At 44.1% G+C, this 126,712-nt stretch overlaps 4 protein-coding genes and 1 long non-coding RNA gene across 5 annotated transcripts; 3 read left to right on the plus strand and 2 right to left on the minus strand.

Moving 5' to 3' along the window:
* Nucleotides 1-8,168: 8,168 nt before the first annotated feature.
* On the plus strand, nucleotides 8,169-46,219 carry CARHSP1 (calcium regulated heat stable protein 1). The gene is made up of 6 exons (XM_061473980.1): nucleotides 8,169-8,208; nucleotides 9,238-9,491; nucleotides 10,937-11,015; nucleotides 29,619-29,811; nucleotides 32,612-32,734; nucleotides 44,818-46,219. The coding sequence occupies exons 1-6, from the start codon at nucleotides 8,169-8,171 to the stop codon at nucleotides 44,978-44,980; spliced, it is 852 nt and encodes a 283-aa protein (XP_061329964.1). The 3' UTR covers nucleotides 44,981-46,219.
* Nucleotides 46,220-48,987: 2,768 nt separating this feature from the next.
* On the minus strand, nucleotides 48,988-56,215 carry PMM2 (phosphomannomutase 2). Its single transcript, XM_061474123.1, has 8 exons — nucleotides 56,077-56,215; nucleotides 55,671-55,782; nucleotides 54,543-54,619; nucleotides 53,611-53,702; nucleotides 53,320-53,419; nucleotides 52,254-52,329; nucleotides 50,975-51,090; nucleotides 48,988-49,193 (listed from the first exon to the last, which is right to left on the minus strand). Exons 1-8 carry the CDS (start codon nucleotides 56,143-56,145, stop codon nucleotides 49,089-49,091), a joined length of 747 nt encoding a protein of 248 aa, XP_061330107.1. The 5' UTR covers nucleotides 56,146-56,215; the 3' UTR covers nucleotides 48,988-49,088.
* Nucleotides 56,135-58,099, plus strand: TMEM186 (transmembrane protein 186). Its single transcript, XM_061474122.1, has 2 exons — nucleotides 56,135-56,253; nucleotides 57,048-58,099. The coding sequence occupies exons 1-2, from the start codon at nucleotides 56,194-56,196 to the stop codon at nucleotides 57,783-57,785; spliced, it is 798 nt and encodes a 265-aa protein (XP_061330106.1). The 5' UTR covers nucleotides 56,135-56,193; the 3' UTR covers nucleotides 57,786-58,099.
* A 10-nt stretch (nucleotides 58,100-58,109) lies between these two features.
* LOC133279906 (uncharacterized) lies at nucleotides 58,110-70,752 on the plus strand. Its single transcript, XR_009747008.1, has 2 exons — nucleotides 58,110-59,171; nucleotides 70,193-70,752. It is a non-coding gene; the product is annotated as an uncharacterized LOC133279906 (long non-coding RNA).
* On the minus strand, nucleotides 59,462-120,803 carry ABAT (4-aminobutyrate aminotransferase). Its single transcript, XM_061474121.1, has 16 exons — nucleotides 120,734-120,803; nucleotides 92,286-92,408; nucleotides 82,658-82,755; nucleotides 81,913-81,942; nucleotides 81,226-81,343; nucleotides 73,489-73,538; nucleotides 69,506-69,586; nucleotides 69,183-69,275; nucleotides 68,744-68,806; nucleotides 67,568-67,631; nucleotides 66,750-66,898; nucleotides 65,765-65,902; nucleotides 64,313-64,480; nucleotides 63,438-63,584; nucleotides 62,815-62,926; nucleotides 59,462-61,627 (listed from the first exon to the last, which is right to left on the minus strand). Exons 2-16 carry the CDS (start codon nucleotides 92,353-92,355, stop codon nucleotides 61,506-61,508), a joined length of 1,503 nt encoding a protein of 500 aa, XP_061330105.1. The 5' UTR covers nucleotides 92,356-92,408; nucleotides 120,734-120,803; the 3' UTR covers nucleotides 59,462-61,505.
* Nucleotides 120,804-126,712: the final 5,909 nt, after the last annotated feature.

Consider the following 126,712-nt stretch of genomic DNA (forward strand, 5'->3'; position numbering starts at 1 on the left):
TGATTAATAAAAGCATCCTTCAAACATCAAATTCTAGTCTGTCAGTCTGGAATTTGAGGCTGCAGGTGGAGGATTAATGGAAAAGCACAAGGCTACTATCCTTAGCAGGAGAAAATTTTAAAAAGAGACAAAGAAGAGTGCTGCATTATTGATGTCACCTCTGGTACATAGAGAAACCCTAGAGATGAACAGGAGCCCTCTTCTTTCTTTGGTGCTTGTTACATGCGATGCTGATTCTCCTGGTGAGAACACTGCTATTTAGTTCAGCTGAAACTGGAGTAAGTTTGGGATCACTTTAATCTGTAACTGAACTGAATACAGTGTCATTCTGAAAAAAAAATCCGAGCTGGTGTTTCTGCTTCATAGGTATTTTCTGTTTTCCACAGGCTTAAGGATGTAAAACACCTCTCAGAGCTGTCTTCATCATTAATACATCTAAAGCTGAGTATGTATGGCTGTGGGATTACTGTTCTTCAGTGTTATCATGCAGGAGTGGCTATCTATAGACTTACTGTGAAATCTTTTCCAGAGTCAAAGCTATTTAGAGATTAATGGAAAGGAATTAAACACCTGAAGGCAGCTATGGGGCTGTAAAATGAGAGACACGGATGAGGTGGAAACTGACCTGATGAACTAGTAGGAATTGTTTAATTGATTTCCTTTTAAAAATATAATTCAATTTAAGCAATGTATCTGGGAATTTCTTATACTTTCCCACTGATTCTTTTTTCCCCTGAGGAAATATGACTGGTGGAAGGACAGAATAGTGTAGCAAATTCCCTGATCAGAGCACCCTTATCTTGGCCTTTTCCTTGTCAGCTGCCCTGATGCTGGCATTTAAAAAAAAAATGCAATATTCTCTAAGAAAACAGCAAAGATGTGACACTTCTGCACCACACTTTCCAGCTCCCTGAAGCCCTTTATAAGCACAACCATTTTTAGGCTACCATCTCTGTGCAAGGATCTTATGTTCCCATTGTTTTATTTTCCCGTTTCATACACTAGTGTGATACAAACCCAAAATCCTTCTATCCTTATATTTGACATGCAAACAAAAATTCATATATTTTTTTAATGTTGTATTAATGCCTCCAAATTTTCTGAAAGCAGCAGGAAATTGTTGGACTGCATGAAATTCTTTGGGTTTTTTTCAAACATACAGAGCCAGGGGTTAACTTTCCTCAAATAGCTGATGGAATCTGACACCTGGAATTGTTAGTATAAAGAGTACAAAAAAATGCCTGCTCCTGCATGCCCAGCTCCTACTGTCAAAGAATCCCAGACTGTCACTACAGAGGGAATATTCATGAACCATTTCTCTGGGCTATGAAAAGTAGCCCTTAGTTGAAAGAAGGGCAGTAGCTGAAAGAAACTGATGTTGTGAACACACTCCTGTTTTAATCCTCCTTTTGCTCGTGCTCTTTTCCCCACCATGAAGGTAGAAGGAGGCAGTGAGATACTGAGGGCTCAAGCTGCCTGCATAAGTGAAACCTGAACTTTTGAAGACGCAGTCTTCTTAAACAGTTCTGTCCCAAAATAGACATAGGAAGTAGTAACATGGATGGCAAAAGACTGGGAGCAAGGTAGATGAGTATTTCCTGTTTGCTTTCTCTGTTTGAAACAAAAGGGTTGGAAGATATTTCCTCTTGATGATAAGAACATGCTCATTGCTGGGAAATGGGTATGTTTAACATCATCACAAAGGGCCTTTGTGGCTAATCAGAGCGACAAATAACTGTAACCAGCCCACCCTGCTGCAGTGTTCTGGTAGCTCATTGGTGTTGTAAAGGCTTCTGCAGAAGCAAGGTCAGGCTAAAACAGTGAAACTTTGTGAGTGCTGACCTTAGCAGGCACCAATTCAAGTAACTGATTAGTTTCCTGGAGGAGCTGAAGCATCCTCAGAGTTGTTCTAGATCCCTCCCCCAGTAATGGCTGTGGGGCAGTCTCAATGCATTCATCCAAGGGAGATGGTGCTGCCTGAAAATTTTACATCTTATTTGCTTGTTTACTTAATGAAACATTGTTGTGGTTTAAAACCAGTCCTTGCTCTGCCCCTACTCCCGAAGGGACAGAGAGGAGAATTGAAAAGAATGCAACTCCCACGGGGGTTGAGATAAGAACAGTTTAGTAACTAAGGTATAACACAAATCACTGCTGCCAACACCAGTAATAATAATTATAAGGGAAATAACAAGGGAAGAGAACACAGCACCTCAGAACCAGCCGACTGATAATTCACCCCCCAGCCTGACCAAGCACGGACCGATACCTCCTCCAACCCTGCAGTCCCTAGCCCTTCCGGGTAACTCCCAGTTTATATACTGGGCATGACGTGCTGTGGTATGGAATACCTCTTTGGTCAGTTTGGTTCAGGTGTCCTGTCTCTGCTTCCTCCCGGCTTCCCTTCTTCCCTGGCAGAGCATGAGGCTCACAAAGTCCTTGGCCAAACCAAAACATCAGTGTTATCAGCTTTGTTCCCAGGCTGAAAGTCAAAACACAGCACTACACCAGCTACCAAGAAGGAGAAAAATGGACTGCTACTGCTAAACCAAGGACAAACACTTGCTTCCTTTCTCCTTCAAATTTGTACAGGAGATTTTGACTTGTCCTTGACTCCCCCACCCCCATTTTAGAGCAGATTTTCCAATATTTGACCTGCAGATGAAGATTCAAAATTTGATGAATGCTTTTTGTTCTGTTTTCTAATTGCCAAGTTCTTTGCCAGCACTTGGTCTTGTCTCGTACATAGACTTGCAGAAAGTACATTGGATTCTTTGCATTAAGGATTGTTTACATTTTCCTGTACCTTAAGTGAATGTTTCTGCTGACGCAAACCCCAGAACGTGAGCACATCTGTACCCATTTAGTGCAGTACTCCCACACATTCAACTAAATATTGACTTTCAAGCTTAAATTGTTTGTTGTATTGGGACTCTATACAGTGATTAGAAGGATTTCCTCTGGGGTAGATGCAGCAGCAGTTTAAATGGAGAAGTATGCAGTTATGCAAGAACATAACTGCTAATGTCCTCATGGATTTTCCATCCCAATAAGCTCCTATCTGCTTTCTTATCAGGCATCTGATCTATAAAAGTACTCTCTGAGAACAGTACAATCATATTTAAGTATGTTCACCTTTATCAGGGGATGACATCAGTTGTCACTATCCTGGACTTAACCCAAAGGACTGTACCATAGTCTGTACTGTGTGGCACTTTGAAATAAAGCCCAGCTATGGTTTTTTCCTAGCCTCTATTCTGTTGTGCAGTAGAGAAATATGAAGTGCCATGAGAGGGACCTGTGAACATTGTAGAAAGCATAAACTTCTTTCATAAGGACATGCTGCTGTTCACTGGGTGGGTTTAATAAGCCAGACCAATTCTGTTGCTCTGTAAGGAGACTTTTTTTAAAATTATCCTTATAGACATCATTTTCCTTTTTATGCAAACCAGACTTCATGCTGAATCTCTTTAAAATGACTTTTGATGCCCTTTGCATCATCACAGAATAAATCCCTTCTATTGCTTAGACATGGGTATTTGCATCATGATCTAAGTGTCAAATGCAGAGTGTAAAACTCTGGGCCCAAAGGAAAGCTATGCTAGTGAATGATTACAGTTAAACTTAGATCCATGGCCCCATAAGAGAAATGCAAGGGTAGAGAGAGCACTATTATCTGTTAACATTGCCACCCTCACAATTTTTTTTCTCTACCTGCTAAATGGTTTATGAGCCTTGCTTGGATCTCATTGTTCTCACTGGGAGACAACAGACTTTTTAGTATTAGCTTCAGTTAGAGCAAAATAATTTCCTAGGAGCTACTCTCTACAATAAAAGATGTCATAAAACTCAACACTTCACCAAAGATGTAGGAAGTGGGGTTTAGTCTATTTTTTTGTCTGAGTTGCTTTGAGCCTACATCTGGCATGTGGATCTCCTGTGGATCTATGTGGTCTTCAGTCTTGGAGCTCTTTGTTGATGCAATTCCTTTTGCTAAGAATTATCCAATATATATTAATCCAGTTGTGAAGGAACTATAGTATCATCTATTGATGATGGGAATCTTCTGGCTGAGGAGAGTCCAGTACTGAAGGCTCAATTCAGATGACTTATACAGTCTATCTGAGCCAACAATCAGTTGAGAGACACTGAAGAACAGTCTTACAGTCTTGCCTTCTCTGGGAATTGCCTTAGTTGGAGCTTCACATGTTCAGCTTGAGTGTCCTGTCCCTTCAGCTACTAAATAAGCTAAAAAGCACCAACCCTTCTCTGGCTACTGTTTTGCAGAAAGGAACGGGATAAATACTTGGCTCCTGAAGGGAGAGAGAGTTAGGAGCCCCAGTCAGAGATGGAGGAGCATTTAGCCAAAGGAGCCAAAGTTCTTTTCAGAAGGTGACTTGAGACACACATTCCTGACTTTGTTGCTTACATTTCTTATATTACATCAGCTCCCAAAGCCTCCCTGTGGTTCTAAAGCAAATGGCATAACCTGCTGCTTTGCCAGACCCAAACCCCATGCCTGCTTTTACGTGCTCCCACTGCACGGTTCGTATGTGCTACATCTGTAAGCAGACATCTCTTAGACGTTCTGCATGTGTGGAACTTGCCCCTGTCCACTGCCTTCCAAGGAAGAATTTTGCCTATTTCAACTTTGTGAGAGCTTCCATTTCATTTAATTTTAAGTAAAAAAAAAAAAAAAAAAAAAAAAACGCTACCAACATGAAGGATATAAAGAAAGGCTTTATAAAAGCCACTTGATTTCAAGGCAGTCTCGCCCTTGTATGGCTTCAATGTGCCTCTAATGGAACAGGGCAGAGAATTTTGCCTCCCTTACTCATTTCCTAGCAAGTGTAGCTATTGACTGTTTGGTGTGAGAAGCCTCTGCAGGTCTCCAGCACTGCCTGATTGCACTTTCTGAGACTCTTCAGACTGGTACCTAAAAAAAGAATTGATTAGGAGGATGGATAGATATCATGTCTGATCATTAAATATTTAAACCTGGCAGGCTTTCAAAAGTGGCAGGCTTGCTAGCCTGTGATCACACCGTTGCTTCACCAGATCTAACTTGCCATTGTAGGTTTTCAGAAGACTTGAGACAATGTGTACTTGAGAGGCTACATCCAGTGGCTTTTAAGAGAAAATGAGGACAGAGATGCAGACAAGGAGTTTGCCTTTAATCCTGTCTTGTAGATTGGAACAAGTAATCAGAATTAACAAATGTAGCTGTGAGAATGCTTTTTTCTCTCCCTGGTGAGGAAGTGAAAATACTGATGAGATTAATGCCCAAAATGAAATAAACACAAATATTGTAGCCCATATATCACATTGATTACAAACACAGGAATTAGTATCTTGTTCCATGGACTGTGAATGCAGTTCCTGTTACAAAACTTCCAGATACAGAAGTACAGAGAATCTTCTAGATGCTTGGACATTGCAGCCTCGTGCTCATCATATTCTTTTTCATCTCTGTGTTCTTTCACTTAATAGTTCTAGCACCATGGGGATTTTTATCTAGTCCTTAAAAATCCAGTTGTTGACAGTTTTTTCTTGCTGAGCAGGATGTGCATTCACAAGCACTTGGAAGAATCTGTCTGTTCAGTCAATTCATACTGCTAGTAAGAGCCAGTCTTTTTCCAAAAGAGGTAGTAATCTCACTATTAGGGATGTAACTATATTTGTACCAGTTTAATCACAGCTATCACAAACAATCAACCGATAATAAACAGAGAACTTTGCAGGATGTCAGTTTTAAGCACTAACATGAGCTCTGTGTGCCACTGGGGATTTAAACAGAATAGACAAAGTGGGAAGAGAATGATGCATATTCTGAAGATGGCCAGATCATGAGGGAATAAGAAACATCTTACCATAAGCTGTCTATAAAAATCACCAGCCTTTGTGTTTCACCTTCTACCAGCTGCAGCTGCCACGTTCAAGTGATGCTGCTGTCTACACACTTTGCCATTGTGGTTTTGCTCTGGGCAGTTGCCATCTATCAAGGCAAGTCATAAAACAACCCAACCCGCTTGTGTGATAGGATGGTTTCATAGGTTCTTTTTCACGATGAAGCTTTTGCTGTGTGTTCATTTGGATAGAACATAGCTTCCATTTTGTCTGGGTTGGTTTTTTTTTTGCTATAATTATCTATCAGCATGTCATCATTATGAATCATGCTCGCAGCCCAGAAAGCCAACCATATCCTGGGCTGCATCAAAAGGAGCATGACCAGCAGGTCGAAGGAGGTGATCCTGCCCATCTACTCTGCTCTTGTGAGACCTCACTTGGAGTATTGTGTGCAGTTCTGGTGTCCTCAACATAAAAAGGACATGGAACTGTTGGAACAGGTCCAGAGGAGGGCCACAAGGATGATCAGGGAACTGGAGCACCTCCCGTATGAAGATAGGCTGAGAAAGTTGGGGCTGTTCAGCCTGGAGAAGAGAAGGCTGCGTGGAGACCTCATAGCAGCCTTCCAGTATCTGAAGGGGGGCTATAGGGATGCTGGGGATGGACTCTTCTTTCAGGACTGTAGTGACAGGAAAGGGGTAAGGGGTTCAAACTTAAACAGGGGAAGTTTAGATTGGATATAAGGAAGAAATTCTTTATTGTAAGGGTGGTGAGGCACTGGAATGGGTTGCCCAGGGAATGCTCCATCCCTGGCAGTGTTCAAGACCAGGCTGGATGAAGCCTTGGGTGGCATGGTATAAGGTGAGGTTTCCCTGCCCATGGCAGGGGGGTTGGAACTGGATGATCTTAAGGTCCTTTCCAACACTAACGCTTCTATGATTCTATGATTATTCATCATAGTGAATTATGAATATTATCCAGTGTGTGGTAAAAAAAATGTGTTTAAATAAATGCAGATAATACAACATGATATTTTGTCAAAGACTGAGATGTTTGTCAAAGACCTGACTGGTTAACTAGCAGCTATCTTTTGATCATGACATCTGTCAGAACTAGTAAAATGTGAGTCAGTTTGATCTCTGTACCAGTTTAAAACTGGAAATCTGTATCAAGACCACAGTGATATGTTTGTTGAGCAGCTACTTTTATATTTTGTGTTTCAAAAAATAGTTTCCTAACACAATGGTATATACTAGTGATGCACAGTGTGGTAGTGTCTCTAGTGACATGCTGTCATATGTATACTCAGAGGATAACCACTATTAAGTGTTTAGTGACTGATTTGTGCCCTGCGTTGCTTTTGTAGATTAAGTTCACCTTAACACACTGTACCTCAGAAAGAAAACTTCAGCTTAGATGCTGAATCATGTCTTCAGGTTTTAATGCCTTTGCCCATCGGTCCCTGGCCTGACCCTCCAGCATGTATGAAGTACAACCTGGCATAAGCTCATGTGTGGATCCCTGTAAAGAACAGAGATCAAGCTGTCTTCTTGACTTCTTATTGCAAGTTCATAGCAAACAGGCCTGATTATGAATGCAGGGCTGAGGCTGCCAGGGCATCAACTGAAAGTATAAGGGGAAGCTTTCAGGGAGGGCAGAGGCTTAGGCAGCTTGAGGATGTGAGCCTCCACAGAGCAGCTGGCAAGCAGAGTGGCCAGTGAGACAACTTGTGTTAGTGATTGAGAGTAAATATAAACAACAGGAGTAAGGGATAGAAGGTGTTAACTGAAGAGAGAGCAGAGGAGAATATTTTATTTCTGACAGCTAGTCAGTATTTACAAAATAAAAAGCAAATGGCAGAGTGAACAGTTCTTCTGTAAGGCCTTATTTCCTACTAGAATAGGGTTTGGGTTACTTTAAAGGCACCTGTTGCATGTGAAGTAAAAACACAGAGAAGACAAGACATATTGGTCTTAAGCCACCACAATTTCCCTGGAGCTTACCTTGCTGAAAAGCTCACCTTTTCTGTGTTTGTACTTCAGCACAATCCATACACATTATTTTTCCTCAAGTAAAAAATTGCATCCTTTTGACTGTGAAGACAAGAAATCTGAAAGAACAGGTTTGAGAGCTATTAGGTGACTGCCTCAGGAGTAACGGACAGACAACCTGACTGACCATCAAATATTTGGTAGCTGTGTAGCTTCTGCCTGATTTTATGCATAAAAAGACTCCTCTGCTCCTTATCTTTCTTTAGAAAAAGTGGAACCTGAAGACATGCTAGCCAAGAGAAAAAATTATCTGCAATGACTAGGTGGATGATGCCTCCTGTCAAGCTGTTCACTGATGACTCCTGCACTGGTATGAAGTCCCTTGCTTCCTAATAAAGACAACTAAATTTCACGTGCATGCAAGTAATGGGAGGAAGAACCTGGACCTGTTTTAGTATAAGAAAAGGAAGCATTAATTAGCATTAACTGAAGTCTAACCCTTAACCACAGAGAGAGATTTGTTTCTTTATGACGATTTCCAACCCCGGTTTTGCTGCAATGATTTATCTGAGAAGAGCAAAGTTGTCCTCAATTCCTACGCTTTGCAAACTGAATAGAACTCATCTGAAGCATGATTCAAAGTTACAGATGATTAAGATAGTGAGAGCACACAATAACTTGACAGATACCTGGTATAAAGAAAAATAATTATAAATCAGAATGACTGTATCCTGTTGTAAACAGCTTACATGAAAAGCAGATCACAGGCTTTCGGTTTAGCACACTGGTGTGGCATTGCTCAGTTTCCAGTCTGCATTGCAACTGGACTATGAGAACATAAATGTCAATGGAGCACTCTGGACTGAAGCATATTTAATATGCCACATATTCAAGGAGTTAAGGGTATTTTTCCTCCCATTATTCTCTGCTACAATCTGATTGTTCCAATCATTAAAATCCTGTTTTTAATTTCCAGGCACAGTTCATTCATACCCAGCCTACACTCTTTGTGCTTGTGCCAACCACATCTTTCAGGCTAAATAGTTAAAAAAAAAACCCAAAACAGTGCAGAAGCCAGAATTGGAAATCGGGGTTATCTCTGTGCTGTGTGGAGCTGTCCTAGACTAGTTCGTGCCTTTCTAATAGAGCTGGACAGAGTTCACCCTATTCCAGCACCTAATTATTTAACAGCTGTTGAAGACATCTCATCCTTGCTGCTGTGCAGGGATGTATATTACCCACCATTACTAATGAATCACGTTAGCTGATACATTTTCCCCCCTACACACTCATTTTCTTGACTCAAATTGTGTAAGTAATTGCACTTTGAATACATTAAATGAATGGAAAGTGGTATAATTATGCTATGCTATCAAGAAACCTGCTTTTTCCCTGTCAGGACTGCTGGGGGCAGAGCACAGCCCCTGTCACAGTCCAGAGCTGTGTCTGAAGAAGCAGAGGACCAGACGGCAGAAAACAGACAGGCAGGAGAGCTTGGAAGCTCTGGACCACCTCCTGCCCATGAGGTGCCCCTTGCTGGCCCAACCCAGCAGCAGTGGCCTTGCAGAGATTTCTCAGCCCTGCCTGCATCCCAGGAAGGAGCCAATGCTGCCCTGCTGCTGGCCACCCCACACCAGCGACGGAGAGAACGAGGTAGGCACATCTGCTGAAGATGGTTAACCTGGCATTAGTAATTGTACTAAGGAGGAAAAGGAGAAGGGAAGGGAGACAGCTTGGAGTTTAGTGGGAAGCTGGAGTCTCATCTCCTGCAGCTGGTGAAAAAAGCAGCAGGCAAAATCACATTTCCTAACTGTGCTAGCTGGACACAAGCACATTTACATGGAGGGACCCCGAAGCCCACAGTCTGGTATTGAAAATCAACCCCATGAACATGAACATACATGTTGTCAAGTATCTACTGTGCACTTCTGTTTGGGTAGAGGAGGGAGAGAGGGGTGACTCACAAGTGCTGAACTTCTGAGGAAAGCACAGCTGTAATCCCAGACCCTGAGAGGGGGGAGATGGCTCAGGACAGTGCTTGCTTAAGTAGTGCTTACCCTTCATCCTCCACCTTTTGTATTGCCATACAAAGCAGAAGAGAAAAGATTTCCAGGAATAAAATTAGTGTTTCAAGCAAGAGCACTCATCAGTCCCATTACTAATTATTCTACAAAGGGGTGAGATCTTGTGCAGAACAGAAGCGGGAAGGTAAGATACTTTGGAAGACAATGGATGACACTGTGGTTGACACAGGAAGCTGGTTACTTTGTATGGTGCCATCTTTCCTAGCTCCCCTGCTTCAGGTCAACCACTGTACGTTATAGGACTCCACTTTTCCTTGTGGAAAAAAGCCTGCAAAAATCTGTGTGTGGTGGTTCGGCTACAACAGTGTATACTATATCTTATGTTTGTAATGACATAAGGATGTACTTTGCCTGGTACCTAAAAGTAGAAAAGAATCAGAAAGAATCAGTGCTGAAGCTATCTTAAAAAAAAAAAAGACACCACACACACACAAAAAGAAAAAGAAAACACTAAAAACCTGTGGTTTATTATCAGCTGAGACAGTTGTGCACAGATGAAAGCATTGCTTTCCAGTGACTGGGTGCTGGGTGAAAACAGCTCTCTTGGTCATAACATCTTCCAGTGATTCTTGTGTTCCTATTAAAGTCCGTGCAACTACCTGAGAGGTTGTCCCGGTCCCTGTCCTGTCCTGCCTCCCGTTGTCTTGCTGCAGCTTCCACTTCAGGCTCTCCTGTGGCAGCTCTGGTTCCTGCAGCCGATGGCAAGCACATGCGAGTAACGCTGCTACTACGGAGCGCACGGGTGTGCTTCCCCATCAGTGTGCACCACAGCTCAGCTCCTCAGCCTTCCTCACTGCAAAACTCGAGAAAACACACCAGGACTATCCCTTGAACTTCACCTGGTTTTACTGAGCTCTCTGGCTGCATCACCCCGCTCCCACGCCGTTGTCACCTCGCCATTGTGACAGACGGGCTCGGGCCGAGCACGGGGCTCTTCTACGGCTCCCCTCCCCGAGCCGGGGCTGTGCTGGCCTCGGGGCGGAGCGGAGCGGGCCCGGCCCACCCGCTTTATAGCGCGGGGCGCTCCACGACAGCACTAGCGCCGTCCGTCAGCCCGGCCCGCCGTGGGGCCGCCACAGCCCGCGCGGACCAGGTGAGCGGCTCAGGCCTGTCCGGGGGAGCGGGAGCGGGAGGGGACGTTCGGCAGCAGCAGCAGCGGCGGGGCCGGCGCAGCGCGGACAGCTCCTCTCACGCTGAACGCGTCGCCGCGGAGGCATCCGGGGGGGGTGCGGCTGCCCGAGGTGCGGAGGGCTCTGTCCTCCGGCTCCCTGTGCCTGGACTGCTGTCAGGTAGTCGGGCTGGTCTGCCTGCTTCCTTTCTGTTCTTCCTCTTACCGTCTTTTTTATCTTTTATTTATTTATTTCTTTTTTAACCAGTTATTTGTGCCTTGTGCAGTCGGGACCGGGGATGTGTCCTTGTGACGCTCAGAATTGCTGATTTTATAGATCACGAGAAAGACAAAGCGTGCCGAGTTGTCTCCCACTAAGAATCGAAAGGTCTAACAGCACTGGTTGCTTACAGAGATACTTCAGAACTCACAAAGTCTGTTCCTGTGGCGTGAACGGTTTGCACCTGTATTTATTAGAAGTGGGGAAAATAGCCTTTATTTCATGTTCTCCTTGCAAGCTGATGTCTACGCGTGTCACTCGTCTTCGTAGAGAAGCCTCTCAGCTTGACTTTTGGATCTGTGCCTCTGAAATTCAGGTTTTAGAGAGAGGATCTGAAGTTCTCTTCTGACACTGTTATTGCTGGAACTGCAGGGCTACTTCTGAGAAGTGTTTGCCAACCCTTCTGTGGTGCTAGATTTGGTTTCTCGGAGAGTCTGAGAAAATTGTAAGGCAGCTTTGACGTGAGCCTCCTGATCATTATGTTTTGTGAGGTGGAGAAGGGTTTTTTTTGACTGCTGTTCTTAACCTTGTGACGTTTGGCAACGATATTTGTTTCCTTCCCTTGATTATCAATGGAAGATAGCAAGTCCCATGAATGCAGCTGCAGAGGGCTTGTGCTTTCACAAATGCAGCTTAGTAGCTTGTTAAATCTAGAGAGACTTAACTAACATGTAGTAAGGATATTTCTATTTTTTTCAAAGTATGCATATATGAATCCTTTGTATTTTTACAGAAAAAAAAGTGGTGTGTGCCAAAGAAAATGTAAAAAGATGTGACTGTTGTCTGGCAATGGGTTTATTTTCACAAGCTGTGTGAGGGTCTAAAAGGAGAGAAAGCATGTTGCTTGTGAGTGGCTCTTTGCAGGAGCAGAGCTGAGGCTGAAGCTCATCCCACAGCTCTGTGTGCATCGTGACGTGCCTGTTTGTACTGCCTCTGTGTCCTGTGTACCTGCTGCTGGTTACAGCTACTCTCTCTGCTGCTCTGAGCTTGCACTGAGGTTTGCCCATGATGTAAATACTTTCACCAGTAGCATTCACTCCTTCATTTGCATTCTTGTAAGCACAGAAATATTTGCATACAAGTAATCTGAAAGTAGCCACGTAACACTGATATGTCATCTCTTAAGACTATTGCTTTTTGGGTAGTGGTATACTTCTGGTGAATCCAGTCTTTATGTATACTTGAAGAATTAACCACACCATGACTGTAAATGTATCTACTGCTGGTAAAGTCCCTTACAGCAAACTGTTAGACTGTGTTGGTATTACACTACATGAAATGTGGTTCTTTGGATGCAGTGCAATGTGGGAGGTTATTTCCAGCCAATATGACCAGCAAGCAGTGGACAAGGTTGTACTTGATGCTGAGCCTGGCAGTGGCAGATGTGAAGAAATCCTCCTCTGCTTCCATTTCACCCTGAGTGGACCATGGCACAGCAGCAGAGTCCTGGTGTTTGTGGCTAGGGTGCCTTCAGGGTGAAAGCGTTACTGATTTCATCTGTCTCAAGTTCCTATCGGGCCATTTTTGGATCACTGCCCATGGGGTTGACTTGGCAGGGTTTTATTGTAACTGCTTGAAACTTTGAAGAAGACTGCTGAGGATCATCATTAGCAAAATGTAACAAGACTGTAGATGCGCAAGTCTGTGTTCATTAATATTCTGGGTGTTGGTAGTGAGAGTTGATGGTTAATTTGCGTCTCATCTGGAAGGTTTGTGATGAAGGCTAAGGAGAGGAATTGAATTTGAAAAGTGAGAAGCACATCAACTTCCACCTTGGAGCAGGGAGGGGAGCGAGTCAGTGTGAGTGGAGATCACATCCCTTTGCAGGCATCAGGGCTAGGAAAAGCACTCTGCACAGCATAGGGTGGCAACCTTTAAGGAGGTTCATTCCCTTTTGGGGAATGAAATGACATGTTTGTTTTTTTTTCCCCGCACAACAGGGTTTTTTGTGTTTGTTTTGTTGTTGTTGTTTTTTAAAAAACAAAGCTCAAATCCTGCATTTTGCAACAGTTGATGTGGGGAAGCAAAAAAGACCACTATAGAGGAGTGAGCCATGAGAGTGTTGGTTTGGGTTTGCATAATGTGTCACTCCTGGCATAGTTTAGGTAAAATAACAGGTAGAAGCATTCATCTCACTAACTGCTTTCTCTTTTCTCTTGGGGGAAGGTAGAGGCAGTTGTTCTGCTTTCTTCTATCTCAGTCTAATACTGCCTTTTCCTCACGTCGGAGGCAGCCCCCGGCCAGCTGTGATCTTCATTTCCTCTGCCTCCCGCCCTGATCTCTGCTCGCTTCCGCTCCCAGCTGCCTGTCTGGGTGGTCTCTGGGGGCTGCAGGGGGTAACTCCGAGCCTCCGGAAGCGGATGAACCTTCCTGCGCTCTGCTCTCTGCTCTCTGCTCTTTCAGTTCTGCGGTGTTGTTCCCCGAGCTGAACTCTGCTAGCGAGGTAGTGCTTTCAGGATTTTTCTTTGTGCCTGTTCTCCTTTTTCCTGACGTGTCTGTGGATGTAGCTTGTATGATACAATCCCCGTTATCAGGAAGAGCCCTGAACGAGGCAATGAGTGGTGTCTGTGCTGCTAACAAAACAGTGCTGCCTACATGGCATTGAACTCTCCCTGTTACAGCATTGCCTCCTGCACAGGCTCCCCTTTCTGAGAATAAACAGCTGCTTCTTGGGTTTTGTAAACAGGCACGAGTGAGATCACTTTGGAGGAAGACTTTGGTTTTTTTACCCTTCAGCTGGTTACCAAGAACAAAAGACATTAAGGAACAGAAGACGCAGAGACAAGGACTACACTGTCATGAGGCTGCACCTCAAGCACCATCCGCACCTTAGTGGCAGTTGTGGAGTGCATCTGGGAGAGGAACCGAACTGACATTTTCTTTATCTCTGTGTGGTGCAGAAACACACTTGGCATTCATTTCTGTCACATTTGGGGCACTTGGAGTACATTAAGGTGGTGCTTCTGTTGCTTGCTCTCCCCCAGGGAATCTGTGAAATACCATGCGAGTCAAATCACATCTTCTCAGGCTTGGCTGTAGGGCTTAGAGGTAAATGGGGCGTGGGTTCAGCCCTGGGAGCTTGACCTTGTGCTAATGACAGGGCTTCAACAGCCTGGAAACCTCCCTTCCACTTCAGTTAAATCAGGTTTCATTTGTGTGAATGTGATGCTACAACCTCACTGACTCATCACAGAGGCTTGCTGGTGCTTTATCTGCTGTTGGTTTGAGGCTGTTGCACAGATGCTTTTTTTTTTTCATTGGGTCAGTTTTAAATATAGATAAATAATCAAGTAAACCAAGAAATCCTTTTTAAATAATGATTGAGTGTCTTGGGGGTAATGACACTTGGATCAGGAGGTTGTTGCTTTATTAGTGCAATTTGGAAAGTGAATAGTAGTCTAAAGGAAACGAACACAAAAATGACCATGGTGTGAGTGTTGGGCTCCTTGAGCTAATCTAGCACTTGCCTTGAATTATGCATTTCTTCAGGGAGGAGGTGGAGATAAGGTGAAGGTCTGGACAGATGGTTAAACACTAGTGTTTTAAGCAGATGTGAATTTGGTCTTTGGGTCCTTGTTGTTTGTGCAAGGATTGTGTGCAGCAGGGCCTGGGAGGGGAACTGGGGGTTGCACTGCAGCCTCCTCTGGAGAGGTGATCAGATAGGAGGGATACAGGCACACAGGAAACAAAATAACCTACAGTTTAATTCCTGGGTGGTTTTCCACTTCCAGCAGCACTGCAGGGAAGGGCTCTGTTACAGGTTTCTGGAAAAAGCAAGTGAGCTGTGTGTGCCAGTGTTGCTCCTTGTGCCCATGGCTCTGTGCCTGATCTGATCACAGACTGCTTTGTGTGGGACAAAGGAAACGGAGAACCTTGACCTGGTAATTTCTCTTGAATATTAAACCACACTGGTCCTTTGCCATGCCTCGTGAGCAGTGTATGACTTTGGCAGTTGTGGAGTGCTACGAGCTAAGGCTGATCCTGAGAAGGAAAGCGAAGTACGCATTGGTGCTACCCTGAGTGGGAGCTTGTGAGCTAACACTGTGGGGACTGCTGCAAAGCTGTCGTGAGAAGCCAGGCTGGATGGAGCTGCAGCTGTGAAACTGTGCTGTAGGAGGCTGGAGCAGTGGGTCTCTGTCGTGCTCAGCCATGTGTGGTGTGTTCCGTGTCCCATGGAGGGGATAAGGTGCCTGCTGCAACTGCAGCTTTTGGATGGCCAACAGTAACAAAATGCTAATGTTCCTGAGAATTGAGGTGTGAACCTCTGCTCCTAAAGGGGAATTTATGTTGTTGATTGTTGGGGTGAGGAGTAAGGAGGTTTTGTAGCCAGCTCAACATCTGATGCTGAATGAATGTTTCATCTTGCTTGGCGAGTTGGGGAGGAATTTTCTTTCTGTGTTAGAACTCGTTTAGTGTTTTGCTTGTTTACATTGCACAGCCAGACAGGTTGACCAAGGCACTCTAGAGATATGGACTGTGTTGTTTTATGAGCTCCTCCTTCTCAGTGTCTGTCATTTGGTGGCTTTGTCTTCATATGATTTCAGAAGGCTGGCCAAAGGCATTTACTTGTTTTCAGTTACTTGATTAAAGTAAACCACAGTCATGACTGCAACTTATTGACAGTTACCTAAGAGGGTAAATGAAGCTGCCAGAAAGCAAAGGGAAATAATTTCCTGTTTACAAAATTTACACCTGTTACTGAGGTGTAAATAAATGTGGATTTTTCACCCAGCTCAGCAAGGCAGTGCCTGTCTATGCAGTGGCATGTCCAGACCAAGAGCTCTGGTGGCAGCAGCCAGGAAAGGCAGGATTTTCTTAGCTATGTAGGTTGTGGCTTACTTCCTGCAGTATTTGGAGAAAATCTAGCAATGGGGATTATGAAATGTGGCAATAGCCTTTTCATAGAGCCTCTTTATGATGGAGACTAGCAGGAGGAGTTCTTAAAGTGTTTCACATGGTAGGTTTTTCGTTTTAGTGGTAGGGGAGAGGGTAAATAGAGTGAATATTTGTATTCAGTTTCTGCTTTGTGGTGTTACAGTATGAATGTCTGAAAAGTGATCTTGCATGAGTCTCAGTTTCTGAATAAACATGAGGTTTGTTTCCATGTAGAAAGGCTGCTGTTTCCTATCCCAGGAACTCTGGCAGTGTCCTAAAAATTCTCACCGATGTTTAGAACACAGGTTTCTAGAGGAAAAAATGTGCCTGTACCTGTGCGGCTCCACTGTCGTTTAATGCACTATCTTTTATTTTTCATTTTTTTCTTTTCCCCAGTGCTAGCTTTAGGCAGGAAAGGTCTCCCTCCCAGGGATGTGAGGTGGTGCACTGCAGTGTCTTTTACCCACAGCAGGGACTTCAGGAAAACACGTCCCTGCTGGAGTCAGGCCAGGCTGAATCTGGCCAAGCTGCTGCACAGGCAGTGCTGGCATGGTGGTCACGGTGTCACCACGCTGCTGCCTGCACTTTCAAGTGCTGACCTTTCCCACCCTTCCATCGCTCAGGCTCTTCATGTAGACAAATGTCTAGTGAAAACCCGCCCAGAGCAATAAAACAAGAAACAAAACTAGTGCAGAGCTGACTTGGCATTTATCACAATCTGGTTTTAAATATTTTAGTGAGGCTGGGCTGCAGTGCCACCCCTTCCCTGGCACAGATCCTGAGGACGCGCTCTGTCTATGCTACCCCACCGATGTGGAGCCATGCAGCCTGGGATCTCCTGGCCACCAAGACCGGGGTGACCCCACCAGACATGCATGCACCTGGTTTCCCAGTGCTGTGACAAGACTTGTTCTGGAATTACTGCTTGCTCCAAGGCAGGCAGACGTGCAAGCTTACCTGAAGTTTATCTTAGATACATGTAGTACCAGGTTTCATGCAAAATGTCAGTCTAGGTAAAAAAGCATTTCCCTGCCTTCATTTTCTCGCTGCTCTTGAATCTCTCTTGGTTGTGGGTCTGTTCCTGCTTCATGTCACTCCTGTGCAGGCCCTTTGTGCGTTGCATCAAACCCCTGTGGGAAGGACTGCTCCCAGTGCTCTGTGCACGGGGCTGCTATAGGATGGAGTATCCAGCAGCCCTTTCCTCCTGGCTGCAAGTGTGACTCCTGCCTGATTATGGCAGGAGAGCCTGTGCATCCCAGGTTGGAAGCTAGGGTGTTGTGCTGCCCATCATGGAGATCACCATCATTACCAGAGAGCCCTGTATGAGAAGGTGCCTCGAAGATGCATCTCCATCCTTGGCATTTCCTGTGGTGTGTGTGCAGGGCTTGTTCCCCGCCCAGCAGCTTGCCCCATGCCCTGTGTGTGTGTGCCAGGCAGAAGCCCAGTTTGTTCTTGGGTTTCACCCATGGCTGTCAAGACTGCCTGCTGGCTGTCAGTGCCCCCTGATTGCCTGCACCGTGCCCTCAGTACGTATGGCTTTCTAGGTTTGGCTGGTTTTTTGTCTCCTTCCACCAAGCTTGGTACAGGATCCCTGGCACTAGCTGGCAGGTCTGGTTACCCTGCTGTGCTGCTGGTGTGTGGCTGCATGTACACGGGAGGCTGCTGTCAGCTCCCAGTGAGCAAGTCTGGAAAATGGTCACTTCTTAAGGTCATGTAACTGTTAGCATGTGACCAACCTGGTAAATTGAATCAAAATACTCTTTCATAACAGCAATCACTGCCTTTGCTGTGTGCAGTGTTTGCTCTGCTACTGTGTCCTGTTCCTTCTGTTTGCAGAGCATGGTACTATGTAACCTGTGGATTTGCGTGAGCAGGGTAAGCATGAAGCTGAATGCAAAACCTTTGCAAAAACTTATGATAGTATCACAGACTGGTTTGGGTTAGAAGGGACCTTAAAGCTCATCCAGTTCCAACCCCCTGCCATGGGCAGGGACACCTTCCACTAGACCAGGTTGCTCCAAGCCCCATCCAACCTGGCCTTGAACACTGCCAGGGATGGGGCAGCCACAGCTTCTCTGGGCACCCTGTGCCAGAGCCTCAGCACCCTCACAGGGAAGAACTTCTGCCTAAGAGCTCATCTCAGTCTCTGTCAGTTTAAAACTGTTCCCCCTTGTCTTATCACTACATGCCCTGAAGTAGGTACAGGTGCTTAAGGTAGTGACTGTTGTAATATGATGCAATAGTTCTATTCAACATGTGCTTCTATATCAAGTTTTAGTTTTATACCTGAAGAACGTGCATGCTTCAAGATTCATCTGCCTTTTTTCAACTGCAACAGTTGATTTTTGCCTTTCCTGAAAAGCTGTGTTGCCTGTTCCCTCACTTTGGTTTGTGTTGGCTTTTGAGCATTATCACAGTAGACATAAACAACAGCAACAGATCTGTGATTCTGGACAGCTCTACCCTATTCAGTACACTTCCAGCACGTCATTGGAGCTATGGCTCTTGCAATCACAGCATGTTAAATAGTTTTGTTGACGTGTAAGGCGGCACGAAATCCAGCCTCACACACGTGCCTGTGCTGGCGCTGTGGTTTTGCAAGCAGTAAAACACAATATGACTCCTTTTGCCATTTAACTGGCTCTCAATGCAGAGAGTGCGTGTGCTGAGCAAGACAGACTGGTTTGTGCACACATGATAATTGGGGAAAGCAGTCAAACTCTCTGTGGGTCAGTTTTCTCATTAGCTGGTTGACAATGCATTGCCTACAGTAGACATGCTGGACTGTTGGTATTGTAAGGCTTTTTGAGACTCTTTTTCCTTGAAGTCTAAAGTGTGTTATCAGTGATGTTTTCCAAACTGCCATCCAAGAGGATCTGATGGAGGATTTGTATGGTGTGTGGTTTCCAAAGAGTTCAGGGTGTTTACTGAGGTGGCTGCTGTCCCTGAAGCAGCTGTGGAGGCAGTGAGCTGTGGGTGTGAGCTCTGGCTGCATTACTGTTCATGCAGTCACAGATTTGATTACACCGTATGGGGACTACCTGTTTGTCGGTGCAGTAGGTCACACAGTTCTAGCGAAAGCAGTGGGGATAGTTGTGCTGCCAAAACTGAGCTGAGGAGACGTAAGGTAACAAGGCAAAGCTCTCTGGTTTGCTGGTAGTTTGGTTGTGTGTGTTGGCTTCTGTGTTCTGTTTGGCAAATAAGTTATGTAAGAAAAACACACACACTGCACGGATCTGTTCTGTATAGTGCTTGTCCTATAGACTTTAGCCAAACAAATTCAGACAATTACAGCTTGAGAGTCGGGAACTAACCATGCGTTTTTATAATGTTATGAAGCACTTGTCTCCCAATGGATCACAAGTATGACTTCCGCTTCTGAGCGGTGTTCATGACTGCAGAGCATGAAGATCCTTTGCTTTGGTCTCCTCTTCACCCTAAGCAGAATGGAGTTGATTGCAGGGAGGATTTTTCTGGTCACAAGCAGGCACCTTGGCAGTGTGTCTGCTGTGTCCCGCTTGCTGATGCAGGACATGGACATTGGCCTCAGGATGGGCAGGTGCCGTGATGGGCTTAGCAGGAATGAAGCTTTGCTGCCATTGGGATGTGGAGGCACAGTCGCTCACTGGCAGGGAAAGCAAGGGAGCATTACCTCCCTCTATTAAGCTGCTTTGCAAAAAGTCTGTTCCTCTCCAGCAGTATGATCCAGATGGGAGTGAGACAGACTCTGGATTGAAGCAGAGAACCAGGGCTGGCTATTGGCAGCCTGATGAACCTCTGTGGCTCAGTCAGGGCTTTGTATGCAGAGGTATGGACACAGCTGGTCCTCACCATGCTACTGCAAACTGGGTTGTTATCTTCACGTCACAGCCAAGAGAAGGAGGATGCTGAGGGGAGTCTCAGGGTCACAAGCGCAAGGTTGATTCCAGCATGGTGAAATAAACTGTAAATTGAGTTCAGAAATACGGTGGAGAGATGCAGCAAGACAGAAATGCAGGTGCTAAATGGGCCAGTGTTTCTATAAACATGTATTTATGAACTTTCTCCATTAAAATTTAGGGGTCATCCCATCTCCTGTCTTTAAGTGTGTGTGTGTGTGTGTGTAAAAATATTCCCTTTTGTTTTATTTTAATGGAATGTGTATTTCTGTACCTCTGAGTGCTCTGTCAATTAGCACAAGCTGAATGTGTTTCATCAAGCTGTCTTTGTTGGAGTGATGAAGGCAGTCACTAACTGTTCATTCGGGTGCAATATAGTGTTTCAGTAAATTGTATATCTGTCGGACATTAATTGATATTGATGCAGCTTCCTAATGATATCTCAATCGCAAACCTTTTGTTTAATTGATTTCTGAAAGATCTAATTGGAATATATTCAGTTTATTAGACTAGGATGCTTAAAAATAAAAATATGCATAGCAGGTGTCAGGTGGTGAGACTGGGAGATGGCCAGTGCATTGGGACAACCACAAAATAGAGTCAGGCCTGGTAAAAAGGAAGCGGTTCAGTGGGTGCCGTGTAGTACTGGTCTGAGGATTGAGTTATTTGTGAGGGGCTTCTGATGCTGTACCTTGACATCTGCATCTTGCTGTAATGCTGGCAAATGAAAAGTCCTCAGAGGGTTATTTTTTCCTTTGTCAATACTCATACGCCTCAAATTTCCATGTTTACAGATATCAGTAATATGAACTGTTTTCCCCTATTCAAAATGTTGATTAGGGAGGAAACACAGTGAACTAATTGTTCTGAATAACGCTTGAGCCACATAAATATTTTAGGGCATTTCAGTGTTCTTAAAAGGCTCAAAGTTGCACGTGAACAAACGTCTCCATAATCCTGGCTGAAGTTTTGAGATGTGGGAGAAGGCTGAGAAAGGAACTCCTCAGAAGTGCCTAGGGATTTACATATGTAGAGCTATTCTTCATAATAGTGTCACACTATGTAAGCCCATTTGCCTTGTAGATGAGCCCTAAGATGCTTACACACAAGACACATGAGCTATTTCTCATGTTTTGATATAAATATTTCCTGCCAAAATGCAATAAATCCTGGAATAAGTACACATGGAATGTGCCAGCATGGAAGTAATGGCAGGGGGAGAGCTTCAGACCTGCAAAAGCACTGAAGGAAGACTTGAGTTGCAGAGCTCAAGAGCAGCCACTGGAAGAGACAGCTTGGTCTCTGCCCAGTCGTACAAATGTACTTCATCTGGGAAATACGTAAGCTTGCTGTGACTGGGCCTGTGTAGCAAGAATAGGATGAGATGTATTAAATGTTGCCTCTGCTATCAAAGAACAGAGTTCCCAGCCTTGGCTAATGGAGGTGTGATGAAGGCAGCAGGAGTCTGGAGTAGTATAAGGTGTTACTGTTGTACTTAGAAACTTAAAAAGGGGGTGGTGGCGTGTTGAACACCAGGAAGATGCTTGTAGCTCCTCTTGCTCTCTATCCCATTTATGTGTCTTCTGGTGGAAAATATAAGGTTTGATTTATGAATAAAGTCTGCACTGTTCCCTATGCGCTCCTCTGAGCAAATGCTTCTTTCCTGTTTGGTCCCTTGGATATTATGCTGTTCCCTTTCCTTCTCAATTTGCTATGCTTTGACTTTTGATCTCATTGCCTTTTCTTAATTTCTCTGTAAAAATGGCCACTCCTTGCTGCCCACTAAAAGGAGATTCATTTGTTTTTTTCACATGACCTTTAAGCTGTGGAACTCCTTGCTTATAGAATACTGTAGGTGCTAAAAGATTGTATGAGCTCAGAGGAGGCCTGAAAAAATTTACTGGAGGTTATTAAATACCACCATGCAACCTGCAGTTTGGAATTTATTTAAATTGTAAATCCAAAATGCTGGAAAGTGAAGGTAAACACCAATGTGTATTTATTTACCTTGTACTTCACTCTGACCTAGGCAGCCACATCTGGCTTGCCAGCATCAGATGGAATAAAGGCATGCTGATGTTCCCTCATTTTGCTGCAAAAGTACTTTTGTGATCTACCTTCATGCTTCTCTGTCATAGAATCATAGAATGGTTTGGGTTGGAAAAGACCTTAAGATCATCTAGTTCCAAGCCCCCTGCCACGGCCAGGGATACCTCACACTGTTACTACTGTCCCTTTATTACAGCCCATCTGGGACATGTGAAGACTAAATAGGGAAACCAACACTTGCTGCTGGAGGTAACGTGTGATGTACTTGGCTCCAGGAAAAGAGCACTGGGAGCAGGACTCTGGGAGCTGCCATATGTGCTTCTGCTCCTGGTGCTGGCAACACCAGTGTTGCTGGAGTGGTTTTGCAAGCATCTGGGCAGTGCTGTGACATAGCATCACAGTGCTGCTACAGAAACAACTGAGTTTGTAGGCTGGCAGTTCATGCAGAAACCAGTTGGAGACTGAAAGCAGGGCAAGAGGCCTGGTGTCACACCTTGGGCTTGCGCTGGCTCAGCATCAGCATCATCATGCTGGTCCAGGAGTGATAATTCATGACCTCCCTGCTGCTCTGCCTTGTCCTGGTGCAGGCCTGGGCTGTTAGCTGCCCCAGCAGCACATGGAAGAGGGTAACAGCTCCCAACTGTTCCCACCATGTGTGGCTGGTGAGAGGCTGCTGCCTCCTGCTGAGGTGCAGGTGGTGGGTGCAGGGGCTGATGTGCAGGTCCCTGTCCCAGACTTCAGGTGTGGTGCTCTGGAACCTGTGGATTTGCATGAGCAGAGAAATAAAGATGAGTGCAAAACCTTTAGAATTACGATAGTATCACAGGATGGTTTAGGTTGGAAGGGATCTTAAAGCTCATATAATTCCAATCCACTGCCATGGGCATGGGCAGGGACATCTTCCACTGGAGCAGGTTGTTCCAGGCCCCGTCCAACCTGGCCTTGAACACTGCCAGGGATGGGGCAGCCACAGCTTCTCTGGGCAACTTGTGCAGTGCTCGTGAGAATCCCCCCTCTTCCTGTTCTCCCTGCCCTGTTGTGGATGTTTTGGTTTGTACCAGAGATAACCAAAGCAGAGTGAACAGCATTGCAAGTGATGGTCATTTAAATACTTGATGACATTAGCCAGTAATATATGTGCACAGAAACTTAAGTCACTGGGTAACACTTGTGTTTGATTAGCATGCAGTAATCATTACCATAATCTTCATCTTTATCTTTGCTGGGTAAGAACTCACATAGGAGGGTGCTTGCCTGGGGCCTGTCACTGCTTGCCCAGGTATGCCATGAGCTGGGGAGAGTTTTCCATCTCTTTTAATCTGTTGTATAAACAAAAACAGGTAAGTGAGATTTTGTAAGCAGGCTGAAGTCTTGGACTTGTGCTGTGAGAGAGTGTGAGGGGAGGTGGCTGGTCTCAGGGCAGCTCTGTGCCCTTCCCAGCATTGTCTGAGGAAGTGACCTCCCGACTGGGTGCTCCTGTGTTCTGCTCCCACTGAAATACTTCTTGGCAAGATGTAGGATGAAATATGGCCTCCTTTGTATCATTTTGCAAGCTCTCTCTTTAGGCAAATCCTAGTGATGAGTGATGTCACCCTGGCAGCTGGTGATGGCCTCCTGTGTTTGCCTTCAAGTGGAGGCCCCTGGCTAACTCTGTTCTGGACAATTGGGAGCAAGAAGCTTATGCAGCATCAGTCAGTCACTGCAGATACTGGATTTCCAGTGAGGGAGTCTCCTCTATATTTTTGATAGAATGAGCCACAGGGTATCAACATATATCCTTCAGTATAACCATAAACCAATCAAACTTGTACCCAACCTAACTGTCCACTCTGTTCCTTAACTTAAATGCAGTTTAAGTTCATCTAGAAGCTTACACGACCAGTGGAAAACACAGGACTGTAAGAAGTCCTCACCTTTACCAAGACACTATAGAGGCTGCTGATGACTTGGTTCCCCTCTCACTCCCTTTCTGTGGCCTTTGCTGTGCAGGGCTGGTGTGTGCTGCTCAGGCAACATTGATTCATGCACAGCAAACTGCTCACTAGAGGAGCGGAAAGGCAGCTGTAGTGTTTTGGAGAAGGTGTTCACTGCTGAGACTGCTTGGAAATAGCTGTTGCTGCTTAAACTCAACCCTGTCTTAATTCAAACTAACTGGAATGCACAGAGGAGCAGTAGGAATTTTCCTTGTGGTGTTTTGTTGACCTCATAAATAGGTTTTTACTGGACATGGGGGACAGTTGGGCAGTGTCCTGGTCCCCATTAACTGCCAGATCACTACAGAATGCAGGCACTCCTCTGCAGCCTCAAGAGCATCATGTTTATACTGTAATCCTTTGTGTGGACACGTCACATGCATGTTGCAACTCCTCTGAGTTTCTGTGTTAATTGAAATACCACTGTTAATTGTGGAAAGCTAGTCATGCAGACTCAGCTGGAAAGGGGAAGCTTTTTGAACCAGCTGTGTCGTAATTGCATGTGTTCTGTAAGTGCTGATCTTTTTGACGTAGGAGTGCTGTGATGCTCTGTGGTGCTGGGATCCTTGTGTACACTGGGGTCTGAGTACCAGAATGTGCTTTGGGCAGAAGCTGAAGGTGAGAGCAGTACCACGGCCTGGTGCTCAGTCAGTGAGTGCTCAGATGCCTTGGAAAGGTGCCAGGGAGATGGGAGCTACTTTAGAATAACTGGGGGCACAGTTGGGAGTCAAGCACCCCTGGTTCCTGTCCTTCATCAAGACAAGGGATGCAGAGAGCAGAGGGTCACAGTGCTTTCAGTCTTTCAGTAGATGAGAGCAAGGGGCATACTGTTGGGAAAGGGCACTTGGAGCAGAGTCAGCCTCTCATGCTCACTGTGTGCCATTGAGCCATGTTCTTAACGTTGCTGAGATCTTGTAGCTGCCAGCAGAAGAGCAGGCAAAGCACAGGGGTTTATCTGCACAGCTTCCTTACAGAAGGAGAGAAATGCAGGTGTCTAGAATAAATTTGGAAACCAGGACATTTTGAAAGCAAGTGATTAAAAGTTTGAGTTCTTGCCATTGTTTCTAAATCCAAAGGAAGTCCAGAAAACATTTTCAGATGTCCATATTCCCTTTTGAGGCTGAACTGAAAGAGCTAACTTCAAGGAAAAGTCAGCTGAGTGTGGCTGCTCTCGGGGTACAGAATGTGGCTCTCCCTTTGAGGAAAGGGCCTTGTTTTCCAGGTATGTGTGGCCAGTGCTGTCCTCTTAAGAGGCAATTGTGCTACCTTGTGAAAGCAGCTCCTGCTGACAGTGTTGTTTCCAGGTGAGGAGGCTGGGAAGAGCTTTTCCTCTGTGCCAGAGCACTGAAGCATGCTGAGCAACGTTTGCTGGGCTGAGCTCTGTGCCTGCTCGCTGGAGGGGTTGCAGTGTTTCTGTGAAAAAAGAAACCATTCATAGATGGAGGGATTTCCTGGAGTCTGTTGTGCTTCTATATCTGGTTTGACTTCTTTCCAGGCATTCCCTTTAAATGAAGTGAGACTCGATTTCCATGGTAGTGTTGTGCTGGTCAGAATTGATAACTTCCCCCCAAACTGCTAATTTTAGGGTATTTTTAAAGGTATAGAATAGACTTAAAGAATAGAAAAAGAATATGTCAATATAGAGAGAACTGATGGTGGCACCTGTAGACCCCCAGCTTGAATTACTTCTGTAGATCTTTTTGAGTAGTATGTTTTCTAAGAATTTCAGAGATTTCTCCTGCATGTATTGCATTCTGTGCTTTGTAGGTCACCTGTTGGAGGTGACATTTTGGGGTCTTTTTGTGTACAGAGTGCCCAATTGTTCTGAAAAAGAAGTATGGTAAAATATATGTATTTGCTTTGAAATGTTAAATCAGTTGATTTTTTTTTTTTTTCTCTAATGGTTCTGTGAATTATTTATATTTTTGTTTGGTGCATACCTACAGTCTAAAAAAAAATTGTATCTATATATATACACACACAAACCCCCCACACTGGTGAAAAATAAATGATGCATGTTGAAATATGGGCAGATGTAAGGGTCATCTGGCACGTTGTTGGAGTTTTCTAAAGAGCCTGAATATACCTTGCCATCATGTTGCCTTCAATCTGTAAATACCTTGGAGGCAAATACTTTGCTGGCTCAAGCAGAAGAAATACAGTCTGCACTGTTCTTGTCTTTGTTGTAGCTAGAATTGCATTCTGCTGGGCTTTTGTAGCTATGATTTCCTGCTGTGAAGTCCTGGCTGCCTTCACAAAACACAGCAAGTGTGATGCTCTTGGGGAGCTGTCTTAGCAGAGTCTGGGGTTCATGTGATACCTTCCTTACCATAGGCAAGTAGAAGGTGGTGGCTGGTCTGGAGGGACAGGGAAACTCGTGGGAACAGGGTGGGAGCTGGAGGGCTTGAGTTGTAAGAAACTGGGTTTGTTCAGCTAGTCATGAGGAAGGGAAGGTATTGCTGGCTGCTGAGGAAGGGCTGTTGGCAGCAGTCTGCATCCCAGGGCTGAGTCTTGATGTGCAGAGGGTCAATTCAGAACCCAGGATAACATCTGAAAAGCAGTCTTTGAAGACTGCCAGTAACTGCATTTGGAAGGCAAAGCTTGTGCAAAGAGGAAGGCTGGGACGTGAGGTTTCAGTTTGAGTGTTTGCTGTAGGCTTCCTGTATAAACACTTGCAGCCTCTGAATGCCTCCAGCTGCGTGTACAAGTGGGGATAGCGTGTCTGCTCCTTTAAGAGTGCTGCCAATAGCAGTGAGTTATTCCCTGTAGGAAATGAATTGATCCCTGTATGAACAACGTCAAGACAGTGGCCACGCCAGAACAAACTGAAATAGCCAAACTCCACCTTTGTCTTTGAAAAGGCACAGATGAAGCGGTCTTCTGCACTGAGCCGGCTGAGCGGAGGTTCGCAGGGGACAAGAGCTGCTGTCATCTCACTATATGCAGTGCACACAGTAAAACTTGGTCATTCAGTGTGCAGTCGTTTTCAGTGTGTCCCATTTTCACGATTGTCAGAGAAACCCAAGAGGCAAACAGATGTGCTGGTGCACTTGCACATGCAGTGGCACACCAGACATGCCAGCACAGACTGTTGCTGAGCTGTAGTGTAGGCTTCCTACTGCTCGTGTCATCCCCTCCTCTTCTGAGCTGTACTCACTTGCTGCAGTGGATGTGAAGTTGAGCATAGCTGCTCCTGGCTGCTTCCAGCTGCTTGCATTTGTGTATCAGCTCTTACTGAGCTCTCATCACAATTTAGGACTTGGTAATAGACTATGAGAGTCAAGGCCATTCATCTGCTTTGGCCATGGGCAGAGAACAAAAAGGGTATTTGTACAGTGAAATGGCACTGAATGTTCTACATCAGTGTTTTACTTTATGTTTATGGAGCAGAGGGCACAAAAATAACATAAATGGGAACAATAAGGTACATTAGCACACATCTAACTCCATTAGCTGCCTTTATTTGTAAGTATTTTTGTTGCTGTCTGTGCTGTAAAGGGGGGAAATTCTCCTGCCTCTCTACCCTTGTTTGAGGAAGGGAATGGGTAGTACTTTGTGGCTGGCTCTGCTGTATTGCTGTGGATGGGTGGAAAGCTCTGCATTTTGTTTGTCACCTGACAAGCTGGTTTATATTTAAATTAGGAGAGAAAGTGTGTGATTCTGAAAGCTGTGTTTTCACTAATGCTAAGGCTAGACCATGTGCGCTGAGTTCCCAGAATGAAGTTTTATTTGCTATTTGACTCAGTAGTTATTAGTCCTGCCATGTCAAACATGCATTCCTTGAAAGAAATGCACGCAAAGGAGAGATCTTGTGAAATCTGAGGAGACTTCCTCAGTACTAGCCAGCACAGCAGGGCCTCTTTGGAGAGACAGGAAGTTTGGGAAATCCTGTCCCTTTTGTGTTACCATCTCCGTCTCAGCTGAACTTTGTCATGGCGTTGGGCAGGGCATCATCTTGTGATTGGCAAATGCCATCTGTATTTGAAATGCCATCCATAAAGCTGTGGTTTTGTTTCCAGCTGAGTTGTTGCTCTTGAGAACAGTGTGGAAAGCTCAAGCTAGTACACGAGGGAACATGACTATCCATTTCTACCTTCTCAGTACCCTGAGCAATTAAACACAAAAGCCTTTGTTCCCTGGTGATTTCATTCTTAAGAGGCCTCTTTAATTTTAGTCCTTAGTTTCAAGAAGAAATAATGAGAATTTGTCATTGACAAGAAGGCTGCGTTTCTCAAATGTCATGTGAAGGATCCATTCCATAATTCATGTGCTGGGGAGTGTGGGTGTCAAAAGGAGGGTGTGTAATGGAGATGATAAATTTCAGTTCAATGAAACTATTGGTATTAAAGTCAGCTTTACTTGCCTTCGGGACACTTTCTTGACCGAGATCACAGTGCTTTTTGCTAATTCATCCAGGTATCCAGGTAATTTTAGATTTTTGTGAGATTGTGATGGGTTATTGTTTATTTTTGTACAGTTTATTCCTCTTCCAGTGTGGACAGGGACTTGCAGAGTGAAACCAGAGCAGTGCTGACCAATTTCTCGTATTTGTCACTGCTGCGCCTGAAAGCCATACTTTTGTGTGTGTGTGTAGAAGAAGTGCTGCTGCTTCTTATCAGCCATGGGTTCTTTGAGTTGTGCTTGTATGATGGGATGCACATTGCTGTTGGTGTGCTGAGAAAGGGACCTTCTCCCTCCTTTCCTGTAGGACATGAGTAGGAGCAAATCTGCCTTTGGCTGTGGGGGTCTGAATGCAGATGGGGCTATTGGCTTCCTAGTTGTTGGACAGTTGTAGCAGACAGAAGGGGACTGATTGTTCTGCCAGATCTCCCCAGGCTGGAGGGGTCACCTCCTTGTGGTCAGCCACTACCTCCCTGCTTTGTCTGTTTTCCTACCCTTGGCAGAGTAAATGAACTGTTAGACTCAGTCTGAAGTGAATTAAGGAGCCACTTCTATGATTTTTCGTCTTGCAGTCAAGCTGAAGGTGTTACGAGCTCTGACAGAGCTGTGCTAATAGCTGAGCAGCAGCAATGAAGTTAGCATTGGTGATGGCACTGCAAAAATAACCTCCAGCAGTGAAGGTGCAGCTTTTATTTCAGTGTTTCTTCTTTCAGTCTTTCTTGTAAAGTGTGCTGATGTGCAGCTGCAGGAAGCTCCTCTGTGCTGTCAGTGGTCAAACCTGTCTGCCTGGGAGCTGCATGGGGCACACTGGTACTAGGGTAGGCTTGAGCTCTGTTTCAGGAGCCATTGCCTGTGAGTAAGGCAGGAGTAAGCAAATAAACGTTAGTTGTTGAATAATCAGTTTTCATTGGAGCTTCCTAGTACAGTTTACAAAAGCTGTGGGATTGAAAAATAAACAAACTTAATAAAAAATGAACTCAACTGATACAGAGCAGGAGCTTTTGATGCAACTGTGTCCATGTGTACGTCTGCAGGAAATGAGTCACATTCTTACAAAATCATCGGCTGAAGAATTTGTGGCTTTTATGACAATTCCCATTTTGGACTAAGTCAGATCTCTTCTTCTCTCTAGGCTTTTCTCAGGCATCAGGAATGTCTTCTGAGCCCACTTCATCTGCCTCGCAGCAGTCTCCCACCTCTCCACCCTCAACCGGTTCTCTCCATCTGCCTGAAACCCGCAGGGCAAGAGACCGCTCCCCATCGCCCATGAGAGGGTACCTCATTCCCAGCCCGCTGCCCACCCGACGGACCAGAACCTTCTCAGCGTGAGTATGGGAAACCTGCACTTCACAAACACACACCAAGCAAGTACTGAGGTGAAAGGAGTCAGTGGTGGTGGTGGTGGTGGGAGATGCTTTGGTATTTTCTTGTTCTCCAAGAAATTCTGGTGCTGCTAGACTTTTAGTCGAGATTGCCTGTAGTTTTTCAATGCTCTGTTTGTGTAGATGATGCTCAAAGTCTTTTCCACTCTTAAGGTCAGAGTTTTACAGGGAAGGGAAAATACACTGGGATTTTTCAAAGCAGAGTTTCTTGTCTGAAGCTTTGTTTTGCTTCAGTCACTGGGTTGTGGCTCTTGGGACCAGTTCCTGTTGGTGTTTCTTCATCAGCTCCATCTCGTGTTTTGACGTGACCTCTCTTCTTACCAGACCTGACCTTGCTGGAGGTTTTAGTTCTTTCAGTCTTGACACCTGTGCTACTGTCAGCCAGGTTCCATTTTAGGGATGCTCCATGACCCTGTCACTTTTCAAAGGGCTTGTTTCCTTTTCCTATTCAGCTTTCATATCTCCATCTTAAGATTGCTCAAGTAGACCTGTAAAAGAATATGTTGGCTTTCAAGGTATGAACCCTGGTCTCTGATTCTCTGAAATTATGAGTTTTTCTATAAAATGAGGTTTGTTGCTATTTGTAGTTATTTGAGGTAGAGATCCTACAGCAAAGTTGGCTTTCCTTGAGCTTTCCTGTGGCCCAGGTGGGGCTGTACAGACTCCTGGGAGCCTCCTGCCCAAAGGGGACTCCTCCACAGCACAGCAGTAGAAGATAATGTTGCAAGGATTGGCCATTGCAGAAAAGTCTCAGTGCCTGTGATGGTCCTCCCAGTGAGGTGCTGACCCACAGAAGACAACGTGGGCTTCTTTCTTAATTTCAGTGGCCTTTGACTCAGGGTGTGAGAGTAGATTATGAAGCTGTCATCAGTCTGTTGCACAGTCTTGCAATTACTTCTGTGTAAGGGAGGCCTGAGTGAGACACTGTGGAAGTAAGATCTCAAACCCTCAGCTAGCTTATTTTGTGCCCCTTAATGTAGTTGGCCTGCTTTTTCCTTTTTGCTTCTTGCAGTGTTACCCAGATCTTTTCGTCAAGAGTTATCCTTGCAGATTTAAATAGCATCAATCTTGATGATGCTTTGTATTATGGCTTCTGTATTCAAAATGAGGCAAAAAAGAACAGCAGCAGCAGCAGAAAAATGTACGTGTTGTCAGTTCCAGAAGCCTTCAAATGCCCTAAACTTTGTAATGGAAATACATTGCTAAAAGGAACATAACTGACTTGATAATTGGGATTGCCCTTGAAAAGCAGTTCCAAACTAGATTGCCTCAGTGCCATGTTAATAATGAACTCGTTGTAATTCTTCTTAGCTGTTAATCCTAGTCTGAGTCCTACAAAACTAAAGAATTGGTTATTTGACTTCCACAGTTCTTTAATCATTAATTACTGTAGGAATCTTGCTGCATTTTGTTTGCTCTGAAAATCAAAATAACTATAATTTTACTTTTTTGTGTTGTTTTGTTTTTTAGTGTTCTCTTTTTATAAGAGGAGCTCTAAGTGAGCTCTGTCCCCAGAGTTGTATTGAAAAGATGAATGTGACAGGCAGTGGCTGCTTATTCAGTGGGATTATTTAATTTGGGTTCATTGCAAGTGTGGGGCCTTTTTCCCCACTGTACTTTATCTCCTTGAAAGCTGCAATTGAACTATAATGGTTTATTTAGGGCAGTGAGTGCTTTCTCTGTGTAACAAGCACTTGTGGAGTCAGGTGCAGCTTTACAGAGACGGAAATGAAATGATTTAGCGTAATGGAGACTTCTTTCTTTAGCACTTTCAACTGTATTTCTTTAGTGCTAATTTGACTTAAGGCACAGAGCTGTTGCCACATTTTTTAATGATTTTATTTAGACTTCAGTAAACTTTAAGCATATGGGAAGTGATGTCAAAATTGCCACGATGCATGTAACCAGATGGCAACACAATCACTTACTGAGTTTGAAGAATCCCACTGAAGTCCTCTTATAACCTGCTGGATAGTCATGGCATAAGGAGGTCTTGATCTATTAATTCCTTTGTGTAAACCCTATAAGAAGCCTAAAACAGTTGGCTTTATTAATGAAAGTATTTGAGATTGCATCTCTGAGATACAACTCAGCATATTTGATGGGGAGAAGTATTTAATCACACAGTTTTCAGGATGGGTCATGCAAGTTGTTTTTCTTGATTGGTAGCAAGTCATTTTAAAAGACAGGTCCCATGACAGTGGAGAAGATCAATCTTGATCTTGATGTTTTGCATACCAGCTATGCTTTATAGCCTGATGGAGTCATTTGGAGGTGAAATGCTGACTTCACTGAATCCTAGTCTGGCAGGGTAACAATACACATGTATGCGGAAGGGGTGTGTGTATGTGTTTGTACATGACATGTGTACACATTATGCATTGCATTCTCTCTATACTAAGTGCATACCGATACTCCTAAACTCACGAAAGGCGTAAGATGCTTATATTTAGCATAGTGTCCAGAGGAAAATTTGGCAGGGTGATAGAGCAGATGGATTCAAGATGGCAGCTGATGGATTATAATGCTAGTGAACATCATCTTTATCTCCCTTAAAAAAGCTACAGGCAAAACATGGGCAATGTATGAAACTGAATCATAAGCAGTTGCTACAGAGGAGCGTACCCCCAGAGAGTATTTGGACCATTGTGCCCAATTGCTTAGCAGGTTCTGGCTTACACCCCCAGAACATGTCGCATCCATGCTCAGCAATGAACCACTCTTTTTGTGCTTTCTTCTGCAGAACCGTGAGAGCATCGGAGGGTCCTATCTACAAAGGTGTCTGTAAATGCTTCTGTCGCTCCAAAGGCCATGGATTTATTACCCCTGCAGATGGAGGGCCTGACATCTTTGTACACATCTCTGAGTAAGCTGTCTGGGTGGCTGAAAAGGCTGGAGCTTTGGTTTGCTTCAATTACTGAATGCTTTTGGTGTTTCAGATACAAGAATGGTTTATAACCTGTCACCTTTGCCTCAGCAAAGAGGAGTTACGCAGATGTTACTGGCAGCGATAGATTATGCTGTTCTTTTCCTGTATTACTGTAAATCTGTTGAGTTAACTGGAAGATGATCCTGTCAGATCTCTTGGAATAAGCTGTGTAGGTTCACCCAGGCCCAGAAACTTGAATTTACCTAAAGCAAATAATCTATGCAGTATCCAGTTTTAATTTAAAGATTTATAGCACTGAAAATTCACTACTTCTACTTTGCACTGCTTGTACTGTTATTAAACTGAAGGTTAATTGCCTTAGCTTTTAAGAAGAGTCATACTTTATTACTTCCTTGAATTTATCTAGTTTCAGTTTTGAGCAGTTTACTTTCTCTGTTAAAGGGTTCATTAGAACCTCCACTGTTTTGCCTTGAGCACACTGAGAGCCATCACCTCTGAATCTACCTTTTGATAAGCTAAACAGAAGAAGCTTTTCAAGTCCCTCACTGAGAACTCCTTTTTTCCAGTCTGAAACACCTTCCAGTCTCTTTTCTCAGTGTGCTGTAGAACTTAAATATAATTTTAAACCAATACATTGTACACATACTTCCAGTGTAGGGAGATGAAATCTCCTCCAGACTCCTGCTCTGTTTCTCTTTTTGTCCCAAAATCACATTAGCCCTCTTTTCCCTAGTCTTTTGCTGAGTTGTTTATCAGTTCTGACCTTGGCATCCTTTTCAGTGTCAGAGTTTCGTGCATCCCCAGATACGGGCTGGCACCCCCAGCAGCTGTATTTGCACACAAAAACAACACAAGGAGTTGTGTTTCCTTGTTCTTAGATGTCCAAGTCCCTGTTTAGTTGTACTGCAGCAGCTCTCACTGAAACAGGCTGTGCTGGACCAAGGGGTCCAGATCATGCACTGTGACTGCACTATCTGTTATTTAATGCTTGTCTGGTCTACAGGGTTTAGTAGGCAAATCTCTATTTGTTTCTAGATTGAGATGTTGCCCAGCACTGCGGTTGAAACTGGCCTTTGAGGGCATGTAGTAAGATTGCTCAATGTTTATTCTCCAGTAACCTCTCTTAGATCTATGGCCAGTTTTTAGTCTATCTATTGTTTACAGTGTTGAAGCTGTATAATCCTTATTTGTTGTTTGGAGTGGTTATCCAGTGATAAGTCAACAAAAGCCTTACCAAAGTTGTTCACATTACCCCAGCTATCTTTCCTGCTTGTGTGTGTAGCATGTGGCCTTGGAGGAGCACACTGGCCTTCTTCCAGCTTTCTAAAACATTGCTGCACGATGGGCTCTGGGAAGCCAAAGATTTTTAGGACTCATAGGTGCAAATGGGCTCAGTAGTCCTACTCATGTGTTCAACCCAAGGAAATGTTATTCAGTATCTTCTTTTTCTTGCATCTAATACAAATGCAGAACTTCTGATTTCCTGACTAACTTAAAAGTAACATTTCTTATGCCACAATTAAAAATTTAACTGTGAACACCTAGTCTGACCTATACAGTTACTGATCAGCAGGGGCTTAGTTAAAACAGACCTCTCATGGAAACATGAATTTTCAGCCTTCTAATGAATTCTTTTTAAAGAACTGTCTATTTTCAGTCCTGTTTCCCCTCCCCCCCTACATTTTCTCTTCCAATTAGTTGGGTAAAATTCAGTCATGTGAAATTAGCCCTTTTAAAACCTTAGAGATTGGTTCACATTTTGTATAGACAAACAAAGGGGCATGCCCAATTACTCAGGTGTTTTCCAGTTCCTGTCCTGTGGCCCAACACATCTTTCTCTCTGGGCCCAAACCCTGGTACTTGATTCTGAATATACTAACTGCTTCTATCCTCAATCCCCCTCCAACCAGCTAGAATTCTTAGTGAATCACACTCCAGTGATCTTTGGCTATATAAGACTCCCGTTGTCTCCTATGGTAATACCCTGTATGACATTAGGAAAATGATTTTTTTTTTTTTTTTGTCTGCTGTGATTTTTGGTGGTCTAAGAGACCCCCTTTCACAGGAGTCCCCTCTTGTGGGCTGTGCTAGTTGGTGTATCGATCTTGAGCTTTCAAAAGGCTTTGACTGTGAGCCATCAGTAGGCTAGATTTGAGTAATTGTGCCCTGAGTGTGGTGTGCTGCTGTTCCCTTTTCTTTCACTCGCCCCAGGACACTATTGAATGAGTCACCAAGGTTGTAAAAGTTCCTGGGCAACCACACTTGGGTTTTGTTTTTTTTTTTTTCCTTGATGTATTTTCAGCATGTTTATTTTGCTGAATCACATCAAGTTCTCTGCTTGCTCTCACCCTCTCCCACCTGTGCCCTCAGGCTGCCCCTGCATGGGAAGGCTGGAGCAGATAAAGGATGAGGGGAAGAGTTGCTGCATGAGCAGGAGGTGATGGGCTCTGGCCCGCACAGGTACAACCTGTGGTACCATGAAGTGGCTTCATTTCAACCTAATGCTCACACCGGTGGGGAGCTGTTTCCATACACCATGCCGCAGTGCTCCCAGGCTTTCTCCAGTACAGCAGATCTCACAAGTTAACTGTAGATGAGAAGATTGGAGGGGACTTCTTCTACCCCATCTGCTGCTGGAATGCAACCATGCCTTTGGCAGATGCTTTATCCAGCCCACTCTTAACAGTTTGAGTTCTTGGTAGCCACTGCCTTCCTGGGCAATCTCTTCCTGTCATCATCTTAGTTGTTTCTGATGTTTAACTGACATCTCCCCTTGCTTTCAGTATGGCACTTCACTACTTCTGTCTCTGCAGTTGGTGAAGGATGCCTTTCTTCTTTAAACCTATCATTTATGCATTCAAAGACCGTTTTTCTTGCTCTTTCAGAAACATTTTGGTGAGGTTAGTTCATATGAATTTTGTAGGACTCAAGGATGTGCCTTATGCAACTCTGTAGGCACAGTTCTGCCCTTCTGAAGCCAATAGGACTTCTTTTCTACTGAACCAGGGCTGAGCCACTTTTTAAAATTTCTTATTCAGGTATCATCTCAGAACTCAAATTCAAAAATAGCTGATGTTTGTGCCTCAACCTGTTAGTAAAAGGTGTTATTATTGAAGTACTGAAGGTTTCAGAACATTGTGTTCTTTAATTACTCTGATTGTATTGGAATTGTTGGAAACAGCTTTTAGTGCTAGAGGGTGATGGTATCACTGTCTTAATTCTGATGCAAGGCAGCACTGGAAAAATGACTTAGTAATGCCTTCCATTTCAGTTTATTTCAGAGTGAATTAGAAACATTGCTCTTTATTAATGGGAGTTGCTTATTGCAGCAGCATTCTGTAACCATCACTGTGGCTCTGAGGACTTTAATGCCTCTGGTTTTCACAGTGTGAGTTTTGAGATACTGCGTATGTTTATCACATAATTCTTTTCTGCCTATATTACTCAGTTAAACCTGGATGTGAGACAGACATCAATCCATTTGCTCTCTGTGTGGTGTAGGCATCTACTTGAGAGGTGAAAGAGAGTTGTTTCTCCTAAATCAGTTCTTCCTGAAAGCTAGGATTTCAGGAACATGGATAAAATGGTTTGCCGGTTTGGATTCAGCAAGTTCCTCTGTGTTCAGCACTAAGCCATGATGATTAGTGAAGGTTTTGAGCATCGGGACCAGGTGCAGATTATCTTGTAGGACCTATTTTGCAGATTAATATGATTTTAAACATAAAATTTTATGTTTATATTTTTCTTCCCTGTGCTTTGGGGGAGATGTAAGGTTACCCTTCAATGAAAATATCTTCCATAAAATGGGATGTTTTTTTCCTGTAAGTTTGCATTTAGTCTTGTAAGATAATAAAACTTACATGGCATTTCCATTTCTGTAAGTGGTCTAAAAATAAGGTCAAACTTGTGTCATTCAAAAGCTTCTTCACTTGGCATCCACAAAACTTTCAATTTCAGTACCTGTGCAAGACTTTAAGCTGGATGTGGATACATAGGCTTGTGGAACCTGCAGCAAAACTGCATTACTTTGAAGCGGATAGATAAGCATAAGAAATGCTATCTGGGAATGCAGGTTTTAAACGTGTGTTTTGTCTCTGTGGCTGTGTCTGTTTTACTGAGTGGTGTGATCTGGTGGACAGATAAGAGCCAGCTCTTGCGTTCTGGCCTGGAGATGTGCAGCCTGGCACCAGGCGTAGGCTCACTGCTGCTCCCTGCATTGCACACACAGTGAGTCCTGGTCCCTTGTGTTGACTGGAAACAGTTCTCAAGTTGATGTTAACAACTGTACTAGGAAAATGTCACAGCTTGAGTGTGGTGAGAGTTCGTTGTTCTGTTTCATCCTTCACCCTTTTCCAGAGCAGAAAATGTAATGTTCTTGCTAATAGTGATGTAAAAGAAAGCAAGGGGATGGAGGTGCTGCTGAGATGGTGATTCCCAATAATGTCTCTGGAATGCTGGAAGCAAAGGCAAATTCATGTGCCTGGAGTGAAAATTTTAAAAAGCCCTTTATGACACTCTTAGCAGTGACATGAGCTGTTAATGTTTTCATTTCTAGCAGCCTGTGTTGCGAGCCACTGTCACCTAACTGATGGCGTTATTGTAGCATCAGTGCTGAGAACTGTATCCTCCTGGATATCTGACCTCCTCACCTCCTCTGCTACCATTCCATAGTGGGACTGAGTCAGCTCTTGCAAATAGAAGCCAGGTTGGTTGTTGCTGAAACTGATTGCTCTGGAGGCTTCAGTTTCACTCTCTTGCCACTCTTCCTGTGGACGTGGGATATTTCCAGAGAGCAGACCGATAACCCCTGCAGTGCTTGCTGTGGAGGCCCTGTCTTGTGCTGCCTATAGAGGCTCGTATCAGCTGCCTTCCAGGCAGGGTCCTGAGGGCACAGGCTAAGGTGGGTGAGTTGAGGTGGGGTGCGGGTGCCTGTAGGGCTGATCAAATGGTGCATTTTAGAGCACTGCATAGGAATCCCAGTCTTCTGCTTTCCCACTGTATTTGGGAGTGGGCACATGACGGATATTCCTTTACTCTCCAGTCTTTTGCACTTGGCTGGGGCTTGGCCTGAAGCCTGTGCGCCTGCAAGGGCAAGGCAAGGAGGTAGTGCACCGGAGAGCAGTGACAAATGGATGACCACACTCTTGTTTTTTAAAGATTTTCTTTTGCAAAAGCAACTGATCTAATGGAACAGAAAAACCACATGCAGTGCTTGTGGGTTTTCTGCAGTACGTGGCTCCAAAGGGGAGAATGCTGCATTGCAGAGGCCTTCAGGCTGGATTCCCAATCCCATGCTTAATGATGGCTTTGGAGATTTGACATTACACTTCACCTGGGACACTGGCATGCAGTGCCTTTGGGTCCCTGGAGAGATCTGGCGTTTGCTGTGCTTTGCTTATGTGTTGTGACTGCAGGGAGTTATGCTTAGTGGAAATGAAGAGAGAACAAGGATAGCCTTTTCATAAAGGTTTCCCACACCCGCCAGTTGGCTCAAGAAACTCACATTGCACTGGTGCTTGCAGGAAGTCCAGCTTGCTGTGGTTGTTATTGTAGCAAAACCTTCCCAGGATCTCCACCTAAATCATACAAACTGTAGTAGGTCAAAGCCAAGAGTTACGCTCTACCTGCAAGCCAGGCAGGGGGCGTTCAAGGAGACTGTGGCCACCTGAGGATGTAGGTTCCTCGTGGTTAGTGAGCACAGAACAGAACTGCCCTGGGCTTTGGTTTCCAGGTGCAAAAGCAGGTATGACTGTGACAGGATCCAAGTTGGATGCTTGCAGGAACAGGCATTTTCTGTACCTCTGAGGCCATGTAGGCATCTTGGGAAAGCTCTGCCTCTTCTGATCACCAGTTTCTTCCTCACAGTGCGTGGTGTGCTGAACTAGCTGCTGAAGGTACATGAAGAGCCGTAAATATCCCTGAACATGGATGCAGAAGATAACATCTAGAGATCTCAGCAGAGCTGACCAACAGGGTGATGCATGCCCTGTGCTGGGAGGGAAGTGCAGCTCCTGCCCTAGGAGGAGATCTGGGAAGATCTCTGCAACAGCACAAAGACCAGGGGCAATCGCATGGCAGAGACCTTGAATATTAACAGCTGGGTTTCTTCAGTATTTGGACCTCTTTACACTTGTCTGTCCCCATTATGACTGTGACTGGTGGGTGAGAGGCAGCCCTGCTTCTGCTTTGCCTGATGGCCGGCTTGATAAGGTCATGGCTTGGCTTTGCTGATACATGCTGGACCTGTCAGCTTACCCCAGCACTGCATTCAGGATTAGTAACTCTTAATAGTTCATTATTCTGTCATGTCCTGCTGTTTAATAGAACTATGGGTTTCCTGGGCAGTGTGTTAAATCAGCTTTAAGAAACCCACAAGATAATACAGCCCATTGATCCATGGGATCCATGCAGATCCAGCAGCATGGTCTGATCCACGGCAGGCTTGTTGACCAGCAAGGCTCTGAATTCACTGCAAACTCTTGTTCAAAAATGTTCCCATGTGATTTAGTCTTTGTCCCAAGAGGTTTAACTAGAGCCCTGGAATATGAATAGCAGCTGTGAGAAGGAAGAACTAGAACATTCCTTATTTAGCTAATTTCCTCATAACCTCCCAGTTCCCTAAAAATAGTGCACGGTAAAAAGCTCCCCCATACCACACTGGTGCGGAGATGGGAAATGGGAGTTGCTGGATAATCTAAACCTCACTCTATTGTGTCTCACTATGACACTAACATCAGGAAAGCATTTCCTATTTTTAGCTTAATTTGTTGAAGTATCTTAAAGTTCCTGGATACATAAATATCCATTATTTTACATAGAAGATGCATATGAATCTCTTAAACGGCAGTGAAAATCTCCGTGATCTTCTAGGTCAACATTTAATATATAGCTAGGGTAAAAGTAAAAAAACCCAGAACAAACAAACATCTAAAAATATTTACTCAATCTATAACATCAAAAAAGTCCATGTTTAACTTCCTCTACCAAATTATCCAGGTAGCTTATATTATATAGTGAGTGGTGGTTGTAGGCTGAATCTGTTCCAAGATCTCAGTTTACTTTCTCTGATCTTTTCCAGTTCATTCCCCTCCCAGGCTTAAGGCAATTGCTTCCTCATGGAGGATCTTCTTTGTGTAGGGCTCTGCCTCCAGTGCCATACCCCCTCATCACCTTTCAGTGCTATTGTGTTGTTCTTTCTTGACACCACCGGAAGTACTGCACAATCTGGATGTTGTTTGTTCCTGCTCCTAAGCCTCAGGTAGTGAAAACAATGCTGGAGTCAGTCTGCGTCTATCCCAGAAGCAGCATTTGGTGGGCAAACACTGTGCTGGGAGCACCATTCACAAACAGGTTTACTCAGGCTGCAAATTAAGACCTTTGTCCTCTCACTTTTCACATGCACTGGGGGCAATGAGTTAAGAATCTCATGTTCAGTAGCTACCAAGAATAACTGGTAATCAGAAATCTGAAGGAAACAAAAGAATATTTGATCTGTGGGAGGAAAGTTTAAAGACCAAATGCATGAAATGAAATTTGAGCTTTCTGTGGCCACAGCCTTTTTGTGCTGTGTAAGGATAGGCTTGGTCTTGATGAGGTAAAGTCACCTCTACAAACTTGAAAAGAAAGAAGACAAATTAGGGGATGAGAAGAAGCTATGTTGGGGTTGAATCAGGTTTTATTACAAGCTTCAGCCTCCTGTAGTGTCAGCTTCGATAAGGGAAAAGCCAAGAAAGTATCTCGATGCCCATGGCAGGGGGGTTGGAACTTTATGATCTTAAGGTCCTTTCCAACCCTAACTATTCTACGATTCTATGCTGTCAGTGTAATGCTTGGTCCTGTAAGAAGTGCTTCTTCATAGAGAAAAGTTTACCTTCCTGGGTAATGCTGTGCAGATTTGGGGGCTGATGTGAGCTGTTAAGAAGGAATGGGAGTAATTAACCTCATGATTCAAGCTTCAGAAATTCATGTAAGCAAATGCTTGCTTTATTTTCTCCTGTGCAGACCAGGGGCCGTAGACAGTACCCCAAACAGTCACATAATAAGAGCTGAGGGGTGCAGCAGGTTTCACTTATAGCTGAGAGTGCGTCATCCAGTCCGGCCTGGTCCCTTTGCTTCTGCTTTCCCTCACTGCAGGCTGTCAGATGTTAGGCATCCCATTTCTGTCTGTGTATTGATTCACTTGTTCTTACTTTCTTGGAAAAAAAGGACCATTTTGGTTACCAGTACACCTATAACCCCTTTCTTACCAGAACCCATTCTGGTATATATTCATACTTCAATTTTAAACCAAAGTGACCCCAACAAAACACCTGTCTGTTTTAGCACTGTCCTGGGTTCAGCAGTAGCAGTCATGTTTCTCCTCCTTGGTAGCTGGTGCAGTGCAGTGTTTTGACTTTCAGCTCAGGAACAGAGCTGATAGAGATGTTTTGGTTTGGCCAAGGACTTTGTGAGCCTCATGCTCTGCCAGGGAGGAGGGGAAGCTGGGAGGAAGCAGAGACAGGACACCTGACCCAAACTGACCAAAGAGGTATTCCATACCACAGCACGTCATGCCCAGGATGTAACTGGGAGTTAGCCGGAAGGGCTGGGAGACTGCAGGGTTGGAGGAGGTATTGGTCGGAGCTTGGTCGGGCTTGGGGGGCGAGTTATCGGTCAGCGGGTGGTGAGGTGTTGTATTCTGTTCCCTTGTTATTTCCTTTATCATTATTATCATTGGTGGTAGCAGTAGTGATTTGTGTTATACCTTAGTTACTAAACTGTTCTTATCTCAACCCGTGGGAGTTGCATTCTTTTGATTCTCCTCTCCGTCCCTCCGAGAGCAGGGGGAGGGCAAGAAAGGGGGGGAAGTGAGCGAACGAATTACCTGACTGGGTTTAAACCACGACAAGCACTCAAGCTGTATTTCTTCCTCACTGGACTTTGAAGATTGAAGTGATACCTAATTTATCTCTGTTTCTCAAGGAGCTTAAAGCCCTGTCTTTATCTATTGGCACGTGTTTGGTGCTTCAGGAAACAGTGAGAATCCACTTTCTTTCTGCATTAACCAGACCTACTGATATCTTTTACAGATTTTGGATATATATTTTGCTAACTGCTTCTCATCCTGTTTTACAGGAGCTTTTAAGGAACAAGTAAGGTTCCTGTTCATTAAAACAGCTTTTCAACCAAACATCAGATCCCTTCCTGGGCAGGGCATCCATTTCATTTGATGCTTGTAAAGTGGTGACTCACAGCTCACTACTTGCTGTGCATGTGCATCCCCTGTGCAGCAATCAGAGGCCGTGCTTGGGGCTGTGAAATGGGTGGCTGTAATACCCAGAGGAGATGCTGCTCTAGTTCGAGGCCCATGTAACTGCTCTGCCTGTGCTCCCTGAAACACTATCCGTAGCTGGCCTCTGTGCTCAAAGCCGCGCGAAGAAACACGTTTCATTACAGCTTGTTCCAGTGGCTCAGCTGCACTTGACTCAGTGTAGACTTTCCACTTCAGCTCATGTTGTCTACCTTCATTACATCTGAGCTGGGAAACGTTTCTGCTCACTGTTCTGCTAGTACCATGTTTCTTTGTACAGCTAAAACGTCTGTGCTGTATTGCCTTCCACTGAAAGATGCTATCTTGCTCAGATGGGACTGACATCCTGCATGGGTTGTCATGTGAGTTACTGCTCATGGTAAAGTGGTTTTAGCTCAGTAACAACAATTTGTTTGGCAACCAGGGATCTTTGAAGAGATTCAAGTGGGAAAGATGGTGTCATTTTCTAATGGCGCTCCTATTTTCACTCATGGTTTGACCTTCTCCTGTGTCTCTTCTTGGGGCTTCATGTCTGCTTGTCAGGCTCTGAGACAGCGCAGGTAGCATCTTCTCATCCTTGCTTGAAATCTTCTGTTTTAAGTTGAGGTAAACTGCACAGAATTTGGTGGCAGATTCCTTTGGCAGTAAGAAAAAATAAGCTAATGTCTGACAGTAAGTACTGGGTGTGCACCCCCTCCACACCTGAAGAAACCTTAAACCTGTTAGAAAGGGGGAAAGTGGGGTATAATGAAGGCAAAAATTAAAGAAGACAGCTGCAGCAAGACTCTAGATGTGGGAGCTTCAACACAGCCTGTCCAGTCAGATACAGGGCTGGGCTGACAGCTTGGCCTGGAGACTTTGGAAGTAAGTAAAGGTCAGTGGTGTCAGCGTGCGTGGGGAAGAAAGGTCTGTGAGGTCTGGTGAAGGAGGCTTGAGCATCTTGGGTTTTCTTCTGCTTTCAATTTAGTGCCACTTTCCCAGGCACTGCTCTGAAGAGTTCAGCTTAGTACGTGCCCTCTTGGGTCTGATTCCTGCAATCACAGGCAGCTCTGGAGTAAGGGTGTTTAGTCCAAGGAAATCAAGTCTGAAGGACATGTGTTACAAGCCACAGGCCTTGGGAATGCCTTTAACTTCTCATAGCAGGTTTTAGATCCATATTTGGATACAGCAGCAAACAGTAACTTTTTTCCAAATTTCCCATGGGAGAAGTTACACTTATGGGTCAGTTTTTGCTTCCCTTATGCATGCCTGCTTACCCTGTCTCATCCTTGAGTATAGGCTGCTTCTGCTCAGCCACAGCCCGATGCACCAGCTCCCGGAGCAGCAGTGCACAGCAGACGCACAGGTCAGAGGGGAGCAGAAACGGAGGCAGCCCTTAAAGGGAGAGGGGTGTTGGAGAGGCAGCGCAGGAGATGGAGCTGAAGAATTTTTGCAGACAGCAGAGAGAGGCAAAACCTGATGTGAAACTGATGCAGGCAGTGAGGGCCAGTATAGTTATCTCCTGTCAGTCCTGCCAGTCCTTCCTGCAATAGAAAAGCTGTAACAAGAATGGGTCATAAGGCAAGAGTGGATTGAAGGGCAGTGGTGTAGTCTTAGATCCCAGAAACAGTTGTGGGGTAAAATTCCTGGTGGTGTGAGTATGCTCCCAGCCTGCTCCCAGTGAAGGCAGGTAACGCACCCAGCGGTGTCTGCCCCATTTCTGACCTAGAAGACTTGTTTTCTTCTTTTGCCCTGACCCCATACCTTGCTCCCAGTGTGACAGAGGGTACACGAGCAAGTCAGACCAGTTGGGCACCCAGTATAATTTGCAATTAGTGTTTATCTGTTCGCATAGACAAATGCTGCTGAAAACCACAAGCAATCTAGAGCCTACGTTGTAAGAGGAGAGTTGGAAGGCATCTCTGCCTGTCTGCCTTCATTGGAACATGCTGGGATCTTTATTAAAATGCTCTGATCTTGACTGCAGGGGTGGAAGGGAGGCAGGATGTTACCCTTGGCAGTTGTGTCTTGTCAGTACGCTTGCATTTCCCCGTCTCTCCAGTAAGGACTCACGGTAAGGAATGCAGGGTGTGAGTCCTGCAGCATCCCATGTCCTCATGCTGGAAGAGGCTGGGTAGGAGTGAGCGACCCCTGGAAATCCTCTGGAGTGCGGGGGGCAGTTCCTGTGGTGCAGTGTGTCACCGAGCTCCTTTCAACATTCCTTGCTGTGAAAAGCCCCAGTTTGAAAAAAAAACCCGTTTTGTTTTCATCCTCCAGACAAACTGTGTGGTGGTGTAACCCAAAGGTAAAGTAATGCCTGGCATGCTGCAGTCCGTCTGTACCATGAAACAAGACAAAGGGGGGGGGAGGGACACGACGACCCCAAACAAACCAAACTTCAAAAGCTTATGCGAGTGAATAAAATAAAACCCACACCAATTTCTCTAGTTTAAAACCACAAACCTGAAATGGAGCGGCAGTGTCAGCCCTGCCCTCTAGTGCTGCTGGCGAGGAAGAGGCAGCTGAAGGGTTCCCCGCGGGGCTCTCCGAGGCTCGTTTTTAAGCCATGCTGAGTGGGGAGTTATTTGTGTGTGGTGGTGTTCATAGCGTTTTCATAGGATTCTGATGCAAGGCGACAAAAACCAACTTCAGGCTGTGGTGGAAGGTGGGCTCTATAAAACCCCTGAAATATCTTGATAATAATTGACATAAAAGAAAATTGTGATAAGAAATTTAAGCTGCAAAAGAGCATTGTTGTGATTTATGATTAACTGAAGCTTCCCCTCCACAGCATCGAAGGCGAGTATGTTCCCGTGGCGGGCGATGAGGTCACCTATAAGATGTGCACCATCCCCCCGAAGAACGAGAAGCTGCAGGCAGTGGAGGTGGTGATCACCCACTTGGCTCCTGGAACCAAGCACGAGACCTGGTCGGGGCACGTCGTCAGCTCCTGAGGTGCCCCAGAGGGAGCACAGTCACTGCTCAACACCTGGCTGCAGTGGACCTGTGCTAAGAATACCTTGTGTGTTGTGCAGGGGGAAATACTGCCTTGTCAATAAAGCAGAAGCAGGCCAGAATTAGTGGTGTTACAGCTGAAAAAACAAAACAAAAGGCAATTCAAACGCTAATGAAAACAAAATTTAGAGCAATGTGTTTACAAAACTGTATTTTAATGAGAGCTGGTGTGTGCTTGGTGGAGGAGGGGAAGCTTGGGGTTTCTCTTTTATCTCGTGAGCTGGTGCCAGGAAATGCCCAGGGGACTCGAGGAGAGGTTTGGAGGAGAGCTTTGGCCACGGCAGAGGCACCACTCTGAGGCCCTAGAGGTGTGTGAGCACTGTTCCCTTGAGCTGCTCCTCTGTAAGGCTTCGAGTACACTTCCTGCTGGGACAGTGCCTGCACACCTTGGCTTGGGCGAGGGAGAGGTGTTCACTGCTGCCACGCTTTGCCTTATGGAAGGAAGCTCACAGAAGAGCAGCTACAGCAGGGTGGGAATTTTCCATCTGGTGGTTACACTCCCATGGCCCCCGGCTGGGTGCCCTTCAGGTGCTCCCTTTGCATGCCTACATCTGAGTGGAATATTGTGGTTTTAAAGCCTGGATTGTTTGTGAATCGATTTAGGTGCCTTGATGGTTGATTAGCAACAGATTTTATAGGCCAGTGTTAAAAAAAAAACAAACTACAAAAAGAATCAACCCAAAATTTGAAAATTTCGCTTCAAGTGGTAGAAAACTGTAAAGTAGTGGGTGCTTCACAGCCTCTGTGTCTGTATTTAGACAAAGCTGAAGATTACCTTCTTGATGGCATATAGTTGAATGTCTGCCACAGCATTGCTCTGGACAGGCAGAGTAACTGTACCTCTGGAAAGCAAGCTGTATGCTGTTCAGTATCACAGTGTATGCTGTTCAGGTGCAAGTGTATAAACTGCTGTGCGAGTTCCTGAACAGGCTCAGCTGCATGTCTGGGTGAAGCAGATTCTGCAGCTGCTCCATGGAGCAGCTCAGTAGGATGTGATATGGTCACCCTCGCCCTGACTCTTCTCTGCCTGCAAGATTTCAAGTAGTTGTAATGCAACTTATGTCTGTCCCTGTTTGCCTTCCACATCTTTTATTTTTCCAAATGAAGCATTTTTCTCTGTTATGTTCCTAACAGTGGATTTTTATTGACTTTGCAAATAAAGAAATAGAAAAGATGGCATCACACTCTCCTGTTAGTTGTGTGATAGGGTAACTCCAGCTGCCTAGTGCAGTTTTAGCAGCCACTTGCTATCATGAAATGTCTTAAGACATTTAAGGTGCCTGGAGACATCTCCAGGTGGCTGGAGGTTAGTAACTGCTGTGGTGGTTCTATTGTGGCTGTACCTGCATTACAAGGTGGTGTGAAGTAACAACCCACCTGCAGTAGGGTTTGGGAGTTCTGGTTGTTTTTTATTAACCATAAGACTTAGTAGTGGTGGATTTAACACTGTTCAGCTTGTTGGAGTAACACAGGCTGCTTCCTTTACAATAAATGTGACCACCGTAATGCTTTAATATATGTCCTCAGTCTGCTCTCTGCGTAGCTGTCTTGAGGTCGTGTTAGAAAACACAGGTGCTGCATATGCACTGCTGTATGATGATAGTTTGAAATGTTTTAAAAAGCACTGTAGTATCAACTGACTGGCATTACCAGAACAATTAGGGAGTTATCTTTTCTAGCTGCTTAATCAGTTAGTGTACGATATATACAACTGCTTCTGTAAATATATTTATTTCCATTGTACAGTATTTAATATTAGCTATTATTTACATTAACATACAGTAGGGGGAACAAGGAACTACAGCACAGCCTGGTCATTTGAATGGGGACGTGGGGGAGGAAGGCAGGCCAGAGCACTTCAGAAGGGGCTCCCAGGACAGAGCAGCCAGTGTTCCATAATGGTGCAGCAGCTTTATCCAGGCTTCAGGGGACAAGACCCCAGCTTGGGCCTGCCCTGCTTTTTTAAACTCACACTAGGGAAGGTGAGATGGAGGCAAGGGATGAGACATGGTGGGTTGCTGCGCTTTGCTTTCTGTTTTTTTTTCCTCCCCTCAGAGACACATTTGCTTCTCATCTGCTGGCCTGAGAGACAAACGATAAACCTCAGCTATTGGCAATAGCTGTGCAAGACTGTCATAGTTTAAACATAGCCAGACAGCTTGTTCACTCACTTCCCCCCTCTACTTTCCCTTCCCCTACTCCCGGAGGGACGGAGAGGAAAATTGAAAGGAATGCAACTCCCCCGGGTTGAGATAAGAACAGTTTAGTAACTAAGGTATAACACAAATCACTACTGCTACCACCAATAATAATAATGATAAAAGAAGTAACAAGGGAAGAGAATACAACACCTCAGCACCAGCTGACTGATAACTCGCCCCCCCCCCCCCCAGCCCGACCAAGCACGGACCGATACCTCCTCCAACCCTGCAGTCTCTCAGCCCTTCCGGGTAACTCCCAGTTACATCCTGGGCATGACGTGCTGTGGTATGGAATACCTCTTTGGCTAGCTTGGGTCAGGTGTCCTGTCTCTGCTTCCTCCTGGCTTCCCCTCCTCCCTGGCAGAGCATGAGGCTCACAAAGTCCTTGGTCAGACTAAAACATCAGTGTTATCAGCTCTGTTCCAGAGCTGAAAGTCAAAACACTGCACTGCACCAGCTACCAAGAAGGAGAAAAATGACTGCTACTGCTGAACCCAGGACAAAGACCCACTAGCAAGCTTTTACCATTCAAACATGCAGGTTATGTGCACACAGGTGATGGTATTTGAGGCTGAGAACAAATCTGTGTTTGGTCCTGCACAGGGTATTTTGCACAGGTAACATCCTACAAATACAGGATACAACCATGCAGCAGCATAACCAAACCCTCAGATACTTCCCAAGTGCACTCACACAAAGCAGCAGCTGCTAAAATCTGGCCACCTTTACAGAGCCTCTGGGCACCACAGGTGGTTCTGACCTGAAGTCTGCTCCCATGGAAATGGCTGAGACTCAGTTACTCTGGAAGTAGGCACATGAAAAGGGTGAAGACAGACAGTTCCCATGCAGAAGGGCAATGCAGATCCCCCACCTGTTCTGTAAGCCCTCTGGGGATTATAGTTTGTACATAAAGATGGGTGTTCTCCCCTTTTTTATTGCATAAGTATCACGTAAACTTGGAAAGATTCAAGTCAATCATTTCTCTGTGCAGACAGACAGCACACAACAGGTCTGCTTTACATATATTGTTTGCCAAAATGACAAATTGAAATAGTAATTTTTTGTTATGAGATTTTTATTCTCTTTTACTAAATGAAACTGTTTTAAACAAGATTGCTTTCCTAATGCCAGATGTGATAAGCAGTATTAACAGTTACAGATTGTCATGCTTCAACTTGAAATTTAACAGAGTTTACATCACTGTCCTTAGTAGTAAAATCTCACCTACCCTTAATGTCCTATCAGGAATGTTAATCAGTGACAGAAATGTGGCAGTGACAGCTGTTCCAATGGTGGTAGAACTGCATGTTCCGACCACGCGGTTCTGTCTTCCTAGCCGCAGAGAGAAAGAACCCCTCTCTTTTACTCATCTCCCAGTTTTAAACAAGAAAATCACATCTGCCACGTAATTCATGATTTTATAGCAAAAGGTAGTATTTAAAAAACCCCAACCAACTCTAAAACATTCATCTTTTAAATAGCAGCTTAATAAAAACAAGGGATAAAGCCTTGCAGGCTAATTTTGAGATCACAGATCAGATTATCCCCCCCCGCAATGTAATTAGTTAGCTAAGGAAGTTTACTGATGTCTTAAAACCCAGCCCAAAACCCACAATCAACAAGAAAGAAAACAAAGTACCTGTGTGAATGGGCACAGGGAAAGGATGGTACTCAATGAGCTCTGCTGTATTCTACCACTGAGCAGCAATGTACTTCCCTTCAGTCATGACTGCCCTGCAAAGCACTTGCTATTCATGACCAATTACAAAAAAACATACATCAGGAAGATGGATTTGAGTTATTAGCGTGTCTTAACCATTTTATCAGTGTGAATCCTAAAAGTCTTTTATTTAAAAAAGAGCTCTTCACAGATTCTTCTTGTATCCTGTGGGGATGTGACACTGTGACCTTCTGTTCTGGAGTCTGTGTAAATTTCATAGTCATTCCCTCCCTGAAAACAGATGAGGAAAAAGGCAGAAGAGGATTTAATTCTATTTAACTTAATGTACAGTCACAGACTTGGGGTGGAAAGGGGACACACAAAGGAAACCATGGAAAGAAGGAGCTTTTTACACAGGGGAGTGGCTCTAAACTGACAGAGTGGAGAACTAGATTAGATACTGGGAAAAAACTCTGTGAGGGTGCTGAGGCGCTGGCACAGGTTGCCCAGAGAAGCTGTGGCTGCCCCATCCCTGGCAGTGTTCAAGGCCAGGTTGGACGGGGCTTGGAGCACCTGGTCTAGTGGAAGGTGTCTCTGCCTGTAGCAGGGAGTTGGAACTGGATGAGCTTTAAGGTCCCTTCCAACCAAAACCTTTCTTTGCTAACACTGTCATGTCTGAGATGTCTTCCAGAAAACTAAAAACCTGCCAATCTCCAGCGTGAGATTTTTGTATGATGTGTTTATAGCACAGCTCTGCCAAACCTTCAGCTGAACACCACACACTTGCATGAGAGCTTCCTGCCCTGCACATTAGCACTGGTAAAGAAAGAGTAGAACTTTACCTCTGTTTATAGTTTTGTGTAATTGACTTTTAGAAATTGTTTACTTGTTAATACCAGGGTGTAAAGCTTGTTACAGGACATTATACCAGCACATGGTATTTTTAACTTCTTTTGCATTATCCTCTTCCTTCCAACTTGGTCTTCTTTCCTTTTAGTTATACATTATTAAGACTTGAACTTTTGCTATTGCAGTAATGTTTTGGCCTTGTGGCTACTGGTCTGATGTGACATTTGTAACTGGTTTCAGATCACGGGATCCATTAACCGTCCTTTCACAGCTGGCGCAGGGAGCAAAGCCAGAGGCACCTGCATGAGCAGGGCCCCGTGGAAGCTGCAGCTTCATGCGTCACAGGAAGCAGTTTCCTGATGTTTGTAAATTGTTTACCACGTGGCTTCCCAGTGAGGCAGCAGCAGCTCTGGCTACTTCCAAACTCTTTAAATGCTGCACTGCCACTTCCAGGGGTTTAAAATCAACTGTCCATAGCTCTATGCCAGAGGGGCAGGTGATTACTTTTGCAGCTCATTTCAAGGGGGGAAAAACCCTTTAAAGCTTCTTTTTCTTGTAAAATTTGGCCTGTTTATAAAGCTATAAAATTCTTTGTAACTTACAAAAATTGTAAGTTCCTATAAAACTAAGCCTTTTCTGCTAAATCTTAGCCTGACACCATCCCTCAGCCATGCTCAGACAACCTTCCTTTCACCCTTGTGCTTGCCGTTGCACTCACTGGCTCTAGACAGGTCTCTGCTCACTGTTTAGAAAAGCCTCTAACTTGCCCTGCAGAGGTGTTTAGCTCAGCCCAGTGCCTAGGGACAGGGGTTATGTGTAATTTCAGCTTCTCAATGTGGAGACAGAGTGGTTAGCAAAGGAACAGTATTAAATTCAATGGAAAAATCAATGTTTAATAAACACCAGGCAACAAGAACCATCAATCTACAATAACCAAACTTGATAATGTTTTATACAGTCATGTCACCTAGGTTTTTAACAGAATTACAGAAGTTCAATTTAAAATGAAACTCTATTAAGTCTGTCAAGAACATGGTGTTCACTTCAGGAAACAGAAGTGACACAGCTGTGTCCCAGCACTGCGCTGACCAGTAACCCACAATGAGGTAAACACAGACATATGTTTATATTCTGACTTCAATTCCTGTCAATTGGTTATAACCCACAGTGCTTGTGCTTTAAAAGAAAAGCTCTGAAATATACACACAAAACAGTACACTCACTGGCATAGTCTTATCTCCGAAGAAATAAATGGTCTTGTATCCATCATTGGCAACGATTCCTAAGCAGTACCGCTTATCCCAGCCATCTGGGAACACATCGAAGCTTATCTGGCCTCCTAGGACAGACATGAACCAAGCTGTTGTTAATGTGTTGTTATAATTTGTTTGTTTTGTTAATGTTTTACTATAAGAACACATTCCTGAGGGAAGAGCAAGTGAGAAAACCTAAACTGGGTCACTTTTTTGGTAGAGGGAGCTCTGCAGAAGTCAGAGATAAGACCTTGGAGTTAAGTCTTACAGCAAGTGTTCTATAGGATATCAGTTATTAGTTGTGATTTACAGGTTATTACTTACCCATTAAATAAATATGAAAGTCTTAGCATGTTCCCAAGCACTCATGGCTCCCAGAACCGAACCTTTATTTAAAAATTACATTTAATCTTTTTAACTTTAGAAAGAAACTACGTGACTGAATACAGTGATTGGTCTATGTACAGCTATAAGGTCTTACGCAAAAGACTTGCTAAAGCTTCAGAATACAAAAAGGAGGAAATTAGCTTTTTTAACACAGCCTGGCAGAACAACAAATGTTTCAGTTCCAAATCCTTGGGCTTTACCCATGCGTAAAAGCATCATTTCCAGTTGAAGCAGGTGTCAAGAGTATTTACAGCATGCTTTAGGAGAGCCATACTGCAGTTAATTTCTGCCTCAGTGTTTCCACACCACAGCACTAAAAGCAACCATACTTTTTTATAATTCTGAAAAATAATAAATGGCAAGAATGTGGTAATATACTGGGGGAAAGGGAGGGAAAAAGAAACACATGGAAAAGCAATTCCCCATTATATCACTTTTACCTTTAAGACTGCACTTCTTTTGGAATTTCTTTCTTACACAAAGCTACAGAGCTGAAGAAGCAAGGGCTACTGGAACAGTACTGATAGAGCATTTCTGATCAAAATTGATTCGCAGAAACAACTCTGACTAATCAGAAGCATGTAACCTGCTTCAAAATGAGCAGAATCAGTCACCCAACTGACAATAAAAGACAATGAACTGATGACAAGCAATGACGTTATCTCTGTTGATGGACTTCAATTAAAATGTACCACATGAAAGCCTAAGAGGAAAAAGAGGCTTAGTCTTGCATGCAGTGCCTGCAGCCACCCCCAGAGAGAGATCTGTCATACATGAGAGAAGTCATACCCTCTTATGGCTATGACATATACTAAGTGACATTTAAATTAAATGACATTTTAAATGACTTTTAATGCGATACCTATAGAAAACGTGAGGCCTTTTCCTGCAAATTCTCTTCGCAAATCAGCTACAAATTTCTCTCTTATATGTTCCTTCTGTTAAAAAAATGCACAACAAAACCAAATATCTGTATTAATTCATCAATAAAAAGATAACCCAAAAGACCACCCCAAAAACATCCAAAGGTCTGATTAATCTAGTGTGCTAGAGCCACATTTTATTATCACTGAAAGCACGCTGAGAATATTTCCACTTTAATTGGTTACCAGCGTGTCAAAAATGAGAGCAAAACTTCATTTAGATGCCGTGTTATTTACTTTTCTAGCTGAAAATCTTAGAATGCCAAGGAAGTATGCTTTAACTCCTGGTAAAATTCAGTTTTACACATGGGGAGACTGGGGCATAGGAAGTCTCAAAACTGGTGCTAATCTTCTGATGCCATATACTGCAAAAATGGGAGTATATGGATGTTTTCAGAATGCTTTGGGCTTGGGTATCTTTCAGCATCCATTAACTGAGACTCAGGCAAAGTCTTCTTTTGAGGATCTGAATCTCACTCTTTGTGTTGGGTCCGAAACAGTTGTGACAGTGTAGCAGGGAACAGAACTCTGATACCACAGCTCAGATTCACTTAGCTGTGTGCAAAGGAAAATAAATGGTGAAGAGTTTGGCCTCAGATTTTAAATTCTGCTTTAAAAGGCTTTAAAGAGTTGACAAGAAACGGAATAGTTTCTTTGATTTGCATGGATATAGGTTGGTATCCTAAAGAGCGCTCCACATAAGTATGGTTTTATCTCTGAGAGGGTTTTTCAGGAGCACCCTGCAGAAGTAGGATGTTTGGTACTCTGGATATAGTTCAGCCAAACCCATCCCTTTGCAAGTAACCATTGTTTGCTAGTGCAACAAACAAAGTACTGTTGATTTCCTGAAATCTGAACGGAGAAGTTGGTTAAACCACATGGAAAGGGTTAAAATGAAAAGAAAAATTAGAAAGGCACAAAGTACAAAAGCTTTTTAAATCTCATAACCTGGCCATAACTACCTCTTCCAGAAGAGCTGGATAGTTTTCAAGAGTTGTAACTCACTTTATCAAGTTCATAGAACTCAACTCGTTCTTCCTGGCTGCAGCTTCTTCCAATGGGGGACACATTTAACATCCCATTTCGGAACTCAATAAAAGTGCCCCTGAAAAAGAATTGGTTGAGACAGAAAATAGATGAAAAATTGGTCAAAATACCGAGTATTACAATGAACTTTGGTTTAATTTCAAACCCAACAGGATCATTGTTTTTTTTGCCGAGCAGCCTACTTTACACATGGATGTTCAACACTATAGCACACACAACATAGCGACACTGGTGTGTGTACACACATACCTTTTCTTTGGCAGTTTAATCTTCGCAATGTAACTCAGACAGTAGTTGATCAGATCCTGAAGTATGTCCTCGCCCAGGTACCCCTGAATGCTCTAACCAAATAAACATCAATCAAGGTCCAGAATTAGAGATTCTAAAAACAAGTAATGGAAAACACAGATATTGTATAATCTGGCACAGTTAATACCACAAAGGAACATGCCTTCAATAAGTAGCTCTCAGTTGATGCACACATGGTGCTAACTGAAGGGTCTCATTTTTCTCTTTGTTTACCTCCCTTTTTTAAACCATTCAATATGAATAAAGAAGAAAGAATAAAGCTGAAGGTGCAGACTGTCATTACATGAATCAGAGTGCCAAATGAAAGCCAGATGACTAGAAAGCTGGAGACCTCTGCTCTGGAGACAGGCCAAAAGAGCTGGGCTCGTTCAACCTGGAGAAGAGAAGGCTCCAGGGAGATCTGAGAGCCTTTTTTTGTAGCCTAAAGGGGCTACAAGAAACCTGGAAGGGGCTTTTGACAAGGGTCTGTAGGGACAGGACAAGGGGAAATGGCTTTAACCTGCCAGAGGGGAGACTGAGATAAGCTCTTAGGCAGAAGTTCTTCCCTGCGAGGGTGCTGAGGCGCTGGCACAGGTTGCCCAGAGAAGCTGTGGGTGCCCCATCCCTGGCAGGGTTCAAAGCCAGCTTGAATGGGGCTTTAAGCAACCTGGTCTAGTGGAAAGTGTCCCTGCCTGTGGCAGGGGATTGGAACTGGATGAGCTTTAAGGTCCCTTCCAACTCAAACCATTCTGTGATTCTGTGATCTGTTACAGAGATGACACGTGAGAACAGCAGCCACACTGGCCTTAGAAGGATAAGGGACTGCACTGTTGCCACAAAGCAAGGTTTTGTTTAGAAAATGTCTCTTCCATGTCACTGGTAAGTTCCCTTACCTGCTTGCACAAGAATTTCCCATCTTTGTAAGCTACAAGGCCATTTTCTGGAAAAACGTAGTCAAATTTTTCAACCACTACAACCAAACAAAAAGACAGTAACTTATCACTTCCACTGTATGTCTAATGCTGAATTGTATTAAATAGGTTAAATTGTATTAAATAGGTTAAAATCCAGCAAACATTAGATCATACAGAATGAAAGACTCAGCAACATAACAGTGAACACGAGATCACAGTCACTCTCATTTTACTCCACCTCAAATCACATGAAGCCTGTGGGTTTGCTTAAAGGCTCTTCCTCTCCTGCAAATATGCCTCTTTGCATCACATGATAAGAAAGTGACTTAACACCTCAAACATTACAAAAGCCTGGCACACAGCCTGGCTAGAGAGCACGTCAAGTACTACCCTCTGAGGTTTGCTTTCTCAGTGTTACTAATTTGCAGCAGATGTCAGACCTGTGAGGGTCTCACTATGGTGCAAGGCCAGGTTGGACAGGGCTTGGCGCAATCTGCTCTAGTGGAAGGCGTTCCGGCCCACGGCAGGGGGTTGGAACTGGATGAGCTTTAAGGTCCCTTCTAACCCAAACCATTCTGAGTCTGATGATTCTATGATGATATGGCTTATTGGAGAGCACTTGTAAGTCAAACAAATTCTGCATTACTTGGGCATTACCAAAGGCATATTTGTGTCACCAGTTAAATAAAGACCATTAAAGGCCGCCTACAGAAAATGAAATGCCTCTCAAAGGACTGAAGCCGAGAGTACATCTCTGCATCAGAACCCTGCAGTGAACAAACCGAGATCTCAGGGAAGCGCTCCACAGCTGAGCATCCTGCACCTGTACCTGTTCTGCATGGAATTCCACGGTGCACAAACGCCCTCCCACGGTACTGTCACCGAGCCAGGATATCACTGTTGGTAACAGCCCCTGAGCAAGATACCGAGGTGCCTGCAAACGCAATCACAGCCTGCGCTCTCTAGACGCCTGTGAGTGGCACTTCAAAGCCCGAGTGTGACACAGCAAAGCCAGGCAGCGCGAGCAGCGCGGCGGGACCACGGACAGGGTTAACTACGCTCAACCTCCGCAGCCTCCCGCGCCCGGGCTGCCGCCGCTGCCCTCACCGTCATCCCCGAGCTGTTCCTTGATCTTCTCGAAGTCGGAGCCTCCCACCACTCCGACCTTCACCCTCCGCCGCAGCTCCTGCAGGAACGCCGCCATCTCCGCCGTGATTTTCTAAGTGCCGAAACAAAACAAGCTCTCTGTGGGCGTCCTTACCGTCACACCGGCACCGCCAGTTCACAGCAACGATTACACCAGCCGCGCCGTGCGGATCTTTAAAAAGGGTACGGTGTTTCGCCTTAAACGGCAGTTAGTACGCGGAGCACTGCGGAGAGCGGGTGCAGAACGCTGTGTTCCCTCGGGGCTGGCATCCCCTGAGGAGCTGCCCGTGCCCGCCGGGAGCCGAAGCGGTCTGCCCGGTGTGCCCGCCCCAGCGCGCCCCTCGCGGCCCCGGCGCGGAGCACTCGCCTGTCGCGGCGCGGTGAGAGTGCCATCCACGTCGAACAGGCACAGCACGGACGGCTCTGCCGCCGACATGGCAACGGCCTAGCCCGCCAGACGTGGGGCACGACGGGAAGCGGGGACATGCTCCGCCCCTGGACGCTGTGGCGCAGGCGCATGTGGGGTGCTGTGGCAATGGCGGTGGTGAGCGGGGTGCTCCGTTAACCCTTTCCCCTTCTCTTTCCTTTCCTTTCCTTTCCCCTTTCCTTTTCTCCTTTCCTTCCCGGGCAAGGGGTGAGCGGTGCCGCCTGTGAGGCGCCCGCAACGGGTCTGGGCCGCCTCAGTGAGGAGTGAAGCCGCGGTGTCTGCCGCCGGCCTCCCGCCCCCGAGGTGCAGGCGGGCTCTGGAGCGGTGCCCTCGGGCCGGGGCCGGGGCCGTTGCTGTCCGCGTGGTTTCGCGTCCTTGCAGGAACGGTAGCGAGCGTGTGCCAGCGTGAGGGCAGCGCGGGAGCTCCCTCTCCTGCCTTTATCTTGGCTTGTCCCGCACGTTCCTCGTGTTCCTCAGGGCCTTCTTGCGGCGCGGCCCTTGCTCTGCCTCCAGTGTGGTTAACTCTTCTGTTGCCCTGGAATTGTCATCGAAGTGATTATTTAACACACCCCCGGCTAGCAGCCCCACGTTCTCTTACCCTCTTTGCTTAGAGGCAGTCTGTGGTGCTGGTGCTTTTGCTTGGATGTTGCTCAAAGACACAGGCAGAGATGCCGTGAGGCTGTGTTCAGGGAGCTGGCTCTGGTATCAGCTATGTTACCAAAAGTGTTTTTCCTCCTCAGCTGCAGGCATGAATACCAGCTTCCTAACATAACGCTGGTTTTAAGTACAAGGTTACAGTCAGCTGGGGCTGTTGCTTGCTGTCCTTGGGTGCCTGAGGAGCAGACTGTGCTGAAGGGGATTTGGTCCTAAAGACAGCTCAAATGATAACCTGTGGGAATGTTTCCTTATAGGCTAGGCTCTGCGGAATTAGGACTAAGACCTGCATGGCACCAGCTTTTGGGAGATGTCTACAAAAGGAGCTCTGGACAAAGTCATGGAAAAAGGAGGATGCGCACCTGCCCCGGTTCTGTGGCCCATGGGCACGTTTGCAGTCACAAAACCAGCACATTAATGGAGTTAATAATTATCCCGGGAGACAGCGAGAGCCGTCTGCCTGTCTGTGCCACTTGGCCCCCACTGCTGTGGTCAGGCAAAAGGCAGCAGATGGGAAAGCAGAAGAGTTCAAGCTCGTGTACAGGTTCCCAGGGATTAAGTACTGCCGGATGCTGTCCCGACTGAAGCTGCTGCAGACCGGCACCACCCTGCTCATGCTGCCACCTGTCTGCTACCTCTACCTGCAAGACCAGGTTTCTCAGGGTATCTTCTTGTATACAGCTAGCATCGCATTCTTTGCTGGTGCAATGCTGTATGGTATGAGCTACTTTTTCAGACGAATTATTGGATTAATGTACTTAAGTGAAACTGGCCGTACGGTTAAAGTGGCCCACTTGACGTTTTGGGGAAGACGGAATGACATTTACTGTCCCCTAGAGACAGTGATACCTCTGGATGAAGTTGGAGATAGCAAAGGGGAGCTGCTTCTCCAGTTCAAACGCTATAACAGTACAGATGTTTTATATTTTACACTTAGGTTTGGCCAGATTGTAGACAGACAGAAGTTTATGCAAATATTTGGAGAACCTGAGTGATACAGCAACTAATTTCCAGTGATTTTCCTTGTTGCATGTTCATTGTGCTTATTCTTCTGTGAAGTTTAACTACCAAAGTGACATCTGTCATTTTCCTATGCAAAGCTAGCTGGTAAGTGCACTCGGTGTAGAAAGTAGCAATGATAAAGAGCAATCCACTGGATTAAGTGGCTTTGTAGCTTGTTTAAGGTATGAGCAGTGTCTCTTCCATGTCAGATAGTGACGTGCCTGGTGCACTGTCACCAGCAGTTCAGTCTAAAGTGCCCTACTTGGAAGGTGCAGTGGGAGGCTGTATTAATTACTACTGCTGACCCCAGCTGGAAAACTCTTGAAGTGCCACCAGGACAGCCTCAATTAGTTGTCTCTTTCAGCACATTTCAGTTTGTCTAGGAAGCCTCTTGAAATTAAAACTCCTATGTACATACATTCAACAGTGCTGGATGTCAGCGAGCTACGTGCTCATGCATTAATGAAATTGGGGTGACTGGGAGGAGCAGCATACAATGCTGGATGCAATGTGTGGGGTCCCTTGGCAAGGTCTTCCAGGACATGAACATAATGGGGCAAAACATGTTGCAAGACACATGGACAATTCAGGTGTAAGGGTGACGTACTGATTGGGGTGGTATTTCAGGGGCTTCTCATAGAAACAAAGGGAAAACATACCTAAACTGTAAACTGTGATGCTGTGGATTACAAGGACAGCCTGAGAGCCTTTATTCACTTTGGATCCTCATGATCATCTGAAAATTTGACCGACCTGCTTTGCACATACTCATGTTTGTGTTTGTTTTGTGACTAACATTTAATCAGTGCTGTAACAAGAGTTGCAAAAACTTCAGTAAATGTTACCAAAATTATCTTGTACTATGAACGAAGATGTCTTCTGTGAAGGTTACTATATATCCTTGATGTGTTTACCCATTTGGGTGTATTTTAACATCAAAAGCTCCTTTGCCAAATACCCTTTTCACTCCATATTCCCCCAGTCTGAGTTTACCTGAAAGGAAACAAAAAAAGTATGGCATCTGAAAGCAGTGTTGAATTAAGGTTGGAAATGTGTGCTTTGTATTCCGTTGTGCTTGCAGGGCTGAGTACCTGTGTCTGTGACACAGTACACTGCGTCAGTGGTCTAATTCCATAGTTGTTGGCATGATTCTTCCTTTTGCAAACCAAACCAGTAGAAATGAGGAGCAGGATGTAAAGCCACATCTGCTCACTTGCTGAGCTGCCATAAGCAAGTGAACTCCTTACACTGCTCTTCTAGCTGTTAATTCACAGCAAATAAGCTGACCCTCACTCACAGAGACATTTGGAGTGCTCTTCTCCCTGTGACTTCCTCATGCATATTGAAATTTGCATCTCTTGGTGGATCAGCAGATGCAGGTAAGTAAAAATGCCATGTCACTGCGTGGGCTAACCCTGATTTACTGTTGATTTGTGTTGAACTTTTCCTCATGGAAACTCCATTCTTTTAAATTTTGGCTGACACTGTATGGTAAAGCAGTAGCAGAAAGAGAAGTGTTCCATGGCTAAAACACCACTGCAGCAAAATACAGCAGACTGTAAGCACGCATCATGTTTTTTGAAGGCTTATTTTCAATAGAATATATTTAATATGCACCAGTGCTTCAGTTTAGGAAGGTACTAGGTGTAAAATGAAAAGCCTGGAGAAGTTCCATTATAAATATTTTATTTAAGAATATTGATTACACAAGATGTCATTTGTTATGAATCTGTGTACAGTTACTAGTTACACCATGAAGTGTAGTTAAGTATTTGTTTCAACATCTATTTGGCACTGTCCACAGGATGCTGTAAACATTAGTAACTTTATATGCTTCAGCTGCAGTGCTTCCTAAGTTATTCTCTAACATGATTTCATCAACATGTTGTACACAATTATACAGTTACTGAGTGTCAGTAAAAATTATAAAAACACCTAGAGTATTCATAATAAAAGTGAAGATGTGGTAAGACTTCAAATTACTGGACCCTTGCTTCTGTAAAAGTACAAGACTTGCTAGAGACATTTACTAAAACTACTGCACTGATATGTTAAACAAACTAATTCCCAAAATGCTGTCAAATACAGTTCTCAGTTTGACTTTCGTCTTGTTGATAATACACTTACAAGGACAGCAATGACAATGAGGTTGTGCTGAACACCAGTTTACAAGTCCTTCCCCCCAGATTTCTACAACCTCTGTTCAAAAACCTGCTCAGGTTCTGACCAGCTGGTGGCAGGATTCCTGTTTCTGCAGAGGTTTACAGAAATACCGTTGTTTTTAGGCTAGCAGAAGTGGGTGTACTGGGGTTTCCCATTACCAGCACTCAAGAAATAAAAAGGGAAAACCACAATTAATACTTCTCAAAGCAGGTAAGAAACCTCTCATATTTTGGTAGTTGTATTAAATGTGTAGGTATTTTAATGCTCTGTCTCATTATGTTCTTAAAAATTGTGGCCAGATCATAATAGAGCAGCTTTAAAGTCCACTGTGGTCCCTGTTTTTTGGCGTACAACATAAAGTTAAACTTATTAAGCAAAATGCAGATATTTGCTAGCCAAGAAAAGGGGGGGGGGGAAAGGCACTAGACCTAGTTCAGGTCAGCCTTAAGCAAACAACAAAGAGCACACAGTAAAGAGACATCCAAAACAACTCTGAGGAGAAATGTATTGACAAACTGTTGACACTTTTTGATCTGTGGCCTTCTAGAAGATCTCTTAAGTATCAATGACAGAATAAACTATTAGAACAAACACAGAAGTACTCTGTATTACAGATGTGCAGTTAGGACTAGGCCTTCACTGTAGTGGCTCCCACGTTGGGTAATTGGCAAGATCAAGCAATTCTGCTTAGTAGTTTTCCAAAATGCCTCAAGTATTTGTGTAGAAGGTGTAACAGATAAAGGAATGCCTATTGTGTGGTTTGGGGTAAATGGCAGCAAATCATTCTGGGTTGCTGAGGGGTGGTAATAATGTGCTTCACACGATTCTCTAAGCTTTCTCAAATGAGATACCTTGAGGTGTAGTCTTCTCTGCACAAGTCTGATTGTAAGAGAAGTCAAAAGTTTTAAAATCCAGGACAAGGGAAGAAGCATGAGTCCTTGAGTTGCATGTACAGCACTGCACATGTGGCTGAGTGCATTAGTGCCTCTGAAGTGGTGTGTGTGCAGACTGAAAGTTAGGCAGAGAGTAGCTGATGGTGTCCTGATCCAGTTGGCGTGGCAGGAGTTCAGGGGCATAAAACTGTAAAACACTGTGTTTGGCAGTGTGGGAAAGCAAAGCTTTCCTTGAAACACTGGGTTTATTCCAGTTACCATTAGAGAATGGCACTTTCTGTATGGCAGGCTTGTGGCTGCTTCTGGATAGAAGAGTAAATGTGCCAGGATTACCTGTGCAAACAGACTGTACCAGGTCATATTTAGACTATCAAATAGTCAGGACCATGAATGTAGAGAGGACTCTGCAATTAGTATGACCCAAGCCAGAAGATGGAGGGCCGCAGCATCTACGAACGCACAGTGTGGGACAGCTGCATGTACCTGCTGGTGCCCAGTACCAATGCTCTGCCTGGGTCGAGTTTGCATGGAGCAGCTTGCCTTGGGCAGGATTACAGACAGAACACAAACCTTAGTTTATGACTTTACACTTATAAGTAGAGAAGACATGAATTAATGCAAACTAATTTCATAGCGTTCAGTGTGAGGGAACTGTTTTTACTTGAAGTTTGCTAAGATGTCACTGAAAATGTTCAAGAAGAGGTGTGCATGGTGATCCTTGAAGATCAGCGTTGGACGGAAACGAATTGATCTGTCACCACAGCCTCCCAGCACAACACCTAAACCAAGCATAGAACAGGTCCTCTAGTCATTTCCATCCTTGCCAAACAGCCAGAAAATGAGGTTCACTTCACTGCAGGGGCTGGGAGAACTCCCCAAATCACTGCTAACCACACAGCAATACAGCACACAGTCAGGGGTTCAAAAGGGCCTCAAGCTGCACAGCAACTTAGCACACAGTGGGTGCCTGTAGCTAAAACACCTGAAATGTTGGGACTAATCTAAACAGCAGTGGAAAGAGCTCCAACAGCATCTGAGCCTTCAAAGCTGCCATGCTGTACTGGTTAAGTACCGCAGTGCCACAAAATGACACAATAGGTTTCTTCAAAATTGCAAGCTACTTCATTTTTAATGACAAAATATTAAAATAGCTCAGTGCTGGCAAACAACTTCCTGCAGTACTTCAAGTGCATGCTATTGTTTTTACCCCAGAATCAATTAAATTCTTTGAAAACTCCATGGCACAGAGCTGAGCTTGCCTTGCCTTTAGTCAGAGCCTTGGTTACCATGAAACAAACCACTTGCCTTCTCTCCCTGCTGTCTTAGTTTCCAAGAATTAAAAAAAATCAGTCTTTAAAATTGTGCTTTCACAATAGTTTAGATGCATCATGCCTGCTTCAAGAAATACGAGTAACAGCAGAAACTGACAGCAGCAAACCCAGGGCCCGCACACAGTTAAATTCAAAGGGCACATTGGGCTTCAGATACCTGGGCTTTTCTACGGCTGGTTATGAGCTCTGTAGTCAGAGAGGGATGTAGGTGTAGATCTGTGCCCATTTTAGGCAACATATTGTATTTCACTCTTGCGTATTCCATAAAACTCCTATCTTTTCCCTTTCTCCTGAGTGACACATTAGCTTTCTTCTCATTTTCCTGATCTGTGTCTAGAAGTAATGTGTGCCTGGGTGCACCTAGGGTCACTGCAGAGGAATGTGAAAGGGATGTCACAAAAACTCCTGCCCTAGATAGAGCTCTTCAGCAATGTTAGACCTATACAGAAAGGTAAATGCACACCATGGAACAGACTGGTCTGATGTTTCTAGAAAATGTAAGTATTTCCAGAAAAGTTAAATACAGTTTTGTTTGTAATTATAGTACACATACCCCATAGGAAAAAGCAAAATTTAAAACATTACATACGCTACTGCTTGTCACTTGAAGCTAATCCACACACAAGCATTCTTACCTTTGTTTCTGGCTATTGTAATTAACTTGTTTCTAGTTGCATCATTTGGAGTGTCAAATGAACAAAATGTTCCTCTTCCTCTCACTCTGCTGATAAGATGGGGGTAACGAGCCTGCAAAGAGAGGTGAGGAAGTAGGGAGGGCAGCTGCTGCCCCAGAGGGGACCTGGTGGCAAACTCTGCTCCGCCACCATCCTCCTATGGAAACCTGCTGCCTCTGCCGCTACAGTGGAGCAGACCTATTGCAGGGGCTCGATGTCTCACCCAACCTGCAAGCTCTTTTCCCCATTCTCCTCTCTTAGAAGAGTAACCTTTTTTGGTAGTACCAGTTGTATTCTGGCCCTCCAAAGGACGAAGGTTATAATTTTTTGTGTTCTCCTGCCTGCTGTGCCTTGAGTTGTGGAGAGAGCAGAGACAGTATGTGGGTTTATCCTGTGCAAAATGCCTTTTGGGAGGCAAGCATCTGTGAGCCTACCCTTAAATGCCTGTCTTTATTTTCCTTCTCACATGGGGCTCCAGAGTTGAAGCTGGAGTTCCTCAGTCTAAGAGTCTGAAGCAGATGAGGTCAGGTCCTACCTGATGAGCAAATTTCAACTTCTTATCTCTAATCCTTCCAGGTGTTTACCTGTAAATCCAGCAGCCCGGTCAGTAGTGCTTTCCCGGCATGGGTCGCGTTGTTCAGAAGGTCTTCTCTTTTAATAACCCTGATGACTTCAGCAAGCAAAAGGTTCTTGGATGGGTCTCCAAGCCAGGTATTAAAAATCCGATAGGGCTTGGGAAAGAGTGGAAAGAGAATTGTGAAATATATTAACTGGCGAATCACTACAATAAAGAAAAGCAAGCTGTCAAACTGGTAAAGCAAACATGTGGTGTATGAAAAATCATGCATTCATCTCACCAACCCCCTTTTTTGTTGTAAAAGCACCATACAGCTGCCCTGCTGAGCAGAAACAAAGGGCAACTACTTTATGCTACAAATTCAGGTCATTCTGCCTTGCTGCTCTAACATCTCACTGAAACGTGGCTATAGATGACAGGGAAATCATCATCCTCTATATAGGTTTTACATTCAAGCGTTATGCTCTTCCACCTGCCTTTTTTTTTTTTTTTTTCTTTCTTTCATTTATTGCATCTGAAGGGCCATTAATGCAAAGAAGAAATCTTACTGACAGAATCCAAAACGCTGGCATACAAGCTCTGAAGATAACAAGTTGCCCTACAGTTTGTGGTTGGATTTTGTACTGAAGGGTAGTTCATTAGGCTAAACCCAGTTCTCTCCCTCCCACCAGCTTTATGACCTTTGTGACTGACAGCAACTGGAATAAAAGCGAAGATACAACTACTTTTGTAGAAGCACAAAGCAAGTGTCTATGAAATAGCAGCTCCCTCCAGCTGAACCTGTGTTACTGAAGGAAAGCTTGTCTATTCCATGGCCACTACAGTTACTTGTGAACGAGTCTTCAGCTAGCATGAAGTTCACGTTCCATTGACAAATCTTACAGCATTCGGCCTGAACTCCTCTTTGTAGAAAAACCCTCCTGTCATCATCTTCTTACTGAAGGATACCACATCGGCTGGGTCATCCAGGCCCCAGTGTTCATGAGCCCAGAATTTTCCTGTGCAGCCACATCCTGTCTGCACCTCATCCACCAAGAAGGCACAGCCATGCTGTAGAGATAGATGTACAGAGCAGGGAATGAGCCCTCCTTTCCAAACCAAAAATGCCTCCCTTAGTGAACAGATAAATATAAGCCAGTTCCAACAGCCCTCCTGCCTCTCCCTTCACAGCTCCAAATCTCCCTTCCTCACCCCCCATCCCAACACCACTCCCTGCACTAGATTTCACAATTAAAAATTCAGCTGTTTGTCTCTGAATGGCACTAGAAACATATTTTCTACCTAAATTCACAAAGTACATGGTTTTATATAATCTTGGACATTTTCTAGAGGAGACCTGAAAACATGTGGGAAGAGCCTGGGTGGCATTTTCAAAGCCCTGAGGGAAGTAGAATATTATTTCTAGGAGGTTTGTTTGTTTGTTTGTTTTAAATAAGAATTCTCTGCTGCCAATCTGAGTCAGGCATTTGTGCGTAAAGGCAATACCAGCAGCATGATCCATTCAGTCCAGGGGTCTAACCTGATCCTGGCAGATCTGCCTTTTCAGATGTGTCTGCTGAAAGAGCTGCCCATTTTAGCCAGCAACGTGGCTTTTTATGTGAAGTACCATTCTGCTGAAACTTTGAGATAGGGAGATCAAGCTATGTCATCATATGGTAATGAAAAATAGGTGAATACTTTTGGCAGCATCTTGTTTTAGACAAGGCAAACCTTTTCACACTTCACCTCATTCATTCTATCACTGCAGCATGAGTAATTGTTAACTATGGGAAAAGCTGCTTTTTCTCGTGGCAGAACAGAATTTCCTAGACATCACCTATACCCCTTTCTGTAAGCACACAAATGTTTTGAGGGTGAAAAAAGTACTGAGTCAGTCTTACTGAGTACCATCACTTCTAAGTTACTTCACTTTCCAAGTATCAAGACATCTGCATTGTTTTACTGCAACATCTTTTTTTTTTTTAATTAAAAACAAATCTGTCAACAAAATATCATCCTTTTCCAAACCTGCCTCTTCTGAAATTGTTTGAATCCCCTCAACAAATTTCCGTTATAATTCAGAGAACAGTACTGTGAAATCCACAGTTAATGAATCAGAGCAATTTCTCTCTCAGACATTACAAGAAAGCACTAGGCGTGCATCCAATGGAAGAGAATGTTCTGTGTTGATAAGGGGCTGCCTGTATCTGAATACACAAACATAACTACCCCAACTGCTGTGAGGAGGCCTGGAGGCTCTCAGGTTGACTGAGGCAGGGGAGAGGGCCTCTGGAGACACCAAGAAGTATTTGCATGTTTAGCTACCACTGAGTGAACAGTGAAATATTTGATTACCTTTCTGGCAATATCCCGTAGCTTTCTGAAGAAGTCATCAGAAGCATGATTGTCCCCACCCTCTGACTGTATTGGTTCTACAATGATTCCAGCCACAATCTTCTTCTTTTTCCTGTACTTTACAATCAGGTCTTCCACCTGTAAATCAGACATTTATGGTACATTCGCCTTTCAGGAATTTGTACATTTCCTCCTAGAAAGGTTAAGTCTCAGCAACACAACTTCAACAGTTCAGAGGCATTCCTGGCTATAAAGGTGTTAGGAACCCTGAGGTTTGGCACGTTTGCATAAGAAAAATGTGCCCCCAGCGCACCACAACCCCTCTGTAGTTTGTGTGGTGCTCCAAAATGTGCCCTATTTCAGTTCCAGTCACAGGGCACACCATGCCTTGCTCCCCACCACCACCTCAAAAGAGATCCCTGGAAGTGGCAGATCCTGGATCCCAGTAAGCCCAACAGGCAGTCACATGGTTCTGGTACCTGGAGACAGTTTTCCTCCCTTAAATGCTGCTCTGGCCACCTTTCTTCTCTCCGGGGCTAGAGAAGGCACAAAATCCCTGCCCACTCCCTCCCTGCAGCCATAGGTAGGACCACAGCCAGAAAGCTACCACAGAAAAGCTGAAAAACCTGAAAACACTGTTCCAGGTTCTCTTTGCAGAGGATTATACACACTGTGCTAGCTCTTTGCGAGCGTCCCTTTGCAAGATCTGGCAGACAGGTTCAGTGTGATACACAGAACTTCTCCTGCGTGTGGTATTTCACTTCGGTAGGGTTCATGTAGACCTCCAACTCACAGTAAGCTTAGCTGTTCCTCTGAAAGGCAGGGACAAACTCTGGACAGTAAACAACAGTGAATGCTGCTTTAATCTCATGCTGCTCCAACCCCTGAAAACATTCTTCTAGTGAAAACCAGCTAATCCTACTAATACTATTCATTATTTAAAAAAAAAAAAAGCAGCTACAAAGCTGCCAGGGAATTTTTTTACCTCCTCTAAACAACGGGCTTCTTCCTGTTGATTCTCCTTCACAAAGTCTTCCAGAGGATACTTTAGCCTTGGAAATGGAGCAATAGGCCAGTCCAGCGATGGAATGTCCAATTTGTGAATTGCTTTAGAGTGAGTTGTAGCTAAGCAACCTAAACCCAGAAAAACAAAAATTGAAGTAATACCTGTCTAGGAACAATACAGGAAAAATGCTACCCAGAGGTGAAAAACTGCCTCACACCAGGACTGTAGAATTCTCTAATTGCTCTGGTTTTACTTTAGTTTCTGAAATACTGGGTAATTTGTTTAGCTAAGCTTAGTGAATTGCTCCAGCTTTTAAGTGTCAGGTTCCACATGCACAGTTGCCAAAGAACAGGAGAACCTCTGTCAATGTGAAAAGGGTGCTTAGATGAGATGAGTTTCACCTGACCAAATACAACTGCTTGCAAAGCTCAGAATGGGTGATGTGTTTACAACAGGGATCGAGCCAATATAAGATGGCAAAAATTAGTGACTTCTTGTGCGCATGTTGTGGTGATTTTACCCAGAAGTTACTTTTTTACTAGTACAGATAGAAACGTCAGATTCAGAATGAACATAAGAGACCTTCTGAAAATAATTATAATATATATAACATTAATTCCCACTGCCACTCAAGCACTCTGTTTCAGTACTAGTGTGGCTTGCAAGGTTCTTCAGTAAGTCTACACCTCTCTAATGGAAAACAGGAGACTAAGGAAAATAAAACACTTCTCAGACAGTGCAGCACTGAGAGGAGGCAAAGGGAGGAGGAGGAGGAGGTGTGCCCATGCTTGTCTTACCCAGTGTCCTCCCGTGGAAGCTACCCATGAAGGAGAGCATGGCATAGTCGGGGCAGCCGGGGGGCTGGAGGAAGAGCAGACAGGCAGCAGTCAGGGACACGGACACACGGCAGCGCTGCTGCCTCCCTCAACACTCCCAGTGCAGGCTGCCGCCGTCAGGCACCAGGCAGCATTAGTCACCCATTTAAACATACACATTTGTCATCCCCTAATAACTGCCCAGCCTCCTCAAATACATCATTAATACTAATGAATACTTGGCAGCTTACACTGTATCACAGTAATTCTTCACACGAGGTCACACAAAGGCTGAACATTCAGTAGGATTGGCCCTTTTTGTACAAACTGTGAGCATGTGTATGGGATGCTTGGGGATGGTGATCACCAGAAGTGATCATTAGTTTTACATGTCCTACACCATCTTATAAAATTCCTGCTCCTTCAGGTCATGATGTGCCATGTTATTTGTACTGGACAGCCATCTGTCGGACCAGGCTGTGAGCAGCATCAAGAACTTCATAATTCTGAAGACAAACAAAGTAAGCCCAACAAAACCCTACAAGAACCCTCCTCATTTTTAAAGCCAAATGAGCTCCCTAATCCCATGTGAATGCACTGAATGCTTGTCACTACAGAAGTGCCATAGATCAGGCTGGGACCAGCATGTTCAAATTTGTGATTGCAAGAGCCAAATCACCATCCATCTATCATGTAGGCTCCTCAGGCGATGTTTAGGTTGGATATTAGGAAAGAATGTCTTCACCAAGAGGGTGGTCAGGCATTGGAACAGGCTGCCCAGGGCAGTGGTGGAATCACCGTCCCTGTACGTGTTCACAAACCACATGGACGAGGCCCTTAGTGACATGGTTTAGTGGTGGCCTTGGCAGTGCTGGGGTTGGACTTCATAATCTTAAAGGTCTTTTCCAACCTCATTGAGTCTATGATTCTATGATGCCATGAAAAAAGGGAGAGCTTCCCAAGATTTACAACTGGGAAGGATGCAAGAATACAAGCAGCAGGTCTTGATATTTGTTGGGAGCAGTTTATATTTCACCATTTTCTACATTTACAAGCCCGAAATTCCACTTAAAAGATAAAGCTGATTTTTCTTCCCAATCTTCCCTTATAAATCCAAGCCAATGGTACCTCTGAGGTGTGGAAAAGAGCAAACATCACCTGGTTAATTACGCAGGATTCCAGTTCCTCCTTTGTGACGTTGTTATGGCCCCTCTCCTTGTTCTGCAAAAAAAAACCAAAGAACCCAATGATAGTTTTCCTGTAGCTGTAACCAAAGCAGTTATAGCTGAACCACAAATTAGTGATGCTGGTATGCCAAATTAGAGCCAATGAACACACTGACAGTGGCTCCTAGATAGTGACTGCAATCTGCATGTTCTGTATTTCCTTTTCTTTGTAATTTCTAAAGTTGTATCAATACAAAGTGAAAGCTCAGATGAAGACTTTTAAATAAAGATTTTATACTAGGTTGAACATAATTAACACCATGAACAAGACAACCTCCAAGCCTTACTTTGGTTTACAGTAACAGTTCTGATAATGAATAAATTCTCATTTTACATTGAAGCCTGCAAAAATATCTTAATACTTTACTCACTCTGTACCACAGAAATATTGCTTTAAAGGCATTTTCATTAGAGCAGGATCCGCAAGCCATGGTGATCACCTGTGACAGGCCCTTAGGAGCCACCTGTCAATGAAGACAGAAAATTACTCCAAAATATTACACATAATATCACATAGTACAAAGTGGTGATAACACTGCTCAGTCGTTAACATCATGAGCTTCAGTATAATGGGAGACTAACTGAGTCTAGGATGAGGAAAGACAATTCCCTATCAAAGTCTGTAACATCCTTTGATTTGCCCGTGCCCAAAAGCACAGAACATGGTAACTCATCACTGCTATCTCAAACTTACTGATAACAAAGATTCCTTCAGTCTTTCTGCAAAGTTCTCTGGAGGCAAAATTCCTAGGGCAGGTCTGTTGACAAAAGTGCTCTAGAAAGACAAAGAAAGACAAATTGTTAGGTTTTACTATCATATAAAAAGGATCATGTTGATACCAAGGCAGTTACATTTTATTCTCATTACAAATACTTAGGCAGAAATTTGTATTGTGGCAAGAAGGGGTTTTAAAACCAGAGGACAATACTCATGTCTTAGAAAATGTTTTTCTGCCTCACTCTTAATACTTCATTCTTGCAGGACTCCTTAGAGAAGGGGCACACTAACTGATACTGACATCTCCTCTGCAGTATTGCCATTTTAGTTGCTCAATCTCGTTTTTCCTTATACACAGGGAATATACTTCAAAATCTTAATTATTTGTCTTTAGTTTGTATAGCTAAATCTAAACACAATTAGCATAGCAGCATTTTCTTCCTTATTGAGCCTCAAGACAGACCATTTCACAACACTGTTCTTATAAACATCCTCCAGATACTATTACAGTGGGAATCAGGGCAACAAGGCAAATGTGAACTTAAAGGATAGGGGCTACATCTGAGAAAGATAACACGCACGCAAGGATCAGCAACACAACACTACAAAAAAATAGATTCTTGACAAAAATTTGTGCTCATTGGCATGCTGTCTCCCTTCCAGACTCCTCAGGCATGTAGAGTAATGGGCAGTGCAGCACAGAGATGGTGAGAAGCTCCCCTGTATGTTATTACCCCAGTACTCAATATCATGCTTTTAATCACGCTCCAGAAGATTGACTGTGATATATCCAGACAGAGGTGCAGATTTGGGTACATGGAAAAGCTTTGTCACCAACAGTGAAGCCATGGAATGGGTTGCCTCAAGAGGCTGTACAGCCTCCCTCCTTGCAGACTGCATGATCCAGATAAAGCCCTGAGCAACCTAGTCTGACTCACACCTTTGAGAAAGGTACTTCTGGTGTCAGAAGGTATGGTGGGAATACTGAGCCACTGGCCCACACAGGCAATTCTGGAACACCCTCAGTCTCCCCAGTCCACTAACAGAGATTAATGTCGTGTTTATGCAATTAATGTAAATTAAGTGTCATGGATTAAAACTGACTCATCATTGCTCTTAGTCTTTGTAGCTAACCTTATTTGAGTCATAATGTGCTACTTCGTATTTTAAATTAAACTTGCTCAGGAAAAGACAAGCTCAATAAGTCTGCCACCTGCAAAGCAGCGTTATTTGCCCTTATTTTTGTTATTCTTCTTGTTATAACAAGTCATTGTTGAAATTAAAGGCTGAGCTTCAATGACTTATATCTTTATGGGTCTCCAGAGGGAACACGCTACCTCCGCCAAAACATCTGTATTTTCACTGCAACTCAAAGCTTGCACATTTATGAGCATCTTTCAATCTTTCTCCTCAATTTGTACTCATTTTTTTCAGACGTGTAGACCACAGCAAGGGGCACGAGTGGTCACTGTGCCTGCAAGAACACTACATCAGAATTCAGACGTGTAGACCACAGCAAGGGGCATGAATGGTCACTGTGCCTGCAAGAACACTGCATCAGAATTCAGACGTGTAGACCACAGCAAGGGGCATGAATGGTCACTGTGCCTGCAAGAACGCTGCATCAGGATTCAGACGTGTAGACCACAGCAAGGGGCATGAATGGTCACTGTGCCTGCAAGAACGCTGCATCAGAATTCAGACGTGTAGACCACAGCAAGGGGCATGAGTGGTCACTGTGCCTGCAAGAACACTGCATCAGGATTCAGACGTGTAGACCACAGCAAGGGGCATGAGTGATCACTGTGCCTGCAAGAACACTTCATCAGAATTCTTAGGGAAAAACAAAGATCACACGAGATGTAACAGAGTGTGAGATAGGACTTCGTAACTTGAACAAGTGTCTCATTTCCAAAACATCATTTCAACAGACTCAAGCTTAAAAACCCCCCACAACCTGAGCAAGGATGTTACTGACAGATTAACAAAAAGCTTTTGTTTAGTGTGTAAGAGAAATCTTACTTGACTTTTTGTCTCAGCTTAGAAGTAAATTTTCATCTCAAGTCAGATAAGAGGCCATAAATTTGTTGTGAATTTGATTATGGGCTCTCACAGTCAATTGACATTTGCTACTGAGCAGAAAGTTGTGTTTTTCTTTTGTTGTTAATGAGATGCTCAGCACTGACAAGAAGAGAACATTGACATCAAGCTGCTGTAGTCCCAGATGAACAGATGCGCATTCTGTTCTCTATACCTGGCTACAGAGAGGGTATGTGGAGCATTACAACCAACCAAATAAGAAAGCACTGATCCCATCATGAACAGTAATCAAGGGCCCTCCCTCAATGTGTACTGCTCAAAAGAAGTACTTTCACAATAAAGCTGGTGCTTTATCTGCAGGCAGAGCCCGGCACACACTCCTGTCTGCAGTGGGTTTGCCAGCACAGCTTCACCAAGGGCAAGTCCTGCCTGACCTACCTGGTGGCCTTCTATTACGGAGTTACTATTTCAGTGGACAAAGGAAGGGCTACGGATGTTGTCCATATGGACACCTGTAAAGCCTTTGACACGGTCCCTCACAACATCCTTCTCTCTAAATTGGAGATCTATGGATTTGATGGGTGGACTGTTCAGTGGAGGAGGAACTGGCTGGATGGTCACATCCAGAGGGTGGTGGTCAATGGCTCAATGTCTGGATGGACAAGAGTGACAAGTGGTTCCCTCAGGGGTCCATATTGGGACCAGTACTCTTCAATATCTTCATCAACAACAGACAGTGGGATTGAGTGTGCTGTCAGCAAGTCTGCAGATGATGCCAAACTGAGTACTGCAGCTGACATGCCTGAGGGACAGGAAGCCATCCAGAGGGACTTGGACAGGCTCAACAGGTGGGTCCATGTGAACCTGATGAGGTTCAACAGGGCCAAGTGCAGGGTCCTGCACCAGGGTCAGGGCAACCCTTGGTACCAATACAAGTTGGGGGATGAAGGCTTTAAGAGTAGGTCTGAGGAGAAGGACCTGGGGGTATTGGTGGATGAAAGACTGGAGATGACCCAGCAGTGTGTACTTGCAGCCCTGAAGGTCTATTGTATCTTGGGCTGCATTCAAAGAAGCACGGCTACCAGGTCAAGGGAGGTGATTCTGCCCCTCTGCTCTGCTCTGCTCTGGTGAGACCCCACCTGGAGCTCTGTGTTCAGCTCTGCACTCCTCAGTACAGGAAAAACATGGAGCTGTTGGAAAGGGTCCGGAGGAGGCCACAGAAATGATCAGTGATGGAGCACCTCTGCTATGAGGAATGACTGAGAGAGTTGGGGTTGTTCAGCCTGGAGAAGACAAGACTCTGGGAACACCTTTCTGCAGCCTTTCAGTTCTTAAAAGGGGGCTATAAGAAAGATGGGGAGAAACTTTTTAGGAAGTCCTATTGCAACAGGATGAGGGGTAAACAGGTTTAAACTAAAAGAGGGGAGATTCAGGCTGGACATGAGGAAGAAACTCTTTACAACGAGGGTGGTAAAATACTGGCACAGGTTGCCCAGCGAGGTGGTGGATGCACCATCCCCGGAGACATTCAAGGCCAGGCTGGACGTGGTTCTGAGTGATATGGTCTAGTTGAAGATGACATCCTGCCCAGGCCATACCCAGGCTAGAGCCTGCTGGATACCCAAAATGCACAGGGAGGTGCAGACTGATGTGGTTTAGTGCTGCCCTCCCAGTAGATTGGGGCAGGTTTCGGAAATCGGAATAGGGGACCAGCAAAAGCTTTGATGCTCATATGTGGGACAGAGGGGTCCTGGCTGCACTATCCACTCTGGGCTTTGGAGGCAGCTCCTTTGGAAGCAGCAGATCCCATCATACTTTAAAGTGAGTCATTAAGCATTATCAGTTTAAGAGAAAAGTCAGCATGCCCACCACAGGGAGGAGGGGATGCCTTCAAGTACTTCGTGTTTTAATTCACTTACCAAGTTCTGTGGCTGCTGCAGAAGCTTTATCAGAGACGGATGGCTGTAACCTAATAAAAAAGGAACAAAGAAAGAAAATAGTTATTTCCATCTGGTTTTAATAAACAAATGTTTAGATTAACCTAGACTATAACCTCAACTTAATGCTTGACTGCTTCTGTGTAACTTGTGTATGTTTTAGCAAATAGTAATAGAACTTCTTTTGAAGTTAATGTACTTTAGCTTCAAATATTTTTTACAAAATACATTAATCTGGAACTTTGGTACAAATTTTGTGTCAGGAAATAGCAAAACTTATGTAAGTACTGAAAGTTAAAAACTGAACACAAAAATAAATGAACAAGACATGGATCTTTTGCCTGACAAGGCCTAACTGAAGCATTATAGTTACTGTAGAACTATTAACCACTTGCTTGCTCTCCTTTCTAGATTTCCCACATGTACTTGGTTTCTGTACAGTGCAACATGTGAACCTCTCCTCTTCCTCAGTTAAGAGCAGCTTTGCATTCTGCCAGTGCAGCCCACAAGCTGTTGTTTCTGTAGGTCACCATTTAGCTCTGGTATAGAAGCATCTCCAGTCTCTCCTTCCTGACACAGGCTGCTTGCTATTCTCACTCACCACAACCCTGATCTGCTAGACTTGTGTGGCTTTCACCATGCAGTGACCACCCACCACTGTGGAGGGAAGGTCCCCATGCAGCTCTGTCCATTACAGTAGCTGGAGCTATGCCTTCATAGCAATCTTTATCATCCTTGAGTATCAGGCTGATTATTCCCAACACAGTGACAGAGCTTCCCCCCTCCCTTCCCCCCCTGTGCTTTCTAACTGACTGGATTTTTCTTCATTGCAAAGTCAACATTCCCCATTTCTTCCATGCCATTCCTCAGTATTTGGCAGCTGACCATACAAAACAGACATGCAAAAATCCACATTTACTGTTTTCCCAAAGAAAGCTCACTTAGGAATTGTAATTTCACTGCATTACAGTGTGCTAACAAAACGTCAGCAAGGGCTTTTTGTCCTTCAACAGTTCCAGCCAGGCAGTGCAGGGTAACCTTACTAGCACAGCCATGCTGTTCTCAGAGCTGCTGTTGGTTGCTGAAGAGCACATGCTATGCCAGACCCAGTAGGGACAAGCCCTGGGACTCTGGCAGAACTTTGCCAGTGGCTTTACAGCGCTCCTTGACATCAGTCGCAGTTGGGCAGCGTTCACCACACCACCCTCTGCAGTGCTACCTCCACACAATGTGCAGAGTGCTGCCAAAACTGGGTTTGAGAGTTGTGCCTCCATACTGTCCAGATTGTCAGGCAGTCATACACTGGCATTTATCTGCATGCATGAAGATTCACATTCCAGCCAGGCACACTGCAGATGTTCATGTGTGATCATTAACAGTCCCACGGGAAGGAAGAGGCTTTCTACACAGACAGTCATGCACTTGGACCTCGTGGGCTGTGATAAACACCCAAATCTAACCCGCCACAACCCATTCATCATTCCAAGACACCTGCCTGAAAATCTTTGTTTCTCATAAATTCATATACCTCAGCTGTGCATCACCATAAAAACACCCCGTTTGACAAACTGCTGTCTCGTATTAAAGCAGCAGATTCTGCTCTTTTCACTTTCTTTCATGACCAGTTTTTTGTTCCTTCTAGTTTTCCTTACTTGGGAAAAGATGCAACAATGTGTCCTTTTTATCCAGAAACACCAAGATACTAAGGATGCTTTGGATCTAACACAAGAAGGACTGATGCGACTTGCTTGCTTACCGGTAAACCAACCTATCTGATACAAAAAAAAAAAAACAACAAAGGAGCCCAAAATTTTCATTTGAAGCCTGATTTCTAATGTATGAAGTGCCAAATCCAGAGATTAACATCATCTTTTATATAGCCTTTTAGAAACAGTTGGAAACTTCATCTTCCCTACTGCTCAAGAAGTCAGCCCGCTCTAATTTTATCACAAAAGCTTATCAAGCCAGTGCAGCTGAATGACAACAGCCCTGATTATCCTGGCTGAGCAATGGAGCTTTAGGCTACTGCATTAACAAATCAATTATAAATTCTGTTTTGAGTATTTTAGTTCAAAACAAGGAAATGCACAGATTGTTTTAGCTGCATGTCATGCTGCAAAGAATCTGTTGAAATTATTATCAAGAGAATCCGAGCAGTTATTTGTGACACAGACAACTAAATCTGCATTGCACCTGCTGTCATGGGAAGAGCTGTTGCTAGGCTGGAAGCTGTGTCACTGTGAGCTATAGCTGTGCTACTGCTGAAAGCACCTTTGAGAGTATACCCGGTATTTTAGAAGTCTCCAAACTAAACTCACAGAACTTTGTTATAAATAGCTACCACTACTCAGGAGCTTAACCATTAACTCTGCTATTGCTGGTAAAGACATGTAACACTGCTGCTGCTGTCAAGATGCATGAATAATGCAGAGATGTTTGTATCTTCTCTTAAGTAACACAAATTCAAGGCTTCTATTACCCGTAACTTACCCCTTCCCACCCACACGAGGTGTGTTTTCCATTCTCTTCATTTCAGGCCCAGCGGTCCTCCTAACATTCCCTATTCAGCTGATGGATCCCCAAACAGGCCCCAGAAGGAGAAGAGAGAATCCTTAGAGCCCAGCTGTTTCTAAAAGATGCTGAGCTGGTACATGGGTTAACAGTCATAAAGTAACACCAGGAAAAACTAAGCGGTTCAATAACTATTACACAACTGTGGCAGACAAATTCAGGAAGCTCTAGGCTGAGATGTCAAACAGTAGCATGCTTCACTGCGATAACCAATGTGAGGGTTTGTAGCTTTAGGAATCCACTCTCATATACACTCCTTCCAGAAGTGACAGGGCTGGCTCTTAAGAGGACACCTGCTTCATCACTCTTGGTGTGTGTCTAGATCAATGTGACAGGAAAGTACATGTCCTCAGGCTCATGAATGTGCCTCTTTACACGAGAAAAAAACTGGAGGCTGCTAAAACAATGAGACGGAGAAAGCCCAAAGAATCCATTTGATCCAAGCAGCAGGCTGCTGTCAATAATATCCAACTACACCTCTGCATAACCCCAAACACAACAGGCCTTCCCAGCACTGAAACCTGTGTTTCATTTAACATTTCAGGATGGTTGCCAGTACACATGCTGATAGAATCTCCACTTGTATTTAGCTCCACGGTGTTTCTAACTCCAGACAGACTAGATACAGATTTAAAGGAGTATATTGTACCACAGCTTTCCAAAAACCATGATAAAAAATGGTTTTAATTTTTGGTTTTCAGCAAGAAACAGCCCAGAACATCTTTGCCTGGAGGTTTTTTTTACTTTAATTCTTATCTCACCACACAGGCACTTATTATCTCTCAAGCTCTGCTGATAAATACATTGAGGTGGCAGACCATTATTAAATCTCAGGGCATCTTGACAGATTCATAAAAGGTTTTATTGGATTTACTTGCAGAGAGATAAGCACAGATGACTCGCAAGCACACTGTGATCTTGTTTTGGTGTCCCAGTCTAGAACCTAATGCTGTCACCAAGAGGGATGTTATTAGTAACCTCTGCAGCTTCAGATAGTCAGTCTTGTCATTCAGTGCAACTTAAAAAAAACCAAACGAATGCCATGTGGTCAATTAGATTTAGGTCAGCCTGTAAATATTCCATTTCCATTTACCCTTTGTTGCTATAAAGGGTATCACAGCCATTATCTGAAAAGGTATATGAAGAAGTGCACTATAGTCCCCTTGTGACTGAGGAACATGTCCTCTAGGACAAAAAAAACCCACAGTTTATTCTCACAAGCAAATTGCCACAGATGAGGGAGGAACTAGACGGCTTAGCTGATACAGATGGCTTATCAGTTACAGGTACTGGAGTCTTACATCTACGTCACCAGTTTCATTCAACCAGAAAAAGTAAACTGCAGAAGCCCCTGCCCATTTCTGCCTGTTAAGAAAATATTTCCACCTAAAACTTAAACGTTTTATACACAAAAACTGTATTAAAAGAGGTGTGCTTGCACCATCAGGCATTAGAAAGTCAGAAAGGCTCAGTGCACCACATGAACAACCTTCATTTCATTCTTTTGGAGTATGCACGGACATTCATAGAATCATAGAATAGTTAGGGTTGGAAAGGATCTTAAGATCATCTAGTTCCAACCCCCCTGCCATGGGCAGGGACACCTCACACTAAACCAAATCACCCAAGGCCTTGTCCAACCGGGCCTTGAACACCACCAGGGATGGAACATTCACAACCTCCCTGGGTAACCCATTCCAGTGCCTCACCACCCTCACAGTAAAGAACTTCTTCCTTCTATCCAATCTAAACTGCCCCTGTTTAAGTTTGAACCCATTACCCCTTATCCTATCACTACAGTCCCTAATGAAGAGTCCCTCCCCATCATCCCTATAAGCCCCCTTCAGATACTGGAAGGCTGCTATGAGGTCTCCACGCAGCCTTCTCTTCTCCAGGCTGAACAGCCCCAACTTTCTCAGCCTGTCTTCATAGGGGAGGTGCTCCAGTCCCCTGATCATCCTTGTGGCCTCCTCTGGACTTGTTCCAACAGTTCCGTGCCCTTCCTATGTTGAGGACACCAGAACTGCACACAATACTCCAAGAGAGGTCTCACGAGAGCAGAGTAGAGGGGCAGGATCGCCTCCTTCGGCCTGCTAGTCACGCTCCTTTTGGTGCAGCCCAGAATACGGTTGGCTTTCTGGGCTGCAAGCACACACTGAAGCCAGCTCATGTGCATTTTCTCATTGACCAACACCCTCAAGTCCTTCTCCACAGGGCTGCTCTGAATCTCTTCTCTGCCCAACCTGTAGCTGTGCCTGGTATTGCTTCAACCCAGGTGTAGGACCTTGCACTTGTCATGGTTAAACTTCATGAGGTTGGCATCAGCCCACCTCACAAGCGTGTCAAGGTCCCTCTGGATGGCATTCCTTCCCTCCAGCATATCAACTGAACCACACAGCTTGCTGTCATCAGCAAACTTGCTGAGGGCGCACTCAATCCCACTGTCCATGTCACCAACAAAGATGTTGAACAAGACCGGTCCCAACACCGATCCCTGAGGGACGCCACTCATTACTGGTCTCCAGCTGGACATTGAGCCATTGACCACAACTCTTTGTGTGCGGCCATCCAGCCAGTTCTTTATCCACCGAGTGGTCCATCCATCAAATTGATGTCTCTCCAATTTAGAGACAAGGATGTTGTGTGGGACAGTGTCGAACGCTTTGCACAAGTCCAGGCAGATGACATCAACTGCTCTACCCCTGTCCATCAGTTCTGTAGCCCCATCATAGAAAGCCACCAAATTGGTCAGGCAGGATTTCCCCTTAGTGAAGCCATGCTGGCTGTCACCAAGCACCTTGTTGATTTTCATGTGCCTTAGCATGCCTTCCAGGAGAATCTGCTCCAAGATTTTGCCAGGCACAGAGGTGAGACTGACTGGGCCGTAATTCCCTGGGTCATCCATTTTTCCCTTCTTGAAAATGAGGGTTATATTTCCCTTTTTCCAGTCATCGGGAACTTCACCTGACTGCCATGATTTTTCAAATATGATGGCCAGCGGCTTAGCAACTTCATTCACCAGCTCCTTCAGGACCCATGGATGGATCTCATCAGGACCCATGGACTTGTGCACGTTCAGGTTTTTTAGATGGTCTCGAACCAGATCCTCTCCTACAGTGGGCCCAAGGTCTTCATTCTCACAGTCCCTGCTCTACCTTCCAAGACCTGGGTGGTGTAGTCAGAGCCTTTGTCAGTGAAGACCAAGGCAAAGAAGTCATTCAGAACCTCAGCCTTCTCCAAACCCAGGGTAGCCAGTTCTCCCAAGAGCTTCCAGAAGGGGCCTACGTTGTCCCTAGTCTTTTTTTTATTCGCTATGTACCTATAGAATCCCTTCCTGTTATCATTAACATTCCTAGCCAAGTTTAATTCTAACTGGGCCTTAGCTTTCCTAACCTGGTCCCTAGCTTCCCAGGCAACATCCCTATACTCTTCCCAGGCCGCCTATCCTTGCTTCCACCTTTTATAAGCCTCTTTTTTCATTTGAATTTTCCTCAGCAGCTCCTTATCCATCCAAGGAGGTCTCCTGACCCTCCTGCTGCACTTCCTTCTAGTTGGGATGCAACACTCCTGAGCCTATAGCAGGTGATCCTTGAATATCAACCAACAGTCTTGGGCCCCCCTGCCCTCTAGGGCTGTATCCCATAGAACCTTACTAAGCAGATTCCTGAAGAGGCCAAAGTCTACTCTTTTGAAGTCCAGGGCAGTGAGCTTGCTACATGCTCTTCTCACTGTCCTGAGGATCTTGAATTCGACCGTCTCATGATCACTGCATCCAAGGCTGCCCTGGAGCATCACATTTCCAACATGCCCTTCCCTGTTGGTGAGCACGAGGTCAAGCATGGCACCTCTCCTTGTTGGCTCCTCTATTACTTTCTTTCAACTGCATGACCATGCACTAGTTTCTCAAATCAGCATTTCTTGTGTGAAGAACGGGAGGTCTTGAACATTAAATGCACTTCCTTTCCTAGACCCCTATTGTCCAATCCGACTCAAGTTAGATGATCATTGGCACACAAGCATTGTGCTTCTTTGTTTCACTCCTGTTTCTACATCAGCAGTGACAAAGAAGTTAACTCAGTGCAGCATCTAGTTAAAAGATAAAAATTATCTAGAACTTCTGTTAATGAAAATAAGCTGCAAAAATTTAAGAGCTCTGGAATAATTACACATTTACTGAGGTGCTACACGAGAGCAACAATACTAACTGTCTGCAAAGGAGACTGGGATAACTACAAACTCACTGCCATAAGACCCACAAGGTCTTCGGTAACAGAATTTTGGTAATGACCTGAACAGCACTGAATTCTGTTTCCCAATAAGGGAGGCCTGTAGGGATGATTTTGAGTCATCACAGTTTCTATATATAGCACAACATCTACCTTTTAAATTACCCCAGCACTCCTGCTCTTTCTGCTTTTGCAGAAATATATTTTTAAGCAACTGATAGGAACCATGGACAAGGAACAAACTGAACACCTACTGAAACCTGTATACCTTGCAGTTGGAGCCTACATCTCTGCCTTGCTGCTTTTCCTTCTTGAAACGCTTCATGAAAACGTAAAATTAGCTGACTTTCCCAAGTAGTTGATACACCCCATTGCTTGGTTCCTCAGCCCGGCTGGCCTGCATTTGCTTCCATCCAGCACCACAGTTCAGTGTTTGGTCTTTTTTCATCCTATTGGAGTCCGTATGGAAAACTCCTTTTTTTCAGTTCTTTTGAGATAGAAGTGTTAACTAAAGCATATAATTTATTGTTAAAATGTTCAAGTCATGTTTGTTAACGTTTAAAACAGTAACATACTGTTACAGAATCACAAAGTAACAAATCCAAGCAAACAAAGACCACCTAAACCATGGAACTTGCATATTCAAGTTAAGATTAATACTAGAGCACCTTCCACATACCACTATGTACTTCCAGTGAGTATTCAGTATTCAGTACTGTCAGTATTCAATTTGTAGTTTCTTTAGCTGTTCAAAAACACCACACGTAATACACAGCATTGAGGTGTACCCTGACTGCAATAAGGCATACCTTACGTCTGCTTTGTTTTTCTATCCAACCGTCTTCCCTGGTAGTGGCCAAGATAGATAAGAAAATGACAACTTGAGGAAAAAGCAAGAAGCTTTGGTACAACTGCCTCCTACCTATTGGGATGGATGAAATCTGAGAGTAGAGATCGAGCATGCGATTGCCATCTACATCTACAAGGTAGTTGCCTCGGCTCTCTTCATAGTTGCAAAAAAAATGTACAGCATCCGCATTCTGAAAGGAGAAAACAAACAATTAATGCTTTAAAATGTAGTAGTGTGTAGGTAGGTTCAACTAATGGCTCTACAGCAAAATCTGATAATATCTAACAATAAGATACAAAGGCACATTATATTAATTGCATAGGAATTAACTGTAGAGCTCTTTTTATAAAGAGGGACTGTTAAAAGGGCAAGTATGCACTTCTACAGAAATAAAGCACAGGCTTTAAGGAGCTGCTCATCTTGGCAAGGCAATACCCACATAGGCTGACATACTTTTAAGCTCAGGCCCAAATGTACCTATATTTTCATTGGCCACTTCATACCAACTTAAAAGGCATGTATAGTGTTTAAAGAAAAATCACTGCTCCCAGCTAAATAACTGCAGTATTCGAAATATACTAAAAAAGATTTTATTCAGATAAAAAAAGATTTTTATTCATTCATTCAGTGTGGAAACTCAGAGTCAAGTGTTTTACCTTTTTTTTTGGCATGGAATTAAACATACACAACAGGATTTCAAAACAAGTTCCAAAATCACAGTATTAATACCCCCAAAACTCAGAAAACTTGACAAGTTACCTGAATGCCACTCAGCTGCTTCATTAATTCCTGTAAAAAAACAAGCAAACAAAAGAGTCTCAAGTATGTAATTACCACATACTGAAGCAGAATGTATGCTTCTTTTTTCTGATCACATCAATCATATGCAAAACTTGCAGCCCTGTGTGCTTACCTAGCAACTCTACTTGCCACATGGACTTCCACAGTACAGCTTGCAAATATTACAATCAAAACTATGAACTGTGGCATGCAAAGCTACAGGGGCTGCAAACACAGTTTAATTGTAAATCTCCCCAGAGAGAAAGCTGCCTCTTCTATATTGATAACTGAAAACAAGAGAGAAATCAGAAAATAAGAGAAGCCAGAGTCCTACAAATTGGAACTCTCTTCATTTCAAAACCAAAACATTATTTCATATCATATAAAGCCAGCTGAGTTTCTGTTTCAGCAGCAGCACAGGTGATCAAGCCTCACGAGGTGTTTCATCAAACTGATGCTCTTTTGCTTTCAATTACTTCATACAGGAAGTTGGCAGTTGTGATTCAGATCTCTCTCTCAGAGAGAGGGCATTTCATTCATGAGCTTTTCACTCTCAGCATCTTCATAGAAGTGGCCGCAGACTGTTGTGAATTGATGTTTATTCGTATCAGATTTAAGGGTTGGAATTAAATTTATTTTCTAAAAAGTTAAACACAGCTAAAGAAAATGAAAAAAGAAAAAGCAAACCCCACAAAATCCAATCTACTGTGCTTTGGTAACTTACTCTAGATCGTGGTCCAGGAACTTCTGTCTTCATTAGAGGTCCATCATAATCAAAATCCACATCAATTTTAGCTGCAGCTTGACTGATATATCTGTGTCCTGTAAGAAATAATGAGAACCTGAGTACAGACCGTATTTTCTGTGCTCTCCTCTCAGAATAAATATCCATACCTTACCAGACTGAGAACACTTGACAGATGAGACCCATTACATTGTACTGTATGAAGTGAACTAAGTATCTTTGACAAGTGTTAAAATAAAACTAATACAAGGGAGGCGGCTTTAAAATAAATAAAGACCCCAAGTGAATTGACAAGGCAACTCTAGAGAAACAGAGACAAATCCTGCTGTAAAGGACATGGGCACTTAGGGCACATCTCTTTCCATCTCTGTTGTTGGGTCTGTCCATTACACCTTTGCCATAAATTCCCCACTCCTGTGCAGAGTTGGCTTCATTCACTAATAATTCATTCAGTAATAACCAAAAAGCCTGCTGGAGTCCACAGGTAAAAACCCTTGCGATGTTCTGAAATAGCTCAAAGAAAACCATCTGGGAAAGATTTGTCTCAGAAAGGTAAATGGCTATGTTTAAAATAAATTCAAAATCTCACATGAATGCACCATCTTGCAGTACAGCCCTGAAATCTGGGTCAGAAATAGTATAGTTTTTCCTCTTATTCTGCCTCTGACCTTGCTGTTCTTTATCCACATGTGTAATTGTGGAATCATAATAAACTTGACATCTTAATGAAACAAAATGGCAAAAATCCCCTATGCTTCATCAGTAACAGGCTCTGATTCCATTTCTGAAGTAACTTTCAAAATCCAGGGTTTCGGCATGCTTCATATGACAGAGACAGTTCTGGTGAGCATATATTCCAAATATGTACATATTCCATTAAAGGGAGTACAGGATAATATGGGAATTGTACATTTGCAACAAAGGAAGTAGACTCAAGAGCTCTACCAAGGTGACCAGTAAGAGACCATGAGCTTGCTCCGAATCCTGTGGTTAAGTGTTGAACTGAACTAACGCTCTTAACAATTGCATTTTTGTCAGGGAGCACTTGCAAACCTCTACCCAGGACAATGTCAACAACAAATTAACCGTCATATGCTTAATTTAGGGGAATTACACTTGGACCAGAATAATACTTGAAAGATAAGGGCATAACTTTAGTCTGTGATAGGCATTTTTAAGTTGGTGCGGTTTAGATAGCCCAAATGGCTTGCCTCAGTTTGTCAGCCCATGCTCAGATGTCTCAGTCAAGCTTAATTTTGAGAAACTATCTAAAAAATTACTGCCCTTTGGGATCCTCTCTAGCTGAGCACTTAAACTCACTGCTCATTTTGGGGAAATTTTGTCTGCAAAGATGATTATTCTCAGCTTTAATTCTAAGCCCTGAGATGTGTCAGTGCCTCTCTGCAAAGCTATTAATAGATTTCATTACAGCAACACCACTTCATTTTGGTGCCATTCTGTTTAGTGTTCATGTAAATTGGAGACCACATGACAACTGCTCCACTGGAAAAAAAGCAACTGCATATAAAAGATCGAAAGCCACGCAATTCATAGCCAATAAAGCTGCAGATTTAGTAGACACACCATGAAGTCTAAAAGGGGAAAAGAGACCAAACTAAGCCTTTTGTGCACCCTGCTCCTCCCTGATGGAGATCACAGCAAAACAGTGATAAATGTTTCTCCTTGTGTGTCCTCTTCTCTCCCTCCCCCGAGGCTCTGGGTGCTAGTTGAGATGATAAAGGAGAAAGCACCAAGAGATGCACAAATTATATATTGGGCATTTTGGAACTTAGCAGTAACAGGAATGATAGAGACCCTGTGCCACCGTGTCCCCTCTTCATCTCCCAGGGTTCTCCCACCCAGAGCAGCAGCTGACAGGCATACTGCCTGCCTTAGTCTTTCTGAGTCCTCATAAAACTACACTTGTTGGGACAGCAATTAAAGGTTTCCTCTCCAGCTAACAATCAAGGTACTCCTGCAAGTATTCAAGGTGCCTGACTGCCAGGCTCTAGACCTGAGGTCAACACTGAAAGACTTCCTGGCCATCACATGTGAGGTGTAAATGACATCTTCCCTCTTCCACTTCCCTAAAGGACAATCTGTGAAGTATTTTAACAGGTGAGGATTCTGAATTTAACACAGATTTAATTATTCCTCTAAGAAAATTCCATTGTGGGTATTGCAAAAGGCACAGTCTCCCCTACAAAACCACCCATACTTACTGAGCTGCACAACAGGGAATTAATTTGGAGAGTATTCTACTGCTGTCTTAACTTGTTTAACATCACGTGTCAAGAAGAGTGCGCTGTTAAACCATACTTTCATTAGTCAGGCTGTGTACCAAAGACCAAAACCAGCCAGCCTGCTTTGCAGATCATTATCATCACCTTGTTGCTACTGTTTATGCCTCTTTTGCATAGGTCTGTTGAACTAGGTATTTACTGAGGGCACACATAAACGATTAAAACCAAACAGTATTTTGCTGTGGAGTGTTGCACTAATTCTACCAACAGACAGGTTTTCATACACAAAGACTGGTCAAGTGAAACTAAAACATACAGGTCTTCCCTGAAGAAGAGTTGATCATTTTCATCAAATCAGTAGTGTTGGTCAATTTGTGAGACCGTATTTTTTTAAACCGCTTCAGGAGCAGCTTATCCAAACCACAATTATTTTCTGCAAAGCAGAGCAATCTAAAAAATGGAGCAACACAAGTGACAGGTTTCCCTTCATTCTCTTGTTATCTCCTAAAAAGCATGCTGCACGCCATCAGGTGTTGCAAGTGACTTCTAGGCTGATTCAGTGATACAAATTTGATTCTATATACTTGTTTTCAGGAGCCCACAGAGCATCTCATTTTATTAATACCAGTATTATGGCAGCTCTGCTGATTTACTGATTCTTACACTTGCCACAGAGTTGTTCCACATCCTAGCTCAGGCAAACACTATGGTTTGAATTTGAAACTTACATAAATATATCGAAAATGCCTGTGTTACCAGATCAAAGGACTTTGAAAAGGTTTGGGTTTTTTTCTTCCCCTTAGGTAGAGGATGAAGAATACAGGATAGAACAAAACCGTCAACATACAAGCAAAATTTCTGATAGCAAAAACTAAAACCAAAGTGGACTTAATCCTCAAACTTTTTATTTTTTAATGAAGCTCTTCTCCCTGTAAGAGTATAACATAAATGGCACAAGCTCACACAGTTTCTAGCAAGGTCAACAGACTCATTCCAAATAGGCCACTTCACTACACATCCCACTGGCATAGTTGTTCACAGGGTTGGTTAAGAATAAACAAAACAACCCAAATTTTAAGAATACAAAACTGTGGTTCCCCTGCTTCCCCCTTTTAGCTCTGTTTTTTTTTGTTTCTCCTACTCTTCCTCAAGTAAATCAGGATTCTGATTGGAAATCTTCATGACAGTATAAACAGCCAGCTCCAGCAAAGAGCTCAGCCTCTTGAGTGACTCGCATTGGCACTCATGGGCTGTGCAAGCCTCTGGTACTCACATGTAAATAGCTCTCCTAAAAGAGCATTGTAACAGCAAGAAAACAAGCTGTCTTACTGCCACATCGTGGATAGATGACTTCTAAAGCCTCATGCTACCTCAGGGCTCAGAGACCTGTCCAAACGCTCCTGACAATGAGACAAAAGGAAGCAGAGCAGTTTTTATTAGCTAAGGCTTCCACTCATCTTGATGCTGCAGAGTTCAGCGAGGTACTGCCACAGCACTGCCTTCAGAGGCACGGTTCATCAGGGTCTCACAGGCCGTCCTTATTCTACAGGCAAAACTTGGAGCTCAGACTGCTCTCAACAGGCACTGATGCCAGAACCCTGGTGAAAGACAGTCTGGCCACCCCCTGCACGAAGGCTCACCGGCTTTTTGGCATTCCTTGCTCTGAATACTGTGCCATGCTTTGTCCTCCAGGCCCTGAGTAATGGCGGGGTACATGGGTGCTGCCTCTCGCTCCCAGGCCCCGCGGCCCCGCACACACAGCACAGCTCTGGGAGGTGGCTCACTCTCCTGCCAAGGCTTTTCCATGCACTTGGACACTGTGTGACCACTGACCACATCAATACCTGCTTTGTTTTGCTTGAAGGAGGATTTCAACCCAGAGACAGTCTCTCTTGCTTCCCCTCACACCAAGTGTCAGTATTTAGTTCTCCTAATGAGACAAGTAAATGCAAGTAAATTGGATCACTCACTGTAGTATTCTGTCCCCTAGTAAACTGCAGTGTGCTCTGCTCAGCTGGCATTTCTCTCTTGAAGGTACTCACTGTACTTCACAACTTAGCCCAAGTTATTCCTGTTTAACTTTTTATATCAACTGATCCTGCAAGAGAGCACTGAAGTCACCCTGTAACTCAGGCTACTCCAATTTCATACTTAGATGAGTTTAGACGTTTGCATGTCAGGTCTTGGTTTGAACACTGCACTTTGCTTCTCCAAAAGACTGCAGAGATGAGACACACAAAACCTGAGATTCTCAGTACATCCAAGCAAGGTACTTTCAGTCTGATGAGTGTCTGACTTCCTTAGTTTAAAAGAAATGTTTTTTCTTAAAAAGAAAAGATGGAAGCTCAACAGAAATGTATTAATGGCCTAAACAGCCTCACAGATTATTATTTTTTAAACCAATATAATTTTATGTTAATATGCTTAAGTACATATTACACTATAACTTGTATGTAAATCAGTACCTAGATGTTTAAAGATACGCTCTTGAGCTAATGGACCAAGTCAGTGACTTTCTACTGAGGGTCTATGATCAAACTGCAACAGGAAAAGTTTCTTGTGTTGTATGAGCTTAACTGAAGAGCAGGACCAAACAGCATGACCTCAGCTCTCACCTTAAAAGTGTGTAGAGGTAATGGGCTATAGCAGCGTCCATCTGAAGCAGCAGTAGGAAAGCTCTTAAATTACATTTAACTAATATGACTGAGAACAGCATCCTCTTTTCCCTGGTAAACAAAGCTGTTTTTTCATATCATGGCAAAAGTCAAAACCCCGAAGTATGTGCTATTAATGAACCCAAACATCAGAGAGCATATCAGCTGAGTGATTTGCAGAGTTTTCTAGCCATCTCATTTAAAGACAGTGGGTACAATAAGTTAAATTCTATTTTCCTTGCATCTTGCAGACTTCTCAAAGCTCTGTGCAACACACATCATCTTCCTAAACACTTGCATAACATCAGCAAATAATCACATCCTTCCTTTTCATCTAAGAGGATGTAATGATTTGCTGGCAGACAGAAAAGCTCATTTTCCTTCTTCTCTTTTCTATGCTACCCTCATTGCTCACCAGGTGTCTCACTACACAATTTTTAACAAAGTACCACATTGCTATAGGAACATAATTGCTTAAGTACACCCTCCTAGCATCTTATGATGTTGGTAGTCACAAAGAGCACTACTGTTAACAGGGCTCTGTGCTAAGCAGTGATCTCTGATAACAAGAGTCGAGTTCAGCATAGGGTTAGAAAGAAAGTGCTTAAACCTCTGGTATGTTTGACCACAAATAACACTCCTGTAACAGTTCCCAAGTGTACAGCAACTGGGGACTGCCTGGGAGAAACTCCAGGGGAAGCACTGAAATTACGTCAGTGTAATTAAGAGAAGGATCTAATGCAAGATAAAAAAGGAAAGAAGACAGGTGAAAATAAATGCTGGCAGAGCAGATCTCTAAAATGCAAGTGTTTTACTGTGAGAGAGCATGGAGTGAAAGCTCTCCAGTCCCCAAAGAGGCACATTACATGTGCCATAGAACGGCTGCCCTATGCAAGTGCAGAACAGCAATCTCCCTGGCATGCCTTCAACTTCCACTCCATGGAGTCTATCAAACCACCTTCCAGACAGAATTTCTAGAGTGTGGAGGCCCTGACAGCCAGAAGTAGGAGGGCTGTGATTTCCCCCAAGTCCTCTTTTAGGCGTTGCAAGTAGAATCTGTTACAAACAGATCTTGAGACGGAATGGCAAAAGGCCAGGCTAGCTAGAGATGTTTAGGAAAACGAACATCACTATTGCATAATATTGTGAAAACTGAGATTGCTATTTACAGAGTACTTCGCTGTATGATCAGAAGCTCTTCCTCATGAGATTGTCTGTGTTTCAGTACTCCCACACTGGAGATTTTATTGGAAGAGGATTCTCCAGAGACGAAGAAAAAAATCCAGTACCCAACAGCCTGTACAGAAGTGGAAACTCCCATAAGAAAGATTAAGAATATTCCCCCCATCAGGGATGGGGAGAGACTGAGACAGTACTTGGACAAACTGAGAAAGATGAAGTCTTGGGAAAGGTAATAGGTTGCAAATATATAAAAGGCTATTACAAAGAAAAAAAAAAACAAACATTCCATCATCCAGGTCCTTTGAGGGCAGGGCAAATTCTTTCCCCCCTGTTTTGAAGGGGAATTTAGGCTAAATGTTAGAAAAAAGTTTTCAAGGGAAGGTCAGTTCAGCAATACAGCAGATTGCCTGGGGAGGCTGCAGAAGCTACACTGCTGGGAGCCTTTAGGAACAGCATCCTAGAAGGGCACAGGCATGCAGTAATGCAAAATGATGCTAACTTAAGGCAGAAGACTGACCTTTTGGCATGCTTTATGGTTACGAGATTCAGAGACCAATTCAACCCCTTAGGGTAATCAGTAGGAAACTGAACTTAGATCTCTGGAGTCCCAGCCTGTCCAAGTAATTATGTACTACCCTAGCAGCTAACAAACAACTGAATCTTCACCTGCCTCCAAAGCATGGAATGGAACAGCTTTTCCTATTACAGTGGCGTGACTGATAAAACCAGAGGTGGCACAAAGCAGAGTTAAGTATTTACATTCAGACTGTTGTGTTCACCTTGCAGCACAGTGAGCTGACAGCAACAGTAGAACTCAGTTCAGGTAAAGTGTAACACGGAGGCACGTTGTCGTGTCTCCAATGCTTGCCTGGCTGTTCCTGTACTGACAGCACTACACAGGAGTCTTTGTCAGAAAAGATCAGGCAGCTACTCAGCCTACAGGCATTTTTCTGCCACCCTTCAAATTCCAGTGATCTTTATCTTTGAGGCCAAACTATCAAGTATAGATCAAATACCTAAGGAAAGTAAAACCGTATGTGACTAAGGCTTATTTTTAATAAAGGAGTAAGGACTCCACATACTCATAGGCTTCACAATTTTGGGGAAGATTTAAGTTGCATAGTACTTTCATATTTTTGCCTAGCTTTTGCATTTTGATCAACTTAACTGATTTACATTTTCCCTTTCTAGTTAGCTTGCCACAGACCAGCACTGTGTTAATAATGAGAACGCTATAAGCAATGGCTAAGTAAAAAGGATTCTCCAAACAGATGCTTATCTCTTGCCCATGTTCCGGAGAAGACTGAAGGCTTGAAATCTATCTTAATTAAACATATCCCTCATGTACAGCTAGAGAAAAGGTTCCTAACACTATTTTGATTAATATAAAGCTTAGTTACCTTTGTTTCCACCTGTTTTACAACTGAATGCAAACTTGCCAACATCCTTCCATTCCACTTGCCCCTTTTTTTGTCAGTAACCAGTTTATTTCAGTCTCAGGGCCAGCACAATGCTAACTCCCACATTTGCTTTAAAAATCAGAAATAATCAAAGGTGAAAAAATTTCTGTAAATAAATTTATCAGATTCAAGCTGAACTGGATTATTGCGCTTAATGCACACGCACAACTGAAACATGACAGCCCACAGACATAAAGACTTCTACCAAGAGGCAATCTATCCTCTCCTCCTCTCCACCTCCATCCCACTTTGCAAACCCTGTTATTTCAGTACCCGTAGAAAATAAATCAGCAAACCAAATGGCACCGCAGGGTTTTTTGTGGGAGTAATGTACAAGTCTCTCTTTCAGTCTGCAAAGCTCTGAACTTGAGTGCTCAAAAATACCTCAGAGGAAAGCACCCTGGAGCAGAGAGCTCCTGGATGTCAGCCTCAGCACTTCCTCAAAAGCCAGCAGAGACCAGCAGCACGGCACCCTTAGCTGGGGCTCACTACAAGAATGGCCCTGAACTCCAATTTTTGCTACAAGAATCAGAGCCTCCTGCCTATTATGTCAGCCAGGAATGTTGCAGGCTAAAAAACTGCCAGGATACAGATCCTTCTGGTGCAGTCTTCTCCTCTTGGTCCATCTTCTCTAATGTCTGGACACAACACAGAGCAGTCAGTCCCAAAAGCCACAGGTCTCTGATACACATTGCAGCCAAGGCCCTCTATTCTTCACTTCAAAATTTTAGCAGACTTCTTCATTTACAAGTTTCCTGAAAGCAAGGATGCATTAACAGAGCCTGGAGGTGCTTTCCTTTCTCACTGCAGAGCTACACCCCCCCACTGCAACGGTGAGAAAGGAAGAGTGAGTTGGTGCATCTGCCCTCCAGTGACTTCACATATCTTGCATATATCTGTCTTGTGGTTGGGAAGCAGCATGAAGTGTGAAAGACAGGGGGAGGGACCAGAAGCAGTAATGATACCGAGATAACAAATTAGCTCAAAAGACTGACAACTAACCAAGGCCTGGTTGCTGCAAGCACTTTCCATAGACCACTATCGACCAAACTATCCCTACTCTTGCACAGCACAATGAGTGGCGTCACCCCCATAAATAGAAACACATTCTGTACTGAAACACTGAGCTAATACTTTTCCAATAGTTATCAGACCAGGCTTTGTGTCCTTTAGCCAAAGGTCAGTTGCTCCCCAAAGTGTATTATTTAAAAGGAAATCAATCATGTTTAAGTTTTTGAGCAAATGGGAGGGTTCTCTGTTTGCCTGGCAGTGGCAGAAGGAGCACAATGGCACTGGACGAAGGCTGGAGGAGAGAACAAGAATTAATATTTACTCAGTCACAGAAAAAGCCATTCAGCCATACTGTATTCAGTGCAACAGCACATGAAATGGATGGAAGCCAGACCTCAGATTCTACACTGCTTTGTCCAAAAAGGCCAACAGAATTTAGTTTTCATATCTATTTCACAAAGACCGCAGATTTAATGTACACATACACAAGCTAAATTAGAAGTCCAAGCCAAGCAAAAACTTGCTGCCATACACTTATGAGACAATAGTTTGATGCCATGTGGCAGCTTTTTATTTCACACTAGAGCTGGCTGTAGGGAGAAGTACTCATCCTCAGTGAGGGCCACCTCTTCACATTAGTCACACAAACCCTCTCACAAGGGAAGATGGGCAGGGTCACACTACACAGCACAAAGACAAGAACCAGCTGATTCTGATGGATGATCGTTTTATCTCTGCACCATGGAGCATCAGAAAGTAAGAGAAGAGTTCCAAGGGCTGAAGGGCTTTGTTTCAGTTAACATGTTTACAGTGCAAGTTATGAACTGCGTTTTGCTTGCAGAATAACAATTGAAAAAAAAGCACAACAAAGCCATAGCACCTCTATGGGCCACTTTTGGCCTACAGCTGCATCACTATCCAAGATGCAGAACATCATATTCTTAAAGACTCAACACTACCAGACTAATCTCAGCAACATTCAAACTGGAATTTTGTCTACTAGCATGAATGAGTACTTACTAAATACAAACTAATATAGTTCAAAAAAGCCACTTACCAAATACAAGCAATCTGGAGTTTTGCTGCAGGCAACAGGTCAGCTGTCGACTCAGCAACATTGACGCCATATTTTCTTTACTCAAAAGACCAAGTCTTGAGAGATTTTTTTCTGGCTGATGCTCTGAAAAAAAGAAAAACGAACACTTATTTGTGTCCCTACAGATGCAGCCCCTATTCCTGTGCCATTCATTTCAATTTCCCCTTTCACTAATTTCAATCCAAAGAAACTGACAGCATGCTTTGATGGATTAATGCAAATGTTCAGAGCAGTCTCAGCACTGAGCCCCAAGTCTGATGCTAGGTCTTGTTGAAGCAAATGACTTCTAGGCTAAATCTGTATCTCCCAGCTTTAGCAGGGACCAGCGGTAAAGATTATTACCTGTTTCCCCTTGCTCTTCTTTTCTCCTTTACCTATGCTGACTATATTGAACTTTTAAAAACAATGTTTCCAGTCAGTCTCTCAAGCCAATCTGTTACTTCTATTCAACCAAAGTTTATGAGAAAAATCTCACACAAAAATACTAGAACCAACCAAACAGCAGGGCAAGCATTAGGAAATAAAAGACAGTAAATCCCCTGAAATAACAGGTTCTACCAATTAACCACATCTCTGTGAAGAGCCTGTGAGAGCTGGGATTGTTCAGCCTGAAGAAGGATCAGGTTGCATCCCATCAGTGTGTAATAAATACCTGACAGGAGGGAGTAAAAAAGGAGCCAGAGACCTCTCAGGGGTGTTCAGTGACTGTATAAGAGGAAAAGGGCACAAACGAAAACACAGCAAGCTCCATCTAAACATAGAAAAACCCCAGACAGGTCACCCAGATAGGGGATGGAGTCACCATGCTTGGAGATACACAAAACCCAACTGGACATAGTCCTGAGAAGCCTGCTTTAGGTGATGCTGCCCAAGCAGAAGGTTGGACCAGATGAGCTCCAGAGGTCCCTTCCAACCTCAGCTGTTTTGTGATTCTGCCTCAGCTACTTAAATATAAATGACTTTGGAAAGTCAGGTACCATGAATAGCAGTATGACTCCTTTTTCACTCTGGATCACCTCTGAAGAAAGCCTGGCTGGAAGTCATAAATAGATAAAACAGGTCATTGAATTATTACCAAGGATACAGGTTAAATTAAAACTTTACACTTAGAAGCTTTGGTACCCCATGTATGTAGGGCACTAGATATCTTCTTTGCCTGTACAAAGACTGAGCTGGCATTTTTCACCTCACTGGATGTCCGTCCCTCTACCCTCAGAAGGTGTAGGCCATCAGCAGCAACCAGCCAAGGCCAAATGAAATGTGGCTATTACCTGTAAGGCTCCTGGAAAGAACTGTATTTAACAAATATGCTCCAAGAACAGAACTGAGCTTCCAGCAGAAAGAGATGACACCTTACTGCTTACATCAATGCCATCAATAAAATATGCATCATCATGACTAAATGCAGGGAAGCAGTTGATCTATTGCTACCACAGTAAGTACCACCTCTTACCCAACAGTAATATACCAGAAACTTAATTACTGTATTGTCTTTAACCAAGATACCATTTATTTTCCTTCACACTTGAGCTTTTTCAAAACTGGGAAAACAAAAACCTCCTTGCCTATGGAGATCTATGAATGTATGGACCTGTTAATACTCAGGTACAAAGAAATTCCCCTGTGGCTTCCCAGACAGTTGACACAGCATTTGGTTTCACTTGGTTTGCTCTGAGCTCAATTTAAAATCCAAGGTATTTTGAAATCTGCCATGGTGAGCAAACACTTGCACAATGTTTGAGAGCATGCTGGAAAAGCTGGATGAGCTGTGTTAGGTTTTGGGTCAGAAGTGCACAGGGAACTAGTTATTTTTTTTTTTTTTCAAGAAAGAGTAGCTTCATTTATAAGACAAGATTCATTCATTCATTCAGCATTTTTTCACTCTTGGCTCTTTTCTTCATTGTGCTAACTTTTGCATGCCCCAATACCATAAATTTCTTCTCATGACTATTCTCTAGCAAAGAACAAGTGCAGGTCTAAGTCAGTGAGACTCCTGCTGTGGAAAAACACTGTTAAAGGGTGAATCAGCCCAGCAGCACCTCTCACAATGATTAACCACCTTGACTGATGTCCTCTGCTCAGGGTTATTTATCTGGTCTGTACTTGTGCAATCAGAAGGCTAAACACCCCACCAAGATTTGCTTCATTGTTCTAAACCCCTCAGTTATCTCCCATGGGTGGTTTGGTACCAACTGACTAATCCACCTTCCCCGCAGTGATGCCTCTTCTCATACAAGTCACACATACCTTCCAGTCACACCACATGGTTGTACCCACCAGAGTCTAGGTCTCCCTTCAGCAGTTCCTACTCTTCCTTCTCTAGGTGAGCCACTGTCCTGGGTTCAGCAGTAGCAGTCATGTTTTTCCTTTGTGTTAACTGGTGCAGTGCTGTGTTTTGACTTCTAGCTTGAGAACAGTGTTGGTGAAGCCGATGTTTTCGGTTGTTGCTAAGTGATGTTTACCCTGACCAAGGACTTTGTGAGGCTCATGCTCTGCCAGGGAGGAGGGGAAGCTGTGAGGAAGCAGAGACGGGGCGCCTGACCCGGGCTAGCCGGGGAGGTATTCCATACCATAGCACGTCATGCCCGGGGTGGGGGGGTAACTGGGAGTTACCCGGAAGGACAGGGGTTTCCGGGTGGAACTCGCTTTCTTGGCCGGTGGTATCGTATTCTCTTCCCTTGTTATTTTCCCTTATCATTGTTTTAGCTGATAGTAGCGGTGGTGATTTGTTGCTGGACTGTTCTTGTCTCAACCCGTAGGAGTTGCACTCTCTCGGTCCTCCTCCCCGTTCCTCCGGGAGCGGGGAAGGGGAGAGCCCCGGTGTGGGGGGGGGGAGACGGACACGGACCTCGATTGTTGTCAGCTCGGCACCACTCACTGGGAGTGAGTGAACAAGTTACCTGACTGGGTTTAAACCACGACAGTTCTTTTTGGCGCCCAACGTGGGGCACGAGGGGTTGAGATAAGAACAGATCTGATTGGATTGATAGTCACTCGTCACAATGCTGATTTATTGGCTCTCAAGGTTTTTCCTCTTGATCTCACAGTTTCAGTATACCATATCTTACGTCCATCCGGTATTTGCTGTATTAGTGTTTTTCAAGTGTGGGGCTTGGGCTAAGGTTTTTATCCCATTGTACTTTATGGTAATGACTTGTAATACAATAGAATCATTGATCATGAAACTGATCTGGCTTATGTTCCCAGTGTGGTCACCACCTTTATACTTTGGGAGGTATATGATGGAGGTGCTTAGCAATTACACATCTTTTTTCTCCTCCTCAGGTGCTCAACCTGTGAAGGAGACATCCTTTTACCCTCCTAGTCGTCCCCCCAGACCATTTACATTTGAGAGTTTTGAATTTTTTGAATGGCCTTTTAATGCTGTTGAGACTTGTTTGCTGATGATGATGGGAATCACCATGCTAACACGCATACAGAGTGTGTTTTGCCCACTACTGATTTCAAGAGTTAAGCAGATTCAGGTTTGGGTCTTGTCTGGGGTCAAACGACAATGTAGGAGGACCGAGAGATTTTCCCTGAGGCTGGACAGCCATGAGTGGCAGGGTGTGTGGGATAGTATGGGCAAGTATCTAGGTCAGTGGGCCCCTCCAGTACCTTGGAATTTCACTACCGAACAACTGCAAAATCCAGAAGAATTAGTAAAACACTTAAATGAGGTGTGTGGTCATTCTGGCCATACCAGAGATGGACAAATCACGGCAACGTGCTGGGGCTTGGCCTATGCTTACAGGGCCTTGTTCAACACTATCCAGCACCTTCAAAAGGAAAAGAATGTCGGCGGATTTGAGGGCAAAGTGACAGTCGCTACTCAAACTTTGGCTGCAATGAACTGCGCAGCTACCCCAGCGGCAAGTACAGCAGCTGCTCAAACTTCAACTGCAACAGACAGCGCGGTTACCCCAGCTCCAAGCACGGTAGCTACACCACCCCCAGCAACAAGTACAGTCGCTACTCAAACGACAGTGATAATCACTGCAGCCAAACCAGAGGACCAATTCGTACCAATATCAGTTGCCCCTGTACGCAAGAGAACAAGCAAAAAGGAGGCAAAAAGGGTGAAGCGAGATGAAGAACAAATGAATTCACCACCCGGTCCAGAATCTGATCAGGAGTCATCATCACATGACGAAGAAGAAGAAGAGGTAACTTCTCGACCTCGGACCTCAACCGAGCTGCGGAATATGCGAAAAGATTTTACCCGTCAACCAGGGGAGCACATCATCACCTGGTTACTCCGATGCTGGGACAATGGGGCCGATGGTCACGAACTAGAAGGTACAGAAGCCAAGCAGCTGGTATCACTTGCTAGAGAAGGGGGAATTGACAAAGCAATTGCAAGAGAGAAAAAGTCCCTCAGCCTTTGGAGGAGGCTCTTGGCAGCTGTGAAAGAAAGGTTTCCGTACAAGGACGATGTTACGAGTCGTTCGGCCAAGTGGACTACTATAGACAAAGGCATCCAGTCTCTGAGGGAATCAGCCATTGTAGAGATGATCTATCACATCAAGCCGAATAACGGGGATACACCTATAGATCCAGATGAAGTTGAATGTACACGACCCATGTGGCGAAAACTTACACGGAATGCACCGTCATCATATGCCCATTCATTGGCAACAGTGACCTGGAATGACATAGTACCACTAACAGTGGATGAAATGGTTCATAAACTCCGAGAGTTCGAAGACAATCTCACCCCTTCCATCATCTCAGCTGTGAAAAAACTGTCCCAGGACCTCGAAAAATTGAGGGACGATGTATCTGATTTATCCAGCTCCTCACGTGTACCAACACACGTCTCAGCTATTAACAAAAGGCGTCCTATTGTTCAAGAGAGGAGATACAGAAGGTATACGCCACGGGGTACCCTATGGTTTTACCTGCTGGATCACGGAGAAGACATGACAAAGTGGGATGGAAAACCTACTTCAGCTTTGGAGGAACGGGTGAGTGAACTGAAGAGGGGAGCAAGGGCCAAGACTGATCCTCCCAGGAGAGCTACGGCTTCAGTCTCTGGTGAGCAGTTTCCCAGATGGAGTGGAAGAGTTGATTTTACTCCAGCTCCTGTGATAATGAAGAATAATCCCTTTCAACACGACTTAAGTGTCCAATGCTGTGATGACCATTAGAGGGGCCCTGCCTCCAGCCAGGTGGAGGTAGGGGACAATCGGATTTACTGGACTGTGTGGATCAGATGGCCTGGCACATCAGTCCCACAGAAGTATAAGGCTCTAGTAGATACCGGTGCACAGTGTACCCTGATGCCATCAAGCTGTCAAGGGGTGGAACCCATCCATATTTCTGGAGTAACAGGAGGATCCCAAGAGTTGACTGTGCTGGAGGCTGAAATCAGCCTGACTGGGAGGGAATGGCAAAAGCACCCTATTGTGACTGGTCCAGAGGCTCCATGCATCCTCGGCATAGACTACCTCAAGAGAGGGTACTTCAAAGACCCAAAAGGGTACCGGTGGGCTTTTGGTATTGCTGCTTTGGAGACTGAGGAAATTGAGCAGCTGTCCACCTTGCCTGGTCTCTCAGAAGATCCCTCTGCTGTGGGGTTGCTGAAAGTTGAAGAACAACAAGTGCCAATTGCGACCACAACAGTGCACCGGCGGCAATATCGCACCAACCAAGACTCTCTGATTCCCATCCATCAGTTGATCCGTAGACTGGAGAGTCATGGGGTGATCAGCAGGACCCGCTCACCCTTCAATAGCCCCATATGGCCAGTACGAAAGTCTAATGGAGAATGGAGACTAATAGTAGACTATCGTGGCCTGAATGAAGTCACACCACCATTGAGTGCTGCCGTACCGGACATGCTAGAACTCCAGTATGAACTAGAGTCAAAGGCAGCCAAGTGGTATGCCACGATTGATATTGCCAATGCATTTTTCTCCATTCCTTTGGCAGCAGAGTGCAGGCCACAGTTTGCTTTTACTTGGAGGGGTGTCCAGTTCACTTGGAACCGACTGCCCCAGGGGTGAAAACACAGCCCTACCATTTGCCATGGACTGATCCAGACTGCACTGGAACAGGGGCAAGCTCCAGAACACCTGCAATACATTGATGACATTATCGTGTGGGGCGATACAGCGGAAGAAGTCTTTGAGAAAGGGAGGAAAATAATCCAAATCCTGCTGAAAGCTGGTTTTGCCATAAAACGGAGTAAGGTCAAGGGACCTGCACAGGAGATTCAATTTTTGGGAATAAAATGGCAAGATGGACGTAGACAGATCCCCACAGATGTGATCAACAAGATAACAGCAATGTCTCCACCAACTAATAAGAAAGAAACGTAAGCTTTCTTGGGTGCAGTGGGGTTCTGGAGAATGCACATCCCAAATTACAGTTCGATTGTAAGCCCTCTCTATCATGTGACCCGGAAGAAGAATGATTTTAAATGGGGCCCTGAGCAGCAACAAGCCTTTGAGCAAATTAAACACGAGATAGTTCACGCAGTAGCCCTTGGACCAGTCCGGACCAGACCAGATGTAAAAAATGTACTGTACACTGCAGCTGGGGAGAACGGTCCTACCTGGAGCCTCTGGCAGAAAGCTCCAGGGGAGACTCGAGGTCGACCCCTCGGCTTTTGGAGTCGGGGATATAAAGGATCTGAGGCCAGCTATACCCCAACTGAGAAAGAGATACTGGCAGCCTATGAAGGGGTTCGAGCTGCTTCGGAAGTGATTGGCACTGAAGCACAGCTCCTCCTGGCACCCCGGTTGCCCGTGCTGGGCTGGATGTTCAAAGGCAGGGTCTCCTCTACACATCATGCAACTGATGCTACATGGAGTAAATGGGCTGCACTAATTACACAACAAACTCGAATAGGAAATCCCAGTCGTCCAGGCATTCTGGAAGTCATCATGGACTGGCCAGAGGGCAAAGATTTCGGAATGTCACCAGAGGAGGAGGTGGTGCGTGCTGAAGAGGCCCCACCATATAATAAACTGTCAGAAAGTGAAAAGCAGTATGCCTTGTTTACTGATGGCTCTTGCCGCATTGTGGGAAAGCATCGGAGATGGAAGGCAGCTGTATGGAGTCCTGGACGACAAGTTGCAGAAACTGCTGAAGGAGAGGGTGAATCGAGTCAGTTTGCCGAGGTGAAAGCCCTCCAGCTGGCCCTGGACATTGCTGAACGAGAAAAGTGGCCAGTACTTTATCTCTATACTGACTCATGGATGGTGGCAAATGCCCTGTGGGGGTGGTTGAAGCAATGGAAGCAGAGCAACTGGCAACGCAGAGGTAAACCCATCTGGGCTGCTGCACTGTGGAAAGATGTTGCTGCCAGGGTGCAGTACCTGGTGGTGAAGGTACGTCATGTAGATGCCCATGTACCCAAGAGTCGGGCCACTGAGGAACACCAGAACAACCAACAAGTGGATAAAGCGGCTAAGATTGAAGTGGCTCAGATGGACTTAGATTGGCAACATAAAGGTGAATTATTTTTGGCCCGGTGGGCCCATGACACTTCAGGCCATCAGGGCAGAGATGCAACATATAGATGGGCCTGTGACCGAGGGGTGGACTTAACAATGGACACTATTGCCCAGGTTATTCATGAGTGTGAAACATGTGCTGCAATTAAACAAGCCAAGCGGTTAAAGCCTCTTTGGTATGGAGGACGATGGTTGAAGTATAAATATGGGGAGGCCTGGCAGATTGACTATATCACACTGCCACCAACCCGCCAAGGCAAGCGCCATGTGCTTACCATGGTGGAAGCAACCACCGGGTGGCTGGAAACATACGCTGTGCCCCATGCCACTGCCCGGAACACTATCCTGGGCCTTGAGAAACAGATTTTGTGGCGACACGGCACCCCAGAGAGAATTGAATCAGACAATGGGACTCATTTCCGGAATAACCTTATAGATATTTGGGCCAAAGAGCATGGCATTGAGTGGGTATATCACATCCCATACCATGCACCAGCCTCTGGGAAAATTGAACGGTACAATGGGCTGTTAAAAACTACACTGAGAGCGATGGGTGGGGGAACTTTCAAGCATTGGGATACACATTTACCAAAGGCCACCTGGTTGGTCAACACCAGAGGATCTGCCAACAGGGCCGGCCCAGCCCAGTCAGAACTTTTACATATTGTAGAGGGGGACAAAGTTCCCGTGGTGCATATGAAGAATTTGCTGGGGAAGACAGTCTGGGTTATTCCTGCTTCAGGTAAAGGCAAACCCACTCGTGGGACTGCTTTTGCTCAGGGACCTGGATATACTTGGTGGGTAATGCGGGAAGATGGGGAAGTCCGATGTATACCTCAAGGGGATTTGATTTTAGTGGAAAACAGCCAGTGAACTCAATTGTATGCTGTTGCCTGCTGTGTAATGCTTTTATAGCCCATCAACTAGATGTCTCCAGGTCACCAGCGACTGGCCCTGACTTCCCTCCAGCCATCATCCCAACAGAGAATGAACTTGGAACATCATGGACCGAATGGACTCGGCAGCATTATAGGGATTGGTCCATGCACTAAGAAAACGATTTTTTCCTCTTGGTCTGTATGTATATGGATGTATATATGTGGGAGAGCGATGGTGTATTGAAAATGTGGGATCTGAGCACGACATGAATGGTATGGAACAAGGGGTGGATAATGTCCTGGGTTCAGCAGTAGCAGTCATGTTTTTCCTTTGTGTTAACTGGTGCAGTGCTGTGTTTTGACTTCTAGCTTGAGAACAGTGTTGGTGAAGCCGATGTTTTCGGTTGTTGCTAAGTGATGTTTACCCTGACCAAGGACTTTGTGAGGCTCATGCTCTGCCAGGGAGGAGGGGAAGCTGTGAGGAAGCAGAGACGGGGCGCCTGACCCGGGCTAGCCGGGGAGGTATTCCATACCACAGCACGTCATGCCCGGGGTGGGGGGGTAACTGGGAGTTACCCGGAAGGACAGGAGCTTCCGGGTGGAACTCGCTTTCTTGGCCGGTGGTATCGTATTCTCTTCCCTTGTTATTTTCCCTTATCATTGTTTTAGCTGATAGTAGCGGTGGTGATTTGTTGCTGGACTGTTCTTGTCTCAACCCGTAGGAGTTGCACTCTCTCGATCCTCCTCCCCGTTCCTCCGGGAGCGGGGAAGGGGAGAGCCCCGGTGCGGGGGGGGGGGGGGGAGACGGACACAGACCTCGATTGTTGTCAGCTCGGCACCACTCACTGGGAGTGAGTGAACAAGTTACCTGACTGGGTTTAAACCACGACAGCCACTCCTACCTCTCTTCACCCAAAACATTATTTTAGATTTATATTCACTGCTTATCTTAAATTCTTTTATTGTTAAAATACTATATTCATAAAAGGCTAAAAAAATATTTTGGAAATGGTATTGGCTTTCTGAAAAACTCATAGAAAAAATTATTACAAGAGGTTTAAAAATAAAGTAGCTTAGCCCTAATTTTCCTTGACAGTTGTTACATAAAAACTCTTACCAGAGTCCGAATAAATCATGCAATATCACATGATTTATACTAAAATCAAGCTTCTTTTCAATCCCCATTATGTACACGAGCTCTCACAGGAGATCAGCTGATGCAACTGCTATGTCTCTAAGCATGTGCTACTTGGTTATCATAATAACCAATTGAATTGTGCCTCCATAATCTACCTCTTGATCTATTCCCACCAGCCCAGCTTGTTCTAGCACTGGAAGCAGCAGTGGCACAGATTGCAAGCCAGCAGAAATCAGTTCTCTGGCACACATCAAACCAGGAGCAAAGCCACGCTGCATTGTCTCTGCTGCTGCTTTAAAATCCAGGCAAAATGCATCCCTCAGTTCCAGACTGGAAAAGGGATGTGATGAACAGCATTTAGATGAGATCTGTGATGAAATGCTAGCTAACTTAGACAAGTGAGGTTCTTCCAGAAAAAGAGATTCATAAAGGTCTTCTCTAAATACTTTTCCTCTAATGGCAACAGTCTAAGTTGGTGAAGGCCACTGTCAAAAACAGCTTTTCTGAATGTTCACGACACTAATTTTGCAGATACATTTGCATAGATTTGTGTATGGAATTTTGCATTACATAAACACATGCATTGGCAAATAAAGTTTAAGTCGCAGACATGTTCTTTCAGTAAGAAAACTGATTTTCCAAGAGGAAGCTCAGCCCAGTTTGCTGAGCACACAAAGCACAAGGATTTGAGGAGTTTTTAAATGCACACTGCGAAACTGGAGTGATTATTTTTTTTTAACAGCAGCTCTTAAAATTCTGTACTGAGTGATTATTTCTGATAGGCAGAATTTGTTACTAGGAGCGACAGCAGCCATTCAGCAGCACTAGCATTGGCTACTGCAGACAGAGAAAGATGGGTTGGTTTTGAGCTAACAAGATTATGTTTCTTAGGGAGACCTCCTGGAGAAATAAAACATATTTAGAGAGGGACCCCTAACCTTGATCAAGATACAAGAGTGAAAATAGCCAAACTAGGAGTTCATATAACATTCTGGCTTGCTCGCAGAAAAGCTAATGCAGCATGATGGCTGTGTTTCAGACTGCAGCTTGCAAAAACATGCCTCTGAAAGAAAGCAGGATAAGAGGTGAAACACAGACCAGCAAAACAAGTCAGCACTGAAGATTTGCATCTCTTTCTTGCAACTCATGCCAAAGACACAGAAGCCTGTTTTAAATTCATGGGGGCACATTAATCTGTCCCTTGGCTGCTAAAAACCCATTTAACCGGGAACAATTAAGTGGTTTAGGAACAGCAGCAGGAACTGCACACTCCACAAGTCTTTACAATATGTATTCAGGGAGAAGGGAGGTAAAGGCAAATTCATTCCTTTTTTCCTGTTTTCCTTCGCTTGACTTTTCTATGGTACAAAGCAGTGAGGGTATCATCATGCTACATTTAATTACTGTGAAATTCAAAACATCTTAAACTACCTTTAGTCCCGCTTGCTTGGATCCATGTTGATGTGAAAGCAGCTCAATCTCTTTAGGAGCTGTGCAGGGTGTGCTGGGGGGCGCAGGGGCAGCAGCCCCAGGTCCTCAAGCTTTGCCATCCATCCCACAGATGGCTGCAGACGCTCAGCATGATTTGATGCTGCATTTTCTGCATCTGTTTTTTAACAGTGAAAGAAACTGCAAATGGAGACACCAACTTAAGACTCCTGTGACTTAAACAAAAGAACAATGTTGAAAAGCTTAGCAGTACTCAAGTAGCCATGTTGGAAGTGAGAAAACACTGCAAAGCTGATTTTCTTTGGAATTAATAGTTAATTTCCTTGGCTTCACAGGACAGTGAGTCCAACTACTCTTACAAAGACCCACAGCATGATAAAGTGCTAGTGGTTCAGGTTTTTCCTGTTGTTTATCTTCCATAAACTCATTTCTCCTTTTCTAACCCCCACAATGCTCCCATACCTGTACTTCAGGGCCCTTCAAACAGCTTTTCTGGAAAAGAATCAGACTGGTATATATCAGAGGCAAACTTCTGGAAAGAGTTTGGATAATGCAGCCAGGACATGGGCACCAAGAAGAGAGAGTCACAGACCCCATTACATAGGCAGTGAGTGTTGCATGGTAAATGAGAGATAAGCAGTTCTGAAAGAGAAGAAAGATATAAAGGCTTCCAAAAGGAAGTACCTTAACTGCTCCTACGTTCTGCACCCCATAAACCCCCCAAAATCCCTTGTTTCTTTTTTTTTTTATTATCTTCATCAGCTTGTGGCAGATAACGTTCTGTATCTGGGGCTCACAAAGCAGAGAGCTGAAGGGTCCTGTCTTAAAAGAATAATAAAAATCTGTTTGTTAAAGGGGGGAAAGTCTCCTGGTTCATGAACAAGCATCTTTCATGACTTAGGTGATGCAGCTCAAGCATTTTACTTCTAAAATCAGCTCAAGATGATTTCAGAGTCTGGAATTTCACAAAGAAATGTAAGTATGGGTGCAGTGGAAGACAACTGAGTCTGTCATCCATTAAACATAAGCTCATGCTTTCTTAGTCTGCATCTGAGGAAGAAGAGGGCAACCTAATGTCATCGCAGTATCTGTGTAAAAAAATTCAATGTATAGAGCAGCCTCTGTTCGAAAATGCATGGGCATCACCGAGTACTGCTCCACCCTCCTCTGGGGAGACAGAGAATGTCCACAGGCAACAGATCAATAGAGGAGAAAACTGAATGACTTCACCAGTTTTATTGACAGAGGGCACGGTGACATCAGAAATCCTGACTTACTGCTTTAGCCACTTAAATGTAGTAAACAACAAAGTAAATAAAGAAGCCTGCCAGCATATTGATGTATTGAACGGCATTTCACTTGGTCCCAGAGGCAGAGTTAAGAGTTCAATATAAACTATACGGTTATGAAAGCCTGAGTGCACACAACGAGATGCAACAGGTCCTTTTACTTCAACGGGGCTTTTTTCTCAAGGGTACAGCTCTGAAAAATATTTTAATTAGCTTACAACAGCATTTGCAAGAGAAATTTGCTAGAGTAGTACCAAGAATTTCTAGTAACAGCTAGACTAAGGACCATGGAAATGAGACAGTCCTGTTAAGAGTTAGTTGCAAGAAAATTTACATCTAGCGTTCATGTAAGGCTGACATTAGATTTTCCATCCAGCACCTATATAAACCCAGAGCTGAACCCCTGATTTCAGAAAGAACAGTATCTAGCACCACCCTCGTGAGGTGGCACAGGAAAGAGAAACAAGCTGCTCCTCACCCAGCTTAGTTAACCAAAACCACAGTCTCATACCAAAAAAGCAAAGGTGGTTAACAACCACTCCACAACATCAAGGCCGCACACCAGGATCACTACAGAGACAAGCTGAGGACGAGGTCTGCTGGGTCTGTGGGTAAACTGACACATCAGAGACCCCTGAGTGAAGCTCAACACTTATCTAGGGCAATTTCACAGGCAGCAACCAAAAAAGTCAGCACAAAGAGTGACTCTCACCAAAGAATGGTGAGCTTGTCCTGGGAGCTCACCAAGGCACTTTCTACCAAGCAACACTGACACCAAAACAAGCGACAGCAATCTGCAAATGGATGCATGTATCTACCACCAAAACCGGGTTTTACCAGTAAACACTTCACAAGCTGATAGTTGCTTCTGCTGTTTATGCCTCTAATGACCTTAACGGCTTTGTGTAGAACAGGATGTAATTGGAACCTCCGTGATTGTACTTAAGTTGTCAAGGACACAGTTGTCATAGTTACAAGTGAAGCTCAAGTGTCTGTTATTCATGGTTGCTTATTTATTTATTGATACTGACAGGCTCAAACACTCCCACTACTGTTCAGAGGGCAGAAATGGGGAGACTGATTTTGTCACTCAAGCCTCGAGAAAACAGTAAATATTGCACACGACTGTATTAAGTCTTCCCTAATAAACTGCCATTTTTCACAGCTACCTTCTCTCACTCACATTCAGCTAGCATTCAAGTCAGGCTGATCTGAACACTGCTGCAAAAGCCCAGAGCAAGATGTAACACGCAAAACAAACCCCTCCTGTCTGTAGCTTGGAAGTACAGCACAGTATCCATCCTGGCATGGCAACAACTGCCTAGGCAAGACCAACCATCAGGTCAGAGCTGAGCCCACAGCAAACCTAAACAGAAACCTTTAGTCCTTCCACCAAGTTTTACAACTCATTTACAGGCATAAGTGTCATTACACTCATGCGTCCAGGTTCTCATCCTCAGATGTCCCCTAAGCAGGGTTTGGTGGCTGGATATGAATGCATCTGGGTTTGTTTTCTTAAAAAAAAACAAACAAAACACCACAAAGCAACAAAAAATCCTGTCCTTGTCTCCGTTTTTCCTCTCTCCAAAAATACTGGACCAAGCAAAGACTTCTGGTCCATGATCCAATGAATAAGAACAGGTGGGAATGTCATGATTATGGCACACTAGGATTCAGGTGACTCACTAAAATTTTCAGCAGCGCAATTTTGTTTCAAGAACTCATTGCAACAGCTAAGCTGGGATGAGATGTGCCTACACCTTCCCTGAGAGAAATACATTCTCATAGCAAAAGAAACAATGGGGTAAGAAAAGTCATCTGTTAGAAACTGGGCAAGTTCCAGATCCAAACTATGTAAGTGGCATACCTGTACATAAACGTTAGTAAAAACCAAGCACAACCAACCTAATGTTAGCTGAAAATATATATATTTTTTTGTTTGTTTTTGGCCATTCCTTAAGAGTTCCCACTGAAAAGAACTGCACTTTGGTATTTCAGGAAACGTAACTAGTGAGCTACACATAAGAACCTCTCTTCAAGCCTGCATATTTTGAATCTATTATTTTAAATGCAAATGGCAACAACATATCCAAACCATGCCTGTTAATTTCCACACATTTCCCACACCAAAACAGTCCAGCTCTCAGAGAGTTAAATAGCTTACATTAAGACACAGCCCTGCTTTTCAAAGTTACTCCACAAGCTTTCTGTAGTTCTGGAAAAATGGAAGTATTGCAAAATACCCTCAAGTCGAGCTTCATTGAAGGAAATTCAGTTATATTCCTTGTCAGATTTTATTCCTCAGCATCCTACCCCTGCCTCCTCAGAGGTCATGAAATTAGATAAACAGTATCAAATAAAATGCACTGTAAAAGCACAAATTATTCTTCTGCTTCCTGAAGGCATAAAAGAGCTCACTTGGAGGCAGCCTGCACCAAAGCAAGGGAAACATCTTAAACGGGAGTGAGCGCTCTGGCTTCTCAAGGTGACCCCCACTTCAGCTGAGGATATACCAGGCAAACACATGCAGGAGACTCTTTTTACAAGGGGTCCAGCAAAAATCCCAGGGAACAGCTAACAGCGTGTATCCATGACAGGGATGTGTCAGCATCACACCTGGCTGCACAAACACAGAGACACACATTCCCCGTGGCACAGAAAGCTCAGCCAGGGTCTGTGCTAACCCCTACCGTACACAGGCACAAGGTAAAGGCACTTACGGGACTTGGATGCAAACTCCCCAGCCAGCTCGCAGGTGGAAAACGCGGCTCTCTCCTTCACCTCAGGGTAGGCTGCTGCTGGCTGTGTCCATGAGAAATGCCATTGCTATCAGCTCCTTCCAGCAGCCGCCCGCGACTGCTAGCAGCAAGGACAGGCATCACCCAGAGGAAACACCAAGCTGTGACCCTGCAGCTTCGCTGGGGGAATGCCCCAGTTAATGAAGGTTAATGAAACCAGCTCCTGCAAGCTATATCCAAACCCAGTGGGGAGCAATACCCAACTTGCCTCAAACTGAGATCATCTGGCTCCACTCGATGCCACTCCAGTACCTCTGGCATGTGGGGGTAGCCCACCAGCTTGAGCCCCTGAGAGTCTGAGTTCACCTGAATACCTTCTCAGCAGGGCTCTGAAAACTGAGCTGCAGAGCCAGGCTGTATTCATGTAAGGAACAGCCCCTCAGTTTTCAAGAACTGAGGAAGCTGAAGAACAGGTTTTATCCCTAAAACTCTTCATTTTACTCTGGTTTGCAAATATCCCAAGGGTGACATCTGGGCTCACAACTGCCATAAAATAACCTTGGCTTGTCTCAGCTCCTTCAGGTCATGCACAGGCAGAGGCAGCACAACAGCCAGCACACATCCCAGTGCCACCTCCCACTGCACACTGCTCCAGACGGGAACACAGAGGCACAGGCATGCAAAGAGCACATCCCTTCAGGCCCAGGATGCCATCACCAGGTTGCTATGGTGCCGGGGGCAGGAGGGAAGATGCGCCAGAGCGCAGCAAAAGGCTGAGCCGCTTCAGATTTAAATCCCTGTGACAGCATTCCAGCCCAGCCACTGCACGGTTGCTGTGGCAACCGATGAGTGAAAAATCAGAGAGGAAATCTGTAATTATTACAGGCGAAGGGGTGACTTACCCACTTCGGTAATCAGGGCATTAAAACCATTTGAGCAGAGGAGGAGATGCTCCATGCCCCCCCAACTTGCACAGCTGCGTCCTAGCTGTAGGACCTGCCTTACATCTATCTTCTGTAAGCTCCAGCTGTGGGATGCAATGTTTTGGCAGGATGCTTTCCTATGCACAGGGTTTGAAGCCTGCCGGAGGGGCTGCAACTGAAGTACCTGCACCCAATATGCTGCAAGGAGGAAGACAAGGGAGCAGCCTGGTCCTTGGGCAACCTGAGCAAACCCAAGACTTGGGCTGCCTTTTTTTAGCACAAGCACAGTGAGGCGTAAGGAAGGGTCTAAGCCAACAGAGGGAAGAACAGATATCAGAAGCAAGCAACAAAGACAAAAGATGCAGTGCTGATAGGAAGCAGCTAAGGTCCCTGGCATTTGAGTGACTCCAGTTTGTGCTGCTACCAAAGCACCACAGTTCCTTCTTCCACCTTCTCTCAGTGCAACAACAGCAGCAGTATTTATTCAGTTGGGATGGATATTGTGATCATCACTGTGCTAATACAGGAATGACAAGGGGCAGAGAGTCATTCAGGTAGACTAAACACACTCTGCAGTCTCTCCAACTATAACTGCAACTGCAAAACATTTAAGATATATTGAAAATGTGCAGTTCACAAAAACTGTGGACTGTAACAAGAAAGCAATGACTTTTATTTGACTTAATCAAGAGAACATAGGTAACAATGTCTAGTTTAGGTTTAACAGTGTTATCAGCTGTTGGATTTCACCGCAAATGATGGCAAATTCCTCCAGAAGCAACTCTATAGCCATTCTTAATCCCTGCCTTCCACTCTAGAAAGCATCTGCTTTCCTAACAATTTGTTAGGACAAACCAAGCATTTCAAATAACACAGAGCTACAGTTCTTGAGAAAAAAATCAGTATTCAGAGACAGCAGCTCTATGGTAGAGACAAGATGTCAGAATACTAAATGCCACATACACCTGCAAGAGAGAACAAACACATGTCCTGGGTGCAGCTGTAGCTGTCATTTTTCTCCTTCTTAGTAGCTGGCGCGGTGCAGTGCTGTGTTTTTGACTTTCAGCCTGGGAACAGCGCTGGTAACACCAATGCTTTCAGTTGTTGCTCAGTAATGCTTACTCCAACCAAGGCCTTTTTCAGTCTTGTGCTCTGCCAGTGAGGAGAGGCATGGGAAGCTGAGAGGAAGCAGAGACAGGACACCTGATCCAAACTGGCCAAAGAGGTATTCCATACCACAGCACGTCATGCCCAGTACAGAAACTGGGGGGAGTTACCCAGAAGGCCCAGATCGCTGCTCAGGTCAGGCTGGGTATCAGTCGGTGGGTGGTGAGCAGTTGTATTCTCTCCCCTTGTTATTTCCCTTATCATTATAATCATTGGTGGTAGCAGTAGTGGTTTTGTGTTATACCTTAGTTACTGGACTGTTCTTATCTCAACCCATGGGAGTTACATTCTTTCCATTCTCCTCCCCATCCCTCCGGAAGCAAGGGGAGAAAGAGGGCGGGGAGTGAGTGAGCGGCTGCGTGGTTCTGGCTTACCGGCAAGGATTAAACCAGGACAGTATCACAAAGCAGACAGCAAGGCATGCCAGCACCAAGTCCTAGTCCTGCTTCAAAAATCAAAGTTGCTACAAGACAAAAAAGCATGGTCTCAGGACCCCAAACTTGCATGAAGAGTAAAAGCAACACCCCTCTTAAGGGCTTGCCATGTTCGGAGAAGGAATAAAGCACTCACTGGTGTCTCAAATCAACTTTTAGGTACTGTGAACAGTAACAGTAATTAGTAGGTTCACTTCAAAATACATTAAAAAAAAAAATCTTTTAATGCAGTTGGAAGAAAACATAAAGTAAGGCTACATAAATGCTGACCCTCAAGTTAATTATCAAATCTGAGCAAGTAACTTGCAGGCAGAAGCATAAGACTCTTATTTGGCCAACGAGGATTATCACAAAGAGCAAAACAGAAAATAAAAGACTGGGATTGCCTAGCCTTTTGAAAGAAGTAAAAAGTTTCATGAACAGACTGGAATTCACAGCAATCAATATCACTGATATTCAGGAACACACCTGAACTGTACCTGCATTACTCACATACCAGTAACTGGTGTTAGTTACCCTGACAGAGGGAGAGTGGGATCACCCCCCCTCTGGTTTTCAGATGCCAACTACTTTAATTCCCATTAAATGTGACAACTTCACATTTGTAAGGAAGAGATGGAAAGGAATACAGGAATTAACCTCAATTACTATGAATATCTACTACTCAAAAGTCCTATTATTGCCTGTTTAATCAGGTAACAGGCTAAAAAGAATAGCAGTTGGAGCAGTTTTCAGAACAGTTCAGGGAACATGGATATGTATGCAGTGTTAATTAACAGACTCTGTGGTTAAATTCCCTAGTATGTTTTGAAAATTATTTTTGGGCTCCAGATGAACAAAGAAACTAGTGCCAATCTGATTCAGCAAGACACATATTTCTCAAGTGGTCCCTTTTACTTCACTAGGCCCATTCACAAAACCACAGCTGTGAATGAGCCAAAGCACTCTGCTGAATTAAAAGCAAGGTAGAAAAACTGGTAACTGGAAGGCTCACTGAAGGTTATCACCAGGGAAAAAAAAACACAAGGCCACTGCATAAATTGTGCTTATTTACTCCTTCTATATTGCCTATCTGAGAAAACTCACGCAGCTCCTGCATGAAAACATTCCACACAGGCACTAAATACCTGGACACAAACCAGAGGAGGTAAATTAGACCTTACTAAGTAAGCTAATGGCTAAACTCATGAGTAAAGTCTCGTTGAGGTACATCTACTCTGCACCCACTTCTCTCACAATAACACTGACACCCACATAATAGACTGAGTGCTGCATTTTCAGTCTGGTACATACAAGCTATGAATCACATGAACGAGAAGATTCTGTACATCACATCTAGGTAGTTAAAAAGCACTGGACAGTTTGGGGAAGGTTGCTAGTACTGTGCAAATCATCACAAGTTGATCCAGCTTATGGGGTCAAAGAGGGGCCTGGAATCAAGAAATTGTTGAATGAACCCTCACGATGCTCAGAGAGGCTGTACAAATTGGGAGAGGGGACACAAACCAGTATATTATGTCAGTTGTGTCTGGAATCACGGAAGATACCCACTATTTCCATTTGATGATGGAGAAGGCCCATTGGACCAGAATTACAGATAAGCTAAAAGCAGGAAAGGAAAACAAATAATTTTTAAGGATTTGGGTGGCACACACCTCACCTCCCGCAGCAACTGTGTGGGCAGCTCTGTGCTGGCTCTACTCATTTCCAGCAACCAAGAGAGCCACTGGATGTTCTGCATCTCCACAATATCCCATGAGGAACATCCACGGGTGCTGCAAGGAAATATCTTGCAAATACAGGCCGCAATTATGAATTGTTCAGTAACAAGTCAGCTGGCAACACCACCAGCCATAGTGTGGCGGGACAGGTAGGAGACTGCCTTCTATCACATATCACAAAAATACTGCAACAAGGGCAGAGAAAGGCATCTGTCCAGTGGCATGGGGCAGCAGCTAACCCCCCTTTATTCACTGTGAGACAAGCCTGCCTCTGTAACTACACTATTGCCACAAAGGCTCTAATAAACACTGGGAATGACTGATCTCAAAAAGAGACCAATATAAGTCTATTACCAAGGTAATTTTAAGCAGCAACCCTAAGTTATCCCAGGATGAATACAGTCAGTATGGAATAAGGAGCTAGAAGTTAGGTTAAACAAAAAAAAAAAGAAACTAAATAAATAAAATAAAATAAATAAAATAAATAAAGCAAATTTATTGAACAAAAATCTGTTCAGGGAAATGTTTATCTTTCTAAAGATACCTCATCAATGTAAGCAGCACTAGCACTATGGGACAGTGGAGCACTTCCCTTCAGAAAGCTGCTCTCCATCCTTCTTAAGTGGTACTTAACCTCTCCCTCTCAAGAGGCTCCCAAGAGAGCACTGCCATAACAACTCAGAAAAAAAACAACTGTTTCTTCGCCTTCATACAGTCAGGTTCATCAAATGGATGCAGTGCAGGACTTATCAGTAATCAGCTATTTCTGCATAGAATTTACGCTTTGTCAGCCTTTAGAAGCACTGTGTCAGTATTATCTCAAGCTGCCCGTTTCCCTTTTTGCTGTTAACTAGTGACAGTACTGAAAGACAAACTAGAGGCTGAAGTTTCACAACAGATGAGAGGAATGCGACTGCAAACCTGGCTTACCAGCCAGAGCACACATCAGTTATGCAAGGCTGCATATGGATTTTGACCAGATGTAACAAACAGTCCCTTTCTCCTCTCTTTTCCATTCTGAACAATGAGACTGAACCCAGGAACTATTTCCTGTCTTTAATCACATCACTCTGGAACATGATTTTCCCTGCATAAGAAAATATGCAGAAAAGCAAAACCCACACAACTTTATGCAAGTGTTGTGTTCAGAAATTAATTATAGCATTACCCAACCAACCTTGGCTTTGCAAGGGCAGTAGCATCTTTTTAGCCTCTTTTCTGAAGAACTCCACTTTCACCTAGCTCTCCTGTCACCTGCATGGCTCAGACTCCCATCCACACCAGAAAGACTCCCAGTTTGGAGAAGAGACATCACTAAACCCTTCACAGCACCCAGTGTCCCTTCACAGCACAAGTTCAGCTCAGAGAAAACGAGGTGCACCAATGAAAGGAAACAACTCAGCAGCGTGAGGAATAAGAGGTCAAACCAGAGTGGCCTCCATGCTTGACTCCCTGTTGAACCCATGTTCATCAGTCCTACCATTCTAATGGAACAAAGTCCTACTACACTAAAATCTCCTGAAAAGCAAAAGAAAAAACTCTGAACTCATTCATGATCATTGTAATGATCCAATTTTTATGTATAAATTAACACCAGGAATCTTACAGGTTGCATCAGAAGTGATACTTTCCAATCACCTTCTTGGCTAAGGAAAAAAAAAGATTAGTGATGAATCCAGCCCCTTGTCATTATCTCTATTTGCCTCTACTCCCTCTCTTCAAAACACAAGCTAGCCCTTTTTATATTTTTCCTCAGCTGCTTTTTAGTGCAGCCAAAGCAAAAGCATTGCAGCACTTACACCAGCCCCTTTCAATGCCCACTGCACAAACCACAGAACAAACTGAGGAATTTCACCCCCGATCTCCATTAGCCAGTAAAATTGGACTGCAAACAAGGACATGGAGATCATCTGAGTCAAGCTCATCCTCTGCTTTCCTACCTTCACCAGTACTCTCTGATTGTGTAATCCTATTTCCCTCTCCAGGAAGCTGCATTGCAGCAATAGCTGTGGAGCAAAAAACAAGGTTTGCTTTATGCTGGAGCTGGGATGAGAGAACACTAAGATGTATGGCAGTATGGTCCACAGAGAGAAAACCCACCCCTGATGCCTGGCCCAGAGTCCACCGCTGTCAGTGCACTCAGAAGCATGCTCTGCCAGAAATAATGGAGTGGGAGAGGACTCAGAAGCCTCCAGCCTGGCTGCAGCAAGGTGTGCCAGGATCACACTGTAGGCCACTGCCAGCAAGTGTCTTACACCTGAAATCTGTTCTGTCATGCCAGAACAGTCTGGTCTGGTTTCTAAACAGCTTTTTAACCTGTCATCTTCTCCAATTCCCACCAAGGCAATCATTTATATCCTCAGATTTATATAGTAAGCTGTTAAAAATGTTTCAATACAAACTTGCTTCCTCTGTCCCAATCCTAATGTCCTGATTTTTTTTTTTTTTGGCATACATCACAACACTGGTATCAAGCAAGCACCTGGCAAAATATGTGTCATTCATGTCAGATGTGGAAAGGGAAGTGACAGAGAAGAACAAGATGGCTGGTACCCATTATTTGGCATCTAACATGAAGAAAGTCTGACAGACAGATTTGGAAGAAACATAATACAAACAAAAAATATGACCACTAATAAGTTACACCAAGCTTATTAAGCTTATTTAAAATACTTAATGTTTACATTATTTATATTACTTATTCATGTTTTTGCATTATTGCCAGACCAATATTTAAAGCATACAAGTTGATTTCAGTTGTATTTAATATCCAGGGATCCTGCCAAGAACCTCAGCATACACTATCCTTCGCTAAAAGAGGAAGCCAAAATTGGCATGCTGTAGTGATGTTCAAAGTGCTTAATCGAGACTGAGCCTGATGCAATACAAATACAAATGAGGAATATTCTTTCCTTTCTCTGCAAACTGCTTTCCCCTCTCTTCCTCTGTTTTCCTCAGTAGCTTCTGCAAACCCACATTCTTGCACTACTTCATTCAGAAAAGAAAAGTGCTGGAAGAGCACGAGATCATACCTCTTTTCTTGTGAAAAAAAATCTGCAGGGTTGTTCATTTGCTGGTAGCAAGGAGCAAGAGGAAGGAATGATTTAATACCAAGATTACAGTAACAAGAAAGTTAGCATGAATCATCCACTAGGGCACAGAATTCAATGAAGAGCTTTCTGCCTTGTGCTTTGTCTGGTACAAGGCTTATAGATGGAAGCTAGATACTGTCAAATTGAGCCAAACATCGAAAATAGGACATTATGAAAACATCATCACTAATTTATGTCTTTTCCCAACACTCACTGTTTTCTTCTGTGAGAAACCAGTGATGAAACCAAGGGGAAAAAAAAAAACAACAACAGAAGCACTTAACCTCATCCTCAACAAACAACTTGAAAGAAAACCTTGCGCTAGAAATCCATACTCTGATAATACTTTTCCACTCCCATAAATACATCACAGTGCTTTCTAGCCACCCAGCCAACACACAGGCAACCTGTGTACTCCAGGCTGAGATGCCCACTAACATCACTGGCAGGACAGCTCCTCTCCTCACCTTTTCTTTCAGTTTACCCTGTCCATCCTTCCAGCTTCCCTTTGTATGAGAACAGGTCAGCATATGTTCTGCTGTACCTCCTAGACCTATAATGGTCTTCTAGTCAAAAGCATTTATTTTAGAGCTGACAGGTTCTTAAAACAGATCCAAGACAGTGAAAACACCAGGGCTGGAAAGCTAAGTGTGAAGACCAGTAGAAATAGACTACGCCATGCTGACACTGCAGGCAGTCTAAAAGGCTTCAGCAAGGAAAATCCAGTGTTCATGATATGAAGATGGCAGAAGAGATGAAAGGAAACGTGAGGAATCTGATCCTGATGCCAGCATGCTCACAAACATGGCTGATACAGCTGTGAAAGCAGCACAGTCAGTGGGGAACGGAAAACAGACTTTGACAGAGGGAACCGCAATCCAAATCTCTCAGCTGATGCAGCGAAAAGCATCATGGGGGAATCGGCACAAAATATTAATATGCTATAAGCCAAAGCTAAATTGGATTCTACTTGTGTGTTTTAGCAGGTGCCAGGTAAGGATTGCTCAGCGATTACTCGGTCCCTTTGCTAATATCCAGCCAATTTTCTGCCCCACATCTAGCTAGGCAGGAAAGTATTAAAATAAATTAAAATCCACCAAACCCCCAAACCAAACAAAAACAGGAAGCACTTGAGCTATGCCAGGTTTCAAACTCCGGGCATTTTGAGGACATTGCTAAAAAATTCCTACATAAAATAGAACTATAAATGAGTACAACAGTTGCAAAGCAACGTATTTTCACTTGTGAAATTAAAACTGAACTTTGCTTGGGGATGGCAAGGAAAATTCCATCTGGAATAAGGAATATTTTTAAGTGTTCAAAATAAGAAAACCTGCAGACAGGTTCAGAAGTTGTTTTACCCTCTGTACAGCCAGTACTTTGGCACTTCATCCTGTCACCCAAAATACACTTGAGATATACTGACTTTTTACATTAAATCTTTAGAGAGCTGCATTACTCTAAACTGCCCCCAGAAACACCATCAGAATTCATTTTCATTTGTAAACTACTAAGTTTCACAAGAGTCCAAAGAAGATAAATACTTCCTAGAGAGCTCTACTCTCTGAGTTTCACAAGAGTCCCAGGAAGATAAACACTTCCTAGAGAGCTCCACTCCCTGGCAATGCCAAGTTGTATTTCAGTGAAATCATAAAATCTAAACGGGAAACTCACCAAGTCTGAGGATTTATTGCCTTCAAAGTGCCTTATACCTTGCCACAGAAAGTTAGATAGTACTCTGCCTTTCAGCCAGAGACCACAATAAGAGTTTGATGCAGTACAGTATAAAGACTCACCTACACAAATGTTTTTTTCCTGCATTAAAACTGAAAGAGATTCACTAAAATAATTACAATAGACGATATGAAGGGGAATCACCTAAGTCAATTCACATTCCTGGCCCTTTTCTTCAAGCTGGCAGCACTCACATACTAAAAGCAGTACTTCAGCTGCATGGTTCTTGTGCTTTCTCACACCAACCAGTGCAGCTTTATCATTTCTTTTAAAAAGGAAGTTCATGTCCTGTGGTCCTTGACACTGCAGGTGTCCAACTTTCAGAAGTACAGCTTCAGAAGCAACTGCAATATACCTTCCCAAAGGCAGAGAGTGAGATCAGCTGCTGGCTGGTGCAGTAAAATAATTGACTATCCAGCCTGAGCCTCATTTCCTCAACAGAATTTACAGCTGTACAAGCTGCTATGCACAAAACACAAAAATACTCCAAATCTACAAACTAGGATGGAAGAACACAAAATCCATGCTGCAAAAAGTGATCAAAAAGAAAATCATACTCTCTGAAAATGTTCTCTCCGCTGCAAAGAGAAACACCTCCACTGGACAGCAAGAGACAACCTTCTTCTTTCGTAGAAGCAAGAACTGCAATACATAACCAAAATTCCTAGCCAATTCTTCTGCTGAGTTTCTAGTATCTAGCTAAGAGATGGAAAATGAACAGTAAAATATTTTGCAAAAGGAAAGACAAACAATCTAATACAAGGATGCACTACAAACCTGTACTCCCACAGATCAGAAAAGAGTCTGAGAGCCACAGAAACAATTTACAACAATATTCTCTGTTTTATAGACTCTGCATGCTTTGGAAAACACCCAGAATACTGTTATTTTTGCACAAACACCATATGGCTAAGAAAATGTCACTTTCTGTGTTTTCCTGGCCCATAGCCGTCACTTCAGGAAACAGGACTGTGATCTGATAAAACAGATCACAAAATTCAGAAACAAAGGGGGACAGGGATGCTCTGGCTTTCAAGCCACAGAGCTGGTAGAATTATCTACTTTAACTTCCTGACCCCTAAGGTAACCTATTCTGTTCATGAAGAAAAGGAATTTGAAAGCAGATCAGTTTGGAACAAAAATAGGGAGTTTTCAGCCTCCCAGAAGATACAACTGTTATGTAAGGCTTACAGCATATCCATCCTTCCATAGGTGACAGGCCCACACTGATAATTACCTGTGTGCTGTATTTGTGGTCTTTAAGCTGCAGTGTTCCTGATGTGTCATTTTTGCTTTACTTACCTATACTTTCACAGCTTCCCACACATCAGCACTCGCTACTCTCCTGATGGAACCCAGCTCTTTTCTGTTAGTTACTCTTTCAAATGGGTAAGATACCTCACCTTTTGATTCAGACTTACCGTTATGCCTGAAAAATTCTTAAGAGCTTATGAAGAACTGTAAAAGAATAGGAGGCACTACTGGAAAAGCCTCCTTGAACAAAAATGACACATACAGATTGACATACAAGGAGGAATCAAATAGTCTTTGAAAGCAATGCAGAGGAGAAGTGTATTACATGAAATCTGAGAACTGCCCCATGAAAACATATTTTCTTCTCTCTGCTTCTTCTGGCAAAAGCAAAGCCAAAAGCAAAAGAGATTCATTCGAGTTCAAAGAGGCACCATTTGATTGAAAGTTTACAGTATACAGTCAATACAGTAATATTTTAAGATACAACAGAGTTGTATATTAACAACAGGGATACAACATGAATGTGATAGTTTTCATACAGTACACACATGTATCACCACTAAACATCCCTTTTTTTCCAAAACATTTCCACAAGCTCTTTCCATTTGGATAAAAGAAAGGAATCTTAATTTGTACTTGAAACAGCTAGATTTTTTTTAAAGTGGTTCTGGAAAGGACTCTCAATTCATGAAGTCACAAAACAGAGCTGGGAAGCCAAGAATCAGATCAAATTTGATTTAGACCAGCTGTGACATCTTCCTAATACAGTGAATCCTGATGTATGAACATATCACCATAAGTATGAAGCTAAGCAGTAGTAGATGTGTATGTCATAAGGTAATTCGAACTGCTTTAATTCAGGCCCAGTGATCAGAGCACAAACCAGGTGACACACTGAAGCTCTGAGGGCAGCACACCTGACCAGGCTGAGATCTGTGCAGTTGTACCTCAACACACAGGCAGCTTTGCTGGATTGCTGATGAATCCAGCTGTGGGGTGTACAAGGCATTGTACAAACTGTTCCGAAACTCCACTGTTAAGCACCACACAAACCAAACAAGGCAAGGGAACACCTGGAGACCTCTAAGCTGCTGGCAGGTGAACTAGTTTGGATGTGTATACACACAGCCTATGCACATCCTAATTTCTCTCTGAGAAAATCCAGATCAGGGCATTTTCCTTTTCCAGTGACAACACAGCTGCCAGCAGTATACCTACTGCTCTGCTTGGCATATATTTGCATGCTGTGTTTGCTTACTGCTTCCTGGGCATAAATATCCCATTTTAACCACTTATTTCAATTTACTCTGTATCTGAATGCACAAGACACCTCACTGCACAGCATGCTGCTAAGCCTGTTATTCCTCACAAGACTAAAGGGCTGAACTCTGGAGAAAGCAGTTCTATTACAATTTTTTCCCCTGCATTTTATAAGTGGTCAGCTCGTCTAATAACACCATACACTTACAGACTCAGGTCTCCATTGTCTGAAGATGTCTGCATCACAGCCTTTTGCACTCCAAGTTGTCCAAGAAGTACAATGCAGTGTAACGGCAGAGCGCTGGCTGACTGCAGACACAGAAGACCTGAACGCTGACCCCAAGTCCAAAAGGCTACCTAGCAGGTTACTTGCAGTAACAGATTTCTTTCCCTGCATCTGTCTCAGTTTTCCCATCTGTACAGTCCATCCAGTAATGTTTATCTCATTGTGAAGTGCTCTGAACAGCGAGAATAAGAAACACTATGACATGCAGATATTATCCTTTGCATTTACTGTGCCTTAGTACTGCAAGTTGTGATCCAGTATTTCAATCACTGTAACTAGAGAAGACAAACTTAGCCCAGACACAATTTGCCCAACACACTACTCAAGTACATAGACAGTCCAATTACAGTAAAAAAAAAAAACAAAAACAAACCCCACAATGCAACAAGAGCTGTAAAAAATATCCTCAATTCAATTTATACTAAAATAATCAGACTATAAAAGATTCAATAGGTAACTTTCTTACTGTAGAGCTTCCAGAAGGTAAGTACCCTTCTTTCGTATCAGTTGGCTTTCACCCTTTACTGAACTCCCTGCCTGAAACTACATGCCCATGAGCCACGCCTCTGAAATGCAGGGCAAAATCCAACTTTTGTAAACCTGAACATTCATTACTGATTACAAAATTACTTGGAAAACAAGACTCGAGTTTGTTTGCATATAACTCCCTTCACTGTAGCTTATAAACAGAGAAGGAGAATCACAGAGGCAAAAGCCAAGCTAGGCAAAAGTAAAGCTCTAGGTAAACAACCACACACTACTTCAAAGCAGGTAAGGGAAGTGAAGCCAAAGAGGTCTCATGGCAAAGCCTGAGATGGGAGCCTGGGTTTTGCATCACAAGTTGGAGAACAGGGAACTGGAGAGATTCTCAGCTGGAAGTGCAGCAGTAGGCCTCCATAAACACCATTACTCAGCTGGCAGCAACATATTAAGAAGGGGAGAGCTATCTGCAAAGCCAATAGGGTTTTCTCCACGGTATGCATGTATTTTCTACCAGGTTTTGTGCCCTCTCGTTCCCTTCTTTTCCCTTTTCCCCTGCTAAAGTCTGTGACAGGGTCCACCCGCCCGCTGGACTCGATCCCTTCAGCCACGGCGGGGCTGCAGAGCTGTGTACACAGCACCGCAGACGCCTGCTCATGCGGCGGAACTCACGGGTGACAACACCACCGCTGCTCAGGAAGGTCCCCGAATCCATGGGGAACCACTGCCCCGCGCCATGCCTGGCACCAGCAGGGGCCGGAGCCACGCTCGGGTCTGACGACCCAAGGACTACAGCGGATGTCAGCGCACCGGTAGCCCGCGGAACGCAGACAGCCCCGTGGATCTCCGCGCCTGAGCCGCCCTCCCAGCGACATCCGAGAGGAGAGCGGCACGGTGGATGCCAGGGAGCCCCGGCGTGACGGGCACGGCAGCGCTGCCCTTGGGGGCATACGGCGAGGGAAGGGTACCGGAGAGGGGCCGGCGCGGGCAGCCCGCCCACCTCCCCCACCCCACGGGGCCATAAGGAGAACCGCTTGTCGGGAAGCAGCCGCCAGGCCCCCCCGCCCCGAGCGGCCAGCGTCCCGCACGGTTCCGCCGCTCACCCGGAGGTGCAGGGCTGCGTCTCCTCCAGCCGCCGCGCACCGTGGCACCGGGCTGCGCCGGGCCGGAGCGGACCGGACCGCACCGGGCAGTCACCGCCGCAACCCCCCCGATCACCGCCTACCGCCTGCGCGGCCCCGCCGCCGCTCGGCAGCCAACCCCACGTTCTCAGCCAATCCGCGCCGCCGCGAGTAGCCCCGCGCCCCGCTCTGCCAATGGGGAGGCAGCGCGGGGAGGTGGTGAGCGGGGCCGCGCTGAGGGGAGGGATGTAGCGGGAGGGCTCCGGGTGCGCTGTTTGATACCCGCGCCTTGGTGGCGAATGGACCCAGCTTGCATCGCTGGCACCGCGCGGTCCGTCAGCGTAAGGGTGCCCACCGGTCAGACCTGGCAGGGAAAACAGGGGAGAGAACCCTAAATCCCGCTCCGGGCTTCCATAGGTAACGTCCTCCTGAAAGGGTTGCTGCCAGCCCTCCGCTTGGGCTGCTCTGCTCCGCTCCGCTACAGCCGCCCTGCAGGCCGGAATGCACCGAGAGGAGTCTGTCTGCTAACCATGATGGCGGTCCGGGTCTGCAGTACTGCAGCTCACAGACCGGCTGTCCTGTCGTAATTCCTGATGTTTACCTGCAGCCACTTGGGACACGCTGAATTTAGCACACACGGCAACAAGGAAAAGTCCTTTGGGCTTTCAACTCTGATTAGAAATTCAGATGAAACCTAGTCTTGATATCAAACTCCAAATTTAAAATCCAAGTCTTCACTTACATGCCTGACCTAGAACAAACACCTTTTCCTTGCATCCTGTTCTGAAAGGATCCTGTTCTTTCAGAATCATCATTAGGTATAAAACAACCCGGAGAGAACAAAACCCCTCAAATAGAATTTTTATAGAGTAAAATTTGCCTTCACTACCCCGTTACAAAAAAAATACCCCTCATCAAAGGAGGCAGGAGCTTAGCGAATGCACTCGACTTGCTGAAGAAGGCAGGAATGTTCCTTCGCACCTCCTCTTCCCGACAGCCCGGGGACTGGCTCGGGTAAGTAGTCTGTAAACACACACGTTTGTTTGTATGTTGTTACTTCATTCGGGTGCTGGTATTCTTAAAGTAACTCCACATGCCATCTGCTGGAAGAAACCTCGGAGGCAGTGTACTGTACCCACACTTCTGACCGAACGCTGCTGGCAGGATTATTCAAGATGAAGCGTTACCCTGTTAATGCACCAACTTTCAGCACAAACACATAGCACACACACAGTGAGGGTCAGGAGGAGTGACACAATAGCAGGATGAAGTCCGTAAGAAACTACAAGCCTCTGGACCTATGTCCCACACCAAAGCACAAGACAGCCTGGTAGCAGAAGTAGCCGATTTTCAAATCCTGCTACTGGACTTCAACCTCCAAAGACTTTTCGTGTCCTTCCACTGCTCTTTTTTTAGCTAGACACACCACACTGTGGTTACCTGCTCCGTCTGGTGTAACTCTAGGTAACAGCATATTAATGATTTATACTTTGTCCTATGGAAAACACTGCATAATTTGCTCAGTAGAGAACAGGGGAAAATGAACAAGGGGCAGGATGCAGAAGAATCTGAAAAGAAACAGCTTCTTTACAGCAGCTGTGGCAGATCCCAGTCAAGACTAAAACCTGTTTGGGCTTGGTAATGATAATTAGTTTCTCTTTGACAATGTCTTCAAATAAATGAAAACAACTTTCCGAATGCAGGAAGAAGTGAAGAATTATTACTCTCTAACTCTGTTCCTTCCCCATTTTGTATTTCTTGTTTGGATCTTAAAGTTTTCAGTCCCTGACATCTGGGATTTATCTACAGAAAAGCTCTTCCTTGCCAACTATATTTTTCAGGTTGCAAACACCACAACCACTTTCAGGAGGTGAACGGCGTTTTAAAGACATGTTGCTAAGCATTAAGCAAATAATTTCAATTTAATTTCAGATTTAAACATCTCGACAAGTTTATGAGTCAGGCAGCTATCCTTGGCACTTCACAACTGGCAGATACACAAGAATTTAGCATGCACTTTTCAGAAGCAGTCTTTAGTTTTCTGTACCCAACACTCAGCACCAGCAACCACCTTTAAAATCAACAGTAGCGTGTGGCCTTAACACTTCTGGCAATCTGACCACAGCAAATCGTGGTCACACAATTTATATCAGCTTGCTAAAATCTTGATAGAGGTCTTTATCAAGATAAATCTTGATAAATCTTGATAAATATCATATGATTTATATCAGCTTGCTAAAATGCCATACACACTGCCATGTGTGTTAAGAGTACAGTCTCATATAACCCCAGAGTGGACCCAAACACCAAGTGCCATCAAAATAGCTGGTCTGCTCTCTTTGTACTGGTTGCCTTGTATCACCAGTGCAAGTTCTGATAACAGGAGTCAGTTGGATGAGTTCTCATTGATCCAATGAAGAAATACACTTGCAATTAGATTTTCTTGGAGTAAAAAAACCAAAATAAATCTGGTTCAGATTGTAAAATTGCTATAACCAACACAGAAGGGGAAAATGTACAACTAGAATGTAAAATAAGCACAGAAGACTGAAAGCAGGACTGCTTCTACAGCAGCTGCCTATTCTTTTATCAAAATAAAGCATAAGGCAAAATGATACCATTCACCTGTAGCCCACATAAAGAAAAAACATATTATATATGCTTCAGTATCATGGTTCAGATGGACAGACACACCACAGCTACATTTCAGCTACATCACAGTAACCCATGAACTTGCCTCAGACTCTTAAGGCTCTTCAAAGACAGACAGCCAACACTCAGACCACATAAAAGGCTGCTTCTGAAAACACATTCTGCAAGAAATAGGAAAACAGCACAGATGTAATAAAACTGAGGACCTGCTTCCTCATTCTGTCTGCAATAATTTATTTCTCCATGAGCCTTACAACTTGCATCTTCATCTTTTGACAGGTCAGTATCTCTACATAAAAGGACATAAAAGAAAAAAAAAACCAACATGATGATAAAGCTTACTTGTATGTATCATCTAAACATTTGAGCTCCTGCTGAATTTCCCTTACTGCTTTCCAGTTCTCCAGTTACTTCCCAAGAACTAATTCCCACCCTCCAGTAGTTTCCTGGAGTTTTCTTCCTGCTGCTCCCTGACAATCACCGCACTGGAGGACTGCACCTCCCTGCAATTCCTGGCTTTCCAGGAATTTCCAACACTACTTTCTAGGATTTCCCTCAGTTTTGTAGGAATCCCCCTCTACCCTAAATTCCTCTGGGTCTCCATGAATTCCTTGTGCTGCTTTCTAGGACCACTATGGGTGACTTCCCACCATTTCCAGGGAATCTCATTTCCTATCCATGGTTTTTCCCTTTTCTATTTTTGAATTAATATGATTTGCTTGCATAGCACCAGGAGAAGTACAGTAATTTCCTTTGCTATTTTTTTCCCTGTTATGCTATGTAAGGCCTCTAGCAAGATGTGGGTCTGTGCTTCAGAAACAGTGTAATGAATGTTCATAAAATTATATAATATTGCAAGGTCATTGATAAAGTGCATTTAAGCCTTTCCGAAATTGGCTCTAGTCATTTTTATTATTGCAAAATAATTCATTTCATAATGTATTTTAAGCACATTGTAGATCCCACTAGGGACAGGTAAGTATTATATTGGATCCGTAACAAAAGATGTGAGTCCATTGGCTTATTGGTCTTTACATGAGAGTAGAAATCTCGAACACACAAAACTATTTCTTCAGGTTTCAAGATCACATCCACCAGAATGAAAAAACAAAAGACACAAACAAGACCCCCCCGAAATGCAACCACCAGAGAAAAAGCCCTTAATTCTCTGGGGAAAACAAAAAAGGACCGGAGCTTCTGGTGTATCTACAAGTTCATGAGAACAGCAGAGTCAAAGAACAGACAAACTCATGGGATTTATCTACTATAAAACTTTGAGATCAAATTTGTCATGACCTTCTAATGAATGAGAAGTCTATAGCACACACATACACAGCTGCATCCACTTCTTCCTTGAATGTTTCCTGAAAATCTAAACTGCCGGAGGCAGCCTCCTAAAGGTACCATTAACGGGCAGGTAATTAAACATCACCTTTTTAAAGATTACTTCCATGGTTACTTCATCCCCAGTACACCCAAGTCTAGGTGAGAAATGCAGAACTCCCTATTCAACCGAAACTGTTACTCCAAAATGTGATATTGTTAAAACAGAATGGAACAGGGTGTTCAACAAACTAAAATGTTTTGACTCAAAGTGTCGTACAGCAGATGGAGCTAAAACTATGGTCTATGAATAGCCACCCACACATGAGAACACACAGAGATAATAAATACCCATCATGTATCCCATCAAGTGACTATCTTAAACAACTTTTCTACTGCAAAATGACACACAGAAGTTTGTGAAGTTCACATCAAAGCAGCCCTTCAAGTTTCAAATCAACAAAGATTAAAAAGAAATGTAATCAGCTTGCAATGCTCATGCCAATGTCACATAAAAGTTAAGTTCTTCCCTTGAACAGTATCTACAGTTATATCATTCATGTTCCTCTTGAGAGGAGGTAAAACGACAGGGATGTTTGCCATCTTTACCATACATGTGGGGATTAAGAACGGACGTGCTATTTCACCATACACCAGACAAAGGTGAAAATCAGTTGTTTCAAACAAGATTCCTCCTGGAAGATCACATGTCCATCCATTACCACACTTCCCAAGAAAATTGCGACACTCCTCCCCTTTATCAGAAATAAATGCATTGCAAGAGTTCCACAGGTTCCCCTCCACCTCCTCTGTTCCTCCCTCCCCAACACAATCCACCTGGCTAACCAACCAGACTATACCAACTACATTCAGAAACACTCAGAAGTGAGAATGACTTAATTTAGCAGAGGTGAAAGTTTTTCAAATGGAATCCTCCCAACTCCACAGCAGAGTAAAACATTAATCAGTTTTAGGTAAAGCACTTACCTTCTCTTCCTTCTCCTACACAGAAATAAAGGGCTTGCAGGAATGGGCAATACTGATTCTCCTTTTTTCCCTACTAGCTATGAGGTGACCAAAAAGACCTATATGAACAGGCCAGCAGAGTTCCTAAGGGTTTTTTCAATGAAATACACAAACTCTTTCCCAGTAGCTCACAAGTCCAAGATCATCTAACCTGATGTTGAATCACCTGACTTCTCTGTATGTTCTTGGTAGTCCTGTCTTGTACCTGTTTTTTCAGCTGTTACAGTTTTTCAAATTTAGGTAACATCACCAAAGGAGCATACTATCTTTTACTTCATGTTTTATTTGGAAAAAAAATCCTTCTTGATTACATAAACACAGATAATGTGCTTGAGGCATTATCATTTTAGGCACTAACTTGATTTGCAATCATAATCTGTATGCTCAATTCCCTGCTTGGATATCTTAATAAATAATGAACTGCTAAAGGTGTAAATTCACAATGAGTTCTGAAAACAACTGTCATTTATGCTATATTTAAAGTATGATTAAAGTCAAAATTGAGAAGGTTGTATCCAGGAACTGTTGTCTACTTTTGGCTATTTATTACCATCAGTGAAAAGGGTTCTATCCAAATTTTTGGTTTGGCCTCAGACACTGAAACCTCAAAACTGTTTCCCCTCAACAGAAAGACTAATTTTGTTCTTTTAGGTGGAAATTCTAGTTCAACTTGCTTCCCAAGCAGCCACAATGTTTACTCAGCTAAAGATACAAGTATGAAAATATTTTTCAGATGTTAAGTCAACTCTGGTAAAATGGCTGAATTCCATATTTAAAAGATCTACAGTATCACTCTACCTGGATGAGTTTCTATTGACAATTCCAAAGATTTTCAGAAGTCCTGCGCAAGTAAAAATCTTCCCTAACTGCACACACTATTTCACATCAGTTTAAATTAGTTTCTTGCTACAGCCTTCAAAACATTACTACTTAAATAAGCATCTACATTCAAAACCAGTT

The sequence above is a fragment of the Pezoporus flaviventris genome, unplaced genomic scaffold, assembly GCF_033815535.1.
Source record: "Pezoporus flaviventris isolate CSIRO_AGI_PZ_B2104156 unplaced genomic scaffold, CSIRO_AGI_Pfla_v1 ptg000078l, whole genome shotgun sequence".
Classification (NCBI taxonomy): Eukaryota; Metazoa; Chordata; class Aves; order Psittaciformes; family Psittacidae; genus Pezoporus; species Pezoporus flaviventris.

Coding starts and splice junctions, on each gene's coding strand:
- CARHSP1 (XM_061473980.1), top strand. CDS start 8,169: ATGCCTCCTGTCAAGCTGTTCACTGATGACTCCTGCACTG. Junction 8,209..9,237: donor CACTGATGACTCCTGCACTG/GTATGAAGTCCC, acceptor TTTCCCTGTCAG/GACTGCTGGGGGCAGAGCAC. Junction 11,016..29,618: donor CCACAGCCCGCGCGGACCAG/GTGAGCGGCTCA, acceptor TCTTCTCTCTAG/GCTTTTCTCAGGCATCAGGA.
- PMM2 (XM_061474123.1), bottom strand. CDS start 56,145: ATGTCGGCGGCAGAGCCGTCCGTGCTGTGCCTGTTCGACGTGGATGGC. Junction 54,620..55,670: donor GGAACAGCTCGGGGATGACG/GTGAGGGCAGCG, acceptor GTTTGGTTGTAG/TGGTTGAAAAATTTGACTAC. Junction 49,194..50,974: donor TCGGAGATAAGACTATGCCA/GTGAGTGTACTG, acceptor ATCTGTTTTCAG/GGAGGGAATGACTATGAAAT.
- TMEM186 (XM_061474122.1), top strand. CDS start 56,194: ATGCTCCGCCCCTGGACGCTGTGGCGCAGGCGCATGTGGGGTGCTGTG. Junction 56,254..57,047: donor GTGCTGTGGCAATGGCGGTG/GTGAGCGGGGTG, acceptor GTTTCCTTATAG/GCTAGGCTCTGCGGAATTAG.
- ABAT (XM_061474121.1), bottom strand. CDS start 92,355: ATGGCGTCAATGTTGCTGAGTCGACAGCTGACCTGTTGCCTGCAGCAA. Junction 69,276..69,505: donor TGAAGGAATCTTTGTTATCA/GTAAGTTTGAGA, acceptor CTTCATTGACAG/GTGGCTCCTAAGGGCCTGTC. Junction 66,899..67,567: donor CTTCCACGGGAGGACACTGG/GTAAGACAAGCA, acceptor TTCTGGGTTTAG/GTTGCTTAGCTACAACTCAC.